This window comes from Lissotriton helveticus, chromosome 3_1 (assembly GCF_964261635.1).
Source record: "Lissotriton helveticus chromosome 3_1, aLisHel1.1, whole genome shotgun sequence".
Taxonomy (NCBI): domain Eukaryota; kingdom Metazoa; phylum Chordata; class Amphibia; order Caudata; family Salamandridae; genus Lissotriton; species Lissotriton helveticus.
In genome coordinates, this window is record NC_136061.1 from 1,114,699,490 (window position 1) to 1,114,843,668 (window position 144,179).

Here is a 144,179-nt window from a genome sequence, read left to right on the forward strand (position 1 = left end):
TCCTGGCCTTCCTGCTCCGCCGGCGCCGCTACCTCCTCCTCTGTCCTCTTGCCCCTGGGGGGAGCTGATGTACAACATGAAAGAAAGACACAAACATGGATGATTGTTGTCAACCAAATCAAACATTTCAAAAAAACAATAACAAATTATTTCGGGGAAATAGACAATAATTGCACTAAACTTATTGACCTATCTGATGTGGTCTACTAGGATATTAGCATTGCTGGATTCGTGGACCGTCTACTTGGAAAGTTATGTAACTCACTAAACGAACTACAAAAAGGTTCTACTAGGACTGGCAGGCAGCACTCCGCAGCACGCGAAGTGACAGACACAGTCCTTCATGATTGCATACCACTAAAAAGTTTCCTGCTAAAAAACCAGTCATAATATACTCAAACTATCAATCCACCACCACTATCAATTCTTAGGGGCAGGAGTACAAAGGAAGGATTGGACTTGAGTCTCTAGTGTCTAGCATTACGCAGTTCTGTAAAGTACACTCATACATAATCACTCAGGCCAAATGAGCACAAAATTGAAAACAAGTAAGCATAGTAGCACCGCCAGTGAGCAGGCGAGCACCTGCAATCACAGAAGCTTTTGAAACATAATTTACCTGCAATGTAATCTCTAGTGTCTAGCATTACGCAGTTCTGTAAAGTACACTCATACATATTCACCCAGGCCAAATGAGCACAAAATTGAAAACAAGTAAGCATAGTAGCACCGCCAGTGAGCAGGCGAGCATCTGCAATCACAGAAGCTTTTGAAACATAATTTACCTGCAATGTAATCGGCAGCATTCTTGCTCTTCGGAAAAAACAAATATTTGCAATATCATAACACAGAGCAGGAGAAAACAAAGTAGTTATTAAATGGCTACTAGTACTCACCAAGCCCAGGGATCTCGATGCCAAGCAGGTTGAGCAGGTCTTGTTCCCAGTCCAGGATGTCGGACCAACGGTGTGTCGCCTGGTTGTAGGTGCGCGGACCCCAGGCTCCCAATACATGGCCCGCAACACCTTACCCCATAGCTGGCGATGCTCCCGGAGCCGGTACCCGGTACCGGGCCTGCCGCGAAGGTCTTGGGGAGGTGGTGCTGGACAAAGAAAAGCAGTGTGGCCACCTCCACCGTGCTAAATATCTCCCTGGGACTAACTGTCTCCCCCCTTAACCGCCCATAAGGGAGCCGGCTATGGGGTGCGGGACCATTCCCCTTCAGGTTTTTGCCGGCTCCCTTTGCCATGGTCCTGGACAGTTAAAGGAAAATAAAATAGGAAAGAATAGGGAAAAAGTAAATAAAAGAAAGGAGAGTTAAAAAGAGTAGTTTTAAAGTAACCAAAAGTAGAAAAAAACACAAAATATAGAGATAGATAATGAGTAAAAAAGATTTTAAAAAAAATTCAAACAAAGGATTACAAAGATTAAAGGAGGATTGAAAAAGCATGCCCAGAACCATAGCAATGAATGAAAAACAAGATGGCCGCGCCCATTGCGACCACGTGGGTAAGTTCGCGTGATATTTCCCCCTCGAGCACGCAAAAACGGACACGAACACGCAATTGCACCCGCATGTAGGAAATGCACAACGCGAGTATGCAACTAGCGCCCGGAAACGGAAATACGCAATGCGAACACTGAAAACGAGATGGCCGCGCCCATGTATGACCGCATGGGTAACTTCGTGGTAGCCGCACTGAGAAAAAAAAACGCGAACACGCATCAATAAAAAAATCTGCAAATTCGCACAAATTTGTGGATTTTGCGGACCACAAATTCGCTTTCGCGCCAATTCGCGTACCGCAAATTCGCAAATTTCGCCCATACTTACTGAAGATGTAAAAAAAACTTTTGAAAAAGTTGGGTATAAATAGTTTAGGAGAATTAGATTTCAAATATGTCTCCTGAAAGAACAGAACTTGGGGATTTAGTGCTGTTAGCTATCTAACAAGAGCGCAATACTTTTTTTTGTTTAGCATTCCGTTAGCATTGACTGATAGGATCTTACATTAACAGGTTTCTATGATTGACTCCAACTTGTGTGTTTTCTGTACCTTCTGCTCGTACTCTTTTTTCTGCTGTGAACCCTACCTAGAGCCCTCCCTTCCCACCACAAAAGAAAAAGACCCACCCCTCGAAATGTGGAGGAACCCCTATCAACCACGCTGCCCATATTTCGCCCCTCCCATCTAACGTCATGGGTGTCATGAGATTACACCCTAAGTGACCCTGTGACCCTTAGCAATACCTTAAAACCAATCCAAAAGCTAGCCCAACTTATAATAAAGGAGAGGAAGCCCTTTACGTTACATTATGGTAAATCTAGATGTATACCAATGTTTAAGTGCTAAACCCTAACAAAATCTCTTTTAATAATGCCTGGGCTTCTTCTAAATCAGAAAACATAAAGAACTTTCCTTTAACTAAAACTCTCAATTTCGACTGCTGAGCAATTGATGCTTGAGCACCATGGGCTTTAAACAGATGGAAAATCTTAACAAATTATTTCCTTCTACGTGCAGTAGCAGCAGTCATGTCAGAAATTATACGACACTTAGCAGTCTCATTTACAAAGAACTGCTTCTCCTGGATCGCTCTTGTCAAGATTCTCTCCTTGATACGAAGTCTGCAAAATTCAACAAGATTGTTCTTGGTATTGTGGAGTTGAGGAAAGGATGTGCTGGGACTCGATGAGCTCTTGTAATGGTGAAGTCGCCCTCAAACTTAGGAAGAACATTCTGTTTAATAAATGAGTTGACCTATTGGAGGGATTGGGAGCCTTTGATACCTTCGGGAACCCCAACATTTCGGAGGTGTCGACCTCCGTGAATGGTTTTCAAGCTCCTCCAATTTGTTCTCGAGGTAGCTTTTGCTCTTCGCCGCCTCTTTAGCCTCTCCTATAACTATATTCATTTGGTCCTCCAACACAGAAATTCTGACTTCCACCTCCTGAAGTCTGATGGGAAAACCTGTAAACGCTTTCCCCAGTCTCTGAGGAAGGGCAGGGATTTCCAATTGCTGCGTTTTTTGCATTTCACAGACCTTTTCCAAAATTAGATTCAACATGTCTCTAATATCTACCTGATAGACACCCATAGTCTCCATAATTTGGTTAGAATTGCTTTGCAGATCATCAGTACCAATACTCGTACTTCCCGCCTTAGGATCTGCCTGAGCCGATGCAGCTTCTGGCAATACTTGCCATTGAGATCCCAGTTGAAGTTGGGGTTGAGTTTGCAACTGAAGTTGTGGTGACATCAAATTCAACGAAGTATCAATCACGGTCCTTCCGTCTTTATCTGTTGCATCTTGAGACTGGGATGGATTTAGCCTGGACATAGTCTTTTCCACTGAGCTCAAGTATGTTAAAGGTGTTGGGGCCACCACCAAGTCTTGTGCTTGAGTTTGATCTTGCTGTGGCAACTGGACTCCTAAATGATCAGTTTTCAAATTTTGTTGAATTGCTTCCTGGTCTTTGGGATCCAGGTCTGCTATTAATACTGGTGAGACCGATCCTGACCCCAACGATGAGGTTTTAGATGTTTTTTACACTGAACCTGGGGTTAAGGAGGAAGGTTGTGGAGGTTGTGGAGGCTGTGGGGTGTTTTTCTATATGAACAATGGAAATTCCTTCACCTTTTTTAAACATTTCTTCAGGCCATCTCGTGCTTGGCTGCCCTGTTGGGACCTAGTTGATACAGCAACAACTTATATCAACTCCAGTATGGCATTCGCCTGGCCGACCACTAATTCACCCTGTTCCTCGCATTGTGGAGAGACAGTGGTGGGGGGCAGCTCCTCCTCCGAACTCTTCAGTGTGCTATCAAGACCGGGGGAGCTAGAGTTATTTTCCTCATCCTTATTGGCCTGGAGTGCTGCTTTTTTGCTAGAGCGTGGCATGTTTTTGCTTTGAGGCGGGCCGCAGCATCTGCTTTGTTAAATTTACTAGCAGTATTTACATCCTTCTGGGGTTTACCCATTTTATTCCTTTCTTGTTCTTTGTATCTCTGATCGTCCTCTTTCTTTGATTTTATTTCCCCCTCTCCTTTTTTTCCCTCTTTTGTGCCTTTCCGTGTCTTCTTTCAACCCTCTCTGGTTCTATTGTTTCACTTAGCTTCACCTAGACTTCACTTAGTCCCAGATTTGCCCCCAAAGCCTCCGTACCTGGATTGTTTCACTTTTTTTCTACCTTTCAGTTTCAGACTCACGTGGGCCAGACTGCTGCCGTCTTTTTTCCAGCTCGTCACTACACTCTGGCCGCCTCCCGAGGGCCGAGCTGCTAGCACAGCAGCGAACACCGGGGAAAGCAAGCCTCGTCCAATGCCGCCGCAGAGTCGTGACACAGGGATGGCACCGCACCAGCTGGGCACACAAAATCCTTTCCGCTGTTCCAAAACCGCAGTCCCGAATCAAACAGGTGTTTCCCGTTCGTTTCCTCAAGTGGTAGCGTCCTGTCCCCGGATCCACGGCACTCCTCGAAACTTCTCAAAAATTGCTCCCATCACTAGGACGCAAGCACGCCAAATCCACCAGCCAGGTACGTGGCACCATTACTGAGGGTGGGGCCGCGGGTCACCTGTGGCTACAATGAGGCATGGTTCTCCGTAGCCATCTTCTCCCTCTAACTGATCTTGTTGATACGAGGAAGTGAAGGGGTCCTACACTAACAAAACCAATGATTTTCTTGCACTCTGCTTTTCTTCATTCATACTCCCAGAGAGGCTAATGAAGATGCCAGGGCAGTTGAATCAGTATTCCTCCTTTTCTCTTACATTTATCCTTCAAGGGTGTGTTTTTCAGATCTTGGTGCTCCTGCCCAGTTTCTCCATTTTTGCTCATTTAGAGCTTGCTTGGTTTAAACCAGGAATTCACAGACAGGATTCCAATTGTCTGGACTCTTGCCATTCCTACTTAGGTTACCAGTCTATTATATCACCAGCTCCTACCCAGACAACACTTGCTTGCACCTTTTAAACAAAACTGTGGACAATCACAAAACAATACGGCCAATCAAGCAGGTTAGGGAAGTAGAATGTGGTAAGTATGGTTAGACTTTACCTAAATATGTTTCACTGTTCTTACTCTGTCTGGCCAATTCACCAGGTTCAGCACTAGGCTGTGCTCAATCCCAGTACCCTTGATACATTTCTCCCTTACATCTGGCACATGGGGTAGTGATGTGGAGTCCAGTCCTGTGCACTCCTGTTATTCTAACAAACATGGTTTCCGGTATACAGTGCACTGTCTGCAAAACTCCACTTAACTCTTTAGGGTGCCCACAAGCCTAACATGCATTTAATGCAAAAAAAGCAAATAAGCAAAAAAAATCAAAAGAGACAATTGTATTTTCAACAGACCAGAGCACCCACTCCGAATCCAGTTGGAGTATTTAACGCTAAAATCTATACATTTCTACTGCATTTTTATACGTGCTCTATAAGTCAATGGAAATATGAACGTGTGATAGAAACTTGTTACTTCAATGTATCTTGCTAATTAGCAGAAGGCAGGATCTTCGCACACGAAGGAACGCAGGAAGACCTTGAGAAGTAGGAAGGAATGCAGGAAGACCTTGAGAAGTAGGAAGTAATGCAGGAAGACCTTGAGAAGTGGGAAGGAACGCAGGAAGACCTTGAGAAGTAGGAAGTAATGCATGAAGACCTTGAGGAGTAGATAGAGAGACATACAAAAATGCTTAGCTCACTACTTTCTCAAGTTGATGCTTCTTACTGCCAGTCGTCATAGCTCATAGCAAAGGCTACACTTTCTAAAGAGGAAAGGAAATGTGCAATTGTAAAAGATTCAATAAAATTATTTGTCCATGAAACGTTTCAATTTATGTTAAGGCCTACATGTAATACAGCATTGAAAATAACAAACTAGTATTGAAATATGGTATATTTGATTCTGCTTTTTTACGTGGTCGGTGCGAGCAGAGTACTGCCTCTTAATCATCTGTGCTGGAACTGCTTCTTTTCATTAAAATATGGCGTGCATGTTAACACAGGACCCAGAGGAGTCTGTATCCGCATGTTCTCCCCTTTACCAAAATGCAATAACAGACATATACACACACAAAAAATAAACAATAGTCATTTAATTAAACACTCAAGAGACAATATAGCCCGATGGGGTACTCCGTGCACGGTGAAAAGAAAGTGCTTGTGGTTAAAAAAGTGGGTGTGAACACACAAGTATATACAAAAGAAATTAATTGCTGTTTGCATGATCTATCTAATCCAATAATAAAGGATTCTGGCCTGGTTCATTCCATGTATCCATGTCCTTTTTTCAGCCCCAAAATATGGTACAGACACAAGTTTCATTGACGTTTCGACCCCAATAGTTCTATATGACAGTTAATCATCAGCTGAGGTCTTCTTCAGGGCAACAATGAAGACCCCCGAAAGTGATGGGTAACTCGATCTGGTGGTCTGATACTGGCTCCAACTGGTCAAACTAGTAATGAGGTAGAGTCAAGACGGAATAAGGCCGTTGACAAAACTTGCGTATGTACCATATTACAGGCACATATTACATGAGGAGGCACTGGCACACTTGTAGGAGCGAACGTATCCAGCTGCACTTGGTAAAAATATTATCACAGAGCACTCAGTGAACATTTGTGTTGGACGCAACCAGTATGGCTTTGTGGCGAACACACCTTATGCACTTCACCAATATTTGCCTGCAGCCTATCATGAACAAATGTTGTCAATCCCTTTAAAGGCGTACTAAGTCAACCTAATAATTATCATCTCCATAAAACCTTCTACTTAAGTATTAATTACCTTTTGACTGCTATATTTATTATATTAATAATTGTCTCAATAATCATCCAAAATATCAAACGAAAGAGAAAACACGGATTCGCACAACACATTTTCTGAATGTTATTTATGTAAAATCATCTTATACATTTTCTGGTAAGCAGTGGAGCACCCCTATTGTCTAATTCTTATATATCCTATCATTTATTCCATTCACTATAGGTTCTATTTGCTTTAAACAAGGGCATCCTGTGGTACTTTAAAAATAAACATCCCGTTCTAATATCACACGAGTTTGAACATCTCACACGAGTTTGCCCATGAGACAAATATTTGTACATTACCCAATTTTGCTGTACTGGCTAGGAATGGAGGAAGACCTAACCTCTTCCATTACACTGATTTTGAAACATGCTGTAAAAAGAGATAATACGCAGGATGAATAATGGCTGCTTTTGGCACATGACTGATGGGAGGGGATATTTTTACAAATTACAGGGCAATGTAATCACCCATAGTAAACACTGGAGCTGCAATTGATGAACTAAGATTGAGACTTCCTCAAGAGATTGTGCAATTATAAGTCAGATCCCGCATGGTTCAGAAAATTTGGCAGATGTTCTAATGAAAATGAAGCATTGCTGTTGTCTGTTATTGCTGCATGTGTATTACCGTATTCAGATGTCTAAATTATGGGACAAGGGTGGCTGAATCGCCGGTCTTCCTCCAAATATTAAATCAGAAAATAGCGTTTACGTACCAATTTAAATATTTAAAGTTTATTCTAATATGCCCATTGGTATGGGCTTGATAATGTGAAACTGCTATTTGGTTGAGTTGTTTTTTAAATTGTTATTTTATTTACATATTTACATAAAAAAATATGCGCTCCATTTCAAATATATTTGAATGCGATGTTATATTATTTGGAAAAAATAATTAAATGTGTTTGAGATTTACTTATAGTTCGTTCCCTGGATAAACGTGCGTGTTCGGTATACAGCAAAGGGGTTCCTTATATAGTCAGAGCAAACTCATGGCGCACTTTGCCGAACGTCACACGGCTGAAACAATCTAGCTTCCTTCTCAGCACTGGCATTTTTTTGTTGCATTATAATGGGCGTGTTTGGCTCGTGCTTTCACTGAAATGGGGGTTGTGAAGCTTAACCGACTTGAAAGGCTCAGCAAATATGTGTACTTTTTAATTTCTTAAGGTGCAGACCCGATATCAAATATTTATTTTGCTATGTTACACTTGATATGAAATAAAGTACCTGCTGGCAAAATCACACCATTTAGTCTCTAATTTTAAAAGTACACTGTATTTTAATACATTTTTTAAACAGATATCAATTTTTATGGTGCAGTACATGAGTTGTTGATGGATAAATCAGCCAAGCATGGTTAAAGAGAACCTAATCTCCAGCTGGTACCAAGCCCATTTAATTGTATCCTCTGACCTCGTCTCACCTGAGCCTGCATTACAATCATAACACAGTTCAAGTGTAAAAATGATATACTGTTTATTTGCCCTATTTTTAGAGGGACAATTACACAGTTAAACGCAGATGTTCAAACCAGCATAGTAGGCTGAAAAAGGATGAACACATCAAAGTGTTTATTTTGCTTTACACATAATTCAAATATTCAGGAACTTATGTTTACAACCATAAAATGATAGACTAATCTATTTGGAAAATATTATTAACAATAAATAACATGCATTACCAGAACACATGAACATCTGAATATTACTGTGCCAAGTATAACTTTCGAATGGAACAAAACAATCTGAATATGGGTAAATACAGAACCCATCAAGTAAAAGCTTTCACCAGTGACAAATGCCCATGTTCACATTTATCTGTTAATTCTATAAGCCCTTATTTTTTTAAATCAGAAATGTACTGCCATGGACTCCGTTTGGTGCAAATTTCAGATTTTTTGTAATTCACTGAGAATTCCAGCAGTGCTGTGACTGTAGCAGCGTTCGAGGACTAGTTATATAAGTCTTTGTAAATTCATAGTTACTCCCTTAGTAGAGCATTTTGCATGCATAAATGTAGTAAGTATGCATGTGAAGATGTGTACATATGCCGCTCAATAGCATTTGCACTTTAAAAGTTGTTTGCTGTTTATCCCTGAATAGTGACGGAGACCCCCCCTTCGCATTAAATTGGGGCGTGTTCTATCCCCATTCTCAATCCAGCCTAATCCAGTCGCAGACCGCAATACTTTCTAATATTATCTGGTGTGTGTTTGTGTCTTAAAAATCTGTGAACGCCACAAACTCGTGTTTTTTTGGGCCTACTCCTACTTTCCAATATATTCCCAATCTGGTATCAAATTATGTGCGATTAATTTCAGTTGCAAGCACAAATTTCCTTTTTGTAAAGGTGAATTTACTCTTGTAAATCAAGCTGTTTGTACTCTTAGATTCAACTTAATGACTTTGTGAATCTGGTCCTATGAAATTAAATTTTCATCATTATAAATAATCTGTGTCATTATACATGATGTTTGTATGCAACATTGATTACGTAGTCGTCAAAGCCTTCTGTTCTTTGTGGACAATCAGTTTCCTTGCACTCTTTTTCTCTAAATAAATCAGGGGTTATTTTTAAAGATGTATATTTTGGTTGATTTACTATAGTAAAGTCTTCTGCCTCGATCTACAGTTACATCAGAGTTAGAGGAATTAAGGGCCCGATTAGGATGGTGGCGGACGTATATCAGAAACAGGAATGACCGAATAGCCATCGGGGGTCCCGTCATAGGGATTACGATGTGACTGCCTGCAGGACGGTTGCACCGTGTATTTTTTGCTGGCTGCAGCACCTGCTGCAATGCAAAAAATAAATGCACCTTGTACATATCCCCGTACTACGTGACAGGCACCATATGGTGGGTGCCACATGATGCATGGATATGTAGGGGGGCACTATAAGTGCCCCCCAGTGCCCACATCAGAGGGACATGTTGCAAGGGGGGCCCGCTACGGGACCCAAAGTTTCTTTCTGCCTCCCTGTGGTTAACCGCCATGAACCGTCGGGCAGAAAGGAGCATTATAATCCATATGGCACTGCCTGGTAAGCACCACCACCATTGTGGGAAATATGGCCCCCACCGCTGCACCGGCGGGCTCAAGGATTTGAAATATGGTGGGCAGATATGATGGGTCCAATGGCGGAGGTACTGCCACCGACGGGCTGTCGATGGTAGTCCCACCATCATCCTCTATTGACTTTATGCCTAAATCAACTCTAACCCTAAAGCATACCCTATCACCATCCCTAACACTAGTCCAGACTGAGGGGCCAGTTGTACAAAGCTTTTTTTTTCACAAATGAAAAAGGGCATTTTCAATGGACGAATGCCCAATTTGCAATTCAGTAACCTATTACTGAATCGTAATTTGGGTTTGCGATTCAGTATTAAGAAGGGCGTGTTTAGGGCATCACTTCCTCATACCGTATCACAGGGGTATGTGTCAAGGTTTTGTGAGGGAAATGCGACTGCAAAATATTCACTTTCTCAAATGGTAAGGGGGCCCCATGAGACCCCTTCCTCTTTGTGCATGTATGTATGAACATTTTTTAATGCCTGGCAGCCGTCCCATGGACCACTAACTAATCTTAAGAAACGAAAAGAAAACATTTTATTTTTATTTTCAATACGCATCCCATTTTCCTTTAAGGGAAACGGGCTGCGTTAAAACAAAATAGCTTTATTGAACAGTAATCACAGACATGTAACTTTAACAGAAAATTGTACCATATTGCCAAGTATATCCATAGTCATTAACATAATCTCATTCCTTAGCCTAACATATATTACAACATTAGAATGTTGAGCACTCTATTGCAGACAATGGAGTACTCTGGGCTTCTACGGGGCAGTAGAAGACCTCAGAACAACATTCTAATGTTGGTTTTCATTCACAGTTGCTGCTGAGGGGATTTAAATCCCCTCAGGCTCCAAGAGACCTTTGTTTTTACCAATTAGAGCAGTCTGACTTCTGGAGTGAATGTTCTAATAGCCTTAGAGCCCTCCTAGTGGGTCCTACCGGCCATTAAAGGCCAGCTCCCTTGTTAAAGGCCCTCGCCTTTGGCTTGGGCCTTTAACGCTGGAGCGGGCCTTTAATGGCTGGAAGAGCCTGCTAGGCCGGGTTCTAAGGCTTTATTAGAACAGTGGAATGATGAATGCTCCACTTAAGACAATGAAGTAGCTCCAGCCTTATAATTCTAAAGTTTGTCTTCATGTTACTCCCTTTTTAATTTAGAAAATGTTACCCTTAGTGGGTGGAATATTCTAATAGCCCTATAGCCCTTCTGCCTCAGGCTATACCTTATGTTTAAAGGCCCTCTTGCTCGTTAAAGGCTATAACTCGGGTTCAGGGCCTTTAACAACTAGTATAGCCCTCGGCAGAGGGCTATAATCACCACCAGATTTACCCCTTACATTTATCCTAATCGATGTAGTGGCATTCTCAATAGCGGCATTCCCAATTGTCTATTAAGAGGAGAGAAGTGCATTTTCAATAGGGGCAGGCTCCACTTGCCTATGATGCTCTTAACAGAAAGGCAAACATCAAGGGGCAGATTTACAAGCCCCTTGCGCCGCTTTTACACCACTGTTGCGTCACTTTTGTGACGCAGCGGCGGCGCAAAAGATGCACCATGGTGCGGGGTATTTACAACGTGACGCATCACCCAGATGCGTCACGTTGCAAAGCCCTGCGCCAGAAGAGGCGTACCACCGCAGGGGGAGGCGTTCCTGCGCAGGAACGCCTCCCAAAAGTGGCTGAGTGAAATCTACAAGATTTCACTCAGTCACTTTTGGGCCCATGCTGCGTCAAAACCCTGCGCCTGCTTGAAGCTGGCATAAGGATTGACGCAGCATTGTACACATAGGGCCCCCCTGATCATTGCTGGAGCTGCGTCGCGCTTGCGATGCAACCCAAGCAATTCGCCGCTTTTACGGCACAGATGCGTGACGCATCTGTGCTGTTTTTGCCCCATGCTGCGCCGCATTGTAAATGTGGCGCATCATGGGTGGCGGAGCTGCGGCGCACAATTACTGGCGCATTCTTGCCGATATGCAGGGATGCGCCAGTAATTGTAAATCTGCCCCCTAGTTTATTTGTCCAACGATTCAACTACATAGTTGAAAGTAGAGTACCATATTTAACAGTCGACTTATAATTGTTGAAATCTTAAATGTTATACTCAGTGGTATAACTAGGAATAATGTAAACTACTGTAAAAAGTTAGTCATATGCAGATCTTTTATGTGAATTCATGTATGTAATAGTATTTGTATAGCACTAGGAAGAAACACAGTGCTGAACAATGGACAACACGTGTAATGCCAAGTTGTTTTCAAACAGGCAGGTAATGAGTGAGTTTGTGCTTTCATCTGTAGGAATAACAACGCAGCACTCCTTAAGTCAGTGGAGATGATGTACCATATCCTGGGATCATAGCCCAAAATGGCAGCTGTTTTTTTCTTTCTTTGACATTTTCATCTCCAGTCTCGGTTTTAAATAAATCTACCATTTTTAAAAAATGCAACTCGTTTTCCAAAAGGGAAACGGGATCCGTTTTAAAAAAAAATAAACATTTCACAAAGTTTTTAGGAGTAAACAGTGGCCCCATGGACTACTGCCTATGCTCCCAAATTTTTTTTTAACTTTTACATAGGGGAAGAGGTTCAGTTTGAAAATAGGCTATCACCTACTTCAAGGTTTAGGTAAAATATCAATGTTTTGCAACCGGATTTTGATTGCAAAACACTAACACCAGCTATAAGGAATTGGTGTTCAAAAAGGAGCTCCGAATACTGATTCAGTATGGTTTCCAAAACACATTTTACAAATCGACAAACCTTAACTGAATCGTAAAATGAGCTTAGTACATTTGAAAAAGGATTTTAGCTTTTGCAAAAGCTCTGATGACCTAATCTGAGGGTTTGCGAACTTTAAAACCCTTTCAGGCACATGCATCAAAACAAAAAACGGTCGCAAATGGGCTGGTTCTCAGAATCTGCCCCTTTGCGATCGTTATTTTTGCATTTGAGATGCATCATCCCAAATGCAAAAATAGCAATTTAAGTAATCTCTAAATAGCTATTACTTAAATTGCGCTTGCCTTTAAGGAATCGCAAATTGAGATTCCTTAAATGCAATGCATTAAAGTAAAAAAATGAGCGATTTGGCTAATAGGGGGCGCAAATTACTATGAAGTTGAACTTCATGGTAATTTGCAATTACTTTGAAAAATGCACTTTTGTGCATTTTTCAAAGTTTCATGTTGTGCACACACATGCCCTTAGGGCATGTGTGTGCGCAAAAAATGTGCACAGATCAATTTCAGGGGTGCAACAGGGTGTCCTTTTGACACCCTTGCACCCTGAAATTGCATGCGCAATTTGCGAGGCACTATTGGTACTCGCACATTGTGCATGCCTGAAGGCCCATAGGAATGAATGGGAAGCCATTCTTTATTTGCGACTCACAATTTGCGAGTCGCAAATAAGGAATGTGTAGGAATCACTATTTTTACAGCGATTCTTACATACATAGGGATTTGCGAATCCTAAATAGCGATGTCTTAAAATTCGCTATTTAGGATTCACAAATCCTGACTTTGATGCATGTGGCCCCTTATACATAGGCCATTAAGCCAATGCATGCTGAATTCCACTTATTTTATGAGCAGAGTATTGAAGCAATCATTTGTTACAAAACAACTTATGATTAGTTTTTGATGAGCAAAATATGTTGAGGCTTCTTACTAACCCTGGGTATAACACTACGCTATGCTAACGGACCAATCAAAGTTTGTACTAATTCGCACTTTCCAAATTGCACATAGTACAGTAAAAAAACTGTGCTTAACCGCATCGCTGCGGCAGCTTTTCCCGCTGTGCGAGGTAATTTTAAAAATACCGCGTTACATGACGAGCTCAGCTCGTCATGAGTGCACAGCAGGGTTACGCTCATGACGAGCTGAGCTCATCATCAGCCTGAAAGGGGTTAAGCACATAGCATAGCGGCTAAATCAACAACATCCTCAGATGCTTTGAAAAAGCAATTTTACATGCTTAAAAGCATATTACCAATTCTCAAAAGTGAACTTTTACAATGAAAACATTAGGCAATGAGAGAGCTCATGATTTTGGGGTCCCCCCCCAACCTAGGGGGAGGACCAAGCAGATGCCTCGAACACAAAGAGCATAAACAAAAAGCAAATTTTGTTGAACTTCAGTGGTGGTCCCATCCTCATCTAGTAACCACCAGTTGAACTGCAGCTCTTTGTAGAATTATTTTGATATTGGATACAATATAATATTCACTGCCCACTGCTAATATCATCCCATAATGCTTTGCAGGACCTTTGGTTGGGAATGTTTTTTTGCCAATAACTGTGCTTGGGGTGGCCCTAAGAGGAGGGGACCACCACTAAATCGTTCAATAAGATGTGCTTTTTTGTTTTCAAGGCATCTGTTTGGTACTCCCCCTAGGTTAGGGAGGATCCCAAAATCATCACCTCTCTCACTGCCTGCTAATTTTTCAGTTTCACTTTTGTGAAAGTTCTATATGCACTTTAGCATATAAAGACAGAGATACTTATTTTGTCATAACTGGCACTGTGCAGGATGCCATTTGCAATTATTTTGCAATTTGTTCACAGTGCAGACAAGTACACAGTGTTATCAGCTACGCTACGCAGACTATCAGCCTGATTTATGAAACGAAAATCGGCTCGCAAAGGGCCAGATTCTGAGAATCTGGCCCTTTGCGAGCGCAATTATTGCATTTGGGATTCATCATCCCAAATGCAATAATCGCTATTACAGAATTCGCTATTGTGCTAGGAATTGCATTTAAGGAATCTCTATTAGAGATTCCTTATATGCAATTCATCAACCAATTTTAAATTGCTAATTCGCAATTTCGGGCCGCTATTTACCGAGAGGTCAGACCTCTCGGTAAATAGCAAAAACTTAGAAAAATGCTTTTAAAAGCATTTTTCTAAGTTGCATGTTGCACACACACATGTCCTTTGGACATGTGTGTGCGCAACACCTGTTCAAATGTGCATTTAAGGGGTGCTACAGGGTGTCCTTTGGACACCCCTGGCACCCTTTCAATCGCTATCTTATTTGCGAGTAGCAAATTGCTACTCGCAAATAAGGGATACTCCCCATTCATTCCTATGGGCCTTTTGGCCCATAGGAATGAATGGAGAGTTATTCCTTATTTGCGAGTAGCAAATTGTTACTCGCAAATAAGGAATGTGTAGGAATCGCTATTTATTTAGCAATTCCTACATGAATACCGTTTTGCGAGTCCTCAATAGCGATTCGCTATGAATCGCTATTAGGGGCTCGCAAAACGGCCCGTTGATGAATCAGGCTGATAGTGTACTACGTGAAGTTCAAAGTATATTACGTGAAGCTACATGTAGTGCTGCTACGCAAACTATGCCCAGACCTATTTCTTACCAACTGCACATTTTGTGCATCACAAATAAAGTGCTGCTAAAAAGGTGGCATAGCTGCAATTGTTATTCTGAACAAATATTTAAGCTTTGGATGTAATTTTGCATCTTGTTGCTAATCTGGTTCCTCCATCTGAGCATTTTGAATTAAAAAACTCATAGGGTGGAACGCCTTTTCATTCTACAATATGTTCAAGACTCCGCGCAACAAGAATATCAAGTGTGAGATAGGGCAAATCCTTCCTATCCCACCCAAGACATTCCAGAAATTTACTTTTAAAGCACAGATTATTTAATGGTGCTGTGATTTTTACACTTAATAAAAATAATCCGACTGATAGATTAGACCCGTTGTCTGGTTGTATTTTATAATTTTGTTTTCTATCTTCAATGGGATGATGGTATGTGGAATAGAAAAAAAGGGTGTGATTGTGCTGATTTGATTTGAAAAGTGTTATTTTCCAAAGACAGAGAGTGAAATAACAATAAAAATTCTGAATTTTTGAAAGATGTCTTTACTAAATATTTAATATCATTAGAAATGGAATCTGGAGTATGGGGCATTCAACTAGGAAATACTAAAATGAGAAGCATTGAATCTCAACATACAATAGAAAAATAGTACATATATGTCAATATTAATATTCTCAATGCACTGTTTAACTTTAATATGTTTTATTTACAGTTGTTTTACACAATACAAGAACAATCAATGTATATTCTCGACGATGTACATAAAAACTATGAAAAACAAACTTGAGCTTCACTTTACAGTCTTACTTTCAAAAAGTAGACATGGTAAGAATAGATGTACCATTAACTTTACCGTTGTGGTACGTAGTTTGTGTTGTTTCTGATTAGAGTTGTTAAGATATTGGTCTACCTGTAATTGAAGCTGCATAAGGAAGGGGAAATTGTGTAACCTAGATCCTCTCAAGTCTGTTGGAAGTTGTAACAGTAGGCTACAGCTGGATTGATGACTACCTGAAATGATAGATGGATTACACACAATGGCCCACATGTGTCAATATTCGAAATAGCAATTACCTAATTGTGATTTTCTGAGAATCGCAATTAGGTAATCACTATTCCTAATGTATGAAACTCTATGAGTTTCACTTAACAATTCCTCGTAGGTCGCAAAATGACCTACTCGTGAATATCAATGAGTCGACCGCAATTTGCGACCCATTGGGAATCCCTCAAATCATAGGGATGGTGGCCTGCTGAGGGCAGCAGACCACCATATCTGTGATTGTATTTTAAAAAAGCAATATATTTTTTTTAATGCAGCTCATTTTCCTATAAGGAAAATGGGTTGCTTTTTAAAAATTATGAAACGTTTTCCTTTTCATGTCTTTCCAGAGCAGGCAGTGGTCCATGCTCTAAAAAAACGTTTTCTATACCATTTCCAAAGGGGACTGAGTCCATTGGGAACCCTTTCCATTGGTGAATTGTTTACCACCTGCTTGAAGTAGGTGGTAAAATGCGAAGGTTTCACAACCGTATTTCAGTCACAAAACATTCCTACATACCACTGCATTTGGAAGGGACGCCCTGAACATGCCCTTTCCTAATGCCGAATCAATATGTATTCGCAGTCCCAAATTGCGATTCTGTAAAATGTTACTGAATTGCAAACTGGAATTCATACATACCAACATGCATTTTACCAGTCGCAAACGGCCCGATTCTGCAAATCGGGCCATTTGCTACCAATAAAGTGCTTGATACATGTGGCCCATTGTGACATATCGACTTGTGTAGAGACAGAAATGTCTCCCCTTATGGTACTCAGTCATGCCATCAATGATGTTGTGATGTATTCCTATAGGTTCTGAATCGATCCCCCTATTCCTGACCCTATTCTGGTTAACAAACCAACAAGTTAACTAGCAGTCAGCCCATGAGGCAGCAAACCCCCATGATGCAGATAACGTTATCTGACAAAGCCACACTACGGCACAGGAACGTGTTATCTGATTAGGTCATTACGCTTGCGATCTAATTAGACAAGCGATATTCCTCCAGCCCCTGATAAGGCATACGGAGTTCTCATAACAAATCAAACCTATGACAACCTGGGCAAAACCCTGCGGCCATTGTTTTGATTTCACCGAGAACTTCAGCAAAAGAATGTGCTAACGAGCAAGTCGTATGACATCCTTATTGACGTATCTATGTCCATCCTTACGTCAATCTCGGCACCTTAAAGGTATAAATATTACCGATATTGCCCTATGCAAACACACGCGGTGGTGACGAGACGGAGCAGCCATACTTGCCGAAGCCCAGAGCAGAGCAGACCCCGCTGGCGCAGCCCCGCCTTCCTGACGCGCTGAGAACGAGACGCGCTGCTTTCTCCTGACGAGAATTCCAGCACCGGCGCTTCCGGGTAGCCCTCGCAGGCAGCCTGGAATATAATATTTTAATCATTTTATACCTTCATATGGCTTAGAAACCATATCAATGTTTTTACAGTATTATTTTATACTTCTGCTTTTAATGTATGCACTTTACTTAACTATAAGTATTGCAATAATATCGATCCATTTCTCTTGTATGAGAAAAGAGACTGATCAATAAATAACATCTTTTATTGAACACGCCCGTCTCTTCCTTTTCTCTACAATCTGATGAGACTAAGAATGCACGTACTGACTGAGTAAAATAAATTGCCTTTTGTTCACACGACTCTCGAGATACACTCTTGATTAGGGGAGAGCAAAGTTGTCATGTTCTATGGTTGTCAGAAACTAAATCCCTTCTTGTCTAATCAGGGGAGTTAATTCTTTCCTGAACATTCGAGAAAGTTTCTAGTGAACTCTGAGCTAAGCTGGCAAACCCAAAACTTTAAGTCTAATATTGACAGTAGTAGACCTAGTTAACGTCTGGTCTAGGCCTATACTATTGAAGGTATTATTTCAATGCGCAGAGCCTATTGGGATGATAGGAACTACACTACATGGCGCCCAACGCGTTTGGAAAGGGCGATAAAACTAACGTAAGACATTTAGAGTAACTCAGTCATGCTTTCTCACTCAGACCCCTTTTCTCCCATAATACTCCAAAGACGTCTGGAGTGGGTAAAAGGTAATATCCTCCAAAACCTCGCAGGAGGGAACTCCTATGTATGGTTCTTGGTATAGTCAACGTTGAAGGATACACCGTTCCAAAATATTGTGCATCTAATCCTTTGTTTCCATAAGAAACCTGATCTGCAAACAAACAGAATAACCTTCCTGTCGGTAAAATGGACAGTGAAGATGAAAGAGAGGCAGTTAGAATAGCAACTGAACTCGCAGCAGCTGATGCTACTATGCAAGAAGAAGACCAGGATATAATACTCATCCCGGTCATCAAAAGGAAATCTATAACCTTAAAACGTATAGAAAATGGACTGACACCTAGAGGTGGCACAGTCATATTCGTAATTGAGGCACACGAATATCGGCAGACAGAGGTATACTATTCATGGATACATTTTCCAGCAGCAAATGCTGTAACAAAGTACTTCCACTATTACAAGATAGAGGAACCTCCTGATATTTACACTCCTTTCGAGGAGGTGGAAGTACCACTCAAATTTCAAGAGCATTTGCTCTTATTTGATGGCGCCCTAAAACATAATAATCACATCACCAGGCTCGGTCCTTTAGGTAGACCAGGAGCAACGTGGCCGGTCCTAGCCGGATACACACCACATCCAGACATCGAAAGAATGCCTGCACCAGAGCTTTTAACACAGCTAAAACAATTAATAAAAGTACACAGACAATTAGTCCAGTATGTGATGCGGACTTCAACAATTCAACCAGCAATTAAAATTCCACAGCTGACCCCTCACCAGGGGAACACAAACAAAATTACACCACAGAACATACAATCCTACCTAGGTAAAGTACCAGCTAAACGGGAACAAATACCATTCTGGTTGGCACAAAAAATCACCCAAATAGAGGCGGTGTTTCCAGACACCACCCCATTAGAAAAACACAGGATTCTGACTATCTGTCTTCCAATGGGAATCGCACCACACATTGAGGACTGTGACACTTGGGGTACAGTCTTTGCTTCCATCTACACAAAAACGCACGGTGTTCCATCCATCTCGGTAATACCAGATGTGCTAAAACAAATTCAAGACGAATACGGTCCGGAACCCGCTTTAACTCTTGGTATGAAATTACTAAAAGACTTCAAGCAGGTCTCGGCTAAATTGTTAGCCAACATAAAGGGTGAAGCAGCAAATGTGGCGATCCGCCAGAGGTTAAAAGAAACAGATATAGCCGACCAACCAGCTGAAATTGCCAGAATCATAGAAAAATCCTATGAGGAACTAGGTAGGGATAGTTTAGGTGGAATACCAGTAAAACCACAACTGATTGAAAGTCCTGAAAAAATATTTTTTAATAATAATTCAGCATCACAGAAAAAGAACTGGGATGGAAACAAACAATCCAATCCTAAAGAAAAGAAATTCCAGTCCAGAGGAAGATCTCCTAGGCGAAGGGAGAAATCTCCGAACCAAAGACACAGGTCACCTCAGAGTGACCCCTCTGGGAAAAAATATAACCTTAGAAATAGGGATAATATAAAGAAGCCTGATAGATATCAAGACATTGATACACGTCCCTCTCAATCTTTTCAGACTTCCTCGCAGAAATCGGAAAGAAGAGGACGATCAGAACAAAGAGAAGAGCACGCCAAGTCCAAAGACAAGGAACCTGCTCATCTAAAAAAGAAATTACAATTTCCAAAAAAGAAGGTAGCCAGTATCAAGGTAGTTAACAATGCCGAGAATACTGAGGACACAACTGAAAAACGGAGAGTGGGCTCAGACAATGCTAGACAGCGCAGCAGAAGTGAGCATAGCTCGCAAAGTCCTTATGAATCATCTGGAGACAGTGGACACGAATGAATATCTTCAAGTGGAAACTGCAGACACCAGAGTTAGCAAACCTCACAAAATATACGAAATAACATTACGTATAGAGGGGGATAAGACTAGAAAAATAAGGGGACTATTTTGGGATAATCTCTCCAAGGGCTATGACATCCTTCTAGCTGAAAAAGACTGGCCACCAGAGTTTGTCAGGGATTGCCCTCATGGCGAAGAAATAATTATGCCTGCCTTCTCAAATCATATCCCAATTCATAAAAAATACACACTTGCTAGAAAGTGGGCAGTAGCTCAAGCTCCTGCTTTATATAAAAATCACGTAGGATGGGATGAGGACTCTCCTCCTCACAAAATCCAGTTAAAATCACAACCTACTGCACAAAGGCAGTATCCAATTAAGCAAGAAGCTAAAAAACAGGTAAAAGAAATACTAGATCAGCTAGAATACCAGGGGGTGATTGAAACTTGCACCTCACAAATGAACAACCCTTTGTTTCCGGTCTCCAAACCAGACAATTCATATCGTCTAGTTTTGGATTACCGACACCTTAACTCATGTTGCAAAACTTTTGCAGTGCAAAACTCGCATAGTGCTGCACTAATGAATAACATAGTGCGCAAAAAATACAAAACAACATTAGACATCTCTAATGGATTCTTTTGTCAAAATATAGCACGAGAGAGCAGATATTTGTCTGCGTTCTCAATAAATGGCACTCAAAAACAATTCTGTCGGTTAGCCCAGGGTTACAAAAACAGCCCGGGAGTATTCTCAGCGAGAGTAACAGAATTACTACAAATATACGATGATGAAGCATTATCTTATGTCGATGACATATACTTAACAGATGATGACTTGGATACTCACTTGAAGAGAGTGAACACCATAATACTTGGGTTCGCAGCAGAGGGTTACAAATTCAACTTTAAAAAATCCAGAATTGCCCATCTGAAAGTCCTGTTCTTAGGATATGAATTATCAAGTGAAGGCAAATGCCTGGCTGACAATTTCCTAGAGAAATGTGCCGTACTCCAAGCACCCAGAACACTAAAAAACTTACAGTCAATTCTAGGCTTCCTAAATTTCGGAAGAACATACATTGCAAATTACGCAGAAAGGGTCAAACCCCTTTATGATCTAATTAAACCAGATTTCAAAAGAACAAATTGGACTCAAATACACACAGAAATTCTGAGATCCTTACAAACAGACATGCTAATTAAAACAAAATTAGAAACACGTGATAACACACGCAATCTTGTGATTCGAGTCATCCCAGGGAGATGCGGATTCACATACCTGACCTCTAATGAGGGAGAAAAGGTACCAATTGCATTCAAATCACACTTGTACACAGAAGCTGAACAGAAATTCAGCATTAAAGAAAAAATTGTTCATGCAGTTCAAACCGCAATAGCTAAAGAAAAAGATCAAGCGGACAGTAGACACATCACAGTCAGAACAGCAGAATCAGCCTTTGAGGCATTAACAACACCGTGTAATTTACCAACAACAACATTGAATCCGGAATGGATACAATGGGTGAATTCAATCACAACGGACAAAGTATACTACTACTTTGATCCAGAACTAGAGGAATTAAAAAATCTAGAATATGTAAGAACATTCCCTCTGCCAATCGACATTCTGCCTTTACGACATTACGCCTGTGTAATTTATACAGACGGACATGCTCAACCCCCCGTTTGGGGAGAACAAGCATACAACCCCACATGTGGGATTACAAAAGAAGTGTGGCGCGGAGGTAAACTAAGACCTCTATTAACAAAAACACACTCAGTAGAAACTAATTCAGAACAACAGACTGAAATAATAGCATTGAAAATTGCGCTAGATAATGCGGATCGCGAATTCCCGACACTTATAGTGTCAGATTCATATTACTGCGTCAAATCATACAACAAGGATTTGCAGACATGGATTCAAAACGGTTACAAAGATGACACAGATGCACCAATAAAGCAGAAATTGCTCTGGGAACAAATAGCTCTTTTACAAAAAGAACTACCAAAGACTCACGTGACACACTCACTGAGTCATCAACGTGATGGCGTTCACGTTGCAGGGAATTCATTGGCTGAAACAGCCACAGCGGCAGCCACTAAATCGGCTCCCGTAGTTCGAAAAAAGCGTACATTAAAATACATTGACGGTGAAACAGTGCTGGCGGTAAAAACGTCATCAAAAGGCGACTGCTCAGCGCTACCGATCAACTATCCACTCAATTATACATACATAATCGATGCAAACTCCGTCCCTTTTGCTCGAATCCCTGGAATGGGGGATAGAGTGATTCCAAACATGGACAGGAGAAACTTGTTAATCGCAGACGCACATATGGGCGAGGGTCTCAGACACCTCAAACTAAAAGATTCTCTAGAAGAATTACAATCAAGGTACTGGTGGCCAGGCATGAGCCTGCACCACACCATGTTTGTAAAAAACTGCCCAAACTGCAACAGAAATCGCAGTGGGGAGAGAAACAGTTTAATACCTCGTCGTTTCACTCCAGGAAAAATCAGGAGTAAAAAGTAAGGCTTGCGATTAACATATATGGGCTAGTTTCCACTTATAATGTAGATCACCAGCACTCGGCTGACGTCTGGACTGTTATACAAAGATTTGCGAGTCTAAATGGCATATACGCTAAGAGCATGCTACGTTTGACCACTGTTTTCACTCTAGCCCTCCAGCCTGAGGGGAAACACGGCCAAATGAGCATAGCACAGCGGGAATCTTCTCACTTCCTTCCTGAGGGATACGGGATGGTGTCAAGAAAAAACCAAGGCATAAAGCAATCTATAACGGAAAGGATATTAGGTTCGGGAGCTGGGTGGGTCAAACATCTAATAAGTGTCCAACGTAGTCTAAATAACTTGCCAAGAAATTCTCTGAAGGGATTCAGTCCGTACGAATTATTATTTGGAACTAGGATGTTGATCTCTGACCTTGATAGTCAGACTTCAGTGGTGAAAGAAAAAAGCTTTGATATCAAAGACCGTTTGGCTATTTTGCAGGACTTAAACAAAACAAGAAAAGACCTGAGCAACATAAAGTTGAAACTGCAAAAAACAACAAGTGATGGACTGAATGTGGATCAATGTCACACACTCCCCCAGTCAAAAGATCTGGGCCCAAATCCATCGTTTTTTTGCACTCCACACCACCCTGGGTCAGATAATGGCTTTATGCAAATCAGCTCTGACCCTGTTGCCCCATGGGAACAGTCCAGTCCGAACTACAACAGCCATATCTTTCCCAGACCGGAATCAAGCAGTTCCTGTCTTGTCTGTCAACGGGACAAGATCAGTTGTACTACCGCCACTTGCTGGTAAAAAGGAGAACCGAGTTGTATCCATCGACCTGGTAAAACCACAATCATGTGGCCGATAACAAACAGTAGGCCAAGTGGACTCCCAATAAGTAGCAGAACACCAAGGTTTGCTACCAGTACAGAGGTCCTAACTAAGAGGCTCATTACATTTGAAACGCCTACAGAAGAACAACAAGGACTATGCAACAATGCAATGGAACTTAGACCTCTGAAAACCCAAATAAAAACTTTTAGCACAGACACACCAATCTACAATGAAGTACCAAGTGTAAATGCAAGAAAAAGTAATCCTGAACCAATTGGAACAATTGACAGAACTGCATCCGGCTACTTCATAAACTTCGATGATTCCTCTGAAGGCTTCAGTGAATCAAAGACACAGCCATCATCAAAAACCTTTAAAGATAAAGCTAAAGAACTTTTGAAACAACTGAAAGAAACATATCTGATTTCTCCATGGCTTGAATTTTGGGTGGGTTTTGGTGCATTTATCCTCATACTTTGGCTCATCATGGTACTAACTTTGGGACGCTTCATTGAGGGAAAATATGCTAAAATGGACACAGCAAGTCAGAAAATCAACTTGATCCTCAAACCACACACATCTTCACACGTCGAGAAAAGAGAACTTTCTTCAGTCAATTTCACAGCCAATCCTATACCGGGTGGGGTAGCATGGGACAACACTGACTACGAAATCTATGGTCCGGTTGAAATCCTGAAATATCCACACCAAATTAAGATCTCATTGAGTGACTTTGTAAAACCAAACTCATTTGCTGATGATTGGGACTTTGAAAGTATTAATAACATGATGTCTGATTTAGTAATGTCTGCTAAATTTACCAAACATGATTATTTGCAGGGTTCTACAAATTATGATAGTATGTATTGCTACAACCACTATGGTAACCATTTTTTACATAAATCTGCACAACCTAGAAATGTTTTAAATTATAATCAATGGGAACATTGTGCAACCCCTCCAAAAGGAAGCTCAAGAACCGTTTACGACAAATATTCATATTTTTCAGGTTTTAACATAAGTAATGCTGAAACATTTTATTTCAAATTGTCAAATAAGACAGGGACAAAGACCATGATAACAAACACGAAATTGATATATTCAGACTCATTCTTTGAAAAAATGAATACTTTTGGTTTTGACTATTGGGACAAACATGTTGAATTGAAAAGTGTTTGGGGTACAAAAGAATGGCAAGTACAGGGTATAGAATCTTTGTTTAGAGCCTGCATGATCCCAGAACAAATTATATTTTTAAATGACACTGTTCAACAAACTACCTGTCTTGGCTTAGCCAAAATCAAAGACTTAAATAAACCGTCTATTCCAAAACCAACAATGAACAGCAATAGCTCTACAGATGAGGAGATAGACGTAAACTATGTATTAAATCAAAACAGAACACATCCAGATTGGAAACAGTGGTTGATCTGGCCCACAGATACTAATAACTGTCAAGACAGATTCCTGAACAAAACACAGGGGTTCAAAATGACCAGGCCAGACCCTAGATATCCTCAAAGACAACACCCAGGGATAATAACCACCTACAGTGTGGGCAAATTATGTCTTCAATGGCTACAAACCTCCACACTGGCAGAAATTAAGCAACACCTATCTTTACTTACTGATGGTGCTGACTTGCGTGATTTCATTATGGGACCACGCAAACAGCGTCAAAAGCGTTTCATAGCAGCCTCTGTATATGCAGCATACAATGAGGCCTGGAAGGTTACTCAAATTGAAACAGCAGAGAGAATACGGGAAATTGACCGTATTAATTTGGAAAAATCACTTTCTGTAGTGGACAATGGGTTAATGACTCTGTCCTCCAGAATTTTTTCTTTGGACAGCAGTGTGTCTTCAGCAATCGACATATTATCGCAAGACTTACTGTTGCTACAACACGGTCAGTCTCAATTGCGTTCTATTGTACAGCTTGGCTGGACGTTACAAAATCTGCGTTCAGGCTATGTGCCTTGGCGTTTAATCAACACAACGTCACTATTCCAAATCTTTAACCTTACTGATAGACAAATCAGTATGGCACAAAAGGGTGCTGATTATACAATCCTGAGCATTGAGAAACTTGAGAGATTACCAGTGACAATGTCAGAACGACCTGTCAGTGAATGGATAATACATGGGATAATTAATATTCCAATCTCAACCTTCAGGTTTCAATACTGCCAAAAATATATACAGGCTGGCATGTACGAGAAATTGGGAAAGGGGTACATTAAAACAACATGGAACTTGCCCTATTCACATGCATGTGTCAGTAATAAAGGACAGAAAGTGTTTCTTAGTGGCAATAATTGTGCGATGTCACTAAGCGGCACACTTCTGTGTAACGGAATTAGTTTGCACGGAGCCTGTGAAGGGAATTCGAACAACCTTTCATGTCACCAGCTCAGGCGCACCTGCAACAGAGATAGAACCATTCTTTCAAAGACTCTATAATGGGAGTTACATTCTAATTGTAGACCGCAGATGCTGTAGTCTCATGCCCGGGACTCCTTATCTCGTAACTACGACTGCGAAGGTCAAGTGCTGTGGACACTCATTGTTCCCCAGCTCCTTTCCAGACAGGGAGGCAAGGGCATGGCCCAAATTGAAAATTACTTCTATTCGAATAGACACTTTAAGCAGAATGAAAACAGTGCTTCTTCAGACGCCTACAAGGCTCACGTCATCAAAGGAAACGTATGATCTACAAGTGGCAAGGACGACTGCAGAGATACATTCATTGTTATCAACTAATTCCCCCATACATTTCGCAGAAATCCTAAACGAAATCTTAAATATTTCTGATACCACTGGGGTCTCAAAGGTATTTAAGACAGTATTTTCGATGGCATTAACACCATTCAAAGCCATACTGGGTATTTTTCCAGATTTCGTCCATTCGATTTTTGGCGGACTTCCCCTCATTTTAGGACTGATTGCAGGAATCCTATTCCTAGTCCTTATTTTTCGTTATGGCAAACCATGTCACAGACAAAACACCTGCGACAAGGGAAGAAACAATCCTAGCCATTGGATACCGGGACCGGATAACAAAAATCCTGGGACTATCCCGGCTTAGAGACCTGAACATGACTTAGTTTCTATCATTTCGACCAATGTGGCAACGATGTGTTTTACCTGTATTAAGGTGCCTGCTATGCGGAGAAGAATGCGTGTTAGACACCTGTCTGACGCTACAATCGGATGCGCCAATGGATGCAGAAACATTGTTGAGCCCGATCAAGGTTCATGCTTTGTGCTGCCCTCAAAGGCTACCAATCCTGATGACGGCATTCGTGGAAGCTTCACCACTACGATTAAGGGGTAGTGAAGTTCAAGATGAAAGCAGCATCGATCAGGTACGACCTTCTGTCAGCAATCCAAATCAGAACGTCAATGGAGACAATCATGCGACCGAATGCATGGTTACACCTTTTTCCGAGTTAGTGGAACTTTCCCAGGAAGCTGTTGACAGCTTTTTCGAAAGCCTAAATGATATGATGTTCTCACCAGAGCAGAAATAGAGACTTTTGAGCAAGCTCGCACACGGCGTTCCCGACACCCTGAATTTGGCCTTCAACTTTAATAACAGAATACCATGAACAATTTTCCCTCCAGTTCACGGACAGCAATTTTTTCAGCAGCCCCAAAATATTTTTGCATATTTTTTCGGGACACTTATCTTCTGCTTAAAGTAAGAAACTATTCTTAAAGAACTAAGATTTCTATTTTTAGATAGCTTATAGACATTAGCTGCCCGCTGGTATGTTCATAAATATTTTATTCTGTGATGGAATGGTCTCAAACCTTTTTTCTGTATTAAGAGCCATTTCATGTGTAAATTCTCATATACCAAATAGCAATAATGTATACAAATGCGTAATTACTTTAGCATTATTCTACAGCTTGAGTGCATATATTACTTATGACTGCATTTTTTCCGTATATTTGAAAAATTTCAAAATGCATTTATGTATTTTGGGGTGGTAAGGTATACACAATACCCTATAGTATGTTGTACTATGTTTTACTATGCCTAGATTAGTAAATATGTCCATAGTTAGCGTGGAGTGGGTGTGATGTTTTCCTATAGGTTCTGAATCGATCCCCCTATTCCTGACCCTATTCTGGTTAACAAACCAACAAGTTAACTAGCAGTCAGCCCATGAGGCAGCAAACCCCCATGATGCAGATACCGTTATCTGACAAAGCCACACTACGGCACAGGAACGTGTTATCTGATTAGGTCATAACCCTTGCGATCTAATTAGACAAGCGATATTCCTCCAGCCCCTGATAAGGCATACGGAGTTCTCATAACAAATCAAACCTATGACAACCTGGGCAAAACCCTGCGGCCATTGTTTTGATTTCACCGAGAACTTCAGCAAAAGAATGTGCTAACGAGCAAGTCGTATGACATCCTTATTGACGTATCTATGTCCATCCTTACGTCAATCTCGGTACCTTAAAGGTATAAATATTACCGATATAGCCCTATGCAAACACACGCGGTGGTGACGAGACGGAGCAGCCATACTTGCCGAAGCCCAGAGCAGAGCAGACCCCACTGGCGCAGCCCCGCCTTCCTGACGCGCTGAGAACGAGACGCGCTGCTTTCTCCTGCCGAGAAATCCAGCACCGGCGCTTCCGGGTAGCCCTCGCAGGCAGCCTGGAATATCGAGAGCAGAGAGAGAGATACCATCCCTCATTCATCCTAACTTCCAGGTACAGAACTGAATAACCCCTCACAGAGAATTCTTTAGTCAGTCACTTGGCAAAAACAAACTTAACTTAAACTGTAACTTTCTATTCCCGCCCACGCATTAGACTTAGGTCAGGTACACGGGGTAGGCGTATTTAGAAACACCAGTTGAGTACGTTTAGTCAAATGTATATATGTATGTAATATATTTTAATCATTTTAAACCTTCATATGGCTTAGAAACCATATCAATGTTTTTACAGTATTATTTTATACTTCTGCTTTTAATGTATGCACTTTACTTAACTATAAGTATTGCAATAATATCGATCCATTTCTCTTGTATGAGAAAAGAGACTGATCAATAAATAACATCTTTTATTGAACACGCCCGTCTCTTCCTTTTCTCTACAATCTGATGAGACTAAGAATGCACGTACTGACTGAGTAAAATAAATTGCCTTTTGTTCACACGACTCTCGAGATACACTCTTGATTAGGGGAGAGCAAAGTTGTCATGTTCTATGGTTGTCAGAAACTAAATCCCTTCTTGTCTAATCAGGGGAGTTAATTCTTTCCTGAACATTCGAGAAAGTTTCTAGTGAACTCTGAGCTAAGCTGGCAAACCCAAAACTTTAAGTCTAATATTGACAGTAGTAGACCTAGTTAACGTCTGGTCTAGGCCTGTACTATTGAAGGTATTATTCCAATGCGCAGAGCCTATTGGGATGATAGGAACTACACTACAATGTAATTGTGATGACATATGTGAGGTCCATGCCCACCAGTATCTTTGGTTTTGTCTTGTGTGAGGCCACTTGAGGAGCATGTATGTGTAAACTGGGGCTTTGTGCTGTACTGATAACATGCCTCTAAATGGTTTCAAAATACATTATTCCTGCATTGCGCTTTGTAAGTAACATATCCCTCACTTTCCCCTCATGTTCCGCATGTTTTTTAGCCTGCCAAGTCATCTCTTTACCACGTGAGAAGCTGAGGGTGCAAAGTGTAGTACTGTGCCATTAATAGCCGTTTTACTTAATTACGTCCTGCCCTCAATTAATTGCACTTGTATCATGACTTTTTTACATCTATTTAAAGGCCATGAATACCCTGTAATCAATTCATCAGTTGTTATACCATCAGCCATTAATTGGTCCCATCATCACATGTATAATTTCACATGAAATAATACATTAATTGTCTCTCTTACCAGTAGAGAGATAGGGTCCAGATAAGTGGCAGACTGCCCTAGCTTTAGCTGAAGTAGTGCTGGAACATGTCAGATTGTGATTGATGAGAGACCTAATCCTGCCCATTGGTGTCTGGGGGGCATAGAGACTGACTAAGGACTGATTAATGAATTTATAATTTAAGTAATATAGTGTTACTGGAATTTGAAGGATAGCAGAATGTGCATTTCTATGTCAGTAGTCTACAGTGAATGTCATGCATGTAGGTGAATAATGCAAGGGTGACACAATCAGTCGATTCACAAAAAATGTTCTCTGAGTGGATGCAATCCACTCCTGACCCACTCATGATAAAAAAAAATGCCTGAGGTATTTAAAAAACATCAAAGGGTATTATTCATTTTAGGGGTGGTTCACAAACTGCATTTTGTAGTAAATCAAGTGGTATGAAAGTAGTGCTACACGTGTACCTACAAAATGCCTATGGGTAAAGACCTCTGCCTCTCCAAAATTTCTGTGCAGAGATGTGCACCACAGTGGCTGAAATCCGTGAACACGTAAAAATACATTTTAGTAGTAAATGGAGAAGAAACAAGAGTGAGCGGCTGAAAGATGGGGAATATTGACTACAAAATGAGAGAGTTTTGGGCTAATTTAGAGAGGTGTTTATGGCAGCGGATTAGAAAAGGCCCCCCGAGCTCCAGGGGGCCCCCGCAGCACAGTATCCTGGCATGAGAGCTTCTGGGTGAGTCCAGAGGGGGGCCCTCCATGTACTTTGCAGGAGGGCCGCCTCAAGTTGTATTACGCCACTGGTTTTGTGGGGAGCATGCTATTACAAACACACACCCAAAAAAAGAGTAAATGTATTGCTAGCCCCAAACTATACAACTATAATTAAAACACCAATAGAAATGTCAAAACGTGTAAATGCACTTCAGTCCAGCCTTGAAGTATGCCAAGCATGGCGAATCACAGGGTCTGCAATAAACTTCCATAGAAAACAATAGGAGCAGAAAATAAAATAGCAGCCCATTGGAATCAATTTCAGTTAACTTATGACAAAGGCACACCTGGCACCATCTTAAGAAATTAGGTTATTGGTTGTGAAGGGTGGAAGCCTCACTCAGACACCAACCTCAATCCTTGTCAGGGTGAATCACAAGTCACTAAATGATCCTGTGTTTAACCCTCTGGTAGCTTGGCACAAAAGCTGTCAGGCTTATATTCAAGGCAATTTGTAAAGTGTTTATGCAGCACACAAACAGTAATAAAGTTAAAACTCAACAAAAGATAAATCCTAATTTAATTGTTTTATATATTGTGCATTTCTGTATGTATTTTATCTGCACTTTTATGGTCTATGACCGAAATAAAGTTATAAAAGAAAGAATTAAGAACAATAAAGTACATTGTAATAAACAAAACGATATGAGAACAAAAAATATCCAAATAATAGAACCATAGATATTGAATTTTAAATAATTAAGTAAAAATAGCTTCTAAAAGCACAACGCTCCTCTCACGTCCATCTGGCTGGGCTATGCAGAGAGAGAGAGAGTCACAAATTCAGGCTCAACCAAGACGGATACAGGGACCAGATTAGTCCAGCTGAAAAGTTCATTTGTGAAGTCCAGCTTGAAGAGTTCCATTCGCATTGAAGGAGGCAATGCGGAGGAGGCTTTCGGTTCGAAGAGCTGTGTGAGTGTCGCAGATGGTCTTCACTGGAGTGAAGATCTGGTCATTACTGGAAATTTGCACTAGTGGTTCATTACAGACGGTCAACGTTGGTGTGAAGTGCAGGTCTTGTGTCGCTAGTCATAACGGATGGTTGCTGTCAGTATGAAGAGAAGGTCTCATGAGACCTTCACATTGGCAGTCATCACAGGCAGCAGAGTTTTGGTGTGAACAGGCTGGTTCAAGGTTATGAGGAGCCCACCTTCAGGATTTTTAACTTTTTTTCTTGAAGGAATTTCCACTGATGTCAGCCAAGGATCAATGACCTGGGAGGCACCTCTTGGGGATCAGCACTTCTGTTGAGGCTAGCAGCAGGGCTCAGGCAGGTCCAAGCAGGTCTAGGCATATCTAGTTACAGCTGGTCAGCTGGGCAGTTGAATGGAGTCCTCTGAAACTTGTTGTGTTCCTGCAGCTCACACATAAGGTCAACCAATTGACTCTTGGAGTCACCTTTGGTATCCTGGGATCAGGACAATAAGGTCCAGTCAACCCTTTTCAGATAGCAAGGCAGTTCTCCAAGTAGTGGGCCAGGTCTACTAGCAAAAGGGCAGTCCTTCTTTTAAATCTTCCACAGGTCCAGGAGTATTCTGAGTTCAGGTTATCCCCTTTTATGCTCAATGCAGGCCCATGGGTGGGAGATTCCTCTTTGCTAATATTTCCTGTTACCTGGGTTTGGCACCAAACTGACTAGGTTCAATGTTCAATAAAAGACAGGCTGGTCTAGATGCCAGCTGCTTTGGTAGAGACGGGGCAGGCAATCCTCAAAATCAGGAAGTGGGAGGGAAAGCCCTAAGACTGTCCCTTCAAAGCTCAGGAAGGTGAGTGCCACCTCCCAGAATATCCTGCTCTGGGAAGCAACACCCTGACCTACTTCCAAATCTCTATCTACAAAGAATTGTGAACAACTATTTTACCAAAATCTTATGCCTGCTGGAGGCAGGGGGAATGAGAAGAAATATTAACATTTCTCCTCATTTTCCTAATTTGCATGTGTGCTGCCAGCAGACATAAAAAGTAGGAAAAGCTTTAAACATATTTTTTGTACAGGAGGGAATCCCTTCCAGTACAAAACCTATACTTTAGCGAACTCAGATACCCTATGTACTATGGCCCAAAGGTGTCTTTGTTTGTGCTTGGCTGCCAAAAGTGCACCAGCGCAGGGCGAGAGGAGAACAGTGCCACATCTTAATAGATATAGTGCTATCTTGCTCTCCCATTTTCACCTGCACCAAACCCCTACTTTTTCGATTGGAGGGTTTTCCCAGGCCCTCATCCCTTTCTCCTTACTTTTTTAGAAACTTGATGTGCCTCCTTTCCACTTCCTCCCTCTGCTCCCTTTGCTCCCTCTTACATCCCCTGTCCATTTTATCCATGCCACTTTGGTCCCTTGCCTTTGGAACTCACCTGATTGCCCATGTCCGTTACACCCCATCCCCTGTTTCTTTTCACGGAGTCGTCCCTGGCACCACTGTCTGACTATCGATCCACTCCCCCTCTCTCTAACCCATTTTGTATTTGTATTAGGAATGGTACGCACATTAAACTAATTTCTTTGAGAAGCCAGATGTAGCTCCTACGCACTTCCGCCTAAAGCCCCCCTTTTACATTCTCTGATTACCTTTTCTTTTTATCTTGTTAGTCAATTCAGTTTCTAGTAAATTTGGCAATTCTTTAAAAGGGAATTTTAGATGGTTGTTTGTTCCTAATAAAATGGTAGTATTATAGTTGTTTTGTAGTCAAATTAAGGTAGCTTTTACCTAATAACCACCTGTCACCCGGCTCTCCCTTCCGGTCATAGCAAACATATTGGGGGAACATATATGAGCTGCTGGTGCTCCCTGAGTAAAGTGACATGATGTCAGTAGCGAAGTACTTAGTACTGCACATTACTTGTATGTTCAGTGGCTTCTTGCTCTTTCAAAAGTCTCATCGGTGAGGGTGGCACATGTGCGTGCCTCCCACGCAGCTATGACGTAGATATTGAGGATACATTTGAAATCACACCTTGGTGTCCTGGAACTCTACTGGCTATTGGCAAAGGCTAAGTGTGTGAATTCTGGACAGTATGGCAACAAAGAGTTGACTTAATATCTTTAATAGAGCACTAAGAGGTATGCCACCTGCCACATCTATTGTGCCTTGGTTGAAGCTCTGCGAGCTGCGAGTGTTGGCCGTATCCTTGTGTTGTTTGTGTTTGTTTGTGCTTTTAAACTTGTATCTTTAGTTTTAAAACTTCGAAATACCTTATGTCACGAAATTCCTTCTACCACGAAGCTTTACTTGTCCTGATCGCGCCGCACGCCTCCTGCTCTGACCCCGGTCCACCGCAGCTGATTGCTGTTTCAGTGGAGGGCGGACCGGGTAGAGCGAGACACCCCCCCCCTGACGCTGCCTCAGAAACCAATCATAAGGTCCATAGCCCTCGCTACGCGCGGTTGAAACTCTGCGAGCTGCGAGTGTTGGCCGTATCGTTGTGTTGTGTGTGTTTGTTTGTGCTTTTAAACCTGTGTCTTTAGTTTTAAAACTTCAAAATACCTTCTGTCACAAAATACCTTCTGCCACGAAGCTTTACTTGTCCTGATCGCGCCGCACGCCTCCCGCTCCGACCCCGGTCCACCGCAGGTGATTGCTGTTTGAGTGGAGGGCGGTGAAGAACCGGAATAACCCACTTACAGGGTCTCGGCAGCGGGGAACCGCTCAAATCTTTCATACCCTTCATACGTAGTAAAAGGAGACACAGGAGCCTTCGTCTGCAGGAGGAACCCAGATTTATTTCAATAGCCCGGGCTATGGGACAGAGTCCAAAGCCAGTCAAAGACCCGACAGAGGAGGCTGCTACTTAAATCCGTAGCTAACAAGCCTTTTATACATTTCATACTCCAGCCTTTTGGCTGCAAGACCATTATTTAATCATAGCAGGGTTTATTATTGACTAGCCGGATCCAGGTGGTGTTTGCAGCTAGTGACCTTATCAAGGAAAAGCACACAGTCAAATGTTGGTTCTGCTTTGATCGGGGCTTGGTTTCCTCGGGTCTCTTTGCCCAGCCGCCTTGATCAAAAGCCCTGGCTTTACGAGCCATTCTCCGATTGTCCTGGATGAGAATGCGGCAATCAGACCATTGTCCAGACAACCCGACCATGGTGTCAGGGATGTTTGTCAGGCTGGAAGTAGGAGCAGGAAGAATGGATCATTTACTCGGTGTGAAGGCCATGTTGCTCTTTGACGGGCTGCAGAGAACGGGGGTTGGGTGGGCGACAGTCTCTGGGCAGAAATGCAGGCCTGCAAAAATGAGTTTTTATCGTGGTGGTGGGATTTCTTTCGTAATTTCAAGGGGAAATAACCAAGTGGGTCCTGTGGAAGTTTTTTTGCCACGAGATGGCAAGGCAAAAATCAGTGGAGTCCAGTAAAAAAGATTGTCATTAAAAAAACACATTTCCTCAGCGGACCGGGTAGAGCGAGACACCCCCGCCCTGACGCTGCCTCAGAAACCAATCATAAGGTCCAAAGCCTTCGCTACATGCGGTTGAAGCTCTGCGAGCTGCGAGTGTTGGCCGTATCCTTGTGTTGTGTGTGTTTGTTTGTGCTTTTAAACCTGTATCTTTAGTTTTAAAGCTTCGAAATACCTTCTGTCCCAAAATTCCTTCTGCCACAAAGCTTTACTTGTCCTGATCACGCGGCACGCCGCCCGCTCCGACCCCGGTCCACCGCAGCTGATTGCTGTTTGAGTGGAGGGCGGACCAGGTAGAGCGAGACACACCCCCCTGACGCCACCCCTCTGGGGTATAAGTTCAGCCCATGACAAGAATGCGCAGCGGACGCGCGCAGCGGGGGCGCGCCAAAGGCAAGCCGGTCTGCGCCTGTCCGCATCCAGCCGGGACCAGGGCCCATTCATAATGCCCATTTGATCTCTTACACCTCACGTGAGCACCACAAATTACAGGGCAAATGGCCCATCACATCCAACGACGGGACAGTCCTCAAGAAAGAAGGGATTCTGTGCCCCAGAGACATACTTCCTCACTACCGCACCCAGTGCATTGACCACATGGAACCGCCGGCACCTACTATTCCCTGCACCCAGGCAGCAGGCACTCTTGTTATCATCTATTTAAACACGCGTTCTATGGTAAAGCACCAGTTTGAAATGTTTCAACTGCTTGACGCTGACAAACCTGACATCTTACTTTTGTCAGAAACCTGGCTCACGGCTGACTCTAACCCCGACATCCTTGCAGCAATACCCACGGGCTACTATATACTTCAAGCAAACAGGGTATCGGGTAAGCCAGGGGGAAGAGTAGCAGCTATTATCCAACAAAAACACAAATTTACCACCCTACAGATCAATAGCCTACCCCATGTCGATAGTCTTATTTTAAAATTTGATTCCCCCAAGTTCCCTTTTATCTGTGCTCTTTTCAATCGACCCCCGGATCATATGCCCCTGTTCCCTCAACTCTTTGGTGAATTAATTTCCCAACTAGTCATCAACCATGCCAGGATCATCATCCTTGGTGATTTTACCTACTGGCCCTCTGATATTCACGAGAGTGCCACTTCGGTTGAGTTCACGGACTCTTTACTAGGCATGAATTTCTCCCAACATGTGCACAAGGCAACCCACGCTAAGGGGAATATTCTGGACCAGGTTTGGACATATAGAAACTACACCTCCTTTAGTCTCTCCCTGCGCGTGGTCTGATCATTATTGTATTTCGTTCACTATGGTCTATACTCCTCCCATTATGTTGCCTCCAGCCGGCAACTTCTTGTCCAAAAACTGGAAACGGGCTAACCTGGATGATTTCCATACATTCTTAACAGCCATCTCCCCCAAAGAACAGGCCCCTATCTCTCTTCAAGCTTCTAACCTTGACCACTGGCTAGAAGTAGCCAGTGACAAGGTGGCCCCTCTGAAAAAATTCTCACGTAAACGCCCCCACGACGCCCAACGCTGGTTTTCTGACGCTCTAAAAAAGAAAAAACTGACACGCAGCCAGGCAGAGCGCCGCTGACGGCGAGCCTATGCATCTGAGGAGAGAGCGGTTTATGTAGCCTTGTTAAAAAACTATTAAGATTCCATTCTCCAGACCAAATCTGCTTACTTCTCCCAAAAAATCACGAACTCATCCACGAAGGTTAAAGATATTTTCTCAATTGTCAACGAGCTTGTACAACCTGATAGGGTGACTGCAAAATCTGTCCCCTCACAAACTTTATGTGACTCACTGAATTCGTTTTTCATTGACAAAATTACAATATCCCTACTCCCACTTCCACCTCCCTCTTTCCCGTAATCTGTAAAAACCCCTTCACGTTTGATCAAATCCCCCCGATCTCTAGAGAAGAATTCCTGACCCTACTGAACTGAGTGGGCTCTGGTTCCCCTAATGACCACTGTCCCCCTCATATTCTGAAAGAGGCCTTTACTACCTGCCCTGACCCGCCGCTTTCACTTCTTAACAACTCCCTTAAATCAGGGATTGTCCCGGATACCTTTAAATGTGCCGTAGTTGTCCCTATACTAAAGAAACCCAGTGCAGATCCTTTGGTGCTAAGCAATTTCCGTCCTATTTCTTTGCCCCTTACCTCAGTAAAATACTAGAGGCTCACTTTACGAGCTGCCTCAGCTCATTTATTGAGCACTCCCAGTTTCTTGATCCTCGGCAGGCGGGTTTTAGGCCTGCTCACTCCATGGAATCCGTCATTCTGGCAGTCATGGATGAGCTTAGGAAGGGAGGCGACAAAAACAGCACCCAGGCCCTGGTGCTCTTGGATCTTTTGGCGGCTTTTGACACAGTCGATCATGAACTTCTGATCAACCGTGTCAGCAACGCCGGCATCCAGGGCCTAGTCCTAAAGTGGATCACCTCCTTTCTAGATGGGCGCTCTCAGGCAGTCCGTCTGGACAACTTCTCGGCGGGGCACACAAAACTGACCCATGGGGTCCTCAGGGCTCTGCCCTATCGCCCCTCCTTTTTAATTTATAAATGCAACCTCTGATTGTGTCTCTACGTAATAGCCCAGCCACAACCTTCAATTACGCTGACGATCTTCAGCTGGTATTCAACATAGATCCCTCCAATACATCCATTAGTAACTTTCAATCCACTATGACTTTCATTAGTGAATGGATGTATTCCAGCCAACTAAAATTCAACCCCGATAAAACAGAGCTTGTTTTAACTGGAGGGCCCACTAACCCCTGGATCCCCAGCTTCTGGCCATCACCGCTGGGCACCCCTCCTCAACCAGTAAATTCTGTAAAAAGCCTTGGAGTTATCATATGTAGCGACCTGTCTTTGAAGCCTCTAAACAATGCAGTAGTTTCCTCCTGCTTTTTCCATCTCCGCAGTATTCGGAAAATCTGTAGGTTCTTGACCACAGAAGCCCTTATCCTTGTCATCTTGGCCCTGGTCACCTCTCGCATTGACTATGCGAATACTCTCTATGTTGGCATTCCAGCATACCAACTTCATTGCCTACAGCTCGTACAAAATCAGGCAGCGAGGCTCATTTTTCGCCAACCAAAGCATCAACATGTTAGACCTTTGATGAAGAGCCTGCATTGGCTCCCGGTAGCCAAACGCTGTGTTTTCAAATTAGGCTGTACCATCTGTAAAGCCCTTGCTGGTCAAGGCCCTGCCTTCATCTCTTCCAGGATCCAACGCTATGTCCCTTCACGTGAACTCCGATCCTCCAACCTTCACTTGCTCACTATTCCCACTTTTAAATGGAAAAACACGGTGGTCTGAGGTTTTCTCTTCTGGCCCCCCATTTCTGGAACTCCCTCCCTAACGAGTTGAGACTGGTAACATGCTACACTAAATTCGGAACTCTCCTGAAAACTTTCCTGTTCTCACAAGCTTATTAATACCACTCTAAGGGCCATATGCATCAACACATTTTCCCATTGACACAGAATGGGCAAAACCCTTGGATGCATCTGGCCCTAAGACTCTCATTGCCGCAGTCCTTCCACTCTCTGCGCCATGAAACCGCCTGGTGTAAGTGCGCTCTAAAAATAATTTTAACATAACATAACATAACATTGGTAGCATCTTGATGGTAGCATCTGTAGTGCACACAGGACCTGTTCATGTGTGGGGGTGCTATATTTGCATAGTGCCTGTCTGTCCAGCACAGCCTGCCTTTTTCTTTTTTGGTATTTTATACCTTGTCTGTCTAGCCTGTAGCATTATGAATGTCCTCCTCTGTTCAGGCACAAGGATAGGACTCTCGGCCAGAATCTTCTATCATTTGTCTTTTTTCAGCTGGGCCAGAAGAATGCACCCGCGTCTCGTTCTGGCACAGAGGGCTGCCATTTCACTAGATAATGTTGCATTTTCAACCTCCTTTTATCATTTGCACCTCGTTCCACTGCGAGTGCCCTTTGCTGTTTTTAGGACTATACGATAATTGACAATGTTTCATATATACATTTTGTAAATTGTAATATAGAATTCGTTATTCAGTCGTACATTTTCCGATACATTGCACGAATTTCTTATTTGTTGAGCTGTTCAGTTGTTGTAAATTCATACATTGTGAGGATTTATGTATTGTTTTGAGAATTTTGCAGGATGAAATCAGTTTGTGACAGATTTGCAAGTCGCAAAGGCACCATATATTTATACTTTTGAAACCGTAAGACTCGTGGGTTTGAATTTTTCTGGATCCCACTTTACATTCTGTCCTCAAATTTCCAAAACCTCACTCACACATTAATATTCCATGACACAACAGGACTGGGTGGTAAAATAGAAGAAATGAGGTAGACGACACAAGAAGCTGAGTAGGTCCCACATCCATGAATTCTCCTCCAAACGTCCAGCTCCATATTAATAGAGACATATGGGCAGTCATTTCCTCTGTGTACCATTTTATTGAGTTTCCCTCAATATTCCCACTGTATTACCTTTTTAGATGTGTTATCCCAATTCTGAAAGGCTCGTAAGAGTACGTAAAAGAGCATTTACATGAGGACTGCTTTACTACTTCAAAATGGCTTTCAGAATAGACGCGGGCACACTTTCCTTTTTTTTTCTTTTCATTAAATAGGAAGCTAATCAAACATACACACAATAATACCTACAGATTGGGAATGCATTACTGCTTATGTTATATACGGTCTCTCCACTGCCATGTGATGTGAAGATATTATGAACGAAAACGCATTTTATAGTACAGCACATTACTAAATATGTCACAGGGATTGCTGCAAGGCCCCAGGACCAGCTGTGCCACTCAAAGAGCTGAGGGGTTTATTCAGCCCCAGAAGCCTGGAAACAAGATCCCATCTTGTGTTGCAGAATAAAACATGCATAGTTTAAAAAAGAAAATATTTCTGTTCAAATACACGAAATAAGTTTCAGAACAAACAACCATTTCCTTTGGCAGAATGAGCAGCATAATTACTAATGACTTTTTGTCCATATTTATTAACTGCCTTCATTTACACATGTTGAGTTAACTTCTGATTAAGCAGTAATTAATTGCCCATACTAATTCGGTATTTAACAGCACTAATACAATTCCCCGTGAGATGAAAAGTAACTATTAACTAAGGCACCTCCTTAGCATCTTGTTCTCATTATGCAGTTCATCAAGCACTGTGAATGCTGAGTAGTCCAGACTGAGTCTGGGCGAATTATGTTAAGTATCAAGTACGGTCGTTCGAGTAGTAATGCCTCACAATCATGCACTAAATATCGTTGGATGGGTAAAAGCGATGGAACAAAAAGAAATACTATGAGATACCTCTAAATTAGGAGCAGACCTTATCATGTCGGTACAAACAAGACATTTTTTCAACAAAGTAAATAATCAAAATGTTACAAAGAAGAAAAATTGAAAAAAAGCTCCCATTGTGAATTTTCAAAAATATCTATGGAGGCTGAGACATTACTGGTTTTTTTGCAAATCTCGTATGTTTAGCTACATATTTATATATAAGACAGCACAATGATATTTTCCAAATAAACAGAGTTTAATTCACGAGCTAAACTTGTTACACTAGGGTATTTTCAATGTTCCTGAAGAAAGCTCCCAATAACATTTAGACTGCAGAGAGAGAACTAATTTAAATCCACATATAAGGACTACTTTAAAATAAGATATCCAGGACATCAGTACAATACCTTTTCCATCTATTACCGGCTGCTGCTGGCTATTTCCAGGCCTGCCTGGATGCACATCAGACAGGGCTAAGAGATCAGGGATTAGCCCGCCGGTTTTTCGTGGGGGTAAAGGCTTAAGCATTTTTAAGCTGTGCTCTTAATCTGGGTCCTCAAGTTGTAGCTAAATTAAGATACAACTTTTTGCATCTTATCCTGCTAACAAAAGTCTTCTTTTTTATAGGAACATTTCAGAAAATGTTGTCCACAGTTGCTCTATTCGGATCCAGGCTGGATTCAGAAATCGGGGTTTGCTGCAGCCTGCCAGCATTTGCTTTTAAGTCTTTAGTAACTTCAGAAAGTAGCCATTTGTGGATCACTCACAATACAACAGTTTCACAGTTCCTATGAAAAGTGTATTCTTTTTAAGACTCTATGTCTGATACATTGCTCCTTCCATGGCCACTGTCCTGACTATCCAAAGAGAAAAAACAAACTTACCAACCTAACAGAATCGGCATTCTTCTTCAGTTAACCTATTAAAGGTCCTTTTTTCACAGAGCCCAAATTTACGACGGGTGTTTTTGGTCCAAACTCCTATACTGTGGAGCTATGTGCCTACTGAGTCATGGTGTGGTTCAAATGTGCTTATTTTCCGGATGTATGACGTTACAACGCATACTTTTACCACACATACCTTTACAACGCGGTTTTTACCACGCATACCATTACAACGCATAGCGCTTAGAGGTGCTGGATAGTGGTAAGTATAATTTTCTATTCCAACTCCAGTCCCCGTGAACACTAGGGAAGGTGTTGGATAGAAAATTAAACTTATTTCCTACCCTAGAGCGCCCCCCAGCGCAATGCGGTGTAATGGTTTGCGTGGTAATACCTGCGTTTTAATGGTAGTGCGTTGTAAAATTTTTGTTGTAAACGTTGCATACCTTATTTTCCATCATACAATAATGACCTATTTATTTCGCTAAGTAGATGCCATTAAGCATCGCTTTGTTAAATTTACCCCACCTAATGTCAATGCCAAGAGAAGTTTGAGTGAATTACATTTAATACATATAAACACAATTCATATATTGTAGGTATAAACACCATCACACAACATTCCACCTCAGCAATTCAATCACCTCCCCACATCTACAGGATGAAAAGGATTTGTATATAAATAACTCGTTGTAAGTGGGGACCACCTTTATTATGGGTCATTATTTAACCAAGTGCTCTGTCCGGAATGGACCAACAGTAAGTAAAGAATTGAACCTTGTCAATATTACTGATCCCCACGTCAAAACTAGCCTTAACAAGACGATCTGGAATTTCTATTAATATGCACTATGCAATTTGTCAATTACGGTTGTAGCACGCCTTGGAATTTGGTGTGTTTCTTATTAAAATATTAAATTTGCTCCAGTGTGTTAAGGTAACTTTCCAGAATGAACTGACTACATACACTGTCTACATTAATTAACATTTGACATCATAAGAATTTCTTTTTGCATGGCACCCACTATCTTGTGGCACAGAAGTTTCAGTTTCTAGTGATCCTATGAACATTAAGCCATTACATGATCAAAATGTCCACATCATGCACACCAAAGTAGGTTATCTTAGTATCAAGCAATGGCATGGGCTTGATAATGCAAATATGCCCATTTGGGTAAATGTATGCATAGATGCTAGTTAACACCTTAAATATGAGTGAACAAAAATGAGGGAAAATATTACAGCAATCAAATACTGCCCTTCTTAGATATAACTGCTTGCATTCAATAAAGACCTTCCACTTGATTATCTATTTGTGTTCCCTTACATTCTATCAGTATATGCAGTCACTTGTTTCTTATGTTATGTAATAATTGATTATTACTTGAGTTGTTAATGAAGATCACATTTTAAATTGTGAACAGAAAATATCTGACGTCTAGGAAAAGTTAAGCATGGTTGATAGTGAGAGCAAGGGATCCGTAATTCTCAAGAATTAGACCCTCTATGACATTAACGAACATGACTTCAAGAGGTATTGAAAAGACTTGTAAAGATTTTTTCTAATTTTCATGATTTTAGTTAAACACCTTCACTACCTGATGTCAGAGGCATATCTTTACAATAGATAAAATATCTGATAAAATCAACCCTTAACTGAACTCAATCCCCAGATATCGTAGATATTTGCAACTCTGCACTGATTGTTCAACTGATGAAAAATATTTAAATGAGATCATCTCTATTTTACTGGTCTCTTTTGTTCTTAACAGAATATATACCCACTTCAAATTATTGGGAGTCTCAAAAACTACCTGTCATCCATTCCAATTAAATTTCAACTGACAAAACCTCCTGATATCCACGGTGAAATACGACAAAACACATTCCTAACTAAAACCGCTTAATTAATGCTACTATATGAATGGCCATATTGATGGTTATGATTGTGATATCCAACAAATTGTCATAAATTGTACAAGCCACAGATAGCATTTTTAAAATATTTGTTTAATTACATATCATTCAAAGTTTTGCCAAAGCTGCTTAACCAATATTGGAGTTTATAATTCAAAATATTCAGAAAGTTTTCAAGGCACTGATTCCAACCGTTTATAGAAAATCAATAAGCCCATTGCCAGAATTACTGTATAAGATAATGGTCCACCAAAACTATGACTAGTTCAACCATGAGAGCAAAAGTAATAAACAGGCACTGCCACAGGACACAATAAGTTAGAGCTGGATGATGAAATAGTAGCCACGCAAAAAATGTGGTATAAAGGTATCATGGAAAAAGCATTAACCACAAACACATAAACTTTATATACTTACAATATAAAGTACAACATAAGATTGTCAAAATATCATGGTCCACTCTAATAATCAGCATATATTTGATTTTAATTAACATTGCTGCCATTTGAAATAAAAGTTATGTTGCATTAAAATTAATACACTTCAAAAATATATAACCTAAAACATACAAATATTGTTTTAATAGCAGTATTATAGCTAAGTAAAAATAAATGATAGTATTAAGTTACAAATCACTATAAATATTGCATACATGTAAAATAATTATTGAATAAATTCTATTGAAGTATAAAACAGCCCATAAATATAGAACCATATATCGTCAAAATAGATTTTCAAAATCCAAGCTAAAGTGATACGCAGTAACCTAATTCCAATCCCAGATTATAAAAAAAAAGACACTATCCTAAATAAAAACTACAAGGCATAGATTGGTGATTTAATTATTACAATTCTAAATTAAACTTAAACATTAGGTAAAATGTAGACAGAGAGGGTGCGATTTACTAATTCACTTCTAGGCTAAATAACTAGGGGAATGTGCATACATTGCTGCTGAAGGGGTTGTTGGCTGTACTACAATTCACATAAATAAAATATGTTTTAATGTTTGTTTCATACATGTAAATTAAAAATGCAGTACATCTTAAAGAATAATACATATATCACAATCACACACAATTATTTCTTTTAATAAATACATAATAATTCAACAACAAATATTATCTCACAAAAATCTCCCACCATGAAACATGCACATAAAAGTGAAGAGAGTCTTCGATGATACATGTTTTTTTACATTTAATTAAAATGTGATGTTTATGAACAAAAACACTGCCCATTCATTTCCCTAATGAACCCAATATTCCAGGATATAAAATATAAAAAATCAAACATTCACATTTTCAAGTATTAGACACGTAACAATAATTAATTCAAACTTGAATAATAGAAATACTCACCAAAGCACCAATATACGTCACTATGCCAAAAATGGCATAAAACAATAGTTTACAAAAATATATAAAATATATTTTGAAATTTGAAATAATTAAACATATAGATAATTAATGTAATATAAAAATGTACCTTAATATAATACATTAATTATATAAACATACCTTTATTTTAATTAAACACTGCCCACCCTGTCCTAAAATAACAACCCAACCCAAAATTAAAGTGTAGTATTTAATTGAAAAATATATTAGATGTGTATACAGAAAATACAAATTAAAATAATAATCAACTAGCCTACTAAAGACCACCACCTGAAAATAAAATGCTATAAACAATTACAGATTTAATAATTATTTAATAATTAAAAAGCAAAGGTGCCCAATTCCCCAATAAACCCATAAACCCAAAAGCTCAAATGAAAAATATCTACATTACTATATTAGTATTAAGAATAATCATAATTACATTTCAGATAACATGCATAAAGGAAATAAAAACATAATGCCTTACATTAAAAGAATATTCTAAAACAATATCATAGTAAGCCGTATTTCAAACGGATGTATGACATTACAATGCATGCTTTTACATCGCATGCCTTTACAACGCGGTATTTACAACGAATACCTTTACAACGCATAGTGCTTTTGGGCGCTGGATAGTGAATAGTTTAATTTACTATTCCAACTCCAGTCCCCGTGGATAGTAGGGAAGGTGTTGGATAGTACATTAAACCTATTCCCTATCCTAGAGCGCCCCCCAGCGGAATGCGTTGTAATGGTTTGCGTTGTGAAAGTTGCGTCGTAAAGGCACTGCGTGGTAAAAGTTGCGTTGTAAAGGATGTTTACCATTTCAAACATCTACACTATTGTAGAAAAGTTTTAAAAAATAGATACTTATCTTCAATATATTTGCCCACAACATTTTCATAGTCATAATTTTTGGACCATGACATATTGGTGAAAACATTTTTTTGAGTTGATATTTCATTGGCACACTTTAAAGAAGATATGAAAGTTCTGGAAACGTGACTTACTGCAATTCTGTCTGATGCAAACACACATATGGGATGTCTTGTATTCTTACAGAGTCATTATGATGGCCGGTGAACGGGCACCAACAGGTGAGTGGTGGTCCGCCCAACATCCTGGGCTTCGGTACGACCGCTGGATTACAATACTGGTGGTCAGAGCGCAGAGGTCAGGGGTAGAACCGCCACCTTTGACAGTATCCATGATCCTGTTGGGGCTGCGGTCGGACTCCTGTCCCTACAATGGAGGCGGCGCCTGTATAGTCACTGCTGTAGAGACATTAGGATGTCCTTCTCCAATTGCCTTTTCATGGTGGTCCCACCGCCAATTAATATGCAGTTGCTTACAGACTTTGAGGACCCCAATCAGGCCCCCATCCTCCGTGGCAAAGGCTAAGTGTCCTGAGGGGCACATGTAGTGCCCCCCACACATCCATGGACCGTGTGCCTGGAACCACATGATGCGTGTGTCAGAACCCAATTCTTACCGCTGGTGAACTTGCGCAGGAACAGAAGATGATAGTTCCCAACTCCCACTCTAGGCTCCCCTCGAGCCCGTTATTAAACTTGGCTCTTGGAGATCCCAAAGGGGGAAGGGGGAGTGGATAAAATAACAAACAGATAAAGAAGAGACTGCTCTGGTATTTCTTCTTGGCTTCTCTTCAGAGTCCAACCTGCAGACTCCTTTCTTCAGAGATAACCTGAGTTGCAATAACAGGACATTAACTGAAAACTCGATAGCTTCCCTACTATTGTTGAGATACTGTGTGCTCTTGACCTTGGGGTTCTGACAGCATGGCACACAGTGCATGGAGGTGCACAAGTGCCTTTTTTACTGTGGCTTGTGCTAAAGCCCTTTTCCTGGGGTGCAGCACAAGCCACAGTAGAAAAGGGCACTTTACATATCATAATAGGGCAGGCGGGAGCAACAACTCATTGTCGGACATGTCCTGCCCGAAACAATAGCGGTTGGTGGTCTGCTCAACCGCCATCGTACTAAGGCCCTTAGTTTGACACAGGCTGCGGTTATCTTAAATATAGATCTTATCACAGAAAACTACAAGACACAGAATATATTTAGGTTCAATCTTAGAAGAAGCATGAAGATATTTTTAAACGATTTTCAATTCAACTTTACAAGAATGGCACTATTGATATAATTTGCACTAAAATAGCACAATTTCTAAAAATGTTTCATAAGACATGAGAAAATAAATGGATCACATTATAAACCTCAAAATCGTCTATGATGAGTGAGAAATAGGGGGTAAATATTATCTATGAAGACTGAATCAGGGTGTATTTAGTTACATAAGAAATACCACTCAATGTAACTGGCATGATGAACACCTTCTCAGTTCAGTCAACCTTTTGGGTACAGAATTACTAAGACCTTACACTGGCACAATCAGATGCAAGTGCTGCAAACTAAGGGTCTGATTATGGTGGCGCAAAGGATGCGGTCCACCGTAGTGCTGATTAGTCATATTGGCGGTGGACCAATTTCCATGTCCCCCACACCATGGGAATACATTCACCGGGGCACAACATGTGCCCCCCCTGTATGTATACACCCCCAGTTCCAGCACAGGATGGACATCACCGTCCATGCCGTCCAGGAACTTTCTGGCCATTCCCATTGCAGTGCCTGTTTTCAAGGCAGCATCATAGGAAAGGCCAAAGAACCACAGACCTTATTATGAGTTGCATATTTGCAACTCGTAATATGGTCAGCAGTGCTTGAGTGGCTTTGGCGCAGCGGAGGTGGCATTGCGCCATCGCTGCTGCGGCAAAGTGGTAATCAGGCCCAAAGTCTTGCATAGTATGTTAGTATATAATGTCCAGGCCTAACGGTGCTTTGCACTGGAAGGATGCCCTTTTAGCAGCAGGTATCACTTTGCACTGCTCTGCATCACTTTGAATCAAGGGGGCAAAACTGGGGCAGATCAGCTTCAAATACCAATAAGTTTGGCACGGTCCAATCTACTAGCAGGCAGACTGGGCTCTGCATAACCCAATCACGCCTACTGGCTGCAGGCATAAATAAGGGGAGATAGTTAATTTCTGCAAACAAACCAATGCATTAAATGTGCGCTGCAGCGTACAACACATAAAGATGCATTAGATTCTTATGAATATATCTAGGCATAGAAATTCGTACTTTAAGTGTACAAATTCTGTGCTAGATGGCACACACTACCCTCTTCCCTGTGTTATGAGGCATGTGCCATGCAAGGCAGCTTGTCTCTGGGCTAGCACAGAGAGTAACAGCAGGAGCAGGCCAATCTTAGTAAATATGGCTCACATGTAAATTTGTTTGCTGCCCTGTGTTGCATGAAAAATGAGTAAAACTGGTAAATTAGTCATTATTCATATGTCAAGAACTCCAACTCCAACCCTTTCAAAAATTGCCACGTAAATTTAAGGGACAGTACATATCATATAAAAAATGCTTATATAAAATTGCAACTGTTTACAAACCCACCAAATTAAAAACAAATATATATCTACTGTAAAATTGGTCAAAATGTGACTGCATAAAGGCAATCAAAAACACCAGAAAGCATGAAAAATATAGTAACAATTGTCACCAACAAGTAAAATCCTAAAACACTTTACAAATGTATAATAAAATGTAAATAATTAACAAATATTAAATGTACTCAATACAAATCTATAATTCAATATAAATTAAATTAACAACCTTTAAACATTTTCAATAATAACTATAAAGTTAATTCAATATCCCAAAAAAGTAATATAATTTATCCAAAATCACTTTACCATATTTTGAAAGTACCAACATTTAATTTTAAATAGTTTATCATAAAACACTGCCAACCAGCCACCCTAATAAAACTTGCAAACCCTCAAAATGAAGAAAAATACAAAAATACAAACATTTAGAATTATTTAAAATAATATAAACTAATAACACTTTTAAAAATTCAAAATGAAAACGTACAGTTTCAATACACTACTCATGCCCCAATAACATACCATTGCCAAAAAACGAAAGGTCTAATTATGACTTTGGAGGTGTGGGAATGGGCAGTCACACCACCGCTCCACTCCCACACTGCCAAAGTCGACTGCCAACCAGTGCCCAGATTAGGAGTTTTCTCCTGGTCTTGCGGGAAGTGCTTTGGCTGTCTCAGGCAGTGAGCCTCAGAGAAGCACTGCAATGGGAATGCCAATGCACATTCCTGCATGGCTTGGACTGTGAAGTCCATGTCATGCAGGAACTGGGGGTGATTGCAGACAGGTAGGAACACCATGTGCCCCCATGCATGCATCCCCTGGCCCTGAGGCACCAGGGGCCCTACCAGATGGTCACTTTTCATGGTGAGCTCACCGCAATCAAAACTGTGGCAGTGAGGAAAATCATAACAAGCTCAGCAATGCCGTCGTGGTACCGCCAGCATATTGCGGGACCCACACTGCAGCGCCAACACTTAGGGATCACGGAGCCCCTGCGGTTGTGGGGGTCCAAAGTTGTAATACGGCGGTCGACCATCTGTGCGATATTTGCCGCTATGCCACCATGGGTTTGGCAGTTTATTGGATCGCCAAACTCATGATCAGCCCTAAATATTAACTCCCAAAACTGAAATTAATAAATATATTTTAAATAAATAAATAAAGTTAAATCATTTTAAAGAAGTTTAAAAATGTTTTACTTATATTTATTTTTAAGACACTACCCAATAAAAAACAACACACCAAATAAAGCCTACACTAAAATATAAAAATAAATTAAGGAATATAATTTAGAAAGAATATAATATTAACAACAAATTTATATTTTAGAAACCTTCTATGAAACCTTAGATTTTATTAAACTACCGACACATAAAGTCCAGTGACCCAAAACAATGTAAATGCTTAAAGATTATTGACAAAAAATACAAATATTTTATAAAACACTACCCATCTAACACCCTTTCACAAGGCAATAACCTGAAAAACATATTTTTAAAAAGATTAGAATTAAAATAATACAAAATACTAAGGGGATCATTACAAGGGAGGTCAGATGACCTGCATTGTATTGGAATTGGGACCGCCTGACAAGTAGTTGGCGGTCCCACCTGCCAAATTTTGATGCGATCGCCATGTAGGTGGTCAGAAACATCCCTTTTTATATTGCAGCTCGTGCTGCAAGCCGGAAAGGGAAGCAGCACAAACTGCAATTGAAAAAGGGATGTTTTTAAACATCCTTTTACCGTGTGCCAGGCACCATGAAGTGTCTGGCACACACTGCAAGGATGTTTGTGTGGGCACCACATGTGCCCCCTGGCCCTACACCAGAAGCTCATGGGTGCCTTGATAGTGCCCCAAAAGTGCTTTTCTGTCTGCCTTTACATGGTGGTGGGACTGCCATGTTAAGGCTGAGGGAAAGGGAGATCCTAATCCCTACAGCAGGGCCTCCACAGTCACTGCAACCATTGTAGGGATTAGGCTGTGATCACCACCCCGACAGAACCCTTGAAGCTGTTGGAGGCGGCAGTCTTTTCCTCCACCCAAATCGCTCTGACGGCCGGTATTGTAATCCGACGGTCGGACCAATACTCTGGATTTTGGGCGTACCGCCACCGACGTCCTGTCAGTGGCGGTCTGCCCAACATTGTAATTGGGCCCTAAGTATCACTAATAGAAATAACACTTTCAAAACAATAGAAATCACTTAAAAGTAGTATTGAACACCACATCACTAATCTGCTCCCTATTTAAAACTTCTATTTTAATGTTAATGAAAGATATGCTTGCCCTCGACATTCCTTCTATGTTATGGTATTCACAATATTATGTTGTCAATATTAAGGGCCATCGATATTTTGACATCAGTATTCAGGATCTGGAGCAACATAGACATTACTACTAGCTAGAAAAAGTTGATGCCATTTCTGCTTTGGAATTAGTAATAAAAATACCTAACTAAAGTTAATACAACCAAATCAAAGTTTTTGTATGAACGTAATGTTGCTACTAAATTCCCTATATCCCTCCCATAAAGGGCGAAAAGAATACATGAAATAAACAAGAAAAACTAGCTACTAGGACAGTATACGTGTAGTATGTGTCTTCAAAGGGAAACTAATTGGGGGTTTTTAAGGCCCTCGCCCACCATCCTAGTTGGTGGCATGCTTCACCATCGGGCCCCACCCGAGGTACCGAGTGTACCTCAGGTGTGCTATGACGCCTGGTTACAGCGGAGCGGGTTTTGTTATGTGAGTGTGGGTGCTGGTGTGTTGAGTGAGGCTATAAAATTCTGTCCTAGGGGTCCCGAACGATTACTTTATTGATGTCCCCTTAGGCAGAATTAAAAACAAAGGCTCAAGGATGTGTGGGGATAGACCTATGGTCTCCCACGTCCAGTGTGGTCTACTAATTTCAGCCAGGCCTTTTTTCTAAACTGCCTTTCTTCAGGACCTTTTATGTGTAGGGGCGGTACAGGGGGCTATAACTGTGAGAGGTGTTTCCTCTCTGTTTGTACCTGCGGAAAAAGAGGACAGGACAGGACAAACACAGACACATATAGTTAGGGACAAGTTGGTTTAGGCTCACGATATGTGAGGCGGCGCCTGGTGCCTAATGTGTGAATTGGTAAACCGACAGTGATCAGGCGGTGGTGGCGGTTTCGTGGTATTTGGCTGAATGTGATATTTATGTGATAGAGGTGCTAGTACCTATGGGTGGTAGCTAATTGCTGTGATAACGGAGGCGAAAAACAATTATTATTATATACAATGTCAATGCTTACTCCTAATTACAAAGGACAAACTCCAAGGGTCTCTGCTGGGGGGTCTCGAGACTCCTGTGCACTCTGGGAGTTAAAAGGAAGGAGAAAAAGGAAGCATGTGAGCAGGTGGAGCTTGGTCTTCGCTACGAGCGGTAAAAGGGATGCACGCTCAGTTGCGGCTGAAGGCAGCGCGACTGGCGGCTGTACCGTGAGCGAGACCCAGGTATCAACACTTACTTGGCGTAGTCTTCAGTCCCGCTGAAAAACCTATGGTACTGCACATGTAGCGTCTTCGTGTAGCATTTCAAAAAAGTTGTAAAAAGAGAAGACATTTTAAAAAAAAAAAAAATTTTCTATTATTTTTTTTTTCCGTTCCTCATCTCAACCATGGCTTAGCCCGTCAGTACCGTGGACAGGAAAGAGTGGAATGTGTGAGATGGACATGCTGTCTTAGTCCAAAACTGGTTAGGGATAAACAACCTTTACAACGAAACTTTTACAACGACCTACCATTACAACGCAACTTTTACAACGCAAACTATTACAACGCATTGCTCTGGGGGGTGCTCTAGGATAGGGAATAGGTTAATTTACTATCCAATAACCTTCCCTACTATCCACAGGGACTGGAGTTGGAATAGTAAATTAAACTATTCACTATCCTGCGCCTAAAAGCATTATGCGTTGTAATGGTATGCGTTGTAAAAACAGCGTTGTAAAGGTAGGCGTTGTAAACGTATGCGTTGTAACATCATACATCCCTGGTTAGGGTGTAAACGTAGTTCGAATCCATCAGAAACCCTACAGCAATGTCAGTCTCACAGCTGATCCCTACCACTGGTGTACCATTTGGCAGACAGTTGCCATTAAGCAGTTTCCACCATTGCTATTGGCGCCAATACGCTTAAGAGAAAGGGCGTAGGCATTAAAGCAAAAAAGAGTGAATCATGGCTTCGTAATCATTGGAACTAGGGGAAAAAAAAAAACAGCTCAAATTATTGGGACCAATCGAGTTTCAGCCAGAAAGCTCTTTTGTCCGTTTTTCCCGCCCTGGAAAGATCCATTTTTGAGATTTGTAACATGGAGGAACACCAATCATGCAGCGACGGAGGAGATACATCTTTCCAACGTTTGCAGATTTCACGTCGGGGCACCAACATAGAGTAGAACAAAAGGTTGTTATTTGGACTCCGCTTTTTGTCCACTACCCCAAAAATTACCAGTCGGAGATCTATAGTCACGGTAGAACCTATTGAAGATGTTAATTTATTGCCTATTGATTGCCAGTAAGATGTTAAATGTGGGCAATCATAAAACATATGTGTGTCTGAGGCTGCCACTAGGCCACAACGGGCACAGGCCACTGATTCGCCTGATGAAAATTTAGACAACCTCTGAGGAGAATAATAAGCCCTGTGAAGGGTATAGAGGTGGTTTCTAGGAAGCCAAGCTGGTTTGACGATATCCCAGAGAACGTTGCAGGAGGTTAACCATAGTTCATGCAAGTTTATCACAGGCAGTAGGGAGCCCCACAACTGGGAGATGGAATTCCCCATCAATCTCCTCTAAGATTAGGTTGTAGAAGAAGGAGACCTCCTTGGGCGCAGGAGTCTTGTCAAGTAAAGAAGATTCCAGTTGGCAACTTCCTCCTAAAGGTGGTTGTTGGTGACGAGGGGGCCCATTTCTTTGTGCTTGTGCCCAGCTTGAAATTTGTAGGAACTTTAATCTAGAGAAATTAGGGCCCACCTTACTCACTAGATGTTCCCAGGAGAACATATCCCCTTCAAAAAACAGGTCTCCCCATGTAGAGATTCCAGCGTCTTTTAGTGGACTTATTAATACGTCATTAGCCCAGACAGGAGGAGCAGGAAGATCCCATATAGGAGATCTATTAGAGTAATAGCCTATTTTGGTGGTGACTCTGAGATTATACCAAGTTCTTGCTAGGCCCTGCAACACCTTTAGTTTAATCTTCTTAAAAAATGTTGGGTCGCCGAACTTGAATAGGAACCCCAGCTGACTTACACCTTCGCACTGTAGTAATGTTGAAAACATCAACCCGATGCCTTGATCTGATGGAATTTTAAGTAGCATTCGGGCGTGTGTCAACTGGAAGGCCCAAGCATAGATCTGGAGGTCTGGACCTGCCAAGCCACCCTTCTCCCTACGACGCCTTAGTTTACTCCAGGCTATTCTTGCGCTCTTATTCTTCCAAATGAATGAAGTAATGTCACTCTGCATTTTTGTGTGCCCTGCGCGTTCTACATGAAACTCTAGTTTCGATGGACATGGGTTGTGATGTTGGAATGTCAGCCTCACTGTGAGGTGGGCGTGTCTGGAGAGTATATCGGCCCCAAAGAATCACTTGCGTCTCCCGTGTGCTGGTTCTATGTTAAGGGGAAGTGTGTAAACACTAGGAAAATGCAATTGAAGTACATAGAGAAAATTCTGGCGGCTTGGCTGGTATTGTGACTCATTCAATGTTGTGTAAACTCAAGGAAAAAACAAAATTAAAGCACACAGAGAATACTGGCGACTTGGCCGGTATTGTGACTTGTTGTATGTCAACATCTGATTCTGTGTAGAGGGGAAAAATTGTTTACTAAGGGGGAAATTGTAACCAGTGCAGAACACGACCTTACACGCGGTGTATAGCACGGAAATACAGGCGGTTAATGGCCGGTATATATGGCTGACTCTATGTTAAAGGAAAGCTGATGGTAGGCATCCAGTGTGGTCCTGTGCTACATGGTGGAGTGGCACCGGGACCAGTGGCACTGGGGTTGTTTAGTATAGTATACAGTATGTGGTTTCTACCCTGACAGGGTGACACATATAAAATATAAAGGTCATCTCCGGAGACTGTTCCATGGCATAATATCATTAAGTCTCTGGATGTGGGTGGACAGTCTGTAAACCCAGCGTTGTCCTTTGATTAGCAGTGTTTTGTCATTATCAGTGGGGTGTGCTGGTATTTGTTCAATGACTATCCACCTCATGTCATTTGGTGTGTGACCAGTTTGTAGGTAGTGGTCCGTTAGTCTGCTGATTGTTTTTTTGCATCGGATCGTGCTCCTATGTTCTGTGATCCTTGTCCGTACTTTCCTTGTGGTCATTCCCATGTATATCAGTTTGCAGGGGCACTCTAAAGATAAATCAAGTTTGTAGAGTTACAGTTGGTGTGTTTCAGTTGGTGCCATGTTTTCCCAGGTTGTAGATCAAGGGTTTTACTGTGTTCTGTTAGGTGATAGATGCTGCAATCACCGCAGGGGTAGGGTCCGGTAACTCTTGGAAGATGGTGCTTGCTGGGTTTGCGGCGGCCCTGGGTCGGGTAGACACCAGTTGGTCTTTCAAGCTACTGGATTTCTGGTAGGCAAATAGGGGTTGTGCCCAGTTTCTATTGCCAGTATTTAGGATCCTCTATTTTTTTCTGATAATTTTGGCCACATGGTTTGATATGCCGTTATAAGTTGTGACACATGTCAAGAGTGTGGTGTTCTCGGTTCGTGTTGGTACCTCAAGCAGGGCTTCTCGGTTCTGGTTTTTTGCATGTTTCTTGGTGTTCTCGATTATTCTTTTGGGGTACCCGCGTTCTTGTGGTTTTAGGGCCAGGTCAGCAGCTTGTTTAGTGTAGTCTTTGCTGGAACTGCAATTGCATCTGATGCGCAAAAATTGCCCAAATAGGAGGTTCTCCCTTAAGGGTCGTGGGTGAAAGCTATCGAACTGCAGTAGAGAATTTCTTGAAGTCGGTTTGTAATATGTGGTAGTGATGCAGCAGCCCCGCCTACCTAAATGAGCACCAGGGTCAGCAACAAAACCAGCATATAAGCACATCAGGGCTCCTTGTAAACAAATTACAAGGAGCCCTAGACACCATACCACGCTTATTATATCAGTGGGAACCTATAATGTGTGGTACAATGATCACTAGAATAAAGACCTCCTAATTATCCAATAGTGAATACATTCACCTAAATATCTGGGTGCATCACTTTCAAACGGTGCAGCACTGCAAACAAGGCTAGTCACCAAATCAAACCCCAGAGAGGCCTAAGAGGTCTCAGAAGCTGGAATAATTTACCAAAGGAGCCATCTGATAACATCTCTCGTCAATAGGGGATATTTCACTGATGATGTGACTATTGTCTAAAACTCCCTACTTCTACCACTAAGCCTAACTGTGTTGCTATCAAGAAACATCTAAACACTCACCTCTTCTTGAATGGTTACCATACTTCCTCAACCTTCAAATCACTTCAGACAAATTATTTGAAACTGATGTGCTTATTTGTTACAACTCATACTCTGTACAATCTTTCCAGGTTCAAAATGCTGCTCTTAGGTTAATCTATGTGAAATGTCCAGTTTAATGTAAACCACCCCAATTACTTCTGGTGCGCGAGTTCTACATAAGACAAGTAAATAAATATTTGTGAGCGAGTCTGTAACTGCATCTTTGTCAAGTGTGGGAGGACTAACAATGATCTATCTAAGGGACTTGTAAAGTACTGGCAAGTACCTGAACCCTAAACCCTACTGAGTCATCGCCCGTATGCGACCAAAGGGAGAATGATTAGTCGATTGCTGTGAACAGCAGAACTTCATTCCTTTGTTGTGGAGGATGACATCTAAAGATGAGACCTTGTATTACCTCTAATAATGGTTTCTAATAATGCCTTCATAAAATAATGAATGTGCTTCTTTTGAAAAGGTCAAAATGAATATGGTAGAATAAGGGGTGAATTGGGAAGCCTCAAGCTGACTGTGATAGGTGACTGAGTCAAGCAACCTCAGCTGAAATGTCTTGAGTGGCATGGTGGAGTGTCCATGCACACTGGGCCAGGACCTGTGCAGAAGGTCCTGTGATGGCCCAATTCTCTTTACAAGAAAGAATTATGAGCTGCAGCACAGAAGGTACCCTGCATAGTGTATCATTAGAAACACATTTTACCTATTGAGATGCTAATGGGGATGAATGTGAGCACACCAACTTTTAAGTAGCCCTAAGTTACCTGCAGAATGGCCCCCAAGCCTTGAAGGCAGACCATCTTGCAGTAGCCCGATTGAGTGAATGGTGTTTCTGAACCTTGTTATGCCTGTGCCACCAGAGATAGGACCTCAACACCACTCTATAAGGAGGTTGCCAGAAATCAGAAATAATCATGTGTGCCTCTGCATTGCACATGCACAGGTCAGTCATTGGTGCACATCCAATGCAGGCAGTGGGACCTCTTTTTTGTGGACCACATCAATTCCATGCATACATACAAATAAAATGGGGGCACTGCATTTGCAATTTGCATGTCTTTCAGGGGTACCTCCAAATACGAGCTTAGAGGCAACTTGAAGTCAATTTACTAACACAGTTTAGTATAAGCAACTAGAAGTAGTGAAATCACCAGCACATTGTGCCTAAGCCATCTTCTTTTCATTCGTTTCTAGGTATATTCGATCAAAGCTGGCCTTTACATGCACAAGAAAAATAAGGAAGGGAATGGAAAAACATGCTTATTCAAAACAATAGCTCCACTAACTGAAGATGACCATTTGCCAGAATAGCTGTAAATTCCAAATATTAGCAGGATAACAAATACACTAGTTTGGGATTTCGTATGTAGAAGTGTAACTCCTGCTTTGTACCTGTGAATAATTAACTGTGTGCCCCAGCATCCAGAATGAGCATGACATCTTGAAATATATTTCCTGTTATCACTGGACTTTTAAGATTATTTTCCAGATTAAAAACATTTAATAAAATGCCAATCTCTATTGAGACCTGTCTTGTATATTTAAATGAATATCCTCAGTTTCTTGGAGATTTTGTACAGTCCTCAATAGCTATAGAGTCTATCCCAACTTCTCAAACAATACAAAATAAAATATCATAGAAAGACCTCTAATAAAGACTGAGGGGATTTAAATATTGGAGGAGAGTTTACTGGGGGTTGATGGGTGGAGGACTTGGCCTTCGTCATTCTGGCAGAGAACTGTCCACCCTATTTACAGATCCCTAATTTCCTGGGATCATGATTTGCTTAAACAAAAAAATGACCCTGAGGTGTAGGTAGATTTCTCCCTGCATGTGTGGCCTTTCTTGAAAGGGCAGGGTGGCTATCAGCGTGACCTGTTGGCCTGTTACTAGGACAGAGGTTTACTTTGGCAGACCAAAGAGAGTCTCCACCTCTATGTACATATCACTTCCTCAGACTTCAAATTGAGAGGGGTTACCCATGTTTGGCAGAGCATAAGTACTGCCAATTTACAGCAGTGCTCCCACTCTGCCAAACTGTAAGGGCTAGTGGGTTACCAACAACTTTGAGCATTTAAGTCGCGAAACATTCATACATGTGAGTGTGAATCGTTATTTGGAAGGGACCCTCCCAAACACGCCCTTTCCAAATACTGATTCGCAAACCCAAATTGCGATTCGGTAACTGGTTACTGAATCACAAGGCTTTGTAAATCAGAGAGGGCATTTTTGCATTAGCAAACAGCCTGATTCTGCATATGGGGCTGTTTGCGAACGCAAAAATGTTTTGTACATCTAGACCAAGATGAGACTCTGTCATTCAACAAGTATAACATGCAGAGAAAAAAATGTTACTCAAATTCCTGGGGGCATATTTACGTATTCTGGCGCATCTCTGCAAATCAGCAGGGATGTGCCAGAACAGATGCGCCAAGCAATCCCCCTCTTGCGCCACCACGGAACCGTCACATTTACAATGCGGCGCACCATGGTGCAAGGAGGGGCAGATGCGTGACGCATCTTGAGGCGCACGGGCAGCGCATTGCTGGAGTCAACTCCTGCAATGCACTGGGGCCGCCCATACTCAACATGGTGCCTCACTCCTTACACCTGCTTCAAGCAGGCATAAGGATTTGAGGCAGCAGCGTCGTAAAACTGACTCAGTGAAATCTTGTAGATGTCACTGCATCAGTTTTACAAGGCTTTCCTGCGAGGGAACGCCCACTCTGCGACAGAACGCCTGCATGAAACCTGACGCAGGTTTTATGTGACGGAGGGCTTTACAACGTGACGCATCTGCCTAGATGCGTCACGTTGCAAATAAGTCACAACTTGGCGCATGGTTTGCGCTGCCGCTGCGTCACAAAAGTGACGCAACGGCGTCGTAAAAGTGTCGCAAGGGGCTTGTAAATCTGCCCCCAGGTTGATAATTTGCACCCCACTGTATTTTAAGTGCTTTTGAATGACGAGTTAAGCATGCAAATCATACTGTCCATCTCAAAATGTAGCAAAAACTCGGATTTCAAGTTTTAAAGTTTGTAATGGGACAATCATGCAATATTGCGAAATTATCCGGAATATATGAAGTTGCAAGCTATTTATTAGGTGGTAATACTGCACCAGGGAAAAATCAAACACTGTGGCATAGGTATTTCCCTGTAACAGAATTACCCAACAAAAATACCACATACCCCAGAATGAGGCCCAATAGTGTATTACTTGATATGATTATTAACATATGTTCTCTGTTTTCCTATGATGCACAAAGTTTATTCATGAAACACAAATGCCCATGAGATCTTCCACCGCACAAAAATAACCTCTGTTGTAGGAGTAGATCTCACTATGCCTGGACCACTACTTCGTCGAGTTGTGCACGCAGAATGTCTTTTTCCAACTGATGCTGGGTGGTGCTAACCAAGAAAACGATGGAAGTGAAAATCTATTTGAAGAAAAAAAAATCTGACAATTGAAAGCAAAGCCCACGTAGCAGTCATTAAGTTGATTAGAGTGTGGCCTTGTAACTCATAGTTTTAGGCTGAAAAGAGCAGATGACTAAAGAGAAAAGAGCAGGTGATGATCTTCAGAGGAAGTGTGGGTCACTGTCAACCAACGCGCTGACAGTGGACATGTTTGCATGCCAGAGGTGGAGGCCGGGCCTCATGGGGCACTGTGAAATGAATGCACTAGCCTTTCGTCATAACAAGCACAGGTTCCCTTCTTGATTGGGTCAGAGGTTCAATTAATGTAGCAGTCACCGTCCACTCCATAACCGACATTCATCTACGCAAATATGAGTACTCACAGTAATTGAGCACGACTGGCAGTGAAGCCTTTAGAAAGTCTCAGCATTGAGTAAAGTGGAAGATTTACAGGTTAAAACCGCAGTACATTGTCAGAGCTCTGGTGATAAATATCAACTGCACACACTCTGAACCCTTTTGCTTTTCAAGTGGTACAATATATGACGGGCGAACAGCGACCCGGAAGAAATAGGTACTAAGGGGCATATTACCAACCAATAGAGATAATTTTTGTCTCTAACTTATTTAGAGACAAAACTTATCGCCGCAAACGGCGATTTTTATCGCAGATAAACCTTGCTATTAGCAAGGTTTATCGCAAATGCGATAAAAAACGGCCGCAATGCATGAATATCGCTGAAAAGTCAGCGATATTCATGCATTATCAAGCAAATGCTCTTAGCCATGTTATCCACCTCCCATTGGACAACATGGCTAAGAACTGCTCCTGGGCAAGTGTTAGCTTTTGGAGATATTCGCGCTTAGAGCGAATATCTCCAAAAGTTGGTAATAGGAGATAGCGATGTTAGCGACTGTTTTCAGTCGCTAACATCTTGGCACGCCCACTTTGCATGTCATTAGTGATAAATATCACTGACATGCAAAGCGGGGCCCAAGATGGTCACTATCTCCTATTAGCTGTCGCTAACTGTTGTTAGCGACAGCTTGGTAATAGGGAGATAATTTTATCTCCGCTTTCTTGGCTTTTAAAGCCAAAAAAGCGGAGATAAAGCCCCTTGATAATATGCCCCTAAGACCGGCAAGCTTAATATTCCAAATTATAAAACTTGTTAAATGCCTAATGCAATATAATAGTTGGAAGGCATGGGATTTCGAACAAAGCTTTCATATGTTTCAGATGTGTGAGTGTATGTGTGTGGGCCAGCTCGGTCCTCATAGCATGAGTTAACTTTGTCAGAACCAGACAAACACAGGGGCATATTACCAAGGAATAGCGATATTTATCGCTAAATGCGCTTAGCGCATTTTTTTTTATCGCTGCCTATCGCTGGATATGTTAGCGGAGAAAACATGCTATTAGCACCGTTTTTCTCCATTGTGCTAAAATATCCAGCGATAGAGGCGAAATGCGTGAATATCGCTGAGAATACAGCGATATTCACGCATTAGCGACGAAATGCTCTTAGCCATGTTATCCACCTCCCATTGGATAACATTGCGAAGAACTGGTCTGGGCAGGTGTTAGTATTTGGAGATATTCGGGCTTAGGGCGAATATTTCCATCGCTACGCCTGCCTTGCTAATAGGCGATAGCGACGTTAGCGACTGCTTTCAGTCGCTAACTGGTTGGGTACGCCCACTTTGCATGTCATTAGCGATAAACATCGCTGACATGCAAAGCGGGCCCCAAATCGCTCGCTATCGCCTAAAAGTTGTCACTAACATCAGTTAGCGACAGCTTGCTAATAGGGCGATAGAATTATCACCGTTTATCGGCCGAAAACGGCCGCTAAAGCGGCGATAATTGCCTATCGCCCTGCTTGATAATATGCCCCACAATCTTTGTGAGGACCGGTGCGTTGTGAGGACCTATCCCCATAGTATATTTAGGTATTTTTGAGCAAGTGTATCAAAAAAGTAAAAGCGCAATTAGATTTGCCTCGGTCTGCTTTATAACCTACCCTACTATCAAAGCACACATGGAACTAGACTAGTAATTACGCACTTCATTATAGTCAAATGCAGCGCCTCATTATAGGTATGTTATGTTGTGTGTGTGAGTGTGTGTGTACGCGCACGTGTGTGCTGGTTCCTCGAATTGTTGGTTAACCCTGAAAGAAATCCACACCATCTCTATGAGCACCTGTTTGCTATGAAGGCTGGTCCTTGTAGTCATTTAAGGTTCTTTCAAGTGAATGTATCAAAAAAGTACAAGTGCACTTATATTTGCTTTGGTCTGCTTTCTAACCTACCCCAGAATCAAAGTGTACTAGTTAGGATGGTAAATCCATACACTATTACGTCAGTGGGTGGTCCTCATAAGGAGGAGTTTGGGGTGGGTGTGTTTGTGTGTGTGTGTGTGTCGTACATGTCATACAAATAGGATGTCATACAAATAATGGAAGGGAGCTATACAAACATTAACAAAATCCGCTAATGGTTGAATTGCAAGCAAATGACGGAAGGGTGCTATGCAAGTGCTGATACCATAACACAATGCAGCAACCATGCATTCATACATTTAAAGGTAGATTGTTTCGCTATACTTATGTAGTGGATTGTATGTTCTGCAGCACATTCCAGGTAGATGAAGACAGGCCTAAAATGCCGTGTGGTATTGGGGGCAACTGCCTGCCTCCAGTCTATAGCCATCATCCCTATGACTGAGACAATGTGGTCTTTTGGAAGAACTGTGCTCTCGCTCAATGCTGCCTCCTTCACATCTGGTCGCCAAAGAGTCACTCTGTCACCCTGCAGCCTGCTAATGAGATCCCCCATTTAATTAATACCATAAGAATTTTAATTCTGACTGAATCAATTTAACGTGATGTGATTTTGTCAGCTCTATTCCCCAAGTAAAAAGTGAGCCTGATGCTTATTACATACATCATTTCACGGGCTCTGCATTCCCTGCTGACTTAAACAAATTCTAATTAAGACTAATTAAAGCATCATTTATGAAAGCGCTTGTGATAGCTATGCAAACATTCTGGGTGGGTATGCTTTGCATGATAATTATCCTAGTTAATATTAACGCTGGGTGCTTGGCAATTAGATCTCTGAAACAGAGAGTTATTCTGGATTTAGGCCTTTTTCAGCGGGAGCAATTAAACGAAAAAGATGCTCCGAATTTATGTGGTGGGTTGCTTTAATAATAAAATATATTTGATACGAGAGGAATTGTTTGCATTGTTTACCGACGTATAATTTTTAAACCCTGTGACAGTTATCAAAATAAAGCAGGCAAATCCCCCAGTGCTCAGTTTATTGTATACGTGAAAGGTGGGAAACAAACAAAGCTCTTTAGCTGTGATGCACACTGAAACTAAAAACAGTCACGCTGAAGCGCACTTTGTTTAAAATTGTGATAATGCGGGTGCATTGCAACCCCAAACTGATCGTATGTGTGTGCTGCTGAACATGTAAATCACCGCAAAACGTTAAAAATATGTATGAAAGCCTTTATGTGTCTAGCCCATTATCCTTCTGTGGAAAAAAGGAAAACCTGTCAATTAGGCATTGAAATCTAATTGCTAGATGTGATAAGTTGCTAAATTGTCTTGAATTATAGTTCGTATTGGTAGGCCCAAATTTGCAGATGGAAATGTTCCTTGGCACACGCTGCGATCAATGGCTTGGAAATTATTCCAACATTCTCAAATGATCTGCTCGCGCTTTTCGCCTAAGATCGACATTATAAATACACAAATAACCCTTCCTTTTAGCATGAAAACGAAGGTGAAAATATCACTCCTTTAACAGAATGTAATATGGGGAACTGGGGACCCCTGTAAAGCTATTTTCTGACTTTCAATGCATAGAAAAAGTGCAAATAGGCATTGCACCTGTTTCACTCGTCCTAAAAGTGCAAGAGCATTATTCTATGGATTTATTTCAGTGATATAATTTAGAGGTTAACAGAAGTCAGAAACACCCTCCTCTGCCCCTTTGATATCCTTCGAGCAAGAAAGCAAAAGACACACAATTGATGGACAGAATGCAGAACAAATCAAAACATTCACCCCCCCAGTGAAGAGATCTGGGTTAAATCCATCATTCTTTTGCTCGCCTTGCCACCCCAGTTTAGATCTGGCTATATGCAAATCAGTCTTGACCCTGTGCCTTATGGGAACAGTCCAGCCAGAACTGCCAGGCAAGGTCCTCCCTGGACAGGAAACAAGCATCCTACGACCGGTTTCGGGGTTTCACCCCTCTTCAGCCAGGATAGCTTGATTGCAGTGGCACAGTTAGCCCAGGACCCACGTCTGGACATACCTGGCGCACTTAGAGCGAGAAAGCAAAAGACACACAATTGATGGACAGAATGTAAAACAAATCAAAACATTCACCTCAGTGAAGAAATATGAGTTAAATCCATCATTCTTCTGCTCACCATGCCACCCTAGTTTAGATCTGGCCACATGCAAATCAGTTTTGAACCTGTGCCTCATGGGAACAGTCCAGCCTGAACTGCGTAGCCAGGTCCTCCGTAGACCGGAAACAAGCATTCTAGGACCGATTTTAGGGTTTCACCCCTCTTCAGCCAGGATAGCTTGATTCCAGTGGCACATTGAGCCCAGGACCCACATCTGGGCATACCTGGCGCACTTAAAGCAGGAAAGTTCCCATTGGGCGCAGGGTCGAGACTAATTTGCATATGGCTAGGTCCACACTCGAAAGGCATGGTGATCAAAAAACTATGGATTTAGGTCCAGATCTCTGTACTGCAGTGAATGCATGACATTGTTCTGAATTCTGTCCATCAATTGTTCTTTTTGCATTTGTCACCCCGAGGGACGGGTATACCCAGAAGTGGGTCCCGTGATCTCCATGCCACTGGAGTCAAGCTATCCTGGCTGATGAGGGCTGATAGCCTGAAACAGGTCCTAGGATGCTTGTTTCCAGTCCAGGGAGGACCCAGCCTGGCAGTTCGGGCTGAACTGTTCCCATTGGGTGCAGGGTCAAGACAGATTTGCATATGGCTAGGTCTAAACTGGAATGGCAAGGTGAGCAAAAAACGATGGATTTAGGCCCAGATCTCTGTACTGGGGTGAATGTATGACTTTGTTCTGCATTCTGTCCATCAATTGTTCTTTTTGTCTATGATATTCTTGGCACTGCCCTTCCGCCTGCTAGTGCAGGGATCACAGGGATGGTGCCAGCGGGCTGTACTTGGAATAATGGGTGTTTAGGCTTTCAAGTCTGTGCTTGGGTAAGTGATACTGGTTGTAAACAAAGCACTCTGGGGCAGATCTACAAGGAAGTGCCACAGTGTGGCACTGCAAACCCTTTGTCTGCGTCACGCCGCAGCACTTCCGAAGCACAGGGACGTATTTACAAGAATATGTCGCTTCCCTGTGCTTCCTCCTGCGCTGGCGCACAAACTGCAGCCATATGCTGGCGCAGGCACCCTTGCACCATGGTGCAAAGATGCCGGCGTCATGGGGAGATTGGTTTTGTGCAGGAAGGGGCACCTTCCTGCACAGCACAAAAACAATCACTACAGGCATTTTCCTCTTTCAATGTGTGCTGTAGAATGAGCCATGCATTAAAAGAGGAAAAAAAGAGGAGAAATAAAAACATTTCTCCTCGTTGCGCCTCGCTACGCCACATTTAGGGTGGCATACCATTCAGACGCATCTCCAGATTTACGATGTCTGGTAAATCTAGAGACATGTCTTGTTCCATGGGTGTTGCTTGTGAACACCCACAGCAACACCTGTGGAACGCCCCTTCAACGCAAAGTGCTGCGTGTGAAGGGGCCATATTTACAAGGAGATGAAAAGTCACGCAGGCTGGCTTTTCCTGTCCTTGTAAATATGAAGGAGCCCCCTGTGCCACCAGTACATCAGGAAAAGTGATGTACTGGTTGTAGGAAGGTGGATATCTGACTATGGTTACCCCCAAACTTGTTGCCTGGTGTTTAGCTGGTTTTTGACTTTAGTTGGCCTGGGATCCTGCTATCCAGGGCCCCAGGCTAATTGCTCTCTCCTTAAAATGGACTCCATGTACCTTAGGTACATACACAATTGGAATTGGCACACCTTATTGGCCCCTGTAACAGTGTACCCAGGTACCCAGGGCATAGGTGCTTCCAAGGCCTACCAGGGGCTGCAGCATGTATTATGCCACCCCTGGCCTGGCCTCCATATTTGACACAACTGGCTGATCACTCAGCTGGGGTAAGTCGGTGTAACCACCCCTTACTTAGGTGTAGTATGCCTATACCTAACCTAAAATGGACACATATGTTCCTATCAGTCACTCCTATGGAAGGCCTCATCAATCTTGGAGGCAGAGTGCTTGGAAATATGTGAGATGGTGCTCTGGCATGAGCTGAGCCTGTCTGCAGCTTTCGGAACCATGTCCTTGAGCTGTTTCATGATATTGCCATACCATATACTCTTAAGTGCATTATGAACCTCGCGGTTAAATGCTATCTTGGGTTTGGCTTTATCAAAACATGTCGAGTAAGGTGCCATACGAATTGGAATACTACCCGCTCGCCAGTTCTGGCGACGGGGGTAGCATTCCACCCTTCTAGAGGGACACGACATGTACCTAGCCTGAACCCCGGTTAAAGTTAAAACAGAGCCTTAGCATCCCAAAATGGATGCTGCCACCACAGACACAAGTCTGACCTCCTGCTGCTGGGAGTCCTTCCAGCGAGGGCAGCTTGGACAAAGGGTTTCCTGCCTGGGTAGGTACTAGCACCACTCCAGACAGGATTTTGTGTATTGGGTAGGACAGGACTGAATAGAATCAGACATGCCTGGGGCACACAAGGTGTCCCTGTGCATAGGCCAGTTCAAACCGGTGCTGGGGCTTTCCAGCCCCAGTCCTGGCACGAAACTGGACAAAGGAAAGGGGGTGTAACCACCCCCCTTCCTGGTTCCACCCAGAGGAGGGACCTAGTAGGTGATCCGGCCCCCCAGATTCGAATAAGAGTGGGAGCTGTGTCCTGAGACTTCAGATCATCCTGAATCAACTTGAAATACAGAAGAAGACTGGACTTCGACATTCTGCTGCACAGAAGACGGAAGAGAATCTCCCTTGTGGCCAAGGAGTGACCACCCTGTGAATACAGGCACCAACCAGCAACTCGACGTCTACTTTGCCGCCGCCTCCCGCCGGAGCCCGAGCCCAGAGCCTGACAAGACTCAGACTCCCAGACTTCTCCCAGCCCGATCCACCGTCCCTGCAAAGAAGGGACCCGTGGAGGCACCGAGAGACGTGGGACCGGACCTCTTGAAAGACCCCCGAGAAGCTGACTGCGCAGCATCAGAGGCACCCTCGACGCTGTGCTTTGGAGTTTGAGAAGCCTCAACCTCGAGCAACCCTTGCACCGAAGATCAGCCCCCCAGCATCTCCACGATCTGCGTGGGGCCCTTTTGCACTGTGCCACTCGATGCGCCATCCCGGCCACTTGCCACGTGGCTAGCGGCCATCTTGGCGACGAAACCTTCAATTTACACTGCGGGTCTGGTTGCTCCAGACTTGCCCTCACTCCTGTAAAAAGGAGTACCTGCTCTGACCTTGCTGGTCCGAGTAACAAGCCTTTTTTGATTCCTGCGTGGCTTGCATTAGCCAAGGCCTGTTTGCTCCAATCAAGTTGCTGACACCGCCAACAGCGAGAAGCCTCCGTGTGACAGCTCATGACCGACTCCTGGACGTCTTCGACCCCTCGTGTCTACGTGGCTACAGAGAGAAGCTACACCTCGACGCCTGTTTGCACCCGACATCGCCTGGTTCCACTCTGGTTCCACGGTAGTCACTGGCTAGTGACTTTGAACATTGTCCCCTCTGCTTTCAGGTCTTCACCTCTTCAGATCCACCCTTGGATCCACCGGAACTCTTCACATCGAGCCGCCTGCAGCATCTTCAGCTCCAAGCACCATCGACATGCGTGACGAAACCCGACACTACTTCGACCCTGTGCACCCGCTTCCTGTAGGTGAGGTAACTCAGCTCCGCCGGTGTTCCCACACTGGTACACACCTCTAGGGTCTGTGTCTAAAGTTTCATCCTTCTAGGTCACTCGGAAGGTTCCTTTTTAACTAACTTTGTAACTTTTACGCACCATTGACATTGCATTGGTAAAGCGTGCACTTTCCGCACTGCACCCGAGTCCCGCGGGCCTTTCCCGACTTCTTCACTGCTAGTCCCGAACAGCTCCAGCAATTCCCCAGGCCCTAGGCCTCTTCACTTTCCCCATAGTGGTTCTTATACCACTATTTTAGTATATGGTTTAGGTGGCCCCTAGGGCTCATCCATAATTGTGCAACTTTTGTGTATTTAAACTGTGTTTTGTTTTAACGCATTTGCTTCTGTGCTCATATAGAGTATTAGGGTTATTTGTAGAAATAAATCTATATATATTTTCAATATATATCTGTGTGGTGTCCTTTCATTTGGTATTCAAGGGATTGTGTATGGTGAAACAGCTTGCTTTACATGCCTTTACAGAGTTTAGCCTAAGACTTCTTAGTCCATGCTACCCCTAGGATAGCTTGTCTATAAGGTTGACTTTACAACCTGCACCATAAGGGTTGCTTGGCATGGTACAAGGTGATCACTAGAACTAGTGAGCATCATATACCAGGCCAATTTCTCACACTGGTGGCGCAGGGGGCTTGTAAATCTGCCAATCGGTGTTTGTGCACACACTATTTCATCTAGGAATGTAAGGCAGTACTTGGTCTTAGAAGGTTGTAATTGTGTATATGGGGTTGGGTCTGTTTCTTAATATAAGGTGATGCCTGGCTTATCTGGGTGTGCATATTCATGGAATGGGGGCCTTGGCAAAATTGGTATATAAGGCTCAGCCTTTGCACCGGAGTCTTTTTTGGGCATGTAGTGCTATACCTGGGTAAAAGCGCCCCTGCAACGGAAACGGCAGCTGTGTATTTGTTGGAAATCAGGACCAGTTTGCAGTGATCCCCCCACTTTTTGCCACATTTAAGACCCCTGGGTGCTATTTTTTCTGACATTGAGAGTGTCCTGGGCTCTGATGGGCAGTCCCTGGATCAATGCTATGTTGAAAACACCCACTGTTTAAACACACAGTGAAAACACACACATACATGAGGGTATACTAAATATTATGGTGCACTAATAATTGGCATGATCTATCCTATAAGTGTCTAGTACATGATAGGACAGGGGGATTAAAACTACGTTCAAGTCCCTAGTACAGAATAGGGCATGGCAGTTTAGAGGCCAGCAGCCTTTTCTGCACTTGCATGTGTGCACTGCTGAGAGCCTGGTGTCATTTTAAAAGCAGCCCTGTGTTGCACCACTGCTTTGAATAAATGTAAATTGTGCCCAAACTCGAGTTTGGTGGTAGAGGCACTTAAAAAGTGACAAACTATAATATTTTGTAATATTAGGTACCCCGAGGTCTCTCCTAGGTGCCCCAGGGGTGGGGGATCATGTGTTTATAAGGAGGGCTCTTATAAAAGAGGTATGCCTTGGGGATAGAGAAATTGCACATTATTACACTTCCAGCGTTGTAGTAAAATGCTTCCAAAAATTGGCTTTCATGCTAGGAGCACAGTGGAGTGAGGATCTACACTATTTTTGGATATTCAGGACCCCTACCATCTCCCCAGGGTGTCCCAAGGTTGGCGGGGGGGTCATGTAGCAATAAGCAGGGTCCTTATAAACAATGTTTTTTAGGCCATGGTGTTGGAGAAATTGCACATTTAATTTCCCCATTGTAGACCCCTAGCGACATAGCATAACATTGCAATGGTTTATGAATGTATGACCTTTGTTAGGAATCAAAGAAAATATCATTCAAGGACTCAGGAGAATGGTACTGAACAATCCAACAATATGCAATTGTTGAATTTATCCTAAAATATATAGAAAATAAGTTATAAGACTTTTTTGTCTGTACACCAAAATTCAGCCTTCCTGTGGTCCTCCCTAATTGGTCAGTTAACAAGATTAGTCAGGCTGCTTTGATGAAGTGATAAGTGGCTCACCCCTAAGAGAGGCTATCCATTGGGGAGAGCTCTGCTACACAGGAATGCGAGATCAAGGGGGAGGGGTCATAAAGCATGATAGAACAGGCAGGGAAGGCCAGTTTCAATGAACCTTCATCCCTCTGACCCAGCTGGTGTCAGACTTAAGGCAGGAATTTGCAGATGGTAGGGGAGGAGAGCTATGGAAATGAGTCATACTGGAGGTTGGTTTAACTAGTTGTTGCTCCTCTGCTGAGAATTCAGCCATAATGAATTTTGGAGAAATTGTGCTTTCATGGGGATTAATATGCCACACTTTGGAGGAAGTGGTCATGTTGTGGGGTGTTGCCCTGCAATTCATTGGACAGGAGTGCTCTCCAGCTTGACCCCAATGAACACTAAATTGTCACATTGGTGAAAGTTAGAGCTATTGGCATTGTAAATGATGTTTTTGAACTTTTCGGAGCACTGCTACAGCTAAACGGATTATCACCTTGGGATTGCCGGTGTCATCTACGGTCCAAGGAGGACTGAAACTACACCTCCCTGCAGCCACTGCGGCGCACAGGCTGCCCATGCTGGGCAAAGTGCCAGAAGGCGCACAAATAGCAGGCAGGGCTCGCGCAGTGCGGGACACATGTGGGCTTGCCCGGTCGCGCCCGGGCCAAGGGCAGGCCCATCTGAACTTGTCCAAGACCGGATGAGGCTGGGCTTGGCCCCACCCTCTTGGCTCTCCACCCAGGATTACATTGCTAATTGGTCTACGGTGGTCTCAGCCCACTAGGGAGCTGTGCCCCTCACCAGTAGTTGCATCTCCTTGTGATATCTTCGGTGACAGAGGAGGTAGGATTGACTTTTGTCATCGACCGGCCCTGGCCCCTTGTTGAATTGTTCCCTTTAATACGGTTGAGTTTGTGACTGGAGTGATTGGAGTGTTGTTGCTGTGCTCTGTCCCGCGTAGCCTTCATCTTTCATTCTCAGGGCTGGAATTTTCTCAAGTCTATTTGGGACTGCAGTACCCTGCTTTTGGCTATTGGCTTTTGGCCCGCTGAGCCATGGTTAGGCGCAAGGTAGCATCTGCCACAGCGAAGGCAAAGACTGGTACCACTGCAACAGTAACTACCATGGATTCTTTTTTGTAGCGGGCAGCAGCGGTGATAGACAAGGAGATCGAGTTGGTTAACAGACGTCTTTCTCGGTCATCAACCAGTATCTCTCATCCACCACTTGTTCTTACTCATGTATCTCGGAAGGAAGATGACAATCAACTTTTGAGTCAATCCAGCAGTTCTGGGATTTTAGAAGGTTCGCAGGCCAGCAATGGGTCACTTAGCCTAATAATAGCCTCTCCTAAGCCCATGTCAAGACCTCTTTCGCCTGTTATTACAATATGCAACGATGGGGTAAAGTTCTCAATCATCCACAAGGGAACGCTGTTAACCCAACTTGAAAGCCAATGGAACTATCCTTAGCCACTAGAAGTGAAGATGTACACCTGGTCGCTAAGGGGAATTCGTGGCTAGGGCCCAGCACCAAAAGGAAATCTGAAGCTATCGGCGGTAAAGCAAAGAAATTTAAACCTAATCTGGGGGTCTATTACGATGGCCGGCGGGCCACCGTATCGGCAAAAGGGACCTCCCGCCATATATGCCACGGTGCCGTGATGCAGATTAGGATGAGCCCGCTACACTGGCAAGCGCATCCCGCACTTTTTACATTGCGCCGGGCAGTGCTTTTAGCCGCACTCGCCGCAATGAAAAAAAGGCATGTTTGGCATTTGCATCCACAATGTGCATGCAAATGCAGAAGGGTACCATAGGTACCCCCCATGTGCAATCCCCACCACCTCAAACCACCGGGGGGCCACAACAGACACCGCATGCCAAAGGCACATCTCCACCTGCATAATATTATGGATGGCTGTGTCTTGCAGACAGTGCCACCATATTCAGCCCCTTTACTGCACCCCCACCATTGTAATATGCTGGGGAGAAATGGGAGGCGGGCGGAAGGAAATGGCGGGTTGATCACCACTGCCATACGGACGGTGGCGATCCGCCCGATATACTAATAGACCCCCTGGTTCCTAAACCCTTGATACCAGCTTTAGTATCCCCCACAAGGCAGCGATGACTAGCCTCCTGGACTTAGAACTGGGTCCGATACTTAAGAGGTTGACTCTGATCGAGAAAAATGTACCAGCCCGAAACCAAATTGAATTACCTCTCTTAACAGTTAGCCTGGGCCAGAGTACTGCAGGGGACTGTTGTCAAATTTGCCTAATAATAATATGGACCAGCCACAAATCCAACCACAGATGCAGCCTCTAGCATGAGGGGGCTTGTAGCAATGAGTAAAGGCATAAGTATGAGTAGGGATATGCCTGTACTGGCGCGGGTCTTGGAAGAAACCCCATTTTAAGGGAGGCGGATGCTGGGGAGTAGCGAGATTCAGCCACAGTGTCGACCAGTTATTGATTTGCTGCCTGAATCCACCCCTTATGTAGTAGTTTTTGGGAACGTTCCTCCTCTCTCCCGGGGAATTAAAGAGGATTTTGACCAGTTAAAGAACAAAGTACTCCACTGGCTATCAAATAATACTACACTGGGTTCAAGGGTGGCAAAAAATATCATCATGGTGCGTAGAGTCCGTTGGATAGATAGCTCTTGTAAAATTGGCACGGATGATTGTGGCATTATAAACTTTGATAGACCACATCTTGCCGGAAGGATCTTGTTTAGGGACACACATCTCGCTCTTCCTAGTTCTGGGTCGTCTGCTGTTAGGGCTTTACCATTGGGCTTTTTTTTAAATAAATCTGATACACCAGGGTCGTCACACAGGAATATTAACAGGGATCCCTCTCTTGATGGTTGGTCACAAAGATTTCCTCCTGTATATGCACCATTACCCCCACACTCAGTCCACTCAATACATCTTCCAGGTCGCCAGTATACCACCCCTCCCTCTCTGGAGTTATTTAATAGATTTTCTCCATTAGCAATTTTGGAGGAGTGTGATTGACTTACGAGCCCCACATTGTCTGCCACTGAGTCTGAGCCCAAAAATCAGGATTCCCCAATGCAGGACGGGGGGACCCTTGCGCACTTGATAATAATATTCTAGCGTGGAACATCGCAGGCCAGGCCAATAAGTTCCATGATTCAATCTGGCTGCAATTCATGAATTAATTCAGTGTGATCTGTTTGCAAGGAACGTGGTTGGTGGACTGCGACTAATTTTTGGAGGGTTATAAGGATTTGTTTGTCTGAGCTACTCCCTCAGTGGGTGGCAGATCTAAGGGTGGCCTTGTCACTTACATATCCCTGGAGGTTGACTGCCAGGTACAGGTTTTATCAACATCAAGCCCAGGTCTTCAGGCTCTGGTACTTAAAAGGGGGGCCAACAGATTGGGTCTCATAAATTTATATAATTCTGTGGCCTTCCCCTCAGGCGTTTGTAATATTATATTGTCGGGCTCATTTATAAGACAGCCTTGTACTTCTATTATACATAATCTTACTGTAGTGGGTGATTTTAATATCCACCCATGTGCAGACCATAGGACCACAAGTGCTTCAGACTGAGGCTGCACTCGGATGAGAGGGATCCATTTTGAACACCTTGCCCAGGAGAAATTATTGAACAACTTACTAAATTAATTGGATTTGATGTCCCTCATGTCCTTATCTGATCTGCATAAGTGAGCTCCTGTCCCCTCATTTAAGGAGAGAGGTAGTAGCTCTTTTATAGATTATATATTAATCTCATCTTCTTTACAAGCCTTTTTGTGGTTTTATTATTCTGGACAGTGTCTATAATGACCATAACCTGCTTTGTGTCCAGTTGCGTGGTACCCTTATATTTCAAAATAAAAGTATGGTAAATAAGGGTACGCTAAGACCAATAGACGGTAGACAAAGGCTCAAATGGTCCCAGATCTCCCCTGATGATTTTTATTGTGAAGTAAGAGAATCCTGTGCTACTGAATTAGTGCTGTGTACCACTCCAGGTACACACCCGGGGGAGGTTATCAGTAGGGGTGGGCGGAATTTGCATAATCACGATACGCAAATCTCCGTGAACCAGTAAAAAATCTCTGCGAATACACAGAAATTCCGCGAACACGCAGAAGTGCTTGTTCGTGATGCTTTTTTCCTGTTTGCAATCACTGTTTGTGTGTTTGAAGGGAAATATCTCGTGAACACGCATTTTGTGAGCGCGAACACGCAAGAAAATTCACGCAATTGTGGAATGCAGAATTTTGGGCAATTTTGCGTTCTCCGCGGAACGTGGAATTACCCAAATTCTGCAAATTCCACGAGCGGAACGGAATTTACCGCCCAGGCCTAGTTATCAGTGCTTACACAATTATCTCCATTAAAGTCGGTGAACTCTTAAGTGCTCCGGCTTGCAGAGTAGTTACCTCGACCCCTGATGGTTTCATTCATCATGCTCAAAGGCTTCAAGGAAGCTGAGGGAAGCCTTGCATGTTAACCCGAGAAATCACTCCCTGGTTAGAGCTTCTTATAAATAGTATAAAATAACATTGGCTAGATGGAAGGGTGTCTTGAAGGAGGAGGCTTGGAGGGAGTTGATTGAGTCGAGTATCCTTAGGAATAGCTCTGGGTTTTGGATCATTGTCAACAGATCGCTCTTTGAGCATGAAGTAGGCGGTGAACTTGGACATAGACTCTTGCATCTCATGTAGTGCTATCTACCAGTGACTACAGCAACTTCCCAGATCTAATGGCACAGCTTAATCAAGACCACTGTCCAGATTAAAGATCTGGTGACTAAAATACAGATACAGCTACAACAAAGCATTGAGTTAATATTATACTTATAACGTTTTTCAGCATGGTTCGGATAGCTGCAGGGTTTTAAGTCTCTTTGTTACAGTCTCAAAAAATGTTGTTAGCCGACAGTTGAGCTATACGTCAGTGGGTTTGAAGTATAGCTTCACTGCCTGCCTACAGGACCGGATGCCGTTATGCCTGAAAAAAGGGCGCAACAAGGTGCATCTTATATCCTTTAAGTTGGGACAGTTGCAGATAACGTGGATGATGTCTTCCTTCCCACTTCCACATAGGCGACAAGTCGGAGTGCCGCCTTTCCTTTCCCATGGTGGAAGGTGGGGCTTAATCGCAATTACCCCCATCCGCAACCTCAAAAAGTTTTCCTTCTTACTTATCTTGATTCCGGCACTCAAATAGGCTTGGGGTTTCAGCCTTACATAGTCACTGAGCACTATCCAGCCATGTGCCTTATTAGTGAGAATTGCTTTGTCTTCTAAGACAGATATCATTGATGTTGTTTTTCGTGCTACTTTTTTGAAAGAAAGATGGTCCGTTAGAACGGCCCAGAGATCAGGCAGGCCCAGTGACTCAATTGAATCGAGCAAGTAATCCCTGGCTGGGCATTTTTCTTGGCTGACCAGGGCTTTCCAAAGATGGAATTTAAAGATCCTGCCTCAGCGCTTCGGATTTTATGCCAACTTTTAACATAGGTGCTCCTCCTTTCTACCGTTTGTCTTTGAATCCCAAATTCTAACTGGATTTGAGGCGGGGAGACATATTTTGGGAGGTGGAAAATTGCTCTGTAGGCGTTAGCTATTACGACATCTAAAACTGCTGCATCTTTACCTTTTAGAGCCTCACTCCCATATGACAGTGTCGGCAGCGGTTTAGCCCTCAAGACCTGTAAAAAGGGTTCAAGCGTGAGGTCTGGGAGCTGTCTCTTCAATGACTTCAGGGCTAGATACGTGGTGGTCCCGTTTCTTCAGATGGACTCTAGATGGAGTTTACATGTGTTTTTATGATCCATTAGGATTCCCAGATATTTGTAACTTTGTACTTGGTCCAAGCGTTGGCCATCAAGGAACCAACTATTGGTCTTCTTTTTATGATAGTTGACTGCCATAATTTTCGTCTTCTTGAGGTTTATTTTTAGGGAGTTCCGCTTAGAAAAACTGCTCGTCGTGTTTATCAAATGCTGAAGGCCAATTGGTGTTCTACTAATTAAAACCAGGTCGTCCGCATATAGCAAGTTTGACATTAGCTTGTTCCCCAAGTTGGGAGCATGGGATACGCAACTGTCCAACTCCTCAGGCAGGTCAACCAAAAAAAGATTAAAGAGGGTCGGGGCCAGGACGCACCCCTGCTTGAGGCCCTTAGAGGTCTTGATACGTTTTGAGATGTATGCCCCTTCACCTAGTTTGACCCTGATCCATGTGTCTGTGTGCAGCTATTTTAGCCGATCCAAAAGGGTGGTTGGAATACCCCAATTGTACAGTTTAACCCAAAGTTTGGAACGGTCGACGTGGTCGAAAGCGGCTGTATAGTCAATGAAACACAGGAAGAGAGGCATCTTTGAAGTTTTGGCTGCATCCATTAGCAGTGTGAGAGCCAGTATGTTTGTTGTAGTTCCTTGGCCGCTACGGAACCCGGTTTGATTGATGGGGATGATGGAATGGTCTGAAGCCCAAGATGTTAGCTCGTCCAAGATTGTACCGGCATAGTATTTGCCGTCTACGTCGAGGAGGGCGATCAATCGGTAGTTATTTGAATCGTTTCTTTTGCCTTGCTTAAAAATTGGGCTAATAATAGTTCCTTTCCAAGATTCCGGAATGGTAACCGTGTTTTTTAAGCTCTTGAAAACTGGTAATAGAGCCTTGCTCCAAAAGTTGGCATCATATTTTTACAGTTTCGGTGGTATCCCGTTAGGGCCGGGCGCTCCCGTGTCTCTACCGTTGGTTATTAGGCCTTTTATCTGTTTTTCTGTAGGGGCGTACCTTTCCTCTGCTATAGGGTCAGTGGGGTCTGAATCCCCAGCCATCGGGGTCCCCTGTTGCTTATGGATGTTGGTGCTGCAGACCAAGTGTGACACTTTTCTCTTGTTGGGGGATTCAGTGACAGGTGTCACGGTATTTGCTCCCTTGTTATTAAAGTGAGCGGAAAGGTAATCAACCCAGATGTTCTCTGCTATATTGGAACTGTGATTTCTGGGTGGTTCAGACGATCTATCTTATGAATTGTTTGCCAAAACTTGGCACTATTGTGTTGCTTGGCATCGTGCAATAATTTGGCCCACGTTTCGTCTTTTTTTGCCTTATTTTTCTCCACTTCCTCCGTCTAAGTAGTGCCTTCGTTTGTCTAAGGGATGACTGCAGCTCCAAGTTCCCCGGGGTTTTTCGCAGTTGACAAAGGGTTCGGTTTATGGTGCATTTGAGGCTCTTAGTTTCTGGACTGGAATTTACTTATTTTGATCCGTCTTCTAGTTGTCTTGATTTGGCCCCTGTCCTAGTTGCAAAATTACAGATGAAGGTCTTAATAAAGTTTTCCCATGCTGTTACAGAGGCTGAAAGGGCTTCAATATTGTTGACATTGCACCTTAAACGCATTAAATTAGAGACTTCTTTGGTGGCAATTGGTTTCCAGATGTCTTGTGTAGCGGCTGATCTCGCTTTCAACGTTATTTCCTGTGGAAGGTGATCACTCTGGGCCTTATCACCTATTTTGAAGGTTGATATTTTATCAAACATGGCTAATGTTACAAACGTGTAATCCAGATGGGAGGATGTTTTTGACGAGTGAAAAGTGGCAGCTGGTGGAATATCCTCAGGAAAGCGCCCATTCAATGCTCTTAAATTTAGATGTTCTAGTTCTTGTAACAGGTGTCTAGCCAATCTTGAGGGTTTACTGATGTTTGCTTTACCCTGAGTCGGTATCCCCCAACGTGAGGTGAGTTCGTACACAGGGCCGTCATCTTGGCTTGACCCAAGGAGGAGTAGATTGAAATCGCCAGAAACGATAATATGGTCAGTTTCTTGCTCATCCATAATCTGTTTATGTTTTGGATGCACGTAGGTGTTAATTATTATTACTTCATGTATCACGTTGTTAAATTTGAGCCTTATCTGTATTGCATGAACAGCTTTGGGTGATGTAATTTTCACCTCAATGGTCTTTGTTAAGCTCATTGTATTAATTGAAGTCAACATCATTAGACCCCCAGAACAGTGACCAAAGTTTGACCCCTTTGTTGCCGGGACAAAGTCTGAGCAGTAACCTTGGAAATCCTTGGCGTTCTCTTCCCAAATTTCCTGGAAAAGTATTAAGTCAAATATTTTCAAATAGTTGGCTACTTCCTGGTCGTCTAATTTGGCTCCCAGGCCGTTGATGTTCCAAATGCAGTGTTTAATTTGTCCTTGAACGAGTGAGGCTGTCTGTGGGGTTTCACTCGCTTGTCACTTTGGACAATCTGTTAATATTGTACGTGTTATTTGCGGCCAAACTTCTGGACCCGGCTTCTCAATTGGAATTAGTTGTCCTGAGTTTCTGCTTAACTTAGCTCCTTCTGTACGGGGCGTGAGTTTACCCGGGGTTCTAATTCTTGCCCCTCTTAGTACTGAGGTGGTATTTTGATCTGGGGCGGTGGTTGGAGCTTTTAAGAACGGGGTTGGATAAGGAGATTTCAATTCGACTAGCATTACTATGCCCCAGCGCTTGAACATACTTTCCTCTTCCTTGATTTTATTTGCGATTTCACTTGAGCTTCATCTGGTCCTCGTCACCTCCTGGCCCAGGGGGTTATTATTTGCAAGGAATTCTATGGAAAGTAAATATTTTGAGTTTATATTTCCAAGACTCGGGGTAGAATTTAAGAGTCGTAATACATTCCCTCTGTTTAAAATGTCGTCTCTTCCCCGTGATATATATTCCGGAATGAAAGTGATGCTGACCACTTCTTCGGTTATCCTTTCCTTAATTTTATTTGTGGGGGTTACAACCTGTGAAAGAGGACATAATTGCAGAGAATTGTTCTTTTCTACTCCTTGGATAACAGATTTGGGTGAAGGTGGCAGGAGGGCAGATAGGGACTTGGTTTTGCAGGGTGAGTAGCAATCCTTTGCTGAGCCCTCCAGCGGCAATTTTTGTCGGTCCTCATTTGTTGACAAATGGACTTCAGTGGTTAATCCCCCCTGGGGTTGGTTTTCATTGGTGTTTTTTGAGGTTGCCGAATTTGTTAAGTTTTTTTCTAATAATGTTGCCTCCTGCCTTTTATTCGTTGTTGAGAGGTTCCTTCTTGCTGGCTTTTTTGCAATTAGTGGTTTGTCCTGCCGCTCAATCACTATTGGGGACGTCCTTCTTTCTGGACTTGACGGTGGCCCTGGGGCAACAGCCATAGTTGTAAGGGGCTCTACGATGGACTGATCCAACCTGCCAAGCAAAGCAGAGCGATGGCTGGACCCGGTTTCATCAAGGACGGGGACTGGTTCCTCTGCAAAGAAAGGTGGTTTGCTCAAAGTGTTTAGAACATGAGGTAGTGGCTTCTTATTACGACCCTTCCGTTTTTGTTTTTTAGAAGCTTTCTGTGCTGTAGGGTATTTGTTTGAAGGAGCTGTTTTTTGTGGGGCTAAAGTTGGCATTGCTTCGCTAACTTCAGGATTATTGGAAGGGCTAGATACTGTTGATTTAATTTTTTGAGATTCGAGCAAGGCGGTCCCTACCTTATGCTCACCATCTGGAGTTGTAAAGGACGGTAAGGTGTTCACTTTTATTTCTGATAGTAGGTTCCGTAACATAGTTGGTAATGTTGTTAGCTTATCAATTATTGGTGCACAGGTGCACTCAAGATGGATGGTTTGGCTACCATGCAGTGCTTCTTGACCACGCTTGATTCGGTTATTAAGCTCTGATAGTTTGTTATCGATCCCTGACGTGAAATCGGCCAGTGTCTGGAGAACTGTAAGTTGTAAGTCCATTTTATGAGATTGATATTGTAAAGCTGTAGTTGAATATTGCATTGAATTTAAAATTGCTGCCCAAATTGAATCGGTGGGTGCAGTGTTGCTGAGATTTCTTCTTTCCTGCAATGATATATTAAGAGGTACGGCAGGTGTAAAATTTTGGGCAGGTTTTAGATTATATGAGACGACAAGGTCCTCCCACTCCTGTGAGGCCAGAAAGGACAGGTCCGGGCTTGATATATGGGAGTCTTCATAAGGAGACATTGTATGGCGCTCTGGTAGATTACCAGCCAAAGTGCTGTGGGGGTCCGCGGAATAATCTGAAGCCCCCGGTACACCTGACTGTGAATTTTCCCGTAAAAGTGGGGGACTGTTTTTTGGAGACTGCCATTCCCAATCGATCTTTGAGCGGAGTCTGGGGGGAGCCCCCTAGTGCATCAATTCCAGCCCTTGACTCTTTTACTGCTTCTGAGACATTTCCGGCTGAACTAGCATCAACAATGCTTTTTGGATGATGCTGATGCTGGTCTTCTATGGTGGGTTTGATCCTTTGTTCAGTATTGGCTTGGTTTACAACTTGATTATTGAATTGATGAAGTAAGGATCTCGGTTGGGATTCAAGTGGCGTATTGGGCGACATAGGGAGAGCCTGACTGGCTGGCTGAGTGATTAGCTGAATAGGCTGGCCAATCGGTTGGCTAATGTCAACTGTGCTTTTTGGTGAAGTCTGGTCATCTATTGTAAATGTGTTCCTATGGTCGGTGTTAACTTGGTTTTCAACTTGGTTATTAAATTGGTGAAGTGGGTGTTGAGATTGGGAGACAAGTGGTGTTGAAGATGGCTTGAGAAAAGCCTGATCGACTAGCTGGTCAATTGGCTGTTTACTTAGCTGATAAGTTAGTCCGGACTTCTCAGGCTGTAATAGCGATTGTAGCCCTTTTACGTTCGCAGTCCTTGAATAGATTGCTGTCCCTGGATCTTTCAAAAATGCGAATTTCGTATAAATTTTGGGTTGGAAGGTGCAAGGCTTTTTTCTTTGAAGGGCCCCATCGATGTTTATCAGTGTGCAGTCCCCTTGTCTTCCTAAAAGTCCTGGTAGTTGCGTTGGGTTAACTGATAAATTAGAAGTGAGTTTAGCCGTTCTTGGATTTGAGCTGAGCATTTCGCCATTAATGGAGGTGTTTACAGAAGAATTTGTGTCAGAGCAGATAGTAGTAGTCCCCATTCCTAAGGTCCCCTCTATGCCTTCTTTAATAGATACTGACCCCCGTCGAGGGCCACTGGGCTCTTCTATACTCGCTGTTGCGTTGACTTGTTTAGACTTGGACTTTGACTTTGACTTTGGGGGAGTCCTTCTCACTCGGCCAGATCTCATGACTGGCTCCACAGACCGTGCCTAGTTTAGCACGTGATATATAATGAGAACCAATGTACTATGCAGTTGGAAAATCTAGTAAAGTACCAAAAGGAGGACTGGACCGATGAATGTGAGAGTGTCTGCCGATGACCCAATTGCTGAAGATGAAGCTGCAGAACACTAGTGTAGCATGCACGTACCTTGCACTCTTCCTGCCACCTGGGAGGAACCTGCCCCGAGGGTGGGGATTCAACTGCTGGTCGCGCTCCTCTCCTTTTCCTCTCCGCTCTCTCAGCGAACCCTCCGGCTCCTCTGAGCGGCCTGGCGGCAGACCAACCGGGAGGAACTCAGCTTGTCCTTGCCTCAGATCTGTGCAGCCCAATGTCGAACAGTCAGCACAGCGAGCACACTGCACCGCTCCCCCGATCCGGAATTGAGGGCAAGAAGCTAATAGAAGACTGAACGACAGGGCCGATAAGAGGGCCAAATGGCAAAGTTGATGGAGCCCAAGGAGTCCAGGGAGGCGCAGCTGAAGCCGGGGGGCGAGGCGTGGGCAAGTAACAGTTTTAGTTAATTTTTTTTTTTTTTTTGGTCTTTGGCAGATCACTGCTCCTCTCTGGCAGGAATGGTGGGGCACAGGCACGGGCTGGCTTTGTCCATCCGCCACCCCTCGACACTGACGATCCCGCAGCAGACCCACAAACTCGCGTTAGGTTAGGTCACGTTAGGCCAGCTCCACTGTGCCCCCCCCGCTGCCCTGCCGTACTGCCCCCTCACCGTGGATGATGCCTTTGGAAGGAGATTGGTCACTGTAGCGACGTTAGGGACCCCAACAGCAGGCGGCAGTTCAGCCCTACACCCAAGGGCGGCCCGGTTTGGCCGGCGGCGGCAGTGATGAAAGGAGCAGACCCGCTTGCCACCTTCTGCTCCGCTCTGCCCCGCAAGCTCTCACCTCCCCGCAGTCCGTGGGCCAAAGCTCCGAGGGCGCCGGGGAGCGATGTGCGCCGGTAGAAGCTGGCCGGCTGCGGGTAGCAAGGCGGCGGCGGCTCCCGCAGAGAGAAGAGCACGGGTGGAGACCCAACGAGCCAAACGAGTTACTCCTCACAGCTGTGGACTCCGGGCATCGGCAGCAACCAATTACCTCTGTCAAGAAAACAGGGAGAGGTTGAGGCTGGTATTGCTGGGCTAACCTGCAATAAAGCTCCAGGGCCAGATGGCATCACCCTTGATCTTTTTAAGTCCAAACCACTTTTTTGGGTGCAGGTCCTTGTGGCTGTGTTTAATACAGCGGCCACGAACGGTTGCCCTGAGGCCTGGGCCACCTCCACTATAGTACCCGTTTTCAAGAAGGGCAATTGTAATAGCCCCTATTGCTATAGACCAATCTCATTTCTTGATTCAGTGCTTAAGGTGGTGGGCCACGTACTTTTAGAATGATTGTCCACTTGGGCAGAGGAGCACAAGACAATTTCTGATGTTCAATTTGGATTCCGCCCTGGTCGGCCAACCGTGGCCCAATGCCTTAACTTAACTTAACCATGTTACTAAGTTAATATACAGTAGTGCGCTCAGGTACTGTCTACCTAACCTTCATTGACTTGGCTTACGCATTCGATTGCGTGAATAGGGACAAACTGTGGCAGTCCATGAGGGGTATGGGGGTAGAGAGTAATATTGTCAACTTCCTTGAGGACCTTCATAGGGCAACGAAGGCCAATGCCAGATTCGCCCAGGATCTCCGTGTCTCACAGGACTTTGATATAAAGAGGGGTGTACGGCAAGGCTGTATCCTTTCCCCGTTTTTGTTTAATCTTGATATCAACGACCTAGACAGAGCTCTAACAGCTTATCCATACGTAAGGCAGCGTGGTCTCCCCGTCCTGCTATATGCAAATGACGCAGTTCTTTTACCTAGAACTGCTAGAGGTCCCCAATCTCTGTTAGATGCTTTAACAAAGTTCATGTCTGAATGAGACCTATCAATGAACAACTCAAACTCCTACATAATGCAGGTGGGGACTCGCCCCAAAAGAAGTTTCCAATTTAGAGTAGGCCCTGCCAAAGTGCCCCGCACTGACGTTTTTCCTTACTTTGTGGTTTTATTGGATGATCAAATAAAATCAATGGGGACCACTATTTCTTAGGAAAAAGGGGGATCTGGTCCGGGTGAATGAGGCCATTTTTTATTTTGCTTCTAAACTAGATAAGAGACCAAACATAGCTATGTTGAAAATCTAAGGAGCAAAAAGTGTAGATATAGCCAGATACGGAAGCAAAATTTGGGGACTTACTGCCGCGGACTCACTACAGGTGGTGGAGAATACTTTCTTGAAGCACCTGTTTTGTGTTCCACGAAGTCTGTCTAATTTGGTGGTCCACGAGGAACTGGGGATGCCATTTTTAAGTGATGTTCTGGCTCTGTGCCCCCTTGTGTTTTGGCTTAAGTGTTGGTTGGATAATGAATTAACTCTTTGCGACTCGATTTTAGAAAGAATGCATATCTCTTGACAATGCGCTCTGAATAACATGGCTTAGATATTTCAAAAGCAGCCTTGAAGAGTTAGGGCGCCCTGATTTATATTTCAATACCGAATCTATTGTAAAAAAAGACATGGAGACAATTAGGGAATCCTTTAATAGTTTAAGGGAAATGGAAAGGGATGAGCGGGAATTAAGGAAACCCAGTGTCTGCACAGTTTTAATGCTCAAAACTATTTCATCTGCCAAGCCTTATCTCCTGGGGTCCTTATCCACTTATGAGTGGGTTTTATTGACCAGGCTCTGCCTGGATCTTTTTCACCTCCTGCTTGCCAGTCCAAGAAGGTGCAGTAGAGGTCAATTGTTAGCTCCCTGGGGCTGCGACGGAGAGTCTCAGCAGGATCTGCTATATTTTATGCTTTTTTGTAAATTTTACGCGGTACCTCGAAGGTACGTTTTAGTCCCTATTCTAAAGGAGATGAACTTTATTCAGGCTCATCCAGCTCTCTTGTATCTCCAACTCCAAGGCGGATTGTATATATTTTATTGTTGGCTATATAAAATCCACTGTGAGAACTAGGGCTTGTTTGGATAAATAGCTATTTTATCAATGTTCGACCTATGAGATAAATGTCTATGAGGATCAGGATACCATTGTAGGGCAGTATTAACCAAGGGGGGATACCGCGTGACTCTGCACTGTGCACGTTATTGATAGAGATTAATATGGGAGGTTGTGCAATGGATTCTTACTATATTTTATCTGCCTTGTTATTTTATGAAATCATGTTTTTACTGTATTTTGGATGTTTTGCAACTTTTATGGTTTATCTATGTGAAACCGAATTGTATTGTAGTTCCTATATTCCCAATAGGCTTTGCGCATTGGAATAAGATATCCTATAGATTTGTTGTAGGACTTATGTCTACTAGGTCTCTATCAAGTATATTACACTTAATTGTGAGTGCCAGCTAGCTCAGAGGTCACTAGAAATTTTCGCGAATTCACAAGAAGGGATTAGTTTCCGACAACCGCATAAACATGACAACTTTGTTTCTCCAAGAATAAACGTATCTTCAGAGTCGTGGAAACAATAGATAGATATTTTACTCAGTCAATCGTGCATGCTTCGTTTCATCAGAGGTGCAGAGAAATAGAGAGACAGGCTTTTTCAATAAAAAAGATTTATTGAGCAATCTTCTTTCTCATGGAAGTAAAGTTAACTGCTACAATCGTAGGACAAGCTGTAAAGTATAATGCATACAGCTAGAAGAGTATTATATAATAATACTGTAAAGCATTGTATGGTTTCTAAACCATAGATAAATACATACATAAATAACAAAGGCCAAACGTACTCAACTGGTGCATCTAAAATACGCCTACCCCAATGTACCTAACCTAAGTCTAGTACGAGGGAAGAAGTAAGTGTGGTTTAGCATAGGTTTAGTTTCTTTGCCAAGAATGTATCCAAGATTTCTCTTAAGGTCTAATAAGCTCCGTACCCTGGTTTTAGAATGAAGGAGGTCCGGTATCTGTGTCTTGGGGCTCGATTTCCCAACACCCTGCGAGGAGAGCTTGGTAACACTGGAGCTGGATTCTCAGCGAGAGAAAGGACAGCTTCTTGCTCAGTGCGCCAGCTGAAGGGTCGGCATCCTTTGGCACTTGCTGTAGCGAGCTGTGTCAGGCAAGTAGATAGTCGAGCTGCTCTGAACCATCGTGTGTTTTCTAGGGCAAGTGTAGGCATATTTATACCTGGAAGGTGCCTAGTTTGATGTAAAGTTAGGTATAATAACATCATCAAAGAACCCCAAGGGAATGGTAGATCTTTGAAAACTTCATGAATTCTTAGACAAATCAATATTCAAGCAAGGGGATGTCCCTAACTGCTTAAGCCGAGTTGTCCAAGAAATCGTTGTGGCTTTTTGGAACGAGTGTAAGTAGCTATGCCTGTATTTGGACTGCATGGGCTATGTCTAAATATGGGTATGATTTCTATGCCTATATCAGGGAGATTTGAATTGTACCTATATAAGGGCATGAATCGGGAAATTTTGCTCGGATCCTAAAACGCCATACAACACCCACTCCACTTTATTATGTTCGACATTACTAAATTCTAAGCATCTAAAACATATCTAAAGCATGATGTGTAAAACCCCACCCAAAATACATAAAATGCATTCAAAATGGTTGTTCACAAAAATGAGCATTCGTGCTGCACGCATTTTAAAAGCAATGTTTTCATTCAAAGCATATATTATGACATTGGAAATGCTATCCGAATGAATGATGAAATTACATTTATGAAATGGCTCTTAAATACAGAAGAAAAAAATCTAGACCATTCCATGACAGAATATATAAATTTTTTGGGTAGTGGACACGGTCAAATATTGTCTCTTGGAAGTATTCAAAAAAGTGTTGTTCTCTATGAATAGTTCTACTTTAAGCAGATTACTTTGTGCCAAAAAAGTGTTCAATTTCGGAAAAAGTCAAATAGCAGAAAAATAGAGTTCTAAAGTTCGAAGTTTTGTTTTGAAAAGTGAAGGTCGAATACAGAGTCCCATAGAACGCTGTTTGCTAACTTCAAAAGTCATTCTTGTTGTTTGGAGAAAACATCAAATCATCTAAGCTGGTAAAGAATTTGTATACCAAAGTAGGTGAAAGTTGGACAACTTTGTTAAGTAGACCGATTGCACAAAAATATGAAGCATCGCTGTCAGCGTTAGCCGCATTAGAAACGTTCAAAGGAGATGGAGCTAATACCTGTGTGCCTGTCGATCCACGTATCTCAGCGTCAGCAGACTGCCTCTGTGAGACCTCAACCAATGCCGTCATCAGGATTGGTAGCCGCTGAGGACAACACAATGCATGGGCCGTTACTCAACCAAGCAAAGTATCAACGTCCGTTGGCAGTGCTGATGGAAATGTTAGACAGATGTCCAATACGCATTCTTCTCCACATAGCAGGCATCGTAGAACAGGTAAGATGCAACCTTGCAAGATTGGTCAGAATGATATAAATCACGTGGTATTTAGATCTCTTAAACGAGTCAGGCCCAGAATCTGTATCATGCGCTCACGACACTTCATTTCCAGGAGAGTGTTCTCTATGGTAATCTGGGTGTCGCTGGTGATTGGACTTGCCATATCAGAGCAAAAGGACCAAAAAAACATTCCTGCTACGAGTCCCAAAATGAGAGGCAGGCAGCTGAACACAGAGTGCATGAAGTTTGGAAATATGCTGAGGACTGCTTCAAAAGGTGCTGACAGTCCCGAAAAAAACTGTATTAAATACATATTCAATACCACTGGTATCAGACATGTTTAAGATACGACCTAACATTTCTACAAAATGTACAGGGCAGTTTGTCGATAATAGGGCATGTATCTCTGCAGAGGACCTTGCAACTTGTAGTTCAAATGTCTCTTTGGACTAGGCACAGTTTTTTGTAAGAGAATGGCTTTCATTCTGCTTAGAGTATCAATTTGTATAGAAGAGATGTTCAGTGAAGGCCATAGTGGCGACTCCCCATCTGTCTTAGTTTTAGGAAACAATACTTGCATACAACAAGTGACCTTGGCTGACACAGTTATGAGATAGGCTATTCCTGGCAACATTCCACAGCAGCTATGATCATTCAACATAATATAGCTTCCGTTAGAAAGCTGCCTAGAAATAGAATCTATCACTGCAGCTGGAGAACCTTGCAGGTGGCAGGATAAGTTGGTCGAAGAGCCGTCACAGGCTCCGTGTAAGTTAATACCTTGACATAAAAGTGTACCGCTTAGTGCGCTTTTGTAGTTTGTACCACTAAGAAATACTTCTTTTCCCCCACTCCAACATCTGTGTGTATATGGCATTTCCCAGGTTGACTTAATGTATTATTTACCCAACCTTTCATATACGCCAGCTGGTATATGTTTCAAACAATACTGAAAATGGAAAATTGTGACAGGCAGAGTGATTGTTCCGTGTATTAGCCATTCTGTTGCAGGTTTTTCTGAAACAGTTAATGGTAATCTTTCCAGCTTCTCAATGCGCAGCACCATATAGTCTGCTCTTCTTTGTGCCAAAGGGATTTGTTTGTCTGTAAGGTTAAATACAGAAAACAATGATATGGTGTTAATTAGACGCCATGGCACATATCCAGAACAAAGATTTTGCAACATCCAGCCTAAAAGTATTCTAGAACGCAATTGTGACTGTCCATGCTGTAGCATGAGCAAGTCCTGCTCCATTATGTGTATGGCAGAGGATACTATGCTGTCCAAAGAATAAATTCTGGATGACAGAGTCGTTAGCCCATTGTCAACTACAGAGAGAGCTTTCTCTAAATTAATATGATCAATTTCTCTTACTTGTTCTGCAGTCTCTGCTTGTGTCACTTTCCAAGCTCCATTATCAATGGCATATATACCAGTGTATATAAAACGTTTATGACGCGGTTTAGCAGGTCCTAGTAAGAAGTCCCTTAAATCAACGCCATCTTTAAGTAAAGATAAGTGTTGTTTTACCTCTGTCAGTGTGGATTTTTGTAGCCAATCAAGGCACAGTTTTCCTACACTGTATGTTGTTACTATCCCTGGATGTTGTCTCTGGACATATCTTGGATCTGGCCTAGTGAATGTAAACCCCTGTGTCTTATTCAGGAATCTATCTTGACAGTTGTTTGTGTTTGTGGGCCAGATTAACCATGTTTTGCAATCAGGATCAGTTGTTTTTAACTAAAATAGTTTTAACGTCGCCCCCCCCCTTCTGAAGTGTTTTTACTATCAGGTGTAGGTGTAGGTATGGACGGTTTGTTCAAATCTTTTATCTTGGATAGGCCAAGGCAGGATGTCTGTTGCACAGTGTTGTTCAAAAACATTATTTGTTTAGGGATAATGCAGGCTCGAATTAAAGCTTCTGTTCCCTGCACTTACCAGTCTTTTGTGCCCCAGACAGTTGTTGTTTCTATGTTGTCACTCCAGAAGTCGAAACGTAATGAGCACAACTGGGCATAAAAGGCTGCAGAATACATTTGCTCAGTATTAGTCAAAATACTTTTCATTACTGTCTTATTAACATTTTTAAAGTAAAACGTTTCTGCATTAGAGACATTAAAACATGAGAAGTATGGAAATTTTTCATAGAATGTTTTTGAACCGCCTTTTGGTGGTGTTGGACAATGTTCCCATTGATTGAAAGTAAAAACATTTCTAGGGTTTGCAGATTTGTGCAAATAATGATGACCATAGTGATTATAACAGTACATTTGTTCATAATCTGATGAACCTTCTAAGTATTCATGTTTTGTGAATTTTGCAGACATCTCTAAGTCTGACATCATATTATTAACAGTCTCAAAGTCCCAATCATCAGAAAATGTACTGAGTGAAACAAAATCACTCAAGGATACCTTGAATTGATGCGGAATCTTCAACAGCTCTGCAGGGCCAAAGATGTCATAATCAGTCCTGTCCTATGCTATACCACCAGGTATAGGAACAGCTGTGATGTTCACTGATGTCAATCTCTTTGTTCACGATGATAAGAAATGTGTGGCTTGAGGAGAAAGTTGATGTTCTTACTTGCTGTGTTCATTTTACTATATCTTCCATTCATCAGCATTCCCAAACTTAATACTAGAATTAGCCAAAGTAGGAGAAAAAGTACGCCTAGCACAATCCAAAGTTCAACCCATGGTGTAACCAGATAAGTTTTTTCAAGTTGCCGAAAAAGTTCTGTTACTTGATCTTTAAAAGTTCTTTTTGCTGGCGTCGTTTCAGGCTCATTGGGATGCAAAGCTCTGGAATCCATGGGGAGCCACAAACGCCCCTCCACCTGGCATCTACCCAAGTATCCTGATAAAAATGGTACCTCACTTTTGTAGGTAGGCATAGTGCCGGCAACAAGGAAGTGCCCAAAATGTGTTGCAGTGACATCAACATTTTCAATCTTTAAAGAACCTATTTTTGCAAGGAAGGCACCTGAGTTTTTGGCCTCGGGTTTGGCGTCCATCTACAGAAGCCTTTTTAAACTACACGTGGGGGGATGTGTGACTGTCTGGATTCCCTAACATTTTTTCACCCAAAATCCTCTGCAAATCTCAAATGTAGCTCAAAAGTAAACTTTTACTCATATTTCTGTACTGGAAAGTTGTGGGATCATTGGGCTGGCAACATTTTCCTACCACCCAGCATTCCCCCAGGTCTCCCAATACAAATGCTACCTCACTTGTGTGGGTGGGCCAAGTGCCCTTGACCGAAAGGGCCCAAAACTTATTGTGGAGACATCAAAATAATCTATCACAAAAGGACTTGTTTTTGCAACGGGGCACCTGCATTTTTGGTCCCGTACTCGGTGGTCATATAAGGAAACTTAGTGAGTCCAAACATCTCTGACAACTAGACACCCAAGGGAGTCCAGGGAGGTTGGCTTGCATAGATACCCTAACGTTTTCTTATCCAGAATCCCCTCCAAACCTGTAATTCAGCTAAAAAGTCAAATTTTCTTCACATTTCTGAGTGGAAAAGTTATGGGATCATCAGGCCGGCACAACTTTCCTACCAGCCAGTGTTCTCTCAGGTCCCTCGATAAAAATGCTACCACACTAGAGCAGACTTTACAAGAACAATATGGTCAAGTCTTTTTAGGTGTAGTAAGAATGTGATAAGCAAAGTGTCAGTTCTTCAGCCTTGTCATGTCCTCCAGAGCATATGAACTGGCGGCTGCAGCTACTGTAGCAGTAAGACTTTCAATGATGGACAACAGAAAGTCAAGGCAAGACATGATTTTTCCTGGGGTTGTCTGATGATAAACACTATACACATTGTATGTTGCCATCTTGATCAGCTGCATAAATAGTCTCTTGTACCAAGTGTGAGTTTTATAACTCACAGTGTATGGCTGAAGAATCTGGTCATTCTTATCCACTACGACCATGTGCTTTTTGTAATCAAGTATGCAGGTTGCTTGTGAACTTCGGGCTTCTAACCTCAACCTACGACAGAAGAAATGCCCTCATCATGAATTGTTGTGAGCACGTACACATCACATCTAGTTGAGAACTTGACTGCTACCAGTTTGTTGGAATGCAGCACAGTGCTCTGGGATTTCCGGAGATTCTTACAAACAAGATCCTGCGGAAATCCATTGATATGACAACAAACTTTAACCGCAGGCCACAGTGCCAGCTTTGTACAGCTCACCGAACAGCTCTAGTCCCGTATAGAATTTGTCCACTTAAAGGTTATAACCTTTGTGAAGGAGAGGTTGAACATGCTCCCAAAAAACCTCCCTGTGACTCCTAGTGTGGGAGGGAAACCTATAGGGTTTAGAGTCCATGTATACACTGTCAAGGTGTACATATAGCTACTAGAGCATGGACAGCTTAATGCCGTTGCAAGCTCTTTTGCTCGCAATGTGCTGCCTGAACAGCAGCTGCCTTTTGTACAGGATCAAGGACTCATCAAAGGCTTTATTATTTTCAGGAATATAAATCTCTGGACACTAGGCAGATAAATATCACACGACAGGTCGAATTTTGTACAACCTGTCATGGTCTGGATAGTCCTGGGGCAATGAAGCAGAATTGTTATTGAAATGCAGCATGATCTCCGATAGCAAAAAAATAATCTTTGCTCATGTACGGTGCAAAGATGAGGGACAGCAGTGATGTCATCACTGTAGTCATCAGTGATGTCATCAGTGATGTCACTGACCATGTCATGAGTGATGTAATATGTGTCGTCATCAGCAGTGCCTTGCGGGGGCGCGAGTTATAGTTAGTTCTACTAATTATAATGGGCGAATTTCTCTGGTTTTGTACCAGTGAAATGTCCAACTAACTATAACGGCCCTGAAACCTAAGGTTTTTTCAGTGAATTTCTAAGGTTTTTTAAATGTTCATTTCTAACTATAATGTCCCTGAAACCTATGGTTTTTTCAGTGAATTTTTAAGGTTTTTTAAATGCTAATTTCTAACTATAACGTCCCTGAACCCTACGGTTTTCTCAATGAATTTCTATGGTTTTTTCAATGCTAATTTCTAACTATAACGTCCCTGAAACCTAAAGTTCTTTTTGTGAATTTCAAAGGTTTTTTAAATGTTAATTTCTAATTATAATGTTCATTAAACCTATGGTTTTTTTCAGTAATTTTGAAAAAAAATTGACATTTTGTAACTTTAATATCCTAAAAATAGTTTTTGTAATTTTTTGTGTTTATTATAAAAAAGTATATAATGTCTTCTTTTAATTAAATACTAAAATATATTTTTTTTGAGAAAAAGTGGAGTCACGCACCCATTGTGTTCCTATCTCGGTGGGTGCGTGAATTCAATACGCCAAACTAGTGAAGTCGTGAAGGATGTGCGTTTCAGCCAGCCCACTCCACTTACGCTTACAGGGAAGGAACAACAACGCTACATATGCCAGGCCTTTCCTGTAGTGATCTGCTGATAACAGGTCTATTTGTCAGCATGCCACTCCCTCACGGTTGGTTTACACCCACACCACACCCATGCAGCACAGGCGTCACAGGACATGTGACTCTGCAAATAAAAAGGGTCAGGCGCACGTGCTAGAGGCCATTTCCATTCCTTCCCATGATTTGAAGTACAGAGAGTTGGTGGCAGCCGAGGCACTTTGCCCAACACGGGGACTGAGTGAGTTCCACCAGAGCTGAGCGGGTGTGCAGTCTGCGATGATGCGTAGGCCTCGATACACAATCCTGGCAATCAAGACCCAATTTGACTTGTACTCCACACAATGATTACTCCTCGGCGCAGTGCATTGACATGTTCTCGGCCATTGTGAGATCAAGACCCAGAATCACATGTGCGACCTTCTGGAAGCCAAGGACGCGGGTTCTGGCCTTGAGGCTCGCTTCAGCACTTGGTGGGCCCTCTTGGACACATGCCTGTGGCGGACGGTGTGCAGCAGGCTGGGTGCGCAGGGGCGCGCAGACACCTCTGGGCGGTGGGAGTGGATGGTGTGCAGCAGCCTGCGTGTGCACGGGCAGGCAGACACCTCTGAGAGACGGGAGTTGATTGGGTGCAGCAACCTGGGTGCACAGGTGCGGGACAGCGATGAAGGCATGTGCAGTTGTATGTACTCTGCCATTACTGATTCTATACTATGTTTCAGATGAGTGAGCTTGAGGACTGCAGTATGTCCTGGCATGTGGTTGGAGACACACCAGCAGTGGAAAGGTGAGCAGTGAGGCCTGACTGCGTTGGGGCGGACAACTCTGGGCAGTCGGAGTGGATGGTGTGCAGCAGCCTGGGTGCGCAGGGGCAGGCACACACCTCAGGGGGGTGGGAGTGGATGGTGTGCAGTAGTCTGCATACACAGGGGCCGGCAGTCACCTCTGGGTGGTGGAAGTGGATGGTGTGCAGAAGCCTGGGTGTGCAGGGGGGGCAGACACCTCTTGGTGGTGGAAGTGGATGGTGTGCAGCAGCCTGGGTGCACAGGGATGGGCAATCACCTCTGGGAGGTGGGAGTGGATGATGTGCAGCAGCCTGGGAGCACAGGGGTGGGCAGACACCTCGGGGCGGTGGGAGTCGATGGTGTGCAGCAGCCTGGGTGTGCAGGGGCAGGCAGACACCTCTGGGCTGCGGGAGACAATAGGGTGCAGCAGCCTGGGTATGCAGGGGCAGTCAGACACCTCTGGGCAGTGGGAGTGGAGGGAGTGCAGCAGCCTGGGTGCGCGGGGGGGGCAGTGATGAAGGTGTGTGCAGTTGTATGTACTCTGCCATTACTGATTCTATACTATGTTTCAGATGAGTGAGCTTGAGGGCTGCGGTATGTCCCGGCACGTGATTAGAGACACATCGGTGGCAGAAAGGTGAGGTGTGAGGGTTTTGTCTGCAGTGTCCACACTCACTCACTCACCCTCTTCATCTCTTCCTTTCTCTCTCTCACACTCTTTCTCTCTTTCTCTCTCTCTTCCTCTATTTCTCACTCTTTCTCTCTTTCTTCCTCTCTCTCTCACTCTTTCTCTCTTTCTCTCTCTCTCTCCTTTGATGGGTGCATGACGCACAATCTTGACTGTGATTCTCGTTTGTCCAACCTCACCTGCATCTTGATTGTTAAAATTGTGCGACATCAGCCGATTTGTTACGTTCCAGATTTCGGAAGGTTGCTGTCATATTTGTTTGTCGGGGGTCAGGGGGGCTGGCGGACAAGGGGGTGGTGGCGGGGGTATTGGGGCACTGTTGGGTGTCCGAGCTGCATGATCGTTAGCTCCATGGCATCTGTTGTCATTCAGGTGTGGCTGTGGGCTGGGCTCCCTTTCATGTTGCAGGTTGTAGTCCAACTTTACAACTGGTCAGAGCAAGTGTAAACTTCCTGGTGCTAATGCAACTTATCACCTGTTTTGTGTTCTCTTTGCCAATCTTGCTGGTCGTTGAGAATATTGCGAAGTGGTGTGTTTGCTGCTTTTTGCACGGGAACGCCTACTCTGCATCTCATTAGCGATATATTCCGTGGTCATCCTTGACGGTGTTTTTTTAGGCTGCTATCGCTCGTAAACTGGTGATATGGGCTGATTGCACCAGCTTGTGAATGGTGCGTTAAATTGATCACCATTTTGGCTGCGATAAAGTGCAGTTAACTTGGTGATGAGACCTTGAAAATTTGCCCCTCAATGTTTTAAAGACCTGGGAAGTACTTGAGTGCCGCACTGAGAGCCACGCACACTTCATTCTCACACTAGGGGGCCGTGCTGAGAACCACATACCCAGCGTGTTCATACTAGGGGACCGTGCTGAGAACCATGCACCCTTCATATTCACACTAGGGGGCCACACTCGGGTCGCAACCCCAAAGTTTTATAAAAAACAAACATTCACTTTAAATACTTTACATTCGCCTCGGGGGCCTCATCCCCCAAGACATGCCCACATCTACATAATTATTATTTTTTGTTTAAAGAGGAAGGGGCTGCGGGCCCCCCCTCCCAGGCCACTTCTGGCCCCAGGGACCCCATCCCCTGGGGCCTGACCTCTCTGTTGTGGTCCGTGGGGGAAGCCCCAATGCCCCCATGGTCCCGCTAGCTCCCCGCTTCCTGCAAGAGCCGGCATTGCTTTTGGGCAACGGGAGCTGCTAACATGCAGCTACCCTTGCCCAAAAACAATTCTCCTTTCCTTTATTGAAGCAAGAGGAGGTTTTCCTCCTCTCACTTCAATGAAGCAAACCAGGGTTTGCTATCACAGGGTAGAAACTATGCCCCCGCACTGTCATAGCATATGGCAATGTCACAGGGGTGGACACCCCGGGACATTGCAGGAGCCTGCCCTGGGGGGTGAGGATCCCCAGGGCCATCAAGCACTCCAGGAGGGGGGCCGCACTGCCCCCCTACCTCATTTTCCAAAGCCCTGGGGTGGTGGTGGACCCTGGGGTTACGGGAGGGCCATGTGCTCTCCAGCACCTAATTTACGTAGCCCTGAGGAGGTGGCGGTATAACTATATGATTGCCCCCCCCAGACCTGTCCCACCTGGGGGCTCATTTAAATGAAGTGGGGGAGCCCCCGCTTCATTTTGTAAAAAAATGTTCGTTCGGTTTGGCAAACCCAGTGCGCATTCGGACGTTTAAAAACAAAATATTGGGGGGTCCTTGTAGGATCTTACTGGCATCCATCCCCAAAATGGAAGTTGCGGCCGAACAAGGAATACTGGACAATTTATTTGATTGGGACACATCTGCTTGGAATAAAATGTATTGAAACTTAGCCAGTATGCATAAATTGAACTATGGTGCATTGTGGGATTTGTACACAAGAAGAGAAGAATATCTAATAAAGACATCGGGTTCCCCCTGATGGTGAACAATACGGTTTGTGAACTACCTGGTTAATTGACTAATGGCAGCCTGCCAACATACATACCTGTGAATTAGACACTCCCATACAAAAACAACATTTAGAAAGACATGCTTTGTCGAAACGTGTCTGTTGGTGAATACATTTGTATTCCTGTAAACACGTTGAGTGCCCCTGGTTCATTGTGTACAATTGGGTTTGGAATTATTGACGTGCAGCCACTTGCCCGTAAGGCAGCACGCGTTCTGAATAGTATTCATTAGGTATAAAGTGGCTTTGCAGTGGAATTACATTATCCTGCTAGAACTGTTGCTCACCTGAAAGGAGAAGCACACTGTGGACATTGAGTCCCCATTACCAGATTGGATAAGTGCACATTACAAAATGAGCACTTACCGGCATGCATCCCCAAAACGGAAGTTGCGGCCGAAAGAGGAAAAGAGGCCAATTTATTTTACGGGGCTGCATCTGCTTTGAATAAAATGTGTTGAAACTTAGCAAGTATGCATAAACTGAACTATGGTACATTCAGGGATGTGTCCCCATGAAGAGAAGACTATCTACTAAAAACTTCTGGTTCCCACTGACGCCGTGATTGTGACCAATGCGGTTTGTTAACAACGTGGCTCATTGACCAATAGCAGCGTACCCACATACATAAATAAATACCTGTGAATTAGGCACTCCCATGCAAAACCGCACCCATGGAGTGACTATATAGTGGAAACACACATGAAGGACTCACAATACCGTGATCAAGGCCATTTTTGGGCTGAAATGTTGGTGGTGGTAGTGGTGAAAATATATGCTTGAATTAAAGTGAAATTAATGAAGATCCATGGAGTGCGGTACTCTTTCTTGATGGATAACGTGTTACGAGATTAAGTCCAACCTCAGAAACCGCACAGGCTCTGAGAAAGTACGCGCCGATACTGGACTGTTTGGTGGTATTGAGAATTTATTCAGCTGCGCCCAACATTGCTGAAGTGTTTTTGGAAAACTGGCTGTACACAAAGAATACGGCAAACAGTTGGAGATCCGGTGCTGATAATGTGATCTACAATGCAGGCTGATCATTTCAAGGACTTCTGAGCAACTGGAGTATCCAGACCCACAAACAGCAGTTTTCCGAGCGAAGAGCAGCCTCCTCTGAACCTGAAACACCAGACGAGCGGGGCCAGAGGACGCTGTCCGATCAGTTGGCGTTCAGGTAAGGAGAGGGCTGGGGAGCTCACATGGAATAGGGGCAGTTTAATCAAGAACAATGTTGCAGCAAGCGAAACAGCAAACCAAGAATTATACATAGTTTGGCAGTCCATTTACAAATCGTGATCTGGGCACACACCACGCAAATTAAATACATTGTATAGTGACGAGGGACATGGTTACGATTAGTGGTTACTGAAGCAATTGAAATTAGTGACATGGAAGTAAGGGCGGCGAAAAGGTCTCTGAAAGCGGAGTCGCTTTTCAGGAAAGGGACAGTGCAACCTGCCAGTATGGATGACATAGCAGGGGGAGGAAGCACCCAAATGAGTTCTGAAATAACTTTTCTTTCAACTGGAAAAACTACTCAGAAAAGAAATATCAAAAAGTTGGGAGGTGATACCATGAGCAAAATATGTTGAATGTGAACGGATACCAAGGGGACTAAGCATATCTACTCTGCCAAATTACCCTGATAAGAAACCTGAAATGCTCGAGAAGTGGGTGAAGAAAAGCATGCAGTGCTCAAGGAACATGCTATTGTTAATCATAAAGTATGCTAAAAAGGATATAGAGGAACTACACTAGGAAATTAAAGAATTGGAAATTCAGATAGCTGATTTAAAGAAAGAAGAAGAATGTAAATCATTGAGGAAAGACATGGAGAAAAACTTGGACAAATATGAGGAGGAAGTTGAACGACGGAAACATAGTAAGTTCAAATGTGATGAATTCGACTATGAAACAGGAGCAATCCTGACCTTTTGACAAAAGATTTGATGTGCTAAAACAGCAATTACACACTGGGAAGCTATCAATATCTGAGACACCAAGAATGGTGGCGAGTGAATCAGAATCTGATCTCAGCGTGGAAGAACGAACAGTGCGAGTGGGGGGTTGCACCACTTTTTTAGAAGAAATTAAGTTAATCTACTTTGATCAGACAAAGAGGACGAGGTTGAGGGAAAGGGAGAGTAAAGAATCAAACTTCATGACCAAGCAATGGTGAAAGACACAAAGAGGGTCAAGAAAGAACAAGGGGCTACCCTCTCCGCAACACAATAAAGAAGTAATTGAAGAAGATAACCCGGATAAAACAGACAACCTGATTATAAATCTGTTGGATTACGTCCTAAACAAGCAGAAAGAGAATGTGTTGAATAAAGGGCTCACTTTCTGTCATAATAGGCATTACGACTAGGTAGAGACTCAAACTGACATTTGCAAATACATAAGGAAACTTAAATTAGCTAAATTCTTCACTAAATCCAACTATGAGGTAAGACAAGGCAGAAGTGAACAACAAGAGACCAACCTCAGTATTGAGGATATGAGTAGCATTAAAACATCATATGACCTCATGCTCAACCTGAGCGATAAAGAAATGACTGGGACACAGATTCTGGATGACCTGAACATATCAACTGATGAACACATCAAATCAGGATTCAAACCAAAATCCAAAATATGTCCAATGCTAAGCCTGGGTAATAAGATTGACATTTTCCACGAGTTAGTAATTAAAGAACTGAAAAGCATGGAAAATGCAAATAATGGGAAAGAAAATCTATCCCTATCATAACGGGTGGCGTTAGAAGATCTTAGCAAGAAAGGGGAAATAACAATCAAACCAGCTGACAAGGGTGGTAATGTAGTGATACTAAACACCAGGGACTACATTCAAGATACAATGAGGCAATTGAATGATGGGAAGAACTATATGAGTGTTGGACTTTGCCCTTTTTGCAGGGTCATCCCTAAACTTTTGCCTTCCTCCTGTATTTTGTCTGACCTGTTTTTGTTGGTTTTATGACTCTGGGCAAAAGTGCATGTGCTCTCCCTATTGTACATTGATGTATGGATTAGTGACTCTATAATTGACCTATTTCGTTTACTTGTCAGACCCTAGTACAGTGCACTGAGTGTGCCCAGGGCTTGTAAATCAAATGTTGCTAGTAGACTTGCAGCACTGGTTGTGTTACCCACAGACGCAGCCTGTAAAAGTGTGTTCCAGGTCTGCCATTGCAGAGCCTGTGTGCAGTCTGGCACTGCCATGCTGACTGGGTAAGTGCACTCACTTGCCAGTCCCTAAACCTTCCCTTCTCTTCATATTACGCACCCCTATGGTAGACCCAAGGGCAGGGTGCATTGTAAGTATATGGTAGGACAGGCCCTGATGTGTGTGGTGTATCCTAATAGTGAATTACAGCTATTTTCGCTTTCCACTATTACACGGCTACCTGTTTCCCATAGGCCAGAATGGGCAGTTTGATTATTACAGCTTATAATCTTAACTGACTCTGGGAACCAGGTAGAAATTCGAGTTTAGTATGCCTGAACTCAGAATTATAAAATACATCTTTTAGTGAAGTTGGTTTTAACATTCTGTGTTTGAAAATACCACGTTTAGAAAGTAGGTATTTTCTTGTCTAACCATCCAAGCCTGCCTCTGCTAGGTTGTGTATTCCTTGTCTGGAGTTTGAGTGACAGTAGCTGGGGGATTCCAGGAGACACAGTGAGTCAGCACATGGCTGAATAGAGAGATCTACATGCAGATTAACCTTGGGTAAAGCAATACGCTAAGCTTGTGTAGTCTGCGAAGTTTGCGCTTCTTCGCACTACGCAAACTGCACGTAGCACAGTGCAAACACGTGTTGCGTAGCGTAGTGCAGCGGTCATTTTTTGCTTGCTCGAGGTCCTCAACGTCAAGTTGGCGACCGCAAGCAAGCAAACCGACATCCCGGCAAGACTTTTTCCTCGTTCGCGATCAGCAACATCAAGTTGCTGATCGCGAGCATGGAAAATAAACCTCCCAGCGAGATTCTCAATGCGGGAAGGTCAGGTTTCTCATTGCGAGTGGTCGCATATGCTCGCGACCGCTTACGATGAGAAACAACCAGTCCGCATTGAGAAAGCTGCTGCTCGAGTAAAAATCTACTCGAGCGGCAGAAAACTACAGCTCGCACTGTGCAAGATGCCGTTTTAAATGATTGCACAGTGCCGGATGCTTTTCCGCACTGTGCAATCATTGAAAACGGCATCTTGCACAGTGCGAACAGGGTACTACGCAGTTTGTGTATTGCTACGTGTAGCTTGGTTAGTGCGAAGTGCACTTCGCATAGCTACGCTGAAGGAAACAAACAAAATCTAGTAGTACCGTAAAAGGACTAAAGAATGAACCCAACAGTACCCCTGAAGACCAAGCTCTAGCTCGACACCTTGACTCTGCCTTACATCGACTATCACTGACTATACAATAGGGACACCCTGAACTGCTTTCACAATTTAACCATTCTCTCTTGCACACTGGCACTTTATTATATTTCTCCTTGGCCGGCATTAAGGAAGAATTTATTACTTAACTTTTTATGATAAATAGGCCGTCGAACATGATGTTAAGCTTATTTTAATTTTGTTGCTGCTACCTCACCATGTTTTTTATGGATAGAAGCATCGCCTTAACATGCACAAATTTGACTCATGTTTTATTAACTGATTCTTCTTTCTCTTATATTGTAAAGGTTTTAAATACCCATGCACAATAAAGTATCTATATATCATTGCGAGTGGTCGCATATGCTCGCGACCGCTCGCGATGAGAAACAACCAGTCCGCATTGAGAAAGCTGCTGCTCGAGTAAAAATCTACTCGAGCGGCAGAAAAACTACAGCTCGCACTGTGCACAGTGCCGGATGCTTGTCCGCACTATGCAATCATTGAAAACAGCATCTTGCACAGTGCGAACCGGGTACTACGCAGTTCGTGTAGTGCTACATGTAGCTTGCGTAGTGCGAAGTGCACTTCGCGTAGCTACAGGTAGCGCTACTTCGCGAACTATGCCCAGCCGTAATGCAGATGGTTGGGAGGAGTTGCACCTGGGACCTGAAGAGGGCTGTGCCTTCCCTCCACAATGCTGGCCCAACCTACTGTGGTGCGTCTGATGTCTCTGACCTGCACTGTGAAAGAAAAGAAGGAGTCTTGTCAACAAAGTGCTCCAGGACTGACCAGAACCGGTTTGGACTCGAGAACAAAGAGAAAATGTGTATAAAAGGGGGGACCCAGACCCCAGTACTTTAGATCAGTGTTTCCCAGGGGGTCCGCAGGCAACAGTTTTAAAAGCAGAGAAAAGTTTCTTGTATAATTAGCAGCTTTCCAGCAACAATAAAAGTGTCAAGATAAAGCCAGTGATTAATGTACCTGCTGGAGCGTGAGGAGTTTTGTTTAGTGGCAGCTTTGACTTAACTAATGTAACACAGAGGGTTAATGTGCCTATTGTACAGAACGTGTAACATGCATTTTAAAAAGCACCATTTTATGTGCATAGGTTTGTGGTTACTGCTTTTGTCACAGAGATTCTTTTGTTACTGTGCACTTCATAAGTGACAATCGTAATGTAGCAGAGGGACCTATAAACTGTCATCAAAGAGCTGCTTGCAAACTGCATGGTACCAGTTAGTAACTTTTGTTTTTTCCCAGTTATTCATTATCCTGATGCTGCTAAACAGATTTATTTGGGTGGAAATACATTTTTAATGTTAAAGTCAGTGCTAGCGGAGGCGCTAGGGGTCGCACAGCGGGATGGCTGGGTAAGACCGCAGCTCCGCCGGACGACCGACATCGTACTGTATGGAACCCGATTAAATGCGAACAAAACAGTCACCAAATGGCAAAATCCAGCTTCGGAATGCAGCGGGCATCTTCTGTGCTGTGAGTCGGCAGGCTGAGTAAACACGGGCATGAGAAATCGGAGTTACTCGCCGCCGATGCGGTGCAATGGACAAAATGGCAGCTACCGCACTACTCTGCGACCTTCCTCACAGAGCCTACCAGTAAGTGGAGAGAGGTGATAATATATCGAGCATACTGTGGTGATCGTGAGTGCTGCGAGTGAATGCACTGCCCAGACAACTACAAGCAGGGACTCTAAAAAAGTAACGAGCGTCACTGTCTCACTTCGCCACTCGTGGTCCGGTCGAGACAAGATGGCGGCGCCCAGCGTGAAAAGGCTCCACAGACATTCACGGAGTTAATATGAGCGGAGAGGATGCAGCGATACAGTATATAGCAACAGCGATGGAGGCACTGAACAACGCTGCGTGAGCCGCTGAGAGAGATGGCGGGTTCGGCGCATTTGTATCTGGCGCCAATTTCGCATGATTGCATAAACACGGCTGGGTCCATCACACTTTAGTTCACCAATCGACTCTATAGCGCGACTACCACTACAGGAACGGCATCGCGCGGACCCCTGGCCATGTATGTTTATGTTGGACATGGCTCATGTGTGACGCTTCTTGCCCGGCGCTCGCAACGGATGCGACGCATCAACTGCACTTTGGGCGCGAGTTGAATTCTCCTAGGTCCGACCTGTGAGTGACGGTGTGCGTCTGACACTAACTTGCTAATACCGCAGCGGACCCATTGCACAAAAGTCCATTTCTGGGACGCACGATGCCTGCTGAACATACACCACGACATGATACTTACGGTGTGGCGCCTCACTGACGCTGAACGCGGAATCACAACTCTGTCCACACGAAGCCGCCACACTAGCGTTTTTTTTACCGGAGCCACACGGTTGCAGGCAACCACCTCAAACATCGTATGAAGGCGGCTTGAGGTCCGTGTAAGTGAGGCCCCACTGGAAGACCGAGTAACCACAAACAAGCGCCAACCGACCTTCTCTCTATGTGCTAAAACGGTGACATCTACAAGACTAACAAGGTCCTCCCTGCAGACAGCCACAACGCAATCCCACCCGCCAAGGAGGATGGTGAAGCCGGACAGGCAACAACAAAAGATCAGCTTCGGAACTAAGAAGACCCCTAAAAAAACCTCTGAACAAATGGCGGAGGGTGATGGATCGCCTGACATGGCACCCAACAACAACATGGAGAAAATTCTCCAGGCCATCCAATCCAACCTGCAGGATATTAATGGTAAGCTGGGTCACTTAACATGTAGAATGGATGGAATGTCTGACCAAATCGAGAGACATGGTGAAAGACTGGAAACAGCTGAGACCAGAATTTCAGAAGTGGAGGACGAGGCAAGGGCCACCGCAACGAAATGCAATGGAATGGAGAGAGTCCTGGAGGTTATCAGTGTGAAGGAGGAGGAATTGGAAGCGTGTTCAAGACGCAATAATGTGCGCAGTACGGGAATTCCCGAAACGACAAACACGGGGCGCATGGAACTGTATGTTGAACAACTGTGCACTGAACTGTTTGGGGCGGAGGCCCTGTCCTCCATCTTCATAGTTGAGAGAGCTCATAGGTCCCTAGTGCCACGTCCTCCACCGGGAGCCACGCCAAGACCCATCGTGGCGCGGATATTAAATTATCGTGACAGGGACGCCATCCTCAGACTAGCCCGGGAAAAGGGGCCCATCACCCATCAGGGTAACAAGCTAGAATTTTATTCGGATCACACAGTCGCAGTTCAGCAGGCAAGGAAGGAGTTTGCGTCTGTGAAAGCCAAGCTCAGGGAGCTCCATCTTGAATACTCTATGCTGTATCCGGCTCGGCTCTGTGTGAAATGGGAAGGCAAAGCAATGATTTTAGCAAATCCTAAGGCAGCACAGGAGTTTATCAAAAAGGCAATGAAGCAGGCCAAGACCAAAGCTTGGGAAGAACAGCACGTGGAGTCAGACTGAGAGCCAACGATGGCGGACAATCGAATTCTGATGACCAGCGGTAAGATCTTCCCAGTCACTCTGAGAGGAGACTTCTTATTCTTTACTCCTGGTCTGGGGATGAGGGGGGACTTGGCCCCTGCTTGCCACAAGACATATTTTGCTGAACAGCAGTGGTGGAACTATTGACATTCAAAGGCAGGGAGCCATTACTTCTGCAGTAGATACTCTACCACGGACAATGGGGGACACGAATGCTTTATTGAACGTTGTTGCACGCTTACGAACGTGTCTCAACACGCTCAGTTTTCACTGCAGGGGTCCCCTGATGCCGTCATGAAAACTGCAAGTGAGCTGTAACGTGCGGTGACAGCAGAGGTCCCCTCACATATTAAATTAGACGCACGGATTTGTGAACTGTAGAGTTGGGCAATACATAATGGCACTGAATCAAAGGAGAGAGGGAGGACTAGATAAACTAGTCCGAATCCCCGTTTTTATATATCAAAAATCAAGAAGGACTAGCTAGGTTTTTACAGGGAAGACTCAATGGAGTACGTATGTCAAGGAAAACCAGTAGGTTTTTGGAAAGCCCTCACCCACCAACCTAGTTGGTGGCATGCTTCATCATCGGGCCCACCACAGTGGCACCTAGCGTGCCCCGGGTGTGCTTCGACGCCAGATTACTGCGGAGCTGGTATACTTACTGAGTGTGCAGTGTGGTGAGTGTGAAGGTGAAGATTAAAAAGCCATACAAAAAATCCCAGCACCCGAGGGTAAAAACACTATTTTAATAAACTGGGTCTCTGTTGGCATATTAAAAGGCAGACGGACACGGTGGAGTATGGATTATGACCTCCAGTGTCCTGTGTGGTCTACATGTTTCAGCCTGGCCTTTCTTAATTTAAAACAGGCTTTCCTCAGGACCAAGTGAGTATGTGTGGAGTTGAAAAGGTTAATTTACAGTGAGTGTTTTTTGCTTTTATGTGTAGCACTCCCTAAGGTGCTATATGGGTGAGAAGGGGGTTCCCTCTCGCTTTGCTACATATAACATAAAAGGGGAGACAGACAGACGTACAAGGTAGAGTCATATTAGCATATTATTGCAAAAACAGTCGTCATTCCACCGTCTTATAAGGTGAGTGAACGAACTATGCATGGCTAAAGTGTGGCCTTGTCAGTGGCAAGACTCATGTGATAGTTATCTAGAAGCCGATTGTTGTGGTGAGCTAGAAGACGGAAAATACCAATGTGAGGTTCAGGTAAGTGAAAGAAAATTATCCTCACACAGTATTTTGCTGTTCAAAGCCTCCTTGGGTCGCCTGGCAGAGAAAAAGACCCTAAAAGAAGGTTGTATTGGTTTATAAAATTATCCGACCTGTAAGGGAAGACCTCAACACCTTACCCGAACAGTAGCTGTAGTGCGCAGCCTCACTACTCACGAAGATGTCGATCTGGTTCCTCCTTGGACCTGTCGTCCTTCTGCGGCGCCCGGTTGTGAAAGGAGGGCCTGGCCGAGCATGTTTATAAAGCCTCCGTGATTGCCTGCACCTGGGTGAGGGTAGAAATAGAGGGAGGGGTGCTCTTGCGCGAAAGCGCCATGTCATCTATGATCTGCGCATGCTTAGAGGGGTAGTGGTCCCTGTTCCGCGCGCGAGCCTCTGGTTAGTGTGCTCCGCGCATGCGCGGAGGAGCAAAGGCTGTGTACAGCTACCGCGCATGCGCGGGAGAGCGTGGGAGCGCTCGCTGTTACAAAGGAAGCGCTTTGGGGCATAAAGAGCACATTATTGCTCATAGAAAAAACAGGCAAAGTGAATAAATAATATAATATTAACGTGCTTTGGAGGAATTAGGATGGAAGGAATAAAATTAATTTGTTGGTAGCTCAGGGTGAGACAGATAGGGTTAATGCACAGCATTGTTAAGAGAAGAAAAGGGGAACATCATATATCAGGTGGTGAGGGAATTCCACGGTATGGAGTCGTTCAGCCCCCCAGTATGAGTGGATAGACGGTAAATCCAACGTTGTTCTTTTTGGAGGAGATATCTTTCATTGTTTTCAGTTATGGCAAATTGTTCAATCACAGTCCAAGTGAAGTCATTGGGGGTGTGATTGTGGGACAGGAAATGGTCTGTGAGTTTACTTATATTTTTGCCACATCGGATGGTACTTCGGTGTTCAGTCATTCTTGTCCGTACTTTACGGGTGGTCATCCCCACATACCGTAGGCCACATCTACATGTCATAAGGTACACCAGGTTTGATGAATTACAGTTAGTGAACTGCCGTTGTGTCCATACTCTACCTGGTTCCAAATCCAGAGTTTTGGATGGGGATGTAAGGTGGCATACACTGCAATTATTGCACGGCTGGTGTCCTGTAAGTTTTGGTAAGCCCCAAGCATTGAGGACAGTGTTGTCTTTTGTGGCTTGGTTGGGCCTGGGTCTGGTGTGTACTAGGGAGTCTTTCAGATTCTTCGCTCTTTTATATGCGAATCTAGGTTTTTCCCAGTTTCGGTTGCCTGAATTTATAATCTTCCAGTTCCTGTTGATTATGCTGGAGACCTGGTTTGATACGGTGTTGAATGTGGTGACGCATGTCAGAGTAGGTTCCTCAGGAGGCCTTGTTGCAGCCGGATCCAGGACTTCAAACAACAATCAGCCAGCCTAGTCCATAAATTGGAAGACAGGGGATACCCCACAAGGATCCTGAACACCACCTGCAAGAGGGCGCGAAACCAAAATAGGGAGGCGCTACTTGAGGTAACAACAAGGCCTCCTGAGGAACCTACTCTGACATGCGTCACCACATTCAACACCGTATCAAACCAGGTCTCCAGCATAATCAACAGGAACTGGAAGATTATAAATTCAGGCAACCGAAACTGGGAAAAACCTAGATTCGCATATAAAAGAGCGAAGAATCTGAAAGACTCCCTAGTACACACCAGACCCAGGCCCAACCAAGCCACAAAAGACAACACTGTCCTCAATGCTTGGGGCTTACCAAAACTTACAGGACACCAGCCGTGCAATAATTGCAGTGTATGCCACCTTACATCCCCATCCAAAACTCTGGATTTGGAACCAGGTAGAGTATGGACACAACGGCAGTTCACTAACTGTAATTCATCAAACCTGGTGTACCTTATGACATGTAGATGTGGCCTACGGTATGTGGGGATGACCACCCGTAAAGTACGGACAAGAATGACTGAACACCGAAGTACCATCCGATGTGGCAAAAATATAAGTAAACTCACAGACCATTTCCTGTCCCACAATCACACCCCCAATGACTTCACTTGGACTGTGATTGAACAATTTGCCATAACTGAAAACAATGAAAGATATCTCCTCCAAAAAGAACAACGTTGGATTTACCGTCTATCCACTCATACTGGGGGGCTGAACGACTCCATACCGTGGAATTCCCTCACCACCTGATATATGATGTTCCCCTTTTCTTCTCTTAACAATGCTGTGCATTAACCCTATCTGTCTGACCCTGAGCTACCAACAAATTAATTTTATTCCTTCCATCCTAATTCCTCCAAAGCACGTTAATATTATATTATTTATTCACTTTGCCTGTTTTTTCTATGAGCAATAATGTGCTCTTTATGCCCCAAAGCGCTTCCTTTGTAACAGCGAGCGCTCCCACGCTCTCCCGCGCATGCGCGGTAGCTGTACACAGCCTTTGCTCCTCCGCGCATGCGCGGAGCACACTAACCAGAGGCTCGCGCGCGGAACAGGGACCACTACCCCTCTAAGCATGCGCAGATCATAGATGACATGGCGCTTTCGCGCAAGAGCACCCCTCCCTCTATTTCTACCCTCACCCAGGTGCAGGCAATCACGGAGGCTTTATAAACATGCTCGGCCAGGCCCTCCTTTCACAACCGGGCGCCGCAGAAGGACGACAGGTCCAAGGAGGAACCAGATCGACATCTTCGTGAGTAGTGAGGCTGCGCACTACAGCTACTGTTGGGGTAAGGTGTTGAGGTCTTCCCTTACAGGTCGGATAATTTTATAAACCAATACAACCTTCTTTTAGGGTCTTTTTCTCTGCCAGGCGACCCAAGGAGGCTTTGAACAGCAAAATACTGTGTGAGGATAATTTTCTTTCACTTACCTGAACCTCACATTGGTATTTTCCGTCTTCTAGCTCACCACAACAATCGGCTTCTAGATAACTATCACATGAGTCTTGCCACTGACAAGGCCACACTTTAGCCATGCATAGTTCGTTCACTCACCTTATAAGACGGTGGAATGACGACTGTTTTTGCAATAATATGCTAATATGACTCTACCTTGTACGTCTGTCTGTCTCCCCTTTTATGTTATATGTAGCAAAGCGAGAGGGAACCCCCTTCTCACCCATATAGCACCTTAGGGAGTGCTACACATAAAAGCAAAAAACACTCACTGTAAATTAACCTTTTCAACTCCACACATACTCACTTGGTCCTGAGGAAAGCCTGTTTTAAATTAAGAAAGGCCAGGCTGAAACATGTAGACCACACAGGACACTGGAGGTCATAATCCATACTCCACCGTGTCCGTCTGCCTTTTAATATGCCAACAGAGACCCAGTTTATTAAAATAGTGTTTTTACCCTCGGGTGCTGGGATTTTTTGTATGGCTTTTTAATCTTCACCTTCACACTCACCACACTGCACACTCAGTAAGTATACCAGCTCCGCAGTAATCTGGCGTCGAAGCACACCCGGGGCACGCTAGGTGCCACTGTGGTGGGCCCGATGATGAAGCATGCCACCAACTAGGTTGGTGGGTGAGGGCTTTCCAAAAACCTACTGGTTTTCCTCAATACATAATGGCACCAGTTGCAAATGTTTTTTTTTTCTTTTATTCTGACTGTGTTGAGTTCTCAGCGGCCCTGACGGGCACTAACTATGTGCACTACACGGCCACATGAAGCCTCTGTGGTTGTTCAGCGGGCAGGGTTATGGCCTTGGCAATGGCGTGGTACACATTGTGATGCCGATTGCACTGGTTGGAGTACGATGTCAATACATCAAATATGGGTGTCTGGCACACTATCTCGCTTTCCCTAACTGCCGGTACTCCCACCAGATGAGTAGGTGCGATATTATATGAGAGGGCCCAGGTGCATGTTTGCCAACAGCCATGACACTTACACTGTTGACAATGGGACATACAGACACATCGCAAATGTACACACCAGACGGCATTAGGGTCGTCCACATCCATTTGGTTGGATGTCGAGTTGTGCCCCTAGCGGACCTCCACAAGGGTGTTCCCCAAAAAGTTTTGTTTCAATGGGAAGAGCTACGGTTCTTTCTGGATTACTAGGGAGATGTTACAAGGGTAAATGGCTTTGGCAGGGTTGGGTTGCTGGAGTGGGTGGGGGTGGGAAGGGTGGGAGTTTTGTTACTGTTATGAGACCAATTAATCTGAAAAGTGCTGAATGTACGAATGTGGGGCAGCTATGGGTTACTGAGTTACGCACTAACACACAACTTGCGTGGAACACTGTTCGCACTTACGCTTGTGAAGACCTGCCACTTTTATTGTCTTTACCTTACCAATGTCTCAAATGACTGAGAAAGCAGGCAGAAATCAGGTGAACCTCCTCACGTGGAGCGTTAGGGGTTTCACACAACCAAAGAAGACACAACAGATATTCGCTTACCTGAATAGGTAGTTTATAGACGTGGCCTTGTTACAGGAAACGTACATTGCACTTAACTCTCATCACTCCCTGGGTAGGCGCTGGGCTGAATCAACCTACACGTCCCATTATTCATCCTATTCTAGAGGGGTGATTACACTGATCCGAAAAGGAACAAGCTTCATAAAACAGCAGGTGATACAGGACCCTAATGGCAGATACGTTATTGTAACTGGCATGTTGAGGGGACAAAGACTAACACTACTTAATGTTTATGGTCCGAATGTGGATGCGCCTGACTTTATCCAAGAGCTCTGGGGTCATCTTCAACCACTAAAAGACACTCACATCATATGTGGGGGAGACTGGAATGTGGTCCTGACAGATGAGTTAGACAGATCCCCACACTCTTCTGAACCACACAAACAAGCAAGGCTGAAGCTCCAACATATGCTACAAGATTTGTCGTTGACGGATCTTTGGAGACACAGATACCCTGATGTTCCGGGCGCCACACATATCTCTGCCATGCACAACAGCTGGTCACGCCTAGATTACTGGCTAGGTACCGATAACATCACATTATGGGCCCAAGATGTGCACGTATTCCCCAGGGACACTCTCAGATCATAATCCTGTTCTGCTCAAACTCACAATCCCGCACTACACTCCGCCCCCCTTTCATTGGAGATTCAATTCCCGTGCCCTCACAGACACAATCTATGCCCACACTATTCACACAGCGATCGTGGAATATTTTCAAATTAATGAGCCGGTAGTAGACGATCCTGGGCTACTATGGGAAGCTTTTAAAGCAACGATTCGAGGTGTATGTATGAGCACTACTGTGGGCATATTGCGGGACGTAAGGCAACAAATAAAATGCTGCGAAACACGTAGGAAAGAGTTAGAGGACACCTTTGAGGCCACACAAGACGTCACATCCCTAGGGGAACTACGTGAAATACACACAGAACACCAGACTTTTGTGAATGATGAGATCAAGTCTCTCGACAAAAAACACAAGGCTAGAGCTTACGGTGAGGGTGGTAGACCGGGCAGAGTCCTGGCGTCTAAGATTTGTGATGGCAGAAGACAGACATCTATTCTGCGGGTCAAATCGGGGGAGGGCGAATTCAAGACACAAGCATCAGACATTCTAGACTGTTTTGTTGACACATACGGAGAACTGTATAAATCACGCCCCATTGCATCCGCCAAGGAAATTTTAAGCTATATAGAGGACGTAGCAATAGCTTGGTTGTCGGACGGGCAGAGGGAATACCTGGCAGCGCCCATATCGGTGGAAGAGGTCACGGACGTGATTAAGTCATTACCAAATAACAAATCGCCTGGCCCTGACGGATTCACGAACGAATTCTATAAACAATATGTAGATATTTTGGCCCCCTGGCTGGTGGCAATGTACGGCTCAGCCTTTGATCAGGAAGAACTACCTCCCACGTTAAGGGAAGCGGTAATAATCACGTTACTGAAACCGCACAAAGACCCAGACCTTTGCGAATCCTACCGACCTCTATCGCTTATTAACGTTGATTCCAAGATACTAGCAAAAATTCTGGCGGTAAGGTTGACACCTCTGATGACCAACTTGGTACTCCCCGATCAGGCGGGTTTTATCCCCACACGCTCCACGGCGTACACCAGAACGCTCTTTGCCCTATCGCACTACCTAAAGCCCTCCACAAAAGCAGTGGCGGTGATGCTATATGCCTCTGGGCGGTGGGAGTGGATGGTGTGCAGCAGCCTGCGTGTGCACGGGCAGGCAGACACCTCTGAGAGGCGGGAGTGGATGGGGTGCAGCAACCTGGGTGCACAGGTGCGGGACAGCGATGAAGGCATGTGCAGTTGTATGTACTCTGCCATTACTGATTCTAAACTATGTTTCAGATGAGTGAGCTTGAGGAGTGCAGTATGTCCCGGCATGTGGTTGGAGACACACCAGCAGTGGAAAGGTGAACAGTGAGGCCTGACTGCGTTGGGGCGGACAACTCTGGGCAGTCGGAGTGGATGGTGTGCAGCAGCCTGGGTGCGCAGGGGCAGGCACACACCTCAGGGGGGTGGGAGTGGATGGTGTGCAGTAGTCTGCATACACAGGGGCCGGCAGTCACCTCTGGGTGGTGGGAGTGGATGGTGTGCAGAAGCCTGGGTGTGCAGGGGGGGTAGACACCTCTTGGTGGTGGAAGTGGATGGTGTGTAGCAGCCTGGGTGCACAGTGATGGGCAGTCACCTCTGGGTGGTGGGAGTGGATGATGTGCAGCAGCCTGGGTGTACAGGGGCAGGCAGACAGCTCTGGGCTGCGGGAGACAATAGGGTGCAGCAGCCTGGGTATGCAGGGGCAGTCAGACACCTCTGGGCAGTGGGAGTGGATGGAGTGCAGCAGCCTGGGTGCGCAGGGGGGGACAGTGATGAAGGCGTGTGCAGTTGTATGTACTCTGCCATTACTGATTTTATACTATGTTTCAGATGAGTGAGCTTGAGGGCTGCGGTATGTCCCGGCACGTGGTTGGAGACACATCGGTGGCAGAAAGGTGAGGTGTGAGGGTTTTGTCTGCAGTGTCCACACTCACTCACTCACCCTCTTCATCTCTTCCTTTCTCTCTCTCACACTCTTTCTCTCTTGCTCTCTCTCTTCCTCTATTTCTCACTCTTTCTCTCTTTCTTCCTCTCTCTCTCACTCTTTCTCTCTTTCTCTCTCTCTCTCCTTTGATGGGTGCATGACGCACAATCTTGACTGTGATTCTCGTTTGTCCAACCTCACATGCATCTTGATTGTTATAATTGTGCGACATCAGCCGATTTGTTACGTTCCAGATTTCAGAAGGTTGCTGTCATATTTGATTGTCGGGGGATCAGGGGGGCTGGCGGACAAGGGGGTGGTGGCGGGGGTATTGGGGCACTGTTGGGTGTCCGAGCTGCATGATCGTTAGCTCCATGGCATCTGTTGTCATTCAGGTGTGGCTGTGGGCTGGGCTCCCTTTCATGTTGCAGGTTGTAGTCCAACTTTACCACTGGTCAGAGCAGGTGTAAACTTCCTGGTGCTAATGCAACTTATCACCTGTTTTGTGTTCTCTTTGCCAATCTTGCTGGTCGTTGAGAATATTGCGAAGTGGTGTGTTTGCTGCTTTTTGCACGGGAACGCCTACTCTGCATCTCATTAGCGATATTTGCCGTGGTCATCCTTGACGGTGTTTTTGAGGCTGCTATCGCTCGTAAACTGGTGATATGGGCTGATTGCACCAGCTTGTGAATGGTGCGTTAAATTTATCACCATTTTGGCTGCGATAAAGTGCAGTTAACTTGATGATGTGACCTTGAAAATATGCCCCTCAGTGTTTTAAAGACCTGGGAAGTACTTGAGTGCCGCACTGAGAGCCACGCACACTTCATTCTCACACTAGTGGGCCGTGCTGAGAACCACATACACAGCGTGTTCATACTAGGGGACCGTGCTGAGAACCACGCACCCTTCATATTCACACTAGGGGGCCATGCTGAGAGCTGTGCACCCTTCGTGTTCACACTAGGGGGCCACACTCGGGTCGCAACCCCAAAGTTTTATAAAAAACAAACATTCACTTTAAATACTTTACATTCGCCTCGGGGACCTCATCCCCCAAGACATGCCCACATCTACATAATTATTATTTTTTGTTTAAAGAGGAAGGGGCTGCGGGCCCCCCCTCCCAGGCCACTTCTGGCCCCAGGGACCCCTTCCCCTGGGACATGACCTCTCTGTTGGGGTCCGTGGGGGAAGCCCCAATGCCCCCATGGTCCCGCTAGCTCCCCGCTTCCTGCAAGAGCCGGCATTGCTTTTGGGCAACGGGAGCTGCTAACATGCAGCTTCCCTTGCCCAAAAACAATTCTCCTTTCCTTTATTGAAGCAAGAGGAGGTTTTCCTCCTCTCACTTCAATGAAGTAAACCAGGGTTTGCTATCACAGGGTAGAAACCATGCCCTCGCACTGTCATAGCAAATGGCAATGTCCCAGGGGTGGACACCCCGGGACATTGCAGGAGCCTGCCCTGGGGGGTGAGGATCCCCAGGGCCATCAAGCAGTCCAGGAGGGGGGCCGCACTGCCCCCTACCTCATTTTCCAAAGCCCTGGGGTGGTGGTGGACCCTGGGGTTGCGGTAGGGCCATGTGCTCTCCAGCACCTAATTTACGTAGCCCTGAGGAGGTGGCGGTATAACTATACGATTGCCCCCCCGGACCTGTCCCACCTGGGGGCTCATTTAAATGAAGTGGGGGAGCCCCCGCTTCATTTTGTAAAAAAATGTTCGTTCAGTTTGGCAAACCCAGTGCGCATTCGGACGTTTAAAAACAAAATATTGGGGGGTCCTTGTAGGATCTTACTGGCATCCATCCTCAAAATGGAAGTTGCGGCCGAACAAGGAATACTGGACAATTTATTTGATTGGGACACATCTGCTTGGAATAAAATGTATTGAAACTTAGCCAGTATGCATAAATTGAACTATGGTGCATTGTGGGATTTGTACACGAGAAGAGAAGAATATCTAATAAAGACATCGGGTTCCCACTGATGGTGAACAATACGGTTTGTGAACTACCTGGTTAATTGACTAATGGCAGCCTGCCAACATACATACCTGTGAATTAGACACTCCCATACAAAAACAACATTTAGAAAGACATGCTTTGTCGAAACGTGTCTGTTGGTGAATACATTTGTATTCCTGTAAACACGTTGAGTGCCCCTGGTTCATTGTGTACAATTGGGTTTGGAATTATTGACGTGCAGCCACTTGCCCGTAAGGCAGCACGCGTTCTGAATAGTATTCATTAGGTATAAAGTGGCTTTGCAGTGGAATTACATTATCCTGCTAGAACTGTTGCTCACCTGAAAGGAGAAGCACACTGTGGACATTGAGTCCCCATTACCAGATTGGATAAGTGCACATTACAAAATGAGCACTTACCGGCATGCATCCCCAAAACGGAAGTTGCGGCCGAAAGAGGAAAAGAGGCCAATTTATTTGACGGGGCTGCATCTGCTTTGAATAAAATGTGTTGAAACTTAGCAAGTATGCATAAACTGAACTATGGTACATTCAGGGATGTGTCCCCATGAAGAGAAGACTATCTACTAAAAACTTCTGGTTCCCACTGACGCCGTGATTGTGACCAATGCGGTTTGTTAACAACACGGCTCATTGACCAATAACAGCGTACCCACAAACATAAATAAATACCTGTGAATTAGGCACTCCCATGCAAAACCGCACCCATGGAGTGACTATATAGTGGAAACACACATGAAGGACTCACAATACCGTGATCAAGGCCATTTTTGGGCTGAAACGTTGGTGGTGGTAGTGGTGAAAATATATGCTTGAATTAAAGTGAAATTAATGAAGATCCATGGAGTGCGGTACTCTTTCTTGATGGAAGACGTGTTAAGAGATTAAGTCCAACCTCAGAAACCGCACAGGCTCTGAGAAAGTACGCGCCGATACTGGACTGTTTGGTGGTATTGAGAATTTATTCAGCTGCGCCCAACATTGCTGAAGTGTTTTTGGAAAACTGGCTGTACACAAAGAATACGGCAAACAGTTGGAGATCCGGTGCTGATAATGTGATCTACAATGCAGGCTGATCATTTCAAGGACTTCTGAGCAACTGGAGTATCCAGACCCCCAAACAGCAGTTTTCCGAGCGAAGAGCAGCCTCCTCAACCTGAAACACCAGACGAGCGGGGCCAGAGGACGCTGTCCGATCGGTTGGCGTTCAGGTAAGGAGAGGGCTGGGGAGCTCACATGGAATAGGGGCAGTTTAATCAAGAACAATGTTGCAGCAAGCGAAACAGCAAACCAAGAATTATACATAGTTTGGCAGTCCATTTACGAATCGTGATCTGGGCACACACCACGCAAATTAAATACATTGTATAGTGACGAGGGGCATGGTTACGATTAGTGGTTACTGAAGCAATTGAAATTAGTGACATGGAAGCAAGGGCGGCGAAAAGGTCTCTGAAAGCGGAGTCGCTTTTCAGGAAAGGGACAGTGCAACCTGCCAGTATGGATGACATAGCAGGGGGAGGAAGCACCCAAATGAGTTCTGAAATAGCTTTTCTTTCAACTGGAAGAACTTCTCAGAAAAGAAATATCAAAAAGTTGGGAGGTGATACCATGAGCAAAATATGTTGAATGTGAACGGATACCAAGGGGACTAAGCATATTTACTCTGCCAATCACCCTGATAAGAAACCTGAAATGCTCGAGAAGTGGGTGAAGAATAGCATGCAGTGCTCAAGGAACATGCTATTGTTAATCATAAAGTATGCTAAAAAGGATATAGAGGAACTACACTAGGAAATTAAAGAATTGGAAATGCAGATAGCTGCTTTAAATAAAGAAGAAGAATGTAAATCATTGAGGAAAGACATGGAGAAAAACTTGGACAAATATGAGGAGGAAGTTGAACTACGGAAACATAGTAAGTTCAAATGTGATGAATTCGACTATGAAACAGAAGCAATCCTGACCTTTTGACAAAAGATTTGATGTGCTAAAACAGCAATTACACACTGGGAAGCTATCAATATCTGAGACACCACGAATGGTGGCGAGTGAATCAGAATCTGATCTCAGCGTGGAAGAACGAACAGTGCGAGTGGGGGGTTGCACCACTTTTTTAGAAGAAATTAAGTTAATCTACTATGATCAGACGAAGAGGACAAGGTTGAGTGAAAGGGAGAGTAAAGAATCAAACTTCATGACCAAGCAATGGTGAAAGACACAAAGAAGGTCAAGAAAGAACAAGGGGCTACCCTCTCCGCAACACAATAAAGAAGTAATTGAAGAAGATAACCCGGATAAAACAGACAACCTGATTATAAATCTGTTGGATTACGTCCTAAACAAGCAGAAAGAGAATGTGTTGAATAAAGGGCTCACTTTCTGTCATAATAGGCATTACGACTAGGTAGAGACTCAAACTGACATTTACAAATACATAAGGAAACTTAAATTAGCTAAATTCTTCACTAAATCCAACTATGAGGTAAGACAAGGCAGAAGTGAACAACAAGAGACCAACCTCAGTATTGAGGATATGAGTAGCATTAAAACATCATATGACCTCATGCTCAACCTGAGCGATAAAGAAATGACTGGGACACAGATTCTGGATGACCTGAACATATCAACTGATGAACGCATCAAATCAGGATTCAAACCAAAATCCAAATTATGTCCAATGCTAAGCCTGGGTAATAAGATTGACATTTTCCACGAGTTAGTAATTAAAGAACTGAAAAGCATGGAAAATGCAAATAATGGGAAAGAAAATCTATCCCTATCAGAACGGGTGGCGTTAGAAGATCTTAGCAAGAAAGGGGAAATAACAATCAAACCAGCTGACAAGGGTGGTAATGTAGTGATACTAAACACCAGGGACTACATTCAAGATACAATGAGGCAATTGAATGATGAGAAGAACTATATGAGTGTTGGACTTGGCCCTTTTTGCAGGGTCATCCCTAAACTTTTGCCTTCCTCCTGTATTTTGTCTGACCTGTTTTTGTTGGTTTTATGACTCTGGGCAAAATTGCATGTGCTCTCCCTATTGTACATTGATGTATGGATTAGTGACTCTATAATTGACCTATTTGGTTTACTTGTCAGACCCTAGTACAGTGCACTGAGTGTGCCCAGGGCTTGTAAATCAAATGTTGCTAGTAGACTTGCAGCACTGGTTGTGTTACCCACAGACGCAGCCTGTAAAAGTGTGTTCCAGGTCTGCCATTGCAGAGCCTGTGTGCAGTCTGGTACTGCCATGCTGACTGGGTAAGTGCACTCACTTGCCAGTCCCTAAACCTTCCCTTCTCTTCATATTAGGCACCCCTATGGTAGACCCAAGGGCAGAGTGCATTGTAAGTATATGGTAGGACAGTCCCTGATGTGTGGGGTATATCCTAATAGTGAATTACAGCGATTTTCGTTTACCACTATTACAAGGCTACCTGTTTCCCATAGGCCAGAATGGGCAGTTTGATTATTACAGCTTATAATCTTAACTGACTCTGGGAACCAGGTAGAAATTCGAGTTTAGTATGCCTGCACTCAGAATTATAAAATACATCTTTTAGTGAAGTTGGTTTTAACATTCTGTGTTTGAAAATACCACTTTTAGAAAGTAGGTATTTTCTTGTCTAACCATCCAAGCCTGCCTCTGCTAGGTTGTGTATTCCTTGTCTGGAGTTTGAGTGACAGTAGCTGGGGGATTCCAGGAGACACAGTGAGTCAGCACATGGCTGAATAGAGAGATCTACATGCAGATTAACCTTGGGTAAAGCAATACGCTAAGCTTGTGTAGTCTGCGAAATTTGCACTTCTTCGCACTACGCGAACTGCACGTAGCACAGTGCAAACACGTGTTGCGTAGCATAGTGCAGCGGTCATTTTTTGCTTGCTCGCGGTCCTCAACGTCAAGTTGGCGACCGCAAGCAAGCAAAATGACATCCCGGCAAGACTTTTTCCTCGTTCGCGATCAGCAACATCAAGTTGCTGATCGCGAGCATGGAAAATAAACCTCCCAGCGAGATTCTCAATGCGGGAAGGTCAGGTTTCTCATTGCGAGTGGTCGCATATGCTCGCGACCGCTCACGATGAGAAACAACCAGTCCGCATTGAGAAAGCTGCTGCTCGAGTAAAAATCTACTCAAGCGCCAGAAAACTACAGCTCGCACTGTGCAAGATGCCATTTTAAATGATTGCACAGTGCCGGATGCTTGTCCGCACTGTGCAATCATTGAAAACGGCATCTTGCACAGTGCGAACAGGGTACTACGCAGTTCGTGTATGTAGCTTGGTTAGTGCGAAGTGCACTTCGCATAGCTACGCTGAAGAAAACAAACAAAATCTAGTAGTATCGTAAAAGGACTAAAGAATGAAACCAACAGTACCCCTGAAGACCAAGCTCTAGCTCGACACCTTGACTCTGCCTTACATCGACTATCACTGACTATACAATAGGGACACCCTGAACTGCTATCAAAATTTAACCATTCTCTCTTGCACACTGGCACTTTATTATATTTCTCCTTGGCCGGCATTAAGGAAGAATTTATTACTTAACTTTTTATGATAAATAGGCCATCGAACATGATGTTAAGCTTATTTTAATTTTGTTGCTGCTACCTCACCATGTTTTTTATGGATAGAACCATCGCCTTAACATGCACAAATTTGACTCATATTTTATTAACTGATTCTTCTTTCTCTTATATTGTAAAGGTTTTAAATACCCATGCACAATAACGTATCTATATATCATTGCGAGTGGTCGCATATGCTCGCGACCGCTCGCGATGAGAAACAACCAGTCCGCATTGAGAAAGCTGCTGCTCGAGTAAAAATCTACTCGAGCGGCAGAAAAACTACAGCTCGCACTGTGCAGAGTGCCGGATGCTTGTCCGCACTATGCAATCATTGAAAACAGCATCTTGCACAGTGCGAAGTGGGTACTACGCAGTTCGTGTAGTGCTACATGTAGCTTGCGAAGTGCACTTCGCGTAGCTACAGGTAGCGCTACTTCGAGAACTATGCCCAGCCGTAATGCAGATGGTTGGGAGGAGTTGCACCTGGGACCTGAAGAGGGCTGTGCCTTCCCTCCACAATGCTGGCCCAACCTCCTGTGGTGCGTCTGATGTCTCTGACCTGCACTGTGAAAGAAAAGAAGGAGTCTTGTCAACAAAGTGCTCCAGGACTGACCAGAACCGGTTTGGACTCGAGAACAAAGAGAAAATGTGTATAAAAGGGGGGACCCAGACCCCAGTACTTTAGATCAGTGTTTCCCAAACTGGGGTCCGCGGATCCCCGGGGTCAGTGACACATTCCCAGGGGGTCCGCAGGCAACAGTTTTAAAAGCAGAGAAAAGTTTCTTGTATAATTAGCAGCTTTCCAGCAACAATAAAAGTGTCAAGATAAAGCCAGTGATTAATGTACCTGCTGGAGCGTGAGGAGTTTTGTTTAGTGGCAGCTTTAACTTAACTAATGTAACACAGAGGGTTAATGTGCCTACTGCACAGAACGTGTAACATGCATTTTAAAAAGCACCATTTTATGTGCATAGGTTTGTGGTTACTGCTTTTGTCACAGAGATTCTTTTGTTACTGTGCACTTCATAAGTGACAATCGTAATGTAGCAGAGGGACCTATAAACTGTCATCAAAGAGCTGCTTGCAAACTGCATGGTACCAGTTAGTAACTTTTGTTTTTTCCCAGTTATTCATTATCCTGATGCTGCTAAAAAGATTTATTTGACTTTTACATTTTTAATGTTAAAGTCAGTGCTAGCGGAGGCGCTAGGGGGCGCACAGCGGGATGGCTGGGTAAGACCGCAGCTCCGCCGGACGACCGACATCGTACTGTATGGAACCCGACTAAATGCGAACAAAACAGTCACCAAATGGCAACATCCAGCTTCGGAATGCAGCGGGCATCTTCTGTGCTATGAGACGGCAGGCTGAGTAAACACGGGCGTGAGAAATCGGAGTTACTCGCCGCCGATGCGGTGCAACGGACAAAATGGCGGCTACCGCACTACTCTGCGACCTTCCTCACAGAGCATACCAGTAAGTGGAGAGAGGTGATAATATATCGAGCATACTGTGGTGATCGTGAGAGCTGCGAGTGAATGCACTGCCCAGACAACTACAAGCAGGGACTCTAAAAAAGTAACGAGCGTCACTGTCTCACTTCGCCACTCGGGGTCCGGTCGAGACAAGATGGCGGCGCCCAGCGTGAAAAGGCTCCACAGACATTCACGTAGTTAATATGAGCGGAGAGGATGCAGCGATACAGTATATAGCAACAGCGATGGAGGCACTGAACAACGCTGCGTGTGCCGCTGAGAGAGATGGCGGGTTCGGCGCATTTGTATATGGCGCCAATTTCACATGATTGCATAAACACGGCTGGGTCCATCACACTTTAGTTCACCAATCAACTCTATAGCGCGACTACCACTACAGGAACGGCATCGCGCGGACCCCCGGCCATGCATGTTTATGTTGGACATGGCTCATCTGTGACGCTTCTTGCCCGGCATTGGATGCGACGCATCAACTGCACTTTGGGCGCGAGCTGAATTCTCCTAGGTCCGACCTGTGAGTGACGGTGTGCGTCTGACACTAACTTGCTAATACCACAGCGGACCCATCGCACAAAAGTCAATTTCTGGGACGCAGGATGCCTGCTGAACATACACCACGACGTGATACTTACGGTGTGGCGCCTCACTGACGCTGAACGCGGAATCACAACTCTGTCCACACGAAGCCGCCACACTAGCTAGGCAACCACCCCAAACATCGTATGAAGGCGGCTTGAGGTCCGTGTAAGTGAGGGCCCACTGGAAGACCGAGTAACCACAAACCAGCGCCAACCGACCTTCTCTCTATGTGCTATAACGGCGACATCTACAAGACTAACAAGGTCCTCCCTGCAGACAGCCACAACGCAATCCCACCCGCCAAGGAGGATGGTGAAGCCGGACAGGCAACAACAAAGGATCAGCTTCGAAGCTAAGACGACCCCTAAAAAAACCTCTGAACAAATGGCGGAGGGTGGTGGATCGCCCGAGGTGGCACCCAACAACAACATGGAGAAAATTCTCCAGGCCATCCAATCCAACCTGCAGGATATTAATGGTAAGCTGGGTCACTTAACATGTAGAATGGATGGAATGTCGGACAAAAATGAGAAACATGGTGAAAGACTGGAAACAGCTGAGACCAGAATTTCAGAAGGGGAGGACGAGGCAAGGGCCACCGCAACGAAATGCAATGGAATGGAGAGAGTCCTGGAGGTTATCCGTGTGAAGGAGGAGGAATTGGAAGCGTGTTCAAGACGCAATAATGTGCGCAGTACGGGAATTCCCGAAACGACAAACACGGGGCACATGGAACTGTATGTTGAACAACTGTGCACTGAACTGTTTGGGGCGGAGGCCCTGTCCTCCATCTTCATAGTTGAGAGAGCTCATAGGTCCCTAGCGCCACGTCCTCCACCGGGAGCCACGCCAAGACCCATCGTGGCACGGATATTAAATTATCGTGACAGGGACGCCATCCTTAGACTAGCACGGGAAAAGGGGCCCATCACCCATCAGGGTAACAAGCTAGAATTTTATCCGGATCACACAGTCGCAGTTCAGCAGGCAAGGAAGGAGTTTGCGTCTGTGAAAGCCAAGCTCAGGGAGCTCCATCTTGAATACTCTATGCTGTATCCGGCTCGGCCCCGTGTGAAATGGGAAGGCAAAGCAATTATTTTAGCAAATCCTAAGGCAGCACAGGAGTTTATCAAAAAGGCAATGAAGCAGGCCAAGACCAAAGCTTGGGAAGAACAGCACGTGGAGTCAGACTGAGAGCCAACGATGGCAGACAATCGAATTCTGATAACCAGCGGTAAGATCTTCCCAGTCACTCTGAGAGGAGACTTCTTATTCTTTACTCCTGGTCTGGGGATGAGGGGGGACTTGGCCCCTGCTTGCCACAAGACATATTTTGCTGAACAGCAGTGGGGAACTATTGACATTCAAAGGCAGGGAGCCATTACTTCTGCAGTAGATACTCTACCACGGACAATGGGGGACACGAATGCTTTATTGAACGTTGTTGCACGCTTACGAACGTGTCTCAACACGCTCAGTTTTCACTGCAGGGGTCCCCCGATGCCATCATGAAAAGTGCAAGTGAGCTGTAACGTGCGGTGACAGCAGAGGTCCCCTCACATATTAAATTAGACGCACGGATTTGTGAACTGTAGAGCTGGGCAATACATAATGGCACCAGTTGCAAATGTTTTTTTTTTTCTTTTATTCTGACTGTGTTGAGTTCTCAGCGGCCCTGACGGGCACTAACTATGTGCACTACACGGCCACATGAAGCCTCTGTGGTTGTTCAGCGGGCAGGGTTATGGCCTTGGCAATGGCGTGGTACACATTGTGATGCCGATTGTACTGGTTGGAGTACGGGGTCAATACATCACATATGGGTGTCTGGCACACTATCTCGCTTTCCCTCACTGCCGGTACTCCCACCAGATGAGTAGGTGCAATATTATATGGGAGGGGCCAGGTGCATGTTTGCCAACAGCCATGAGACTTACACTGTTGACAATGGGACATACAGACACATCGCAAATGTACACACCAGACGGCATTAGGGTCGTCCACATCCATTTGGTTGGATGTTGAGTTGTGCCCCTAGCGAACCTCCACAAGGGTGTTCCCCAAAAAGTTTTGTTTCAATGGGAAGAGCTACGGTTCTTTCTGGATTACTAGGGAGATGTTACAAGGGTAAATGGCTTCGGCAGGGTTGGGTTGCTGGAGTGGGTGGGGGTGGGAAGGGTGGGAGTTTCGTTACTGTTATGAGACCAATTAATCTGAAATGTGCTGAATGTACGAATGTTGGGCAGCTATGGGTTACTGAGTTACGCACTAACACACAACTTGCGTGGAACACTGTTCGCACTTAGGCTTGTGAAGACCTGTCACTTTAATTGTCTTTACCTTACCAATGTCTCAAATGACTGAGAAAGCAGGCAGAAATCAGGTGAACCTCCTCACGTGGAACGTTAGGGGTTTCACACAACCAAAGAAGACACGACAGATATTCGCTTACCTGAATAGGTAGGATATAGACGTGGCCTTGTTACAGGAAACACACATTGCACTTAACTCTCATCACTCCCTGGGTAGGCGCTGGGCTGAATCAACCCACACGTCCCATTATTCATCCTATTCTAGAGGGGTGATAACACTGATCCGAAAAGGAACAAACTTCATAAAACAGCAGGTGATACAGGACCCTAATGGCAGATACGTTATTGTAACTGGCATGTTGAGGGGACAAAGACTAACATTTCTTAATGTTTATGGTCCGAATGTGGATGCGCCTGACTTTATCCAAGAGCTCTGGGGTCATCTTCAACCGCTAAAAGACACTCACATCATATGTGGGGGAGACTGGAATGTGGTCCTGACAGATGAAATAGACAGATCCCCACACTCTACTGAATCACACAAACAAGCAAGGCTGAAGCACCAACATATGCTACAAGATTTGTCGTTGACGGATCTTTGGAGACACAGATACCCTGATGTTCCGGGCACCACACATATCTCTGCCATACACAACAGCTGGTCACGCCTAGATTACTGGCTAGGTACCGATAACATCACATTATGGGCCCAAGATGTGCACGTATTCCCCAGGACACTCTGAGATCATAATCCTGTTCTGCTCAAACTCACAATCCCGCACTACACTCCGCCCCCCTTTCATTGGAGATTCAATTCCCGTGCCCTCACAGACACAATCTATGCCCACACTATTCACACAGCGATCGTGGAATATTTTCAAATTAATGAGCCGGTTGTAGACGATCCTGGGCTACTATGGGAAGCTTTTAATGCGACGATTCGAGGTGTATGTATGAGCACTACTGTGGGCATATTGCGGGACATAAGGCAACAAATAAAACGCTGTGAAACACGTAGGAAAGAGTTAGAGGACACCTTTGAGGCCACACAAGACGTCACATCCCTAGGGGAACTACGTGAAATACACACAGAACACCAGACTTTTGTGGATGATGAGATCAAATATCTCGACAAAAAACACAAGGCTAGAACTTACGGTGAGGGTGGTAGACCGGGCAGAGTCCTGGCGTCTAAGATTTGTGATGGCAGAAAACAGACATCCATTCTGCGGGTCAAATCGGGGGAGGGCGAATTCAAGACACAAGCATCAGACATTCTAGACTGTTTTGTTGACACATACGGGGAACTGTATAAATCACGCCCCATTGCATCCGCCGAGGAGATTTTAAGCTATTTAGAGGACGTAGCAATAGCTTGGTTGTTGGACGGGCAGAGGGAATACCTGGCAGCGCTCATATCGCTGGAAGAGGTCACGGACGTGATTAAGTCATTACCAAATAACAAATCGCCTGGCCCTGACGGATTCATGAACGAATTCTATAAACAATATGTAGATATTTTGGCCCCCTGGCTGGTGGCAATGTACGACTCAGCCTTTGATCGGGAAGAACTACCTCCCACGTTAAGGGGAGCGGTAATAATCACGTTACTGAAACCGCACAAAGACCCAGACCTTTGCGACTCCTACCGACCTCTATCGCTTATTAACGTTGATTCCAAGATACTAGCCAAAATTCTGGCAGTAAGGTTGACATCTCTGATGACCAACTTGGTACTCCCCGATCAGGCGGGTTTTATCCCCACACGCTCCACGGCGTACAACACCAGAACGCTCTTTGCCTTATCACACTACCTAAAGCCCTCCACAAAAGCAGTGGTGGTGATGCTACATGCCGCAAAGGCGTTTGATTCCATTGACTGGAGGTATCTGATAACTATCCTCCATAGAATAGGTTTCGCCAAAAGATTCGTGCAATGGGTGTCTCTGATTTACACTAAACCACGTGCCAGGGTCCGGGTGAACGGATACATATCAAACAGCTTTGCCATTGAACGGGGTACTAGGCAGGGATGCCCATTATCGCCCCTCCTATTTGCCCTAGCTCTGGAACCCCTTGCTTGCAGGATTAGACAAAAGTATAAATCATCTGCCCTGCAATTTCCTTCCAGACCGCTTCATATATCTTTGTATGCGGATGACATGTTGGTGTATGTACGTGAACCTGCTATCCACCTGAATCCACTTATGAGAGAATATGTAAAATTCGAGGGGCACTCTGTATTGGCCATAAACTGGTCCAAATCCTACATCATTCCTCTAACTGACATGGCCACTCCTCTGACAACGGATTACCCGTTCGAATGGCAGACAGATCCCATACGGTATTTGGGTGTGATCTTCCATAGGGATCCTGAAATAGTGATCAGAGCGAACTATGGGGTGACAATTTGCAAATTAGAGGACAAAGTGCGACGATGGATACAGCTACCTCTATCTCTGGCGGATCGCATCGCGATCGTCAAAATGAATATACTGCCCAAACTATTATACCTCTTTAATAATATTCCAATCACCCCCCCAGGAGAAGTATTCCGGCGCATTAAGTCGCTAGTGCTGCAACTCATTTGGGCAGGGAAACAGGCGCATATAGAGCTTCAGACTTTAACTCTACCATATTGCAGGGGTGGATTCAGCGTACCTGATTTTCTCTTATATTATCTCTGCGCACAAGCTCAGTATGCTGCTTATTGGTATCACGAAGTGCCTTACATTACCCACACGGCAATAGAAGAAGGTGACGCAGATCCAATTCCTCTCACAGCCATTCTGAAGCATAGGCGAGAACCTCTTCATGCCCAAGACATTAACCCGGTAGACACCACAGTAAGGGCCTGGCATAAATTGGGGCAACTGACACATAAAACACCACTATATGCTTCAGCAATGCCTTTAGCACACCACCAAGCGTTGTCGGTCACGGGAGAAAAAGTAGGTATGTCATTACTGCAGCAGGTAGGCATAGAGCGATTAGGAGACCTATTTAACGAGAGACACTTTATAGACATAGAAGAGTTAACTTACATACAAAACAAATCTCCAATGTTTTACTTCACGTTTTACAGGCTGAAACGTGCTTTGAAGGAACATTACCCCACCTTTCCTGAGGAACCGAACGGTCTAGACACGCTACAGCTGATCATTACTTCGCAAAACACTACACATCTAGTTTCTAGGCTGTACACAATGGCACAGGCGGAACTGCCGTACACAACAGAGAAAGCCATGGCGAGATGGAACTCGGTGCTAGAAATTCCATTAACGGAACAAGAATGGCAGCGGACTTGCGCTTTAATTCGAATCCTAACGGCAAATGGTAATCTTAGAATAATACATTACAAATTCCTTCATCATGCATATTATACGCCTGCACGTATGTGTAAATTTGGGTTACAAGTAGAAGACAGATGCAAAAGATGTGGCAGTGAAGGGGCGGATTTTATGCATTTAGCCTGGTTCTGTTCTGGTATTCATGACTATTGGATAAAAGTTCTCACCAAACTGTCTACCATGATGCAGTCAGACATTGCATGCACAATACGGGTGGGATTGTTGGGCATAACACCGCAATTTAAAGCCACCAAAGGCAAATTTTGTGTAGTGGCATTACTACTGGCCAAGAGACAAATTGCACAATGTTGGAATAGTACTAAAAAACCGACCACGACCAGATGGTTACGAGACATGGCTAGCTGTAGAGATAGACTCCTAACAGACGAAGAGGAACTTCCTGCGAAATCCAGACCCAAGGATTTCTGGTGTTACCTAACAGACTATTTAAACACCTTAGTGGTTGGGTCAAACGAATGTCCTGTAGACGAGGCCCAACACCAGTAAGACAAAATTACTAGGTATTGTACGACTCATGACTCCAGCGCCACAGTTCTTCTCTGTATGATTCATAATGCACTGATTTAGTTGACAGAGTATAATGGTCTCAGTTAAATAGTTACATATGTTTGTTTTATGTTCACTTCTGTGCACTGTCAAAACCTAAAAACAAGACACAGTTGAATGTTTCACGCCGCCGGACCACATGTTGTCGGCTAATGGGCTGTGAAATAACGCCACGATACTATGATATGTTTGTTGTTGCAGCCGGCCCCAGGGTTGTAGGCTCCTGGCAGTGTAATCGTCATTTGCGATAATAAAGGTCTTGGAAAAAAAAAAAGTCAGTGCTAGCCACTGTGTTATGTTCTGAATCCTGAGTTTGTGCTTTTCCAGACCAAGCACTCTTTAAACATTTTATATACACACTGATTTACATGTACGATTCAATGTCTCTATATGTGTGTGATGTAAAGTGCTCTGACTTCCTACAATGGTATGAGAGATGCTATAAAACAAATGAAATACATGTGACAGAGGGGCTATTACTTCAATATAAAATACTTAGAGCCAGATGTACGATCCGTTTTTATATGCGCGAACGGGGCATTCCCTTCCAAATAGCGAGTCTTAAAACCATGTACAAATGTCTTGCGGTCGCAAAGCACTCGCAATTACCACTTACTTTAAGTAGATGGTAATGCATTTGCAAATGGGAAAGGGTCCCCAGGGGACCCCTTCCCTTTTGCAAATGCATGCAAAATTATTTTTTATGGGCAGGAAGTGGTCCCAGGGACCTCTGCCTGCCCTTAGAAAATGAAACGCAAACGTTTCATTTTTTTTTTTTAAATGCATGGTAAATGGGCTGCATTTTTTTTAAACTGCTTTATTTAAAAGCAGTCCCAGACATGGTGGCCTGCAGAACCCAGCAGGCACCATACCTAGGAGGGCTGGCATTCCCAATAGGCTCGCAAATTGCGAGAGGCTCATTAATATTAATGAACCTTGCAATTTGCGACCCCATTGGGAATCCAAAACAGTGTTAAACACACTGTTGTACATTTCATTTAGCGACTCGCAATTTGCCACTCGCAATGTGTCACCAATTGCGAGGCACCAAATGAAATGGTCGTACGTCTGGCCCCAAAATCCTTAGGGGCAGATTTACAAGCCCCTTGCGCCTCTTTTATGGCGCGTTGCGTCACTTTCGTGATGCAGCGGCGGCGCAAAAGATGCGCCATGGTGCAGGGTATTTACAACGTGACGCATCTGGGAGATGCGCCACGTTGTAAAGCCCTGCGCCAGAAGGAGGCGTTCCAGCGCAGGAACGCCTCCTAAAAGTGGCTGAGTGAAATCTACAAGATTTCACTCAGTCACTTTAGGGCCCATGCTGCGTCAAAACCCTGCACCTGCTTGAAGCAGGCGTAAGGATTGACGCAGCATTAACAAGATTCGACCCCCCCAGAGCATTGCTGAAGCTGTTTCGCGCTTGCGACGCAACTCCAGCAATGCGCGCCTTTACGGCACAGATGCGTCATGCATCTGTGCTTTTTAGCCCCATGAGGCACAGCATTGTAAATGCGGCGCATCAATGGTGGCGGAGGCATGGCGCACAATAAGTGGCGCATCCCTGCTGATATGCATGGATGCGTCACTTATTGTAAATCTGCCCCTAAGTACTTTGAGTATTTGTTTTGTGTGCAAACGTGTGTATTTTTTTCGAATTACTGTTTTAATATTTGATATTTAACTCATAGAAATTGCTTGGGGGTCCCCGGCTTCCAGTGGTGACTCAATGGGTGGTTTGGGAACCACTGCTTTAGATCACTTTTTTGGAAACAAGAAGAAACCTTTGCTGAGGAGTGGAACCAGAGAGACTGAGGAGAGACTATCGCTAAGCTGAAGTGCTGCTTGGGGGATTGACCTGCAGTGGTTGCCTGACTGGCAAAGAAAGGAGAGAGGAACTCTGTGTACTTTCATCAACTTGTATGGATCTCCAAGGGCTTGAGAAAATATCTTGCCTCCTGCTGAAGTCTCAGAGACAACAGAATTCACCCACCAGCTCCCCAAGAGTTCTTTGGAAGTGCCTGCAGTTTTGCTGGACTTTTTGAGGAACTGCACATCGCAAGGAGCTGGAAGCACGACTCACGAACAAGAAGCGTGACGCCAAACTGCCACTGCCGCTTTACAACACGAGAGCGCCTCGCAGCACCGGAGAAGAGGATCGACGTCACAGCAGATGCCGCCGCATCCCCGGGAAGCATGTCGCAGGGCCTGTCACGGCCCGCATCGTTGTTGAAGCACCACGCATCGCCGGAGAAGAGAATCGACATTGCATCAGACGCCACTGCATCACCGGCAAAAATGTCACAGGGCCTGTCGCAGCTCGCATCATTGTCAACTCGCCTTGCATCATCAGAGAAGAGGATTGACGTTGCAGCAGATGCTGCCGCATCACCGAGAAGCGTTTCGCAGGGCCTGTCACGGTCTGCATCGTATCGCACCAAGAGGAAGACAACATCTTTATTTCTTTGCACCAAAACTTCATCGCATCACGGCATTGCTCGCCGCATCGCCACGGAAGCGTAGTAAGAAACCGATGCATCACCTCCCCTCGCAGAGGAGAACCAACGCATCACCGTCCCCTACGCAGCTGGAGGGAACCGACGCATCACCGTTCTTGCATGTAAGGAACCAACGCATCACCTTGCCTGCAACACTTTTGTTGTATTGTGTTACGCATCTTAAGGTACATTGACTCAAAGTGTTGCATTTTAAGATCTAAAGAGAACTAAGCTAATTCTACCATTTTAAGTACTGTATTGTGGATTTTTGTTGTTTGAGGTCTTGTGTTAAGTCTATATAAAAGATACTTATTTTTCATATACAACTTGTATGGTGTCCATCTGTAGTGTTGTCACTTGGTTACTGTATGTGTTCACAAATGCTTTACACACTGCCTCTGAGATAAGCCTGTCTGTTTGTGCCAAGCAACCAGGGGGGTGAGCAGGGGTTATTTTAGGAGTGTACCCCTTACCCTGACAAGACGCAAGGATCCCTATTTGTCACAGGTACATACCTATGCCAACTAGAGACCCCCAAATCTAACAATGAGGTTGTCAATTAATCCTATAAACAAACTAACCCTTGATCACAACCCAAAGATCAGAACTTGGCAGAATAAGGGTCTCCTATGTGATGAAGAAGCACTATTTTTGAATAATGATAGTCCTGTGATGCCAACAATATATTTTTTACTCCTGTATAATCCTCCAGGAAGACCCATCATATTCAGCTGCAATTCCCTGTATGAAAATATCTCAACCTATGTATATTTTTTTCTCGAACCAATGGTCACGAATTTGAGCTCCTACATAAAAGATACTGGTGACTTTTTAACAACTCTCAGCAATATAGAATGGCATAAAAATGTCTATTTCTTTACCATTGATGTGGTGTCATTATAAACGTATATTATCCATGACCTGGGGTTAAAAGCTGTCGGATATTTTCTCAAGCAAAGGAACATCCGAGAATTGGAACACACTCGTATGCTCATGGAAATGGTAGAACTATGCCTTCATCTTTAATCAACAGATATTTGCCCAAAAGTGCAGAACCACCATGGGTGTATCTTTTTCCCCTAGCTATGCAAACCTCACCATGGGCTGGTGGGAGATATTCATGGCATGGAATGAGGAGAATGACACACGCACTGCAAAGATCGAGCTATGGTTGGGATACATAGACGATCTGTTTATCATATGGAACGGCAGTGTGGCAGAGTTCAAAGAATATTTTGAAATTCTGAACAATAAAGAAGTGGGTCTCAAGTTTACATATAATATAAGCAGAGAGCAGATCCAGTTCCCTGATGTATCTGTGTACATCAATGAAAACAAAATCCATACGCAGATCTACTGTAAATCGACAGCCACCAATAGTATCTTGCATGGCTCCAGATTCCATCCAGCTCCACTGAAAAGAAACATCCCCTATGGGAAATTTATCAGGATGCGAAGAAATTGTTCAGAAGACAAGATATTGTAGGAGAAATTCCAAGAAACTGACTGTAGATTTCTGAGAAGAGGATACAAACGTAATGATATTAAACAAGGACAACTACGTGCAAAAAAGATATCCTGTGCATCAACTTTAATGAACAACAAAAAGGAGGGACAACAGAAAAGGAAAATAACCCATTAAGAGTAATCACAACGTTTAGCATTAAAAGCTACAAAATCGTGAAGATCTTGAAAAAAAACTGGAATATTCTATAAAATAATCCAGATATAGGGGAGAAAATAGGCACACAACCTATGGTGACCTACCGCAAGGTACCCTCAAACAAGGACACACTTGTCAGAAGTCACTTCATGAACAACGAACCAAATAACTGGCTGAGAAAACAACAAACAGGCTTCACACAGTGTGACATATTTAAGGCCTGCAAAGTGGGCCAGAATATGAAAGGGGTGGTGGACTTTAGAGGAAGATTCTTCCATATTAATGAACAAATAACATGCAACTCATCATACACAGTATACATGATTGTGTGCATGTTTGGCCTACATTATGTAGGCAGCACCATCTGCCCACTCAGAAAAAGAATTCTTTAACCTCTTAGAGCGCATACAAATCAAGATATGAACTATGCAATCTCCAAACACATTCATACAGTGCACAAACAAACTGGCAAAACATCAAACACTTTTGCATTGCAACTGTACCATTCAATGAAAGAGGAGGAAATCCGACTTTAAAACAGAGAAGGTTAGAGTACCGTCTAATCATTCGATTCAAAACCAAGACTCCGCATGGTCTCAACGGGGCCGAAGAATTATATGTTAACTTGTAATGTTCCCATCAAAGCTGAGGGTTTGGCCTCTACCTACTCGAGCACTAAGCTTGTAATAGACAATGACGCAAATACTAGCAACCAGTCCAGATGAATCCTGTCATAGGATTACTCACACATCGGACATTAGGTATGCAAAGACAAGGAAAGCAGTACAAAGAGGATATCAAGAAAAGGTATACACAGCAATGTTACAAAACAAACCAACTGACAATACATAGATGTATAGGCACATAAGAAATTACAAGAGTCAAGGTCAGCATACTGAGAATTTTGCAAAAGATGTGTGACAAACACTAATTCATGGGTGTAGAAAGGACTAAGCACCTCGAAGAAAGAAGAGGAAGCACCCTGTGATGAGGAACATTCAAAATAAAATAACATACAAAATAATCCCTGTGATGACAACACATGCACCTACTAAGGATATACCGAGAAATGAGTTACTCAGAGACAAAGCATGCAAAATACGAACTTTTTAAGATTGGTACCATAGAACTACTAGTCCCATAATGCTTCATAATGGGCGAAAATAGAGTGACTATATACCGGAGACACAAATAAAGGACTCACAATACCGTGATCAAGGCCATTTTTTGGGTAAAACGTTGGTGGTAGTGGTGAAAATCTGTGCTTAAATTAAAGCAAAATTGTGCGATACTCTTTCTTGATAGATAGCATGTTACAAGGTTAAGTCCGACCTGTGAGAAAGTGCACGCTGAATCTGCACTGTTTGGTGGTATATATATATATATACACGGGGCCAAAAGAAACGAGGAAAATGAACCAAAAGAATGTGGTAAATCTCTCTTCTCGTTCTCTCTCCAAAACTGAACACGATGTGTTACAATTTGGTCTTTCTTTCTGCCCAACCTCGAACTTTATCTATTCTCGAGAGCGTATTGACCTTTTTAAATTCACCCGCAAACTACGCTTGCACAAATGGAACAAACTTAAAGTAAGGAATGTGGGTAAATTGATTGAAACTATTAAGCCTGCAACTGAATCTATTTGGGAAGTTGAAGCTTTGGTTGCTTTAAAGGAATTGGAATGCAATGTATTACCTGAGAGTTCCATTGCTGTTGAATCACTGGGTTTTATTCCGAATTTGAACTGTCCTAACAGCTTCAAACCCAAATCTAATTTCAATCCCGTATTGCCAGCTTGTGGTATTGATGTTTTTGAAACACTTGTTATTGATGATCTGAAAAAGTTGGCCAGAAAGAAAGACTGGGCGTGTGACAATTTGAGTAAACATGAACGTTTGGCGGTAAAGACTTTGGAGGATGATCCCTCAATTGTTATCCGTCAATCGGATAAAGGGGGGAACGTTGTGGTAATGGATGTTAACAGCTACATTGAGGAGGGTATGCGCCAACTTAGCGTTGCTGAATGTTATGAGGTATCATCCATTGAAAAGATCGAAAGAACTAATATCATGTACCACAATATGTTGAAGGAATGGCATAGTGAGGGCCTGTTAGAATGGAATGAGTATTCTTTTCTGTTGAACAGAAACCCTAAAGTGGCAGTGTTATATCTCCTGCCCAAACTGCACAAGGATGCAGTCAGGCCCCCTGGCAGGCCAATTGTTTCCTCAATGGGATCCCTCCTCGAGAACACCTCGAAGTATATAGACTTTTTTCTGCGCCCTTTTGTGGAGGGTATACCCTCGTACCTAAAGGACAGCAGAGATTTTGTCAATAAGATTAAGAACTGTGAGTGGCAGGATAGCTATCTCCTCATCTCTCTTGATGTAGGCAGCCTGTATACCTCCATCAGGCATCTGGATGGTATCGACGCCTGTCGGAGGTTTCTTAAGAAACGGTCTATTTCGTTCCGTGACCATACAGATATGATTCTGAAAATGATGTTGTTTTGTCTCGAAAATAACTTCTTCATCTTTAATGACACTTACTTTAGACAGCGACAAGGGACAGCGATGGGAACTTGTTTTGCTCCCAGTTTTGCGAATTTGTTCTTGGCAAACTGGGAGCAACGGGTGGCTGAGACCAGCACTTTGTATCGCAGCCATGTCAAGACGTGGCTGCGTTACATTGATGATTTATTCATCATTTGGGATGGTCCTGAAATATTGGCGAAGAATTTCATCAGTGAATTAAACTGTAATGATCTCAACCTCACTTTTGATGGTAAGATCAGTAACTGTATGATGGAGTTTCTAGATTTAGAAGTTGGAGTTGAGAGGAATAAACTTGTCACCAAATTATTCCGCAAAGCCACGGCAGGGAATACCCTGCTCCACGCGGATAGCAGTCACCCGAAGTCACTCATACGCAGTATCCCCTTCGGGGAGTTCCTCCGGGCTCGGAGGAACTGCAGTAAGGATGAGGATTTTTTAAGAGAAGGAGACATAATGAAAGAACGTTTCAGGGAACGGGGTTACAATCCACAGGTGATTGATGCGGCTTTTGTAAAGGCTAGCACCATCAGCCATGAGTCGCTATTGGTACCTAAGACTGACAAACCTGAAGAACAGGAGGTTATCAGATTTATCTCTACTTACCACGCTAGCTCGTGGCAGATACAGAAAAGCTTTAAAAAAAACTGGAATGTGTTACTTACTGAACAGACACTCACCGAGGTTTTAGGGAGCAATCCTAGTATTACCTATCGGAAGGCTGATTCTTTGAAAGACAAGCTGAGCAGAAATGAGGTTAATACCATACCGAGGAAGACCAATGAGATAAAAGGCTTTTTCACTTGTATGAAGTGTAAAGCTTGCAAATTCAGCACCAACGTCAAATCAGTCTATTATCCCATAGAAGACAGGGAAAAACCAATTACACAACATCTTAACTGCCTCTCTGACCATGTGATATATGTGCTGGTATGTCCATGTGCCAAGAAATATGTAGGGAGCACTATGTTCCCAGCGAAAAAGCGTATTCTTGAGCACATGAGGGCGATCGACAATAAAGATCAAAGCTCGCCGGTCGCCCGTCACTTTGAAGAAAAACACAGGGGCAACCGCAACTTATTGAAATTCTTTGTGATTGATAGAATTCCAAACATGAGGAGGGGTGGCGATAGAATACGCAGGCTGCGTCAATTGGAAAGTAAATATATCCTTGATCTCGACACACGCATCCCAGGGGGGCTGAATTCTGAAGAAGAACTTAAATGGTATCTGGGAGAGTAAACTATATAGTGATCTGCCTACAATAATGTACATTGTTCATAACGTCAGCTGTTTTCTCAAACTCCGAATAATGATTCGACTGTTTTTAAATCACTTAAATTGTATTGTTTTTTATGCACATATTACTTGAAGGTCGCTTGTACATGGCATTAGTAGTTCTGATGTGCCGCTCTTGTTTTTCTATAGGTGACACTTCTTTGTGGAGAATAGTCCGGGCAGCAGTTGTGATCAACCCATGGGTCACGTTTATATCTCTCACTTGGGATTGAAGGAAACATTATCATGATATGGGTTTTGTTTATTTTTGACTATGATTGATTCTGAAATTGTATGACCTAATCTGGTTTTCATGATTACTTTGTGATCTGGTTGATATGCAATCACCACTACCCACTGGGGTTTCATTGCCCGTCTCTCATTTGTCACCATTATGCACTTGCTGGATATAAGTGTTTCGTGCTGTTCTTAATGTGATTGTGTGAATATAGCAGCATGGAACTTTTATCGCATAATAAGAATGTTTTCCCCACTTGGGATACTTATTTTGAATTATTAAGGTATAGATATTGGATAAACCTTTCAATATTGTTGCGAGTAATGATACTATTGCAAGAGTCTGTTAGTCGAATGGATATTCACTCAGACACATCATTAAGATTAGTTGACCATGCCAAGATGGCCGCTGTGTTTTACATTTTACTTTATGCACATTGTCCTTTGTTTATGTTTATACACGATGGTTTGAAAACTTTATTTAAATGTTTATCTCACTAACATTACTCACCCGTGACCAAGGCGAGTTGTCGCTGAAACGCGTTGGGGGTTAGTTCCATGAACTGTGTTCCATGCTGGAATAAAGAATTTACACCCATGAACTTTACTGGATGGTATAATTGAATGGTGAATATATTCTGGATTTCGAGTGCATTTTCACGCTTGTGAGCGTGTGGTGAAACGCTATACATACAGGGTGCCTTTGACCCTGGTGTGCACCGCAGTACGAGGGTCCCGGTTTTTCAAAGGATGTGAACACTTTATATATATATATATATATATATATATATATATATATATATATATATATATATATATATTCACTGAAAAAAACATAGGTTTTAGGCACGTTATAGTTAGGAATTCGCATTTAAAAAACCTTAGAAATTCACTAAAAAACATAGGTTTCATGGACATTATAGTTAGTTAACATTTGACTCATATAAAACCAGAGAAATTTGCCTGTTGTAGTTAGTTGAGCTAACTATAACTTGCACACCCGCAATGCACTGCTGATGATGTCACATATTACATCACTCAAGACATGGTCAGTGACATCACTGATGACATCTCAAATGACATCACTCATGACATCACTCATGACATCATCCAGTGAATGTGTGTTTCTGTAAAGGTTAAATGTGTTTCATATATATATACATGCCAAGGTGTATTGAAGAATGAATGCATTTGTAAGTGCCTAAAGGAATTATTTCGTATATGTGCGTGACTGACTGTTTAAGTGAGTGATTTAACGTGTCTTACTGAATGCATGCGTTAGTGACTAAATTGTGTAAAAGTCTGTATTTGTCTCTCTGTATGTGTGTAAGCAACTGCATGGATTGATGAATAGCTACATGAGTGTCTATTTAGGTTATTGATTTATAGTCTGAGTATCTCTATGGGTCCCTGAGTGTCTGTGTGGGAGGGTGCGTGGGGGGGTGTATGAGTCTGTGCATAGATGTCTGAGTGGGTGATTCAGTGGTTGTATGTATTTAAAAGTGCATCTGAAAAGGGCTGTATGGGTGAGTTAGTGTGTGTATGGGTGTGTTGGTGAGTGAATAAATGTCTCAGTGGTATTATATCTGTGAGTAACTACATATGTTTTAAGGCAGTAGATGTGAGTGTTGGAGTATACTAATGATTATACATGAGAGTAAGTTATTTTACGAGTGGGTGTATAAATAAGTGTCTGCTTCTATCAGTGATTGTATAAGACAGTAAATATGTGTTAGTATCTGTAAAAATAAGTGATGTGGAATGTCTAAAAAGAATGAAGTTGGTGTGTATAACTATACATGACTAAATGGGTTTGAGATTGATTCTTTGCATGACTGACTAGGTGTGTGAGTAACTCTATGGATGAGTGGTGGTGTGTGACTGTATGTATAGATATATGAGTGCATATTATAGTCCTCTATTGATGAGTAGCTGCAAGTTTAAAAGGACTGGATGCGTGTGTAGACCTAGGAAATAGTGAGTGCTATGTTGTATATGGCATTCTTCTGTGAGAGGTTTCAAAAATAGTAGTCAGCATTTTAGAATGGTTATATCAAAGTTTCCATTAGAGCATCAGTATGTGCATCAGATGGTCACATGCATGATGTCATGAGTGATGTCATCAGTGATGTCATTTGAGATGTTATCAGTGATGTTATCAATGATGTCACTGACCATTTCTTGAGTGATGTAATATGTGACATCATCAGCAGTGCATTACGGGCACGCAAGTTTTAGTTAGCTCAACTAACTATAACAGGGGAATTTCTCTGGGTTTATATGAGTCAAATGTTCAACTAACTATAACGTGCCTAAAACCTATGTTTTTTTCAGTGAATTTCTAAGGTTTTTTAAATGTTAATTTCATATTTTAATGTTTCTACAACCTATATTTTTTCAAATATTTTTTAAAATATTTTGCAACTCTATTATACTTCTTTTTTTAACTTTAAAAATTATGTAATGTTTCATATCTTCCCAAAAAAAAGTATATATTTTTTTTCCAGAGAAAGCTGCACTCCCATACCGGTAGCATACTAAGCTCCATCACCACGGGAACCCTATCTGCCATATTGCAAAACACATAAATGATGCGCATTTTGTATCCGGCAACTTCGTGTCACTGCATCCCGCGTAACATCATAAACGCATGAAGTCACCCCACCTGCTACTTTGGTATCCGACGGGTACACATTACCAAGCCACGCGTTACGTCATGTACAAATGGGGTCGCGTCCGGTGTGCGTTGTGTATGTGACATGTACACGCTGCCAGGCCCTGTGTTACGTCACAAACATATTGGCCTGGCGGGGCGATCCGCCCGCCATCCTTACCAGAATGACCCCCCGCCATATTAGTATGGCTGGGGGGTCAGCAGCGGCAGGAAGACCGTCCGCCGCTTTTCCGCCCTGGTTGCCTTACAACCGGGACGGAAAAGGGTTTATATGGTGGCGGTGACAATCAGACACCGCTAGCCATATTACCATAGGCATTTTCCAAAAGGCATGCGGAGTCTACTTTGGGGGCCCGTTGCGGGCCCCCAAGGACTGCGGTGGGGTGGGGGTTGCACATGGGGGGTACCTATGGTACCCCCCTGCATATCAAAGGACAACATGGCAGGCACCGCGCGGTGCCTGTCACGTTGTACTTTGAAATGCACAACATGTATTTTTGACATTGCGGCGGGCAGTGCATTCAGCGCCGCCCGCCGCAATGTTAAAAATACAGGATGCGCCCGCCACTGTGGCGGGCGCATCTTAATTCACCCCACGGGACCCCCGCCCTTATGGCGGGCAGTCCCGTTTTCCGCTCGTCATGCTAATGACCCCCTTAGTGTCACGCCAGGTAGGCCATTCCCTCATTTTTTTTGTCTCAAAAGTATATCTAAATAACTTTAAACAGTATATGAGAGCAAGCAACAATCTAAAATATTACAAACATTTTTATATTTTTAACTGTAAAAATATATTATGATAAATATATTTTGTCAAAATCGCATTGTGTGCGGCATTCTTGCGCACTAAGTGTGCGATTGCCATGTGACCTAAAAAAAGTATTTGTTTGCTTCATAACCTTTCCCATTCTAACAGTTGGACGACCCCACCCATTTTACTCATTCTCCCTACAGTGTTTGATGAGAGACACCTCTCCTGCTTAGAGAGCTTTTGTGAAATGTTTTTTTGCTGTGTACACATATCTTATACTACACACAACCTGCAACGATCATCTTGATCAATATTCATGGTCTGTACATTAGTCTCCCACGTGTGATTGCCATGCATCTCAAACGTTCCATAAAAAAAATATGTGTTACATGATTATTGTGCTCCCTTTTGGCCTGGGTATTCATGGCTCTAAGAAGTATCAGGAGCCACGGGCAGAGTGCACATCCTAGATCACATGTGACAAACAGTAAACAACAATGTGTAGATTTCTTTTGCTGTACGCTCTGTTGACAGACTTTACCAATATACCAGTGTGTTATATATGAGACTTTCAGATTCACATTTGACATGTATTCCTTGACTGTAGTGAGTGTTATCACTGTGTATGACATAGCCTCACTGCTGATCCTTCCTCCATCCGACCACATTCACATTTGTACGCTTCGCGATAGCAACACTTTCAATAATACCGCACAACATTGACATGCGTGTCTGCACATATCCACATCCTTGACAACAACATGTAATGTTCACAATTCAATCTTTTCAAACACCATCTCCTTAATGATAGTTGAGGCCCTCCCAACACATGCTACACTAATATGAATTGCCTACTCTGCGAGGCTAAAACTACAAAAGAAATACACATAAGTACACTTCCTGGCCAGACTGGAACAGAACAACGCCTAGGTCCCCGGAATATTTATTCACACCCCTATGCTGGCCTGATGTACGCAAGTCCAGCCCACTTTGCGTACGTATAAATAGGATAACCACGGCGATGCACTCTTCTTCCAAACTACCTCAGGTGATATGGCTGCATCAACTTCGCATATCACAATGCGCAATAAAAAAAAAGGGATCCATGAGGTGTACACCATCCTGACAATCAACACGGGCTCTAAATTGTGAGCCCTACTGCCCGTTGTCTACGAAAGGGATCATGAGGTGTACACCATCATCACTCCAGCTGAATTGTGAGCACTGCTGCCCGTAGTGTTTGCTCACACAACAATGACAGCAGGTAAGCAGAGCGGCCTGGGTGTACAGAGCCTCCAAATTGAGCACGGTGCAGCGAGATGCATGGGGTGCATCACCCTGGCAGCGCAGGTGCGAACAAACGATGATGCCATGCGTAATGATGTGGTCTCTGACCTGATTCAGTCTCATCTCTATCTCATTTTAAAGACCTGCTGGACCATATTGTAGGCCTAAGCCAGCTGGCAGCGCTGCCCTACTGACACCTGTTGAGCGTGGTGCTGCGTTATGGGTGGGGTGCATCAGCGAATAAGCAATGTTGCTGTGCGTAATGATGTGATCTCTTACCTCATTCAGTCACATCTGTCTCATTTTAAGGACCTGCTGTACCATACTGTAGGCCTGAGCCAGCGGGCAGCGCTGCCCTACAGACACACGCCATTGGCTTTTAGGGCACTGTAGTGAGCTTGTTACTAAGTGTACAAGCACACAGCCTTCCGCCACTGTATTACACGTGCACATTATGCTTCTATGTTCCTTTCATTATGAACCTTCGTATAACATATTATTATTTAACGTTGTGAATTCTCGAGCACTCCAACTCCTCTTTGAACCACGATTACCACTAACAGTTGGTAGATTGTACTTCAAAAATGAAGGATGTACTCAAACTCCTGTTTTCTATCAAGCTTGAAATAAACCTTCATTTACCTCCAGACATTTCCACCATTAAATTATTTCTCCCTTTTCAGACATTCAATTGATTGCGATCAAGAAGGGCAGAGCAGTAGCTGACCCTGCAATGATGCCCTTGGCATTCTGATACCTTCCATTGTGGTATCAAGATACCGTCCCCGACCGGAGACCTGGTCTCCTACCGTACAAACGTAGCCCACACTCGGAGCTTGCACCAACACGTCGTGGGACACACCTGTGGTGGCAGGTGAGCAGTGAAGCCTTGGTGTGCAAGACCTATAATTGAGCACAGTGCGGGGGAAGGGGCTGGGATGTAGCACCCTGGGTGCACAGGTGCATGCAAGTGATTTTCCCGTAGCTAATAATGTAGGACTATATTATCAAAGAACTGCAATAACATTATCGCCGCTTTAGTGGCAGGAAACTGCCGCTAAAGCGCCGATATTTGGCTTGATATTATGCACTTGTGAATTCCCATGGAAGCCCAGGTTCACACCAGAACCTGGGCTTCTATGGGATTTCACAAGGGCATATTATCAACTCCTTATCGCCTCTTTAGCAGCAGTTTCCTGCCGCTAAAGCTGCGATAATGTTATCGCCGTTCCTTGACATTATGGCCCCTAATCTCTGGCCTCATGTGTTTCATTTTAAAGACTTGCTGAACCACACTCTTTCTCGTGGACCCCAGCGTCCTAGACAAATAGGTGAAGGGAGGGTAAACACTAAGGTCTGGGTACAGTAGGCTGATGCTCTGTCTCCTCCTTCCTCTCTTATTTTGACTCTCCCTCCCCTTCTCCCTTCCACCCACTCCCCCTCACTCCCATTCTCACTATCGTCCTTTCATTTGGACTACCATTCTTTACCTCTTCCACATAGCACACATACTTATATTTCATTTTTGTCTTGCAGGTTTCCTACGCTGCCTCCACTGGAGTCCAACCCACGTTTTTTATATTATACTGTTTGTTCTATTAAACTTACGTTTCTATTATTTTTTTTAAATAAAGGTTACTTTTTATCAAATAAATAACTGAGTGTATAGGTCTTCTTTTTTCTGACAACACTTGTCTATTATTTATTGTGAAAATCGTCTGTTTATAGGAGATTTTAAGGGCAAACCTTTCTAATATTACAGTGCACCTACCAAACATAATCTAACTGACTATTAGAGAAATGAAGCCTTGGTAATTCTACAATTGCAAGAGTTCTATGAGTGTATCACTTTATAACACCACTTACACACATGTAGTACAGCAAACAGAATGTAGTGAAGAAGCAGAGGAAGCGCAAAATCTAAAAATATAAATCTTACCAATATTCGGATGACATAGTTCAATGGCATGAGTAGAAACAGCAACACAAAGAAAACAGGTCTTCAGCACATCACAAGCAATTTTGAAATATTGGTGAGTGGTGCTTTCTTTTTACCTTCTCCCGCTCTTCACCAAGTTTATGTAGTGAAGTTGCAGACAGCAGTGGATCCAATAAGTAGATTTATTACAGCTTTGAATTGGTAAAATACAAACTCAAGCCAACCAGAAATGAGTAAAAGCAACCCCTGACACAGAGTTTCGTTCTAATTAGGACTCTACAGAGAGGTATAGCTTTGTCCAGACACAAGGGAGCACCCAGTATAAGTCAAAACAAAACCCTTTCAGGCATAGAGTGACGCATAAATTATGCAAAAAAGAAGGAGAGAACTCTGGGTAGTTCTCAAGTTTAGGTGGAAAGCAGTTCCTGTTAGAGCACTCTCAACACCAGCGACACTCTAGATCTGCTCACCTCAAATGCTTAAAGACTTTGCTGTAGAAATGAAGACTTTTTCTATCTTGGAGTGGATAGCCCTTTGCTAATCCTACGCTTAAAGACTTTGATAGGAAAACAGACATTTGAGGTGAGCAGATCTGGGGTACGCTGGTAAATCATCCTAAAGCACACTATCCGTCCGGAGAAAGTGCCAATTTTTTCTCAACATGGCTCTTAGATCATTTGTCCCAGAGGAAAATGGAGTTATCATTCTAAATTTCCCTTCGTTCATTCCATCCTTGCTCTCACAGGATTCTTTAGAAGGTTTTTTACACAAAAGTTCCTTTCTCGGGATTCTTCTCACCTTTTCCAAAGCGCCTTGCAATAGCCTCCCACCGTACCCTCTCAATGCGAAGCGCGCCAGGTATTCCGTGGCAGCCGCCTCGAAATCCTGGTCCCTCGAGCTATTCCTCCGGCGTCTCAGTAGTTCCCCGTAGGGTATGCTCTTAACTAGCTGGGGTGGGTGACTGCTGCTGGCAAACCTGAGAAGTGCAGATTATACTCGTTGTTGTTCAGTACCTCGATATACTTTTCGGCCGTATTCACTGCCTCATGCCACACAATGAATAGGTTGTCTATATACCTATGCCAACACACAACTTCATCCCTGTCCTGCCCCACTGTACAGCTCCTGGGCACCCGCTCCTCCCACCAGCCAATGAACAGGTTCACATAGCTGGGGGCAAAGCAGGTTCCCATCGCCGTTCCAGACCTCTGTCTGTACAATTGCTCTTCAAACAGAAAGATGTTATTCTTGAGGCAGAATTCTGTAAATTCCAGAATCATTGTATTGTGTTTTGTAAAACGCATTTGTCGTTGGTCCAGAAAATGTCGGACCGCCTCCAGGCAGCACACTCTCTCTCTCACTCTTTCTGTCTCTCTCTCTCTCCTTTAATAGGCGCATTACGCACAATCTTATCTTGCTTTTGGACTTGCAGGCTGTGATTTACAGATTGTCTGGGATGACATGCCATTGCTGTACCTACTTTTATTTTGTTGTTTTTGTTTAAATAAAATGTTTTAAATGTAAATCTATAGATGACTGTGATTCTCATTTGTTCAACCTCACATGCATCTTGATTGTTATAATTGTGCGACATCAGCCGATTTGTTACGTTCCAGATTTTGGAAGATTGCTGTCACATTTGTTTGTCAGGGGGCCAAGGGGGATGGCAGACAAGAGGTTGGTGATGGGGGGGTGTCGGGGCACTGTTGGGTGTCTGAGCTGCATGATCATTGGCTCCATGGCATCTGTTGTAGTTCAGGTGTGGCTGTGGGTTGGGCTCCCTTTCATGTTGCAGGTTGTAGACCTTATCGCCTCTTTTGTGTTCACTTCATCAATCTTGCTGGCCATTGAGAATGTTGTGAAGTGGTGTGTTCGCTGCTTTTTACACGGGAACACCTACTCTGCATCCCATTAGCGATATTTGCCAGGGTCATCCGTGACTATGTTTTTTGAGGCTGCTATCGCTTGTAAACTGGTGATATGGGCTGTTTGCACCAGCTTGTGAATGGTGCGTTACATTTATTACCATTTTGATTGCGATAAAGTGCGATGTGTCCTTGAGAATACGCCCCTTGCTGTGTTAAAGACCTGAGAAGTACTCGAGTGCCGTGCTGAGACCCACGTACCCGGCATGTTCACACTAGGGGGTCACGCTGAGAGCAGCACACCATTCGTATTCACACTAGGGGTCTGGGCTGAGAGCCGCACACCCCTCGTGTTTACACTAGGGGACGCGCTAGGGTTGTGACTCCAAATTAAAAAAAAAGTTGCTTTGTTTTATTGTTTTCTGCTTTATACTCCTCAAAGAGTCAGACCCGACCAGTCCCATTAGAATAGATAACTCGAACACAAATCTAGTGTACACAAAATGACTAAATGTTTTTCTTGTTGTGCAACAACAAAATTGTACCACAGGTCGATTTATTGCATTTGAGTCGGGACACAGTTGATACAGAGTTGGACACTTTACTCGGAGTCAGGAGGATCAGAGATGATGGAATGACTCAGGGAGTAGGTGTGACTACTTCGAGAAATGCCACCAGAACTTCACTGAAACCAACTGATTTGGTGATGACTTTGAAGTGTCCTAAAGGTAAACAACAGACCAACACAACTCTGTATAGTGGTGATGAGTGGTGACAGTGGTGTGTTGATTTTACTTGATTGAGAAAAGGCAATGTTGCTGTGTGTGAGTGTGTGTGCTCAGTGCTGTCTGGCTCAAATTTGAAGCTAAGTGGTGGTTGGGTGTGCAGGCCTGTTGTTGAAGGTAACTGGAGACATTTATTAAAGAATGCTAATTACATTATGCACATGCTGTTAGGCCACAGATTATTGTTATGATTCATGCTGATGAATTGGTGACCATGACAGTTGCAAGTTTGATCAGCCTGATACCAATACGTTCATGCAGCCACATTATGTGTATTTTGTGGTTGTTGTAAAATTGCCCTCACGCAATTGTTCACACACCAGGCATAAAATGAATAAGTGCAAAAGGGACTATTCTTCTTCTCTTCTCTCTTGTGTTGCCTCTTAGTCTTCTCGGTGCACTCCTTATGCAGTTTTACTTCTTTGTCCTTGATTCTTCAATATAATTTTTGTTTTTTAATCTACAGGCCGTCTTATCCTGCGCCATACTGGAAAAATAACATACCACACTCACGCTTACCTTACTGAACCACATCCGTCATGCACCCAAGATTGACGGACAGTCTAAGAGGAATACAAATGCAACTCCCGATTTTGCAATACAGTATAATTGTTTTCTTTTAGTGATCATTAGTGCTGTGGGTGTTGTTTACTTAACTCCTACCAATAATTTAATTTGTAATATATATGCTATCATTTAAAGCTCGGTACCACAGAACATTTAGATATTTAATGTAACTTGTGTCTCCCTGGGGCCAGACGGACAATTTGGTTTGGTCCACCTGTACTCATTAATCAATCTATCATGGGTTTTGTTAAGGGCGACTGCTCACCGAAAAGGGTCTCAAGGCACTGGGAGGGAGATGCGCTGCTCCAGGGTGTTACAGTGATTCGACAAAGAGCCAGGTCTTGAGACACTTCAAGATCTTGGCAAGTAAAGGTGTCTGTCGGAGGTGTAGAGGGAGGGTGTTCCATGCCTTGGCTGCAAGGAAGGAGAAGGAGCTCCCTCCTAGTCTGGTATTCCTGATGTGTGGTACCATTGCATGAGAGAGCTGGGCTAAGCGGTGGGGTCTTTGGAGTCCATGGAACGAGAGGCAGCGGTTTATGTAGGCCGGTCCGGTGTTGTGGAGTGCTTTGTGGGCATGGAAGAGGAGCTTGAAGGTGATTCTCTTCTCAACGGGGAGCCAGTGTAGTGTCCATAGGTGTTATATGGTGTGACAGTGGCGCAGTAGGTTGAGGACTAACCTGACTGTGGCATTCTGGACGTCCTGGAGTTTGCGGGTGAGGTTCTTGTTGATGCCAGTGTAGAGTGCTTTGCAGTAGTCCAATCTGCTGCTGATGAGGGCGTGGGTGACTGTTTTTCCGTGTTCAAGGGAAATCCATTTGAAGGTCTTTCGGAGGAGGCAGAGAAAGTGGGAGCAGGAAGAGCTACCAGCTTGAGTTTGGAGTCCAGGATGATTCTGACGTTGCGTGTGTGGTCTGTGGGTAAGGGGGTTCCTGAGGGCAGGGGGCCACCAGATGTCACTCCAGGCATTGGGATGTGGGCCCATGATTAGTACATTGGCTTTGTCCGTGTTTAGTTGTAGGCAGCTTTCCTTCATCCGCCTGGTAACTGCTTCCATTCCTTCTTAAAAGTTGTGTTCAGATATATTGGGTTCATTGGATAGGGAGAGGATGAGTTGGGTGTCATCAGAGTACAATACAATGTTGAGTCCGTGTAAATGTAAATGTAAATG